Genomic DNA, 121,896 nt, shown 5'->3' with positions numbered 1-121,896 from the left:
TGAACGGCAGCCCAGCCTTCCGCTGGATCTGCCTCTCCTCCCAGCTTCGTATTGTCAGCAAACTTGCTGAGGATACACTCTGACCCCTGGGGAACACCACAAGTCACAGGCCTCCAGTTGGACTCAGCACCCCTGACCACAACCCTCTGAGCTCTGTCCTTCAGCCAGTTCTCAACCCACCTCACTGTCCACTTGTCTGTCCCACACTTCTAAGCTTACCTGTGAGGATGTGATGGGAGACAGTGTCAAAGGCCTTATGAAGGTCAAGGTTGACCACCAGCCAGCCAGTCATACTATCATAGAAAGCTATCAGATTGGTCAAGCATGACTTCCCCTTAGTGAATCCATGCTCACTACTCCTGATAATCTTCTTTTGCTCCATGTGCTTGGAGATAACAGCCAGAATGAGCTGTTCCATCACCTTCCCAGGAATGGAGGTGAGGCTGACTGGCCAGTAGTTTCCCAGGTCCTCCTTCTTGCCCTTCTTGAAGACTGGAGTTACATTGGCTGTCCTCCAGTCCTCAGGCACCCCTCCTGTCCTCCATGACCTTTCAAAGATGATGGAGAGTGGCTTTGCAATGGCATCTGCCAGCTCCCTCAACACTCGTGGGTGCATCCCATCGGGGCCCATGGATTTGTGGGTGTCCAGTTTACCTAAAAGATCCCTAACTCAATCCTCCTCGACGAAGGGGTAGTCCTTCTTTCTTCTGACTTCTTCCCCTCCTGCCAGAGGCAGGGGTTCCTGAGGGCCAGCTTTAGTAGTGAAGACTGAGGCAAAGGCAGCATTCAACAGCTCTGTCTTCTCCATATCCTCTGTCACCAGGGTACCTGCCTCATTCAGCAAAGGGCCCGCTGTTTCCCTGGTCTGTCTTTTACTACCAGTGTATTTGAAGAAGCCCTTCTTGTTGTTTTTGACATCTTTGTCTAGATTTAATTCCAAGTGGGCCTTAGCTTTCCTCATTGCATCCCTGCATTCTCTGGCAGTGTTTCTGTGTTCCTCCCAAGTGACTGAGCAGAGCAAGTTGTCCATCATCATTAGTTTTGTTGCCTGTTAATCACTAAGACTGATGAATGTATATCCTGCAGCCCTGTCCTGCAGTAAGATGAGCTGTTTCTTTACTGTGGAATTATGAAAGAACTTGTCTGTTCTGCCAGGTAAACCAGGAAATGGTGAGAGTGCATTGGAAGACTGCCCTGGTGATTCAGGCTGTGAAACTGGTAGGTTACAAACCTGTGTGAAAGCAGAACCTGGGTTTGAATCAGGTTCAACTAGACTAGTCCTTCTGGATGGTATCTGCCACCAAACTAGTACATAGCTTGTGCTTGAAGGGCTGCGGGTCTAGGACCACTGCTGAGCAAAGATGAATTTGTGCTAGTTTTTTTTATTCAAAGCGAGTTTTGACCATGATGTGTCCTCCAGGGTTCCACAGGCAGCAGATGGCTTCCTGTAGAGAAAGCTGGGCTGTCTCTCCTGAAATACTCCATCATCTAGCCTGCAGCACCCAATTTTATTGCACTTACTTAGATTCTTGAAGGAAACAAGCAACCTCTCCAGTGTCTGCCTAAACTAAAACATGTTACAAGTGTGGAAGAGAGGGAGGAAAACTGCCAAGAGCATCCTTTTGCTCATGTTTTTAGCTGCCTACAAGCTGTAGGCAGAGCTCTCCCTCCGTGTTACGCATACAAGAAACCTAAATCTGTTTTTTGTGTGTGTGTATCTCTGCCCCCCCCCCCCCCCCCCCCCCCCCCGTTTTTAATGAAGTCTTCTTTAAACGATATTTACAGCAGGAGTTCTGAAGGCTCACCAATCCCTTCTTCGAACCAAGAAATGCTGGTGGCAGTGTATAGTGCTTGGCTTCAATGTTTCTTTGGCAAGACATCAGAAGCACGTTGGGACTTCCCTTTGCTCCAGCCTTGAGGGGCAGAAGATGAGCAGAACACATGGTGGGAAATCCATATCACCTCTCCTTTTTTAACCTCTGCCAGTTCTCACTCAAAAGGAAGAGAGTGAACCCTCCGTCTCTCTGCACTGGCTATGAGGAGTGGAGTCACTGTCTGTTCTGCAGCTATCTGAGGTGTCCCCAGGTGCTGGACTCGTTGATGGTATGAGAGACCTTTCCTGTTTTGGGGAGGAAGGGGCTAAGAAATGGCAGAGGACAGTCTGAGGAAGTTCTTCCCCCTGCAGGAGCAGAGGAGAATTTGGAGGAGATGCTGTTTACCCACAGGTAAGTGGCTGAAATGTGAAAAAGCAAAGGGACACAAGTCCTGTAGTTGTCACTGGAGAGCAGGAGCTGCATGGGTGTGGCCCCACGTGAAAAGCCATGGGAGGTTCAAGTGTGGAAGCTGCTGAACTAGGTTGGCACAGTTTTGTCCCTTTGCTCTCATTCTTGACTCTCCCCAGGGCTCCTGGCTTTAGAGGCAGTGAAGATGGCTGCTGGTCACTTTGGTGAGAGGCTGGGAGGTACGTCTCCTCCCTTGTGCTGCCCTGGGTGTAGCTGGAATGCAGATTTACAGCATGGCTGTTGCTTGAGGTGGATGAGAGCTCAGGTTTGAGCTCAGGTTTTCTTCCTCAGGAGAATCTGCCCAGTGCTGGTGCAGGCTCTCTATTGTCCCAGATCATTCTCTCACTTTATCTCCATGTTACCATGGGGAACACCGCAGAAGTCTCTTTACCCTGGCCTTGGCCAAGATGGAGCAAGCACTCGTACTTGGAGTCCCCAAAGGTATTTCAGTATAAATCAAAGGTATTTTTGTATAAATCAAAAGTTATTGCATGTGGGAGCTCATCTGGGAGGGTTCCTCTTGCTTCTAGGACACCTGGCAATAAATACTGGTGACATTTCATGCCAGACTATGCTAGGCTACTCGACAGAGCTTCCTCCTCTATGGGAGATAATGATCCATCCCCCTTCTTGCCCAAACAGCTTTTTGGGCTAAGGGCCCTACTTGGGCTCTAAAATGTTTGGTTCCCCCAGGGATTGTTTCACCAAAGGCATCTGTTCCTCCAGGGACTGTTTCACCTGAGGCACTGTCTTCCAGTGAATGCAAGTGATGGGACTGCTCCAGGTGTTTGAGGAAGCCACATAAACTCCACTGGGAGATAGTGGCTTTTGGTCAGCTTTGAGCAAATGCTGGATCCACCTATCAGCAGCACTCTTTGGTGGTCTGAATGTCTCATTAAACAGCCTAAATTGCAGCCCTTACCCCACCTCCAGCCATGACTGGATGTGCGGTCAGTGCAGTGAGGTTTCTGTGCTGCCCTAAACTGATGGGCTTGCTCGCTTGGGGTCACGGAAGTGGTGCCGAATGCTGGTGACCTGCTATGTTTTGTTGCTGCACTGTGAAGTGGCATCCTCCCCACCGTGGCTCATTGCCACTGGTGCTACTTCCCTGATGCTCCAGGAAGCTGTTGTGTAAGAGGGAAATAAAGGGAATAACCACAGGGCTTGCTTCAAAGCAGCCTGGCATTGTACACGCATAATTCACTCCCCACTGCTGAGCTGGATTAGCGACCCTTGCCTGCTGCAAGGTGCCCTGTATGACACGTTTGGAGGCAGATGTTTGGTGCTAGACGCTGAGTGGGAGAGCCAGAACCCCAGGAGGAAGAAATGTTTTCCAAATCCTGCTGAGCTCATAACTGTATGATTGGTTTAATCCGTCCTGAATCTGTGCTCTGGAAGGGCTCCAGCATCTCTCATTTACCAGCTCTGGCGCAGGGTGATGAGCTTGATCAGGCCAAGATGGTGAGTGCAGCTGTGAGCACAGCCTGCTCATGGCATGACGTGCCCAGGTTTCCCTCCTGCACCCTGCCTGCTGCCAGGGGCCCCAGCACCCTCTGGAGCAGCTGGAGCTCCCACCCCATCGTCCGTGGATTTCAATGCTCATCTCTGGCCTGCAGAGCTGGCACCCGGGCTGCAGCCTGTCCCCAGAAAGTGCCCTGGCGTCCCACCTGCGCCAGCCGAGCTGCTCTGGCCCCTTGCCTTCACGATCTGCGCAGGGTGGGCAGGAGGCGAGTGGGGGCTGCCAGGCACACGCTGGCCCGAGCGCGGCTTCCTCACGTCGGGGAGCCCAGCCCTGCTAACCGGAGTGCCGTGAGCCGGCCCAGCCCAGCCGGCTTCCTTCCCCCCCTCCCTCTGTTTGCTTTGGAGGGGTTTAACCGCAGAAGCCGTGATTTTGTGCTGCTGGAGAAGCCGCGGGGCTGGGGTGCCGTGAGCAGAGCTGGGCCCCCGTCCCTGCCGCCGCGCTCGGGCCGGCATCCTCCAGTCCCGCCTTTGGCAGTCCCCCTCCCCTCCAGGGCGTCAGGCCCGAGCTGAAGCGTGGCCGTGTGACAACCCCCGCTGGGCCGTTTCCCCTTCCCCTTCCTTCCCTCCCGGGAAGGGAGAGCGCCCGCCGCTGTGCCCCCTGGCCCCCGACAGGCCCGGGTGTCGGTGCTGCCCCAGGGTGCGAGGGGACGGGGCCACCGGGGTCTAGCGCAGGGCAGACGCCTGCGAAGCGCCTCGCCCCACGGCCGAGGGCTCCCCGCTGCCCGGCTGGGCCGTGGCCCCGGGGGGCTCGGGCCGGTCGCCTCGCAGGGGCCCTCCCCTGCCCCGGGGCGTCGTGGTGCCCCAGGGCCGAGGGAGGCGGAGCGGCGGGGGCTGTCAGGCCCGTGGGGCGCCGGGGCGGGGAGCGGGCGGCCGAACCGGCCGGGCGAGTCGGGGCTGAGTCACACCGGGCGGAGCGGGGCCGAGCGGGGTAGCGCTGCCCGCCACCGCCTTCATGGCGCTCAGCGTCGGCGTCCGGCGGCTCTCCTGCCTGCCGGGCCGCGGCGAGCGGCAGGTGCAGCTCCGCTTCCGAGGTGGGCCCCGGCCGCGCTGGGCGGGATGGGGAGAGAGACGGGGTCTGCCTTCCCCGCGGCGGCCGGGCCGGGCCGCGCCGCCCCCTCGGCCCCTCACACCTCCCTTCTCCTTCCCCAGGCTTCAGCCAGAAGACGAGGAAGATCCGCTGCGGCTCGGAGGCCGTCTTCGGGGAGGTGAGGGCACACTGGAGGGGCGGGCGGAGCGGCGGGTCTCCTCCGCGGGACAGGGATGGGACATGGCAGCGTGGGGCGGGAGGGGTGATTGGGGAGAGCCGGACCGGGGCTGGGCCGGGCAGCGTCCTTCTAGCGCCCGCCTGCACCATCGCGCCCCTGAAGGCTTCCAAACCCAGCCGGGCGGGCGGGCGGGCGGGGGGTTCCCGCCTCTGGTCTCCAGCCCCGTCCGGACGCCCCTGTGCCGCCCGGGGAGAGAAGGACGCGGGGCAGGAAGGACCTTTTCCCTCTTGCCACCCGCCTGGGAGCCGGGTGGTCTTGGCGTCGGATGAATCCCAGCCTCGGGGCACAGCTTTGCGATGCGCCTGAGCCTGATGGCTCCCGGCCCTGGGTGATCCTTTCTCCCCACGTACCTCGGTGCCCTGTCTCTCCCCACGACCTCCCGGCTCAGGGACCTCAGCAGGCACAAGCACCCTCCTTTTTCCAGGGTGATGATGCTCTGACTTCTTCAGCAGCTGACCCGCGGCTCTGTGCTGCTGGAGGGGCTCTCACTCCCCTCCCTTATCCTTCTTCTGTTCTCAGCTGCAGGGTCTGCCCCGGCCGGCAGGAAAGTACCTTCCCACCGCAGCAGCTTTTTGTCATGCTCGTTGGTTTGGTCACCTTGCAGAGGAGACCAGCCGGCCACCAAACATCAGAAAGTGTGGCTGGGAATGAATTGTCATCTCTTCCTGCTCTGCTTGTTTGTAGCTTTTTCGCTGGCCTCACTACGGGAAGCTTGTCATGGGAGAAATGCTGTCCATTAAGGTTTACAACTGCAGCAAGGTTTTCAGTAACAGGTAGGTCCTTAGGTTGGGGGGGCAACCAGCAGGGATGGGAGAAGTGACATACTGGACTGTACATTTTCTACTGGGAGTAGGAAATGTTTATGGGAAAGTCAATGGAAGGAAGATGAGCAGGATACAAGTTATAGAAGAGGGTTGGAGATAGTTATTCTGTATATATTAATATATACAGTTGGTAGTGCTGTACATATTAAATTAAATAAGGGGAATGATTTACTTGTGCCAGCAGGAACAGAGACTGCCTAAGGATCCAGATCAGACCCCCAGGTGGGACAAAGGTAAATGGAGCTCTAAAAAATAGAGCTACAAGGGCAGGACTTGCAGCAGAGTGGGGACCTGCTCTCGCCCTGTAGATCCACATGGTGACTGTGACCATGCTGAACCCAAATTCAACATGCCTATCAGTGGGGAAAAGCCCAGAGCCCGTGACAGTATGGTTTAACTCTTAAAAAAAGATAGCATTTAAATTTAAAGGGTAGCCAGAATTTAAAATGCTTCTAGGTGGCACAGACAGCACTACTGTGAACTCAGCAGCTATTCTAGCAGTTGTAAAACTCTTCAGGGTTTTTTCTACTCTACCAAGAGTAGAGGTGACAGATTGAGTAGTGGTGGTGGAGCAAGCAAGGGAGCAGATGCATATCCTTCCAGGACGTATGAAACATGAGTGTGCAGGGAAAGGTGCCTGTTCTGATAAGCAAAATGTAAGAACTGAAGGAAAATCAACAGGAACAACTTTCTAGAGGCAGCTAATAATACAAACCTTTTTAAAGCCATCACAAACCTGACAGAGAAGGTGTGGAGGAAAACAGGTGAGTACAGCATATGTGAGACACTTAAAGCTGGAGCAGAAAATGTAGCTGAACTTTGTGTCACTGTTTATGGGGTGCTTTCCTTATGGGGGCTGGATCAGAGGAATTGTCTTTGACTGAAACATCAATAGAAACGGCTATAGGACAAGTAGATTTAACAAATCACCAGGACCCGATGGCACTGAGTAAAGAAGTCTGATGGGAAATGACTGGACTGGCACTGACACCATCTATCCACACAGCTGTGCTGCTGGGGAGCAGAGTAATGGCAGGTGACAGACATTACGGTTTAAAAGCAGTTGGTCAGTGCACTGGGATGATCAAAAGTAAATAGAGAGAAAGCATGGAAGGACAGAAGAGAAAAATTGCTACGCTGCTCTATCAGTCTGTGGTCTCTGGACTTCTGCATGTGCAGCCTTTCTGTGGCAGCAGCACTGAGCTGGAAAACCTGGAGAGGAGGAGTGTGAGTGGAGAGACTCCTTCCTTGGGGGTAGGACACTAGACAGGCTCTGCATCTCAGAGGAGAGGGAGGTGAGAAGGAATACGAGAGATAGCAGCTCGCAGCTGAAATAGAAGTGACTGGGGAATGATTCGTCCTGTGTGGGTCCCAGGCAGGGAGTGAAATGCTCTGATGGTGGTTTCCCACAGGCAGTAGAAAGCTCTGCTCCGCAGGAGGCTTAGCTCGGCTGCCGGCAGAACTGCCACGGGGAAATGGAGGCCAACGTACAAACAGGCTTCAGACAGCAGTAACACAAGTGGGGTTAGGAGCAGCTGGATGTGATCCTGTGCATGTTACTGCCACTTGCAGGGAGCCAGATGACCCTTCCCTGGGGAGAAGCCCCTTTGGAGTAGGTAAATTTTGGCCCGACTTGCTGTAGACATTCCTGCAGCCATGGCTTTATGTCCCATTTCTGTATTTCCTTGTGTGGTGCCTCTGCTTCCCAGTTGTGTTTGGGAAGAGTCCCCCCAGCTCTGCTGGGTGCCCAAACACAGGCTGGCTCCCGTGAAGCACAGCTCTGCGGAAGGTGAGAGCTCCCTCACACTCTGCAGCTGAATCTGCACAAGCCTTGGTTGCAAGCAGCTGCCTGGGCATGACCGGGGTGGAGGCACGACCTGCTGCAGGGTCAGTGGGTCTCGGGTATTTTTGGTGCCAGGCTCCCTGTGGAAAGCGCTGCAGCAGTTCGCTGCCTTCACTGCAGGTCAGAGGGACTGTGAGTGGGAGAGCAGAGATCCCGGCACTCTCTCCCCCCACTGTAGGCACTGATGCTATATACAGTATTGCTGCAGCCTCTGGTTTTGTTCCAGGCTTCTCGGTACCCTTGTCCTCAGCCTTCAGCACCTGATGACATCTGGGAGGCTGATCCTCCGGGAGGCCCTGGTTGACAGGAACAACAGAGTCACCGGTGTAAGTCCTACACAGGTGGCCTGGCCATCAGCAATCAGGAAGGCTTTGCGGGGAACCTTGTGTGGTGCTTCCTCAGGTGGATTTGGGGATAAGGGGGAGTCCAAGGTGCTGCTTTGAGCCTGGGAGTGCTGAGGCATTTGTGCCCTCTCTGCACAGGGGTGCAGCCACTTCATGCCCATCAAATGGTTCTAGGAGCATCCAGAAGGGTGTGGGGTGGGCTGGGGGCTCTGGAGACCTGCCAAGGGGCTGAATGAGCAGAGGGAGGCTTAGTAAAACCTCCCTAGGTCTGGGCAGTGGACGTAGGAGGTGGTATTTAATTTGCTTCCTGCCCCACGCAGTGTGTGGGTGTGGGCTGCTGCAGGGTGTGAAGCAGAGGGGAGGTGACAGGGCGAGGCTGAATGTGGCAGGGTGTCTTGGGACCCATGGTGAGCTTTTGGGTTAAACACCAGTGCTAACCAGATGGCTTGATGATGTCTGGGGTAGCATGAGTGGCTCCGACACCTGCCTGCCTGCCCCTCTGCTCTGTGCTGTGGGTCCCGCTCCTCTCCCACTGTGTCACCGGGGCTCACTGGGCCCTTTGTGCTGGTGGAGAATGAACTTGCCCCAAACCCAAGCTGTTTCCTGCCCGCTGGGTGCACAGACACAGTGCAGCAGGTGCTGGACAGACAGGGCTGGGTGCCAGGGCCATGGGCAGGGCCAGGAGGAGGAGAGGTGGAGGCGGGCAGCCCTGTGGTGTACTGCACCTCTGTTTGCCCTTCCCGTGGGCAAGCTGACTCACCCCTGCAGCGGCACGTGGGATGCAGCTCTGTGGCCACCAGACCAGCTTTAGCTCAGACTTCTGCATCCATCCAGCCTTTGCTGCTGCCTTTCCCGGCCACTGTACTACTGCTTTCTTGGACTGTATTTCTCCTCCCAGAAACATGTGTTTTCCAGGGACTGAGCTGTGAACTCAGCTTGTACAGTGACCTCCTCCATGGCTGCTATTTTGGCCTCCGCTGGGAAATTCTTGTGCGTTTGCGTTGGTTTGATATAAGGCTGGTCACCTGCAGACCGAGAGTTTTCACACCCGTGCTGGCTGTGCCGATATCCAGTGTGGCCCATACTTCCCTCTGGCTATCCTTCTTCATTACCAGTGCTAAGTCAGTGTCTCTTGTGATGCAGACTCTGGGTGTGCTTATGGGTTCTGTGGTGTTTTAAACCAAGCTGTCATGCCTGGGGATGCTCTGCCAGCTGTCTTGTACACACAGAGACCGCTCCAAACCCCTGCATGTTAGTTTGCTCTGCTGCAGGGCTTTCCCCACTTTCCTTGTCAAAAGTTGCACCAAGACAGCTCTCAGGGGCCTCTCTGTGGTATATTTTAGATTTTGAAACTTGAGCCAGCTTTTATTCAGTGAATCCTAGAGTTTGGGAACCTGTAGGAGAGGGAGTTTTGTTAACTCTAGCTTGTTGATGAGGCAGACAAGGAGAGCCTGGTATAAATGGGCTTCTTGTGGGATTATGTCCTGCTTCCTTCCCCATCTTTCCACTAGCATCTCACTTCTTTTTTCCTTCCATGCTCCACTTCTCCTTTTCTGTGACATTTCTGCAGTTGTTTTGTGGCTGCCAAGCTCTCAAGCAGTTTCATTTTCTGTTTGTAGATCTACATTGAGTTGGATTTGCGCTACCAGCCTCCAGATGGCTCAGCTGGGACCTGGGTTGAAGAAGACTTTGTCTATCAGATGAAAGACAGGTACTGCAATCCTGAGAGGAGCAAATTTTCAGGCAGCTTGTACACCTGCCCCTGCCGGCCACAGCCTTTGGGTTGCAGTCCAGCCTCATTTACTGTCGACCTCTGGACAGGCTGATGCATCTCTGCTCTGCAGCAGCAATAAGTGAGCCAGGCTCTTGGAAAGAGAAAATCTTGTCTTCACAAAGAGCTCCTGACTGCAACAACCCACTGCACCCTGGGAGTCCTTTCAGACTTGAGAGTATTTCTGCAGCCTTCCTGGCTGACGGGAGCAAGACTTTGTGGTTGCACAGTTGCAGAGAGTGTGGCTTTGGACTGTAGCAACCCCAGGCAGCCTGCATGCAGGTGGTGACCAAAGCCAGGGAAGATGTAGGTGTCTGGGTGGACAGGATGACAGACAGCAGCAAGATCTGGGGAGTATCACTTCTGGAGTGCCAGAGGCAAAGCAGCAGGCACACAGGGTGGGCAGTAAAGCTTCACTTAGGAGGACACTTGTGTCCCTGCCAAGAGCCAAGCAGGGGCACAGCTGTGGCACTATTACTTAAATGCATCAGCTACAACATGCTTGTTTTTTCAGCAAAACATCCCTTTTCCTTCCAGTTTGGAGTTAATCATCGCCAATCCTGGATTTGAGGAGCTGGAGTAAGTAGCCGTACTCGAGTGTATCAGCTCACCCTCCTGGGTGGAGGGGAGCGCACAACCTGCTCATCAGGGCTGATGAAGTGGTGCGTGTGACGTGGTGGGGATTTGCAGGGCAGCCGAGGGACCGAGGGCGAGTGAACTGGACAGGAGAGCCGCTGCACTGGGCAGGAAGCTGGCGAAAGGCCTGGAGACTGATGAGGAGGAGGAAAAGGAGGAAGAAGATTTCTACGATGTGTCTGAGATGGAGGTCTCGGGCATTGTCTTCAGCCCTGTGAAGAGGTATCCATGGTGTGCTCCTCTCCCTTGCCCCTGCTTGGGCCCTGGGTGGAAAGTGCCAGCTCATGGGGGAAATCCTGCATCTCTTGGTATTCTGCTTCTGCAAAATGTCAGAAGCCTTTAATCTCCAATGGCCCCAAACAAGGAATGTTAGGGATTTGCTCGTTCCCAGGGCAAGGGGCCGTAATTTGCCAGGATTTCTGTTGCTTCCCTTGGTGGGGGCTTGCTCAGGTCCCTGCAGATGAAGGGACCTGCTCACCTGGATTGTTTTTCTGTGCAGCCGCTCCAGACTTTGCTCCGCACGGGATCTCTTTGACACCCCGACCCCGCAGAGCTTCCAGGTACTGCAGCGTTGGATGCTCATCTCTGCAGCTGCCTCTGGCCCTGCAGCTGGACCCTCATTGCCTTGCTGCGGGCCTGGGCTTCTCCAATAGCCACATACTCTGGCGAGGCCTCTAGCATGAAGACACATTCTTGCTTTGTGTGGCTTCCCCAGGCAAGGTGTGAGATTCCCTGAATGGACTGCATCCATGAGTGCTGGCATCAGCCAGCCCAGAACAGAATTTCTTTTTGGGCTGTGCAGGTAGCTATGGATGTACAGGAGAAGATAATCAGCCTGATGGCCACGTAGGCCACTGAGAAACACTGCCTGAGCAGAGCTTCGGACACCCAGGCAGGGCTGGTGCCTGACAGCTTCCCCAGGGCCTTGCCTGGGCCCCCGGGGACATCTGTGGGATATGGCTGGGGGTAGGGTGTAGAGGGCTGCTGTGGGGGCTTTCTTGGAGATGCCTGCTGTGAAGCTGTGGCTCTGGCCAATGGTCTGACATCAGGTTTATTTGAAACCACTGTGAAGTTTGGAAATGGAGTTCAGTCCCATCTTTTGCCTGCAGATTTCAGGGCAGGTCTCCCAGCCTGGCTATAGATTTATATCCTTCCCTGGTTCTAAGTAAATGTGGACTAACATCTGGGTCTCCTGCTTTTCAGGGCTGGGTCCTATTGACCAAGCAGGAAGGTTTTGTGGGGGTAGAATTTCCTACCATCCTTTTCTTGAAGCTGTTATACTTCACCTTAACAACTGCCTAGTTGCTTGTACTGAGAGCAAATGTGAGAACATTTCTCCTATATCTTAGACTCATAACCAGTCACAGCAAATGAGACAGCCACATTTTAGTCTTTCCAATGGTGTCCATCAGCAGAATTCAAGAAGTATTATTGACAGAAGATATAAAGAGCATCTTCTCCAAGCTGTTCCATGGTCCTCACCATGTTGGAGCAGTGGGTTTGCATCCCCTTGGGATCAGGAACTGAAAGAAGGCAGTATCTCAAATACCATTTTGGTTTGTCCTGGCCATAGCAGATTTAGCAGCCATACTCCTGCCTGCCCTGAATGTCCACCCCTGCAGCAAGAGGGCCCTGCACGTTTGCATACTGGTGTTGCGGTTCAAGATAGAGCTGGAAATGAGGAGGGTGCTGATCTGAAGGTTTTCTCCCACATTTTCTCAGGTTGGGATTAATATCATTGAAGCGCAGAAGCTGGTGGGGGTGAACATTAACCCCTTTGTAGTAGTCAAGGTTGGAGAGGAGAAGAAGCACACAGTGACGCAGAAGTCAACAAACTGCCCCTTCTACAACGAAGTAGGTGATACAGCGGCTCTGTCCTTGCCCTACTGGTGTCCCGAGTGGCTGCAGCCATCCTTGCAGGGGATGCTCGGGATGCAGCTGCTCTCAGGCAGAGGCACTTGTGGGGCCATGTTGGGAGCCTGGGGCTCAGCTATCTTGCTCTTCTCTTTCAGTATTTTTTGTTTGAATTCCATGAGCCAAGGGACGTTTTATTCCACAGACTCATAGAGATCTTGGTAAGTATGTCCTCCTCTTTGTCCTTCGTTGGTAACTGGTGCAGCCCAGTGCTTCTGCATGTAGATGGTGGAAGGAATGGGCAAAGCAAGGGTACCAGTACCAGCCAGGTTTTCCATCCAGAGGCATCTGCCCTGCAGAGAGACAAAAGGGCCTTCCTGTGGCCACAGTGGGGCAGAGACCTGGCCCTGCTCTGAGCCAGCACTGGGCAGTGCTGCCTTCTCCCCATCTCTGTGCCGGGTTTTGTCTGCATCCAGTGACTGAAGTGTGGCCTCTTGGGCAGTTTCTTCCCTGTTGCCTTGTTGCCCTCGTGTTTTGGGGGCGATTCCCCACTGCCCCTTACCCTGGAGCCTCATTCTGCAGGTTGTGGAGGTGAATGACTGGTGTGAGGGGAGCTCAGCAGTGATTTGTGCTTATAGAAAAGCCCAGACAGGCAGAGAGCAGTCTTCAGAAATCCCCTGGCCCAAAGCACAGGGGCTTCCCCTGGCCCAAAGCACAGGGGCTTCCCCAGGACATGGAGCGTTTCTGAAGATAGCTAAACCCAGTCAGCACCTCCTTTGCCACATGATCTCCAGCGCTTTCACTGTGAAAGGCTGCATTTCTCTTCTGTTGTTACGGGTTCAGCAAGCACTGAGCAAGGCTTGGGTTTTGGGAGAGACACTAGCCTGGTGGGGGCATGGCTCTGCCCTGACCCAGCAGGATATGGACACAGGACTCCCTGCAGGAAAGCAGGTCTGCCCTTGCTCTGTTGTAGGGGTTTGGCTTATCTGGGGCTGGCAGAAGCAGCTGAATTGGTTGCACATGAATTTGCCTTGGCCCAGGTTTCACTGAGGGCGAGGGGCTGCTTTGTGGGAATGGTTGAGCAGGAATGGGTTTATCCCAGGGCTAACTCAGATGGGTGCATGAGGAGCTTGCAACCACTGCCTGAGCTGTGCATTGGAATGGGCATCTCTCAGCAGTCCCGTCCTCCTCAGAGATGTCTGGATATGTCACCTGGCTGCCCACATCTTTTGGCACTCAGAGGGATTTGTGCTGTCTGCAGGTTTTTCACTCAAAGAAGATACCGTTCCTGGGAACGTGCATAGGGATGTTCAAGATGGATGTTGAGACAGTGTACAGCCAGCCAGGTATGACCAGCTGCACAGCATACCTGCTCCCTGACCCTGGCTTTGTCTGAAACTGGTATTTCCTGTATGCTTTGCTGAGTCTGGTGAGGGCCCTGTCTTTCAAGGACTTGGCTCACATGAGGACCAGCACTTGCTTCTCCTCCCAGCTGTCTGAGGGCTGGTGACACCTCCTGCACCTTCAGAGGCAGGGTCAGGGTAATCTTTGTGCAGACATAGTTGGGATGTGAAATGATAACCTGGGCTCTCTGCAGGGAAACGCTTTCCTTCCCTCTCAGATCACAGGTTTTTCCAGAAGTGGGCTGTTATCAGTGACCCCACGGACACCCGGGCAGGTGTGAAAGGCTTTGTGAAGTGCAACATCTCTGTCACTGCACGTGGGGATGTTGTGGGCTCCCTTCCCACCTCCTCCAGCGGCCGGGATGAGGACATTGAAAGGTGGGTGCAGTGTGGTCTTACGTGGCCCTGGGGAAAATAGTCACATCTGTCTTCACACTACCTTTTTTGCCCCTTTTTTTGCTCTTCCGTTGGGGAAGGACCCAGGGAAAGAGACTTGTGGTGGGGCAGGATCCAAACCTCCTGCCAGTCAGGGCATTTCCCAGCATTGCATTTCCTGGGCTCTGGGAGAAGACCAGATGATGAATTTGTCTTTCAGGAACCTGCTGCTGCCTAAGAGAGTCCCTGCAGAGAGACCCTGGGCCAGGGTCTGCATCAAGCTGTATCGTGCCGAGGGCCTGCCCAGCATGAGCGCGGGCATCATGGGTGGTTTCTCCAAGATCATAGGGGAGAAAAAAGTGTTTATCGACCCATATGTGCAGGTCTTGTTCTGTGGGCAACAGGTGAGTCTGCTGTGGGGTCTGCATGGAGCTAGGCTGATCTTCCCTTGTCTGTGCAGTAGCATGTGCTGGGCTGATGCTGTCAGGGGCCTCCATGGGACACAGCAACCCCACTGGAGACAGGCTGCGAGAGCACAAGTCTTGCTGTCTTTGGCAGTGGCCTGAGCTGTGTGGCCATGATTGTGTGGCGTCTGGATGAGAAGGCTTTTATGGGACTTGTCTGTGCAGAGACCTGCATGGGGGACAGCCCCAGCCCTGACCACAGCCACTGGCTGAGCTACTTGCTGTGCAGGCAGAGATTTTGTATCCCTAAACATAGGGAGAGGATCAAATAAATCCTGGACTAGAAGTCCTCGTTGGCAAGCTGGACTCAGCCTGACACCCTTGGGAGAGTCTACTGAGCTAATGGCCCTTTTGTTGCACCCAGGGCCAGGGTTTCTGGTCCTGTGATATCCATTAAGATAAGATGAGAATCAGTCCCTGGGTAGCCTAGTGGGCCTGGAGGTGCTTCCAGGGGACTCTGCAACACCTCTGGGTCTGGTGGTGCTGCCCGCTTGCTTCCAGTCTTTCCATTGGCCGTGCAGGGCACAACCAGAGCCTTGGAACAGCTCCCCTTGATGAAGCACAGGGAGAAATTGCTGGGACAGGGGCAGGAGCAGGGACACTGTCACCTCCAGAGCCTGCCCAGCACCTTTTGCAGGCAGGACAGGAGGACATGCCATTCCCAGAGAGGCTCTGAGGCCTCCCTTGCTCTGGCTGCCAGCTGGGACTGCATGGCTTTCCCACCTTCTTCCCAGGGGGAAACATCAGTAGAGACCAACACCACTGAGCCTGAGTGGAATGAGCAGATCAGCTTCATCGAGATGTTTCCGCCTCTGGCCAGGAAGATAAAAGTCCAGGTGTTGGATGATGCCAATGTTTGTGACGTGGCCATCGCTACACACTATGTTGACCTGCAGCAGATCTCAGACCCTAGCAGGAATGGTGAGGCCTGGCATGGCTGCCTCCCGGGCAGGGCATCCTGGGCAGCCCCATGCCATGCACCTTCTGCTTGGCCATGGTGGTCTTCTGGAGGTGGGAAGGAGTGGCTGAAGCATGCTCATATCCCTGTGTCCTGGGCTCTCTTCCTGGGGGAAGGCCTCTACAGCAGCACCCTGTGGTGTAATTAGACCCTGTCCCTGTCGCTGCAGGCTTTAACCCCACCTTTGGCCCAGCGTGGGTGAACCTGTATGGCTCCCCCCAGAACTCGGCTCTGCGGGACATCCACAAGGACCTCAATGAGGGCGTGGGTGAGGGGATCTTCTACCGTGGGCGCATCCTCATGGCCATCATGGTGGAGATCTTCAGCAGCCCCAGTGTGGCAGAGAGGAAGCTTGGGGACAAGACGAAAGGTGCCCTAAGCAAACTGAAGCTGAAGAAGAAAAGTAAGAAATCCAAGGAGAAGGCTAAAGAACTGAGCCGGCTGCAGGGAGAGGAGGAGCCTGAGGGCTCTCAGGAGGCCGAGCAGCCTGAGGAGGTCACTGTAGCGGTGGAGGAGCTTCATCCGCTCCCTGAGGTGAGTCCTGCCATGCTGGAGTGGCTGACCCACGCTGGCCTGGGGCATGCACAGGCCTCATGGGGAAGAGGCAGTGGGATCACTTGCTGATGTAACAGTGCTGGGACAAACCCAGCTTGCCCATTGCTGGGCCATCCAGGGGTCTCTCAGCCTCTGCAAGGGCTGAGGCCACACCTGCAGTCCCAAAACTGCCTCCCACACTAAGGCTGGAGCATCCTCATAGGTGCTGCCTTCCTGGCACAGGGAGGACTCTCATGTGGGTGTAATTCCCAGGGCACAACTGCCTTTGAGCATGTGCTTTTTCTCCCCTGGAGTCAGGGAGCTGTTAGCTGGCTTTGGGTGTCTACTTGGCCTGGGAAAGGCAGGCAAGATACAGACATCCCTTAGCCTGCAAACCTGCTCAGTGGCTTCACACAAGCATCAGCCAAAGCCATGGCTCTGCACCAACCCACTGGGTTTTCCAAAAAAACTTGACCCGCATCTGGCAGCCCAGCGGTGGTGACCTCAGCAGCATCCAGCTGATGTCTCTTAGGAGGGCTGGCAGGCACTGGCCGTGCCCTGGGGCTTTCTGAATTTCTGCTGAGGCAGTGTTTTGGCACATGAGGCTCTTGGGCTGATTTCTGTCTCCTTGCTCAGAATGCGTTGGGGAGGAAGGAGGAATTCCTCCTCTTCGCCGCCTTCTTTGAAGCCACTATGATGGACTCCTCTCTCAGCTCCAAGCCTGTCAGCTTTGAAGTCTCTATAGGTGGGTATCCCCCAGGGCCCTGTGTCCAGAAGCTATGGGAACAGCATGAATCTCCGTCTGACAGTCCAAGTCAGCACTGCACTCCTCGGGTGCCAGCCTCTGAAACAGGAACTCAGGAAGGATGGGGGATGAGTCACAGTGCTTTAATTACCTTAAAAGTCTGGATGCTCTCCTATGGGATTTGAGATTTGCAGTATTTGTACGAACTGCCTGTTTGGGGAGAGTGGTTGAAGCGCTCCTGGGAAGTGGGGATGAGAAGAGGTAGAAGGATTTGGGAGCAAGAGAGGGAAGCAGGGGAAGGGAAGCTGGGATACTGGGGCTGGTCGTGTGGTGCTGAGGGGCTGCAACAGCAGGTGATGGGGACACAATGGTAGGCAAGCAGGTCCAAGTCACCACCTGCTAAGCTGGATGGGTGGAGATGCTTGATGCTGAGAAGTCTTCCTGAGTGACTGCTGCTGAACCCAATGTAGGGGTGTAGATGGCAGTTAGCAGGCACTTGGTGAGCTGATGGAACTTGAAGGCATACATAAGGACTTCCTTGCAACTGCCCAGCTCCTTCTCAGACCTTCTGGTTGTCCATGTAATGCCTTGATGGTTGGAGGCTACTGAACTGCTAGTTCTTCTATGTACTTCTCTTGGCAGGATGGTTGCACTCTGATTTTGCGAGCTAGCAAACTTGTTTAACAGTGATCCCACTTACCTGTTTACTGTTTAATGCTTAACTTCAAGGAAACTATGGCAAAGCTGAAGAGGTTTTGACCAAAGTAGGGAGAAAAATGGAAAAGGGAGAAGTGACAGTAGAAAAGCAGCCTTTGCTGGACACTGATTCAGATGGTGAGCTGGATGTTGAGTTCCTGGCCCCAGCTTCAGCAGCGCTGAACAAGTCGGTGACGGAGAGTCAGAGACCAGAGCCTGTGGAGTGTGACAGGTGAGTCTTCTTCATCCTTCTTTCTCACCTCCCTTGGTCCTGCCCCAGCTTCCCAAGTTGGTTATTTCAGATGCTATTAGAGGTCTGCTCAGCAATTCGAGTGCTGTGCACGTGTTTCTCCTCTTTGCAGCCCTACAGCTTGCCATGGCCTAGCTGGCTGCCATTGCCCATGAGCCCTACAGGCCCTGTGGTGTCTGCTTGATGTGTGCAGGTGGCCAAGGACAGGGACTTGGGGAAATTGACCCATCAGTAACAGCAGTCCCTTCTCTGGTTAACAAGCAGCATCCTAAGGGCTTGTTTCCATTGAGGAGGAAGGAGAGGAGTACTCCAGCACATGCTGTCCTATATTGGGCAGGCGAGACACATACACAGGCTCTTCTGGTGATGTTTGCTCTGGGACCGCTGACTGGTTTGTCCCACAGGCCTGGCAATGTCTTGCTGTTTGCCTTGTGAGTCCTGTGCCTGCTACTACTCAATCCCATAGCAGCAAGAAATCTTGGCAGCATCCCGTGCTCCCATCAGCCTCATTCATCTGGGCAGGTGCTGTGCTCTCTGCTAGAAATCCTGTGCGCTAGTTTGGGATGGCAAAGGGCAGATCCAGCAGCTTGCATCCATGTCCATGGTGCAGGGCTCAAACCAGCCAGTTCTCTGAACAGAACCCAGATGCTGCTGCCTGTGCTGGGTGTGCAAGCGCGGCGTTGTGAGATGGCATGTGCTTTCTACAGACAGCAGCCGTAACCTCCTGTGCCTGCTGCCCTTAGGTCATACAGCTGCCTGCCCATGGTGCATGAAAAACCCTGCGTGTACGTGTGGAGCTACTGGGAGGATCACACCTGGAGACTCTGCATTTCCAACTGGATTGTCAAGCTGGCAGAGCGCCTGGTAGCGTGTTCAGGGTGTCTGTCTGTGGCACAGTCCTTCCTGGTGTGCTTTCCTTGTGGCACATGCAGTTGCTCTGTGAGATGTTTGCCTTAAACATTCTCACACCCTGTGTGAGTCTGTGTCTGTCACAGGGCTCAATCCCACCTGCCCTTTAGACATGTGGGGTAGGGTAGTGAGTGCAGAGCCACTGCCTATGCTGTGCCATAGCCTGGCAGTGGCTCCTGGAGGTGTCTGTGACAAAAAGATGTCTGTGACAAAATGCTCCTCTGCTGCCAGTCCTGAGCTGCGTGGGGAGATGCTGCTGCAACCTCCTCAGGGCTGTCATCAGGTGGGGTGCAGTCTCTTCCCAGGGCCTCGTCTTTGCCTTTTGGGCTCAAAAATCCAAAAGCAGAGCTTACCAGTGTGTTTCAGTGGCTGCTCAAGGACTGAAACACAAGGTGTTGTAACAACCATTGTTAAAGTTATCCCCGCGCTCCGGAGAATCCCTGGCAGCACAGGTCTGACCTGCAGCAGTCTCATGATCCCCAGCTCCGCGGAAGGGCGCAAGTAATTTGTGATAAATGCATTGTTGCAACGTTTCCCAGGGAGGTGATGGAGTCACCATCCCTGGAGGTGTTTAAGAGACGCGTAGGTGTTGTACTTAGGGACATGGTTTATGGTGTTGATAGAGCTGGGACCAAGGTTGGACTTGATGATCTTGAAGATCTCTTCCAACGAAAACTGTTCTATGATTCTATGATTCACTCTGACCCCACAGCCAGACACGAGCTCCCTGAATGTTGTGCTTTCCTTGCAGGAGCAGGGGCTGGATGACGTGGAGAAGCTTGTGAGAAGGCCAAAGGCTAACGGAGAAGAGCGTCTCAGGGAGGTGCTGGAGGAATTTGTAGCTGGATGCAGGTTAGCATGTCCCTGATTTCCTAAGGTTTCTTGTTTTTAGGTTAGGACGTTGTATCATGCTCTGCCTAGGCTTGTTCTCTTGAGGTGTATAAGCAGCAGGAAACCAGGAGGACCTGGGGAAAGGACCCTGTAGCTCTTCAAACTTGGAGAGGGTACTCCAGTCACAGACTGCAGCTTCGATGTTCCCAGGCTGCTGGGTGTTTCCTGAATGTTAGGACATTTCCTTCACTCTCTTCAGTCACACAGACAAGAGACTAGTGTTTCAATCACTGCGACTGCCTGTTAGGGTCGGATACGTACTTCAGTCCCCAGCCTTGTGATGGCAACAGTAGAGAGGGAGCCTCAGGTGCTGAGCAATCCCCAGTGTACCTTCCAAATCAAAAAGCTTGCAGAAGAGAGGGCATTGGAGAGAGAGATATTTCTGATGCATCTGGATTAGGACCAGGGATTTGGAGCTTGTGCCCCTTCTGTGTGAGCTGTGCTCTGCCTGCTGGGTGCAGGGGGTGCAGAGCCTGTGCTGCTTTTCTTATTGCAGACAATATTCACTCAGCGCAGAGAGAAAAACCATGGCACATCCAAACAACCTTGACAGGTGTCGGACGAAATACCTGATGCGCAACATCGTAAGCTGTGGGGCTTGGTGATGGTGGTGGGAGCCCATGCGATCCCCACTCGGGGGATGGTTCTGGAGGACCAGCTGGAATTGATACTAAGGAGGAAACTTGGGGTGAAGACTCACGGTATCACTCATAGGCTTCTTCTGCAGTATCTCCCACTTCTGCTCAGAGCAATACAGCTTCCAGCACAGGGAACAGGGTCAGGGACTGGCTATGGCTGCCTCCAGTTGTATGCAGATGCTGTGCCTTGGTGCCATCCTTCCTCTCCTGTGAGGCACGTGTGGCTGAGCACATGCATGGTGCTTTCCAGTAGGTTGCTGGAGGCCTTTTGGTGCAGGCTATTCCTGCAGGCAAGGCAGTTTTGGGGGAGCTCACTGTGACCCACTGCCCCTGGAAACTCAGCCCACAGGCTGGGTACCCATCCAGCCTATCTACAACAGCCATTCCTCTGCTTGTCCCCAAAGAGGGCAACATCTAGGCACTCGTAATCCTGCAGACAAGGCCAGCTAGCTGAATGAGAGCACAGTTACATACCCTCCCTCACAGCACAGCAGAACATGGCTGTAGTCATAGACCCCATCAGACTACAAAGCTTTGAAAGGCTGACCAAAATGCAATGTCAGCAGGAGGAAATAAAATTTAGGCATGTCTGTGTCCTAGCTCCCTCCTTTTGCCTTCCTGTACATCGTCACCTGAGCTCTGGTGAAGGTACTCTGGTAAGTTGAGACTCTCTGAAAGAGAGAACCAGCCCAAAAGATGAGTTTTCTGGCCTTGTCAGTCCGTACTGGGTCTGCACCCTGAATTCTTTCTGGATTTCGTTATTAGTTTTGGTTCGTCACAAAGTCTCTCCTCAGATGTGTGCACCATCAACTAATGGACGTGAAAGCCCAGCCCTGTCTTCTAGTTTCCTACATCTTCATATTGGCATACTTCTGTGGCCCCAAGTTGCTCCTTGTGCAAAGCCTCCCCTGGGCACTATCTGGAGCCTTAGACCACCAGCTTCTGAAACATTTATTCCTTATACGTCTTTCTGCCCTGAATGATGCAAAAGCTCATGGACTTCTGTTACCGGCTGGTATCAGCAGAGCTGATGAGTTACTGGAGTCTCCAGTTCTTGGCACCCTTCACTAAACAGCTTGTGATAGGGTCATGGAGGTTTGCAGCTGGGGAGTGAGCCATGGTGGAGGTCAGGGCGTGATGGGACAGGATGGACACATTCAGCGCACTTCCCCTCAGAGCCCCCGTGCAAGGTGCCAGCATGGCATGCCTGGGTCACGGCCAGGCGTGTGACAGCTGTGCTCTCTGTTCAGGTCCTGTACGCAAAGCAGGGGCTCCGTGTGAGGCGGCGGCTGACTCGAGCCAACGTCAAGGAAAAGGTTAAGGAGACAAGGAGGATCCTGGCAAAGCTACGCTTCATGGCTAAAGAGGTACAGCTGCTCCTGGGGCACCCCGTTTCTGATGAGGAGAGGGTACAGGCAAGGAGAGGGCCCTGGGCTGGCTGCCAGGGCTCTTACCAGCCTGAGTTGGGGCTTTTCCGCTGCTGTCTTTCCTTGCTATATAAAATCCCACGTCCCAGCTGCTGGAAGCTACCATATTTAATGTAATGGTTCTTATGAGGGATGAGGCTTGGCAGATTTGCAAGGCTGCTGCTGACAGAGCAGGGGTCCAAGCAGCTCAGTGGTGGGTTGGAGGCAGAGCTAGGCCATCTCCAGGCCACCCATCCATCTCTGCCTGGCCAGCCTGAGGCCATGCCTGCAGCAGGGCTGCAGGCAGTCTGTCTGAGAAAATAGCCTTGCCTGTGCTGCCTGCAGTCCCACCAGGGACTGACCCTGGACCCTTTCTGCAAATTCAGACTTGCATTGAAATAAGGTCTCTCATCCATACCAGAGACTCTCCATTTTCAGAGTTTCACTGGCTCTGTTTGAAGTAACTCGGGAAAATCAGTGCGTTCCTGTAGCATAAACCAGAATGCAATGTTTGCTGGAGTTAGTTGGACGGATGTTGTTGCAGTTTGGAGAAGTCTTTCACTAAGTGAAGTCAAATAATTTTCACACCTTTAGCTATTTGAGGGTAGACTTTAGCGTGAACAAGATATCACCCTCCACATCACCAGGAGGAAAAGTGGTCCTCAGGCTCCAGCCTCACAGGCTGGCTGCAACTGATCCCTCAGACAGAAAGGAACCTCTCCCCATTTTGCTCCCTGCGATTGGGTGGGAATGTTGCTGTCTCTGTGGAGTCAGCCCGGCACATGCACTTGCCTCTATTAGTCCCAGCTTGGAGGCTGGTGATCTTGGTTTGGATCAGTAATAAATTGCTTCAGCTACTTATGTACTGAAAAGTTGCGAGTACAAGTACCAAGTACAAGTGCAAACACTAATGACAGGGAAACTGTGATAGGGAAGAGAGCTGAAGTTAGAGTTTAAAAGAAGTCATTGCTTCCATCTGTGCATTTGCTTTATTGCAAGTCCTGCTCTCAACCCGAGCTGCACTCATGTTGCTGGGATGCCTTTCCACGGATCAGCACTCAGGCTCATGTCAAATGTGTGGGGTAAAATGCCAGTTCTCTGCTCTTGTGGGGGTTCCCTCGCCCCAACACAGCACGGGGCTGAGTGCATTCTGCTGGTGTTCGCCATGAAAAAAAGGGCGAATCACACATCCCTCGAGGAAACATGCTGAGCTGATTTTGGCTGGAGTAGAGTTGGTTTTCTCCACAGTAGCTAGTACGGGGCTGCGTTTTGGATTTGTGCTGGAAACAACGTGGATAATTCAGGGATGTTTTCATTACTGCTGAGCAGTGCTCACCCAGCATCAAGGCCTTTTCTGCCTCTCACACCACCCCACTAGCCAGCAGGCTGGGGGTGCATGGGAAGCTGGGAGGGGACACAGCTGGGACAGCTGGCCCCAACCGACCAGAGGGATATTCCAGACCGTACGACATCCTGCTCAGCATCCAAAGCTGGGGGAAGGGAGGGACGTTCAGAGTTATGGTGTTTGTCTTCCCAAGTAGCTATTACATGTGGTGGAGCCCTGCTTTCCTGGAGATGGCTGCACACCTTCCTGCCCATGGGAAGTAGTGAATGAATTCCTTATTTTGCTTTACTTGCGTGCGTGGCTTTTGCTTTGCCTTATTAAATTGTCTTTATCTCAACCCATCAGTTTTCTCACTTCTACTCTTCTGATTCTCTCCCCCATCCCACCGAGGGGGATTCAGTAAGTGGCTGCGTGGGGCTTAGTTGCTGGCCAAGGTTAAACCACAACACCTGCAAAGCCATAGTGCAGGGCTGAGACTTCCACAAGCATGTGCCCAGTGTTAAGCCCTTCATTTGGATCTCCAAATCACTGTGCAGCCAGCAGGCCCTCCTGTTAGGAGATGAAGCTTTCACCATGTCAATGGAGGGAGGACAAGATATGTGTTATTCCTCTGCTGTGATGTTCCTCTCTTTCCTCCCTCCAGCCCCAGTGCACCCTCCCCGATGTACTCGTCTGGATGCTTAGCAACAACAGGCGTGTGGCATATGCAAGAATTCCTGCACAGAACATTCTCTACTCAGTAGTCGAAGAGGAGAAAGGCAAGGACTGTGCGAAGATCCAGACTGTCTTTATGAAGGTAGGGTTTATACCAAACAGTGTGCTCTTGCTTGCTTCATGCTGCTTCTCCCTCCTTGCTTCCAGCCCTGCTTCCTGAAATCCTGGAGTTTGCAAGGAAACACAGCTCTTACTCCACCACTACCTTTTGCCTCAGCCAGTGTGGTGCTCTGTCTCCTGTGCTGTTCGGTCAGTCACTGGCTGATGGTGATCATCTTGGTCTGAAGGGGGCATTGGCTGAGGTGGGAAACCTGCTAAACCTCCTGTGCTTTCAGGTCCCTGGCTTACACCCGGGGGAGATCTCTGCCAAACTGGAGATCTACATGTGGCTTGGGGTAACCAAATATGCAAAGAACTGTCTGGCGGAGCTACCTGAGGAATTCAAGTACCTCTCTGAGAGCGGACAGGAGATAGCCCAGCTCTCAGCGTACAGTCCTCCCAGCCGGCTCAGCAGGGATGGTGAGTGCAGATGCCACTTTTCGATGGCTTAAACTGTGAGCAGGAGACCAGAGAGGTGAGAGGTCTTGCCCCAGGGTTAGTATCCCAGGAGCAGGACCACATCATATCCCCATCATCTCCCAGACATGACTGGGACAGGCAGGTGCAGTATGCTCTCAGGAGGACGTGTTTGCACGCTCACAGATGGAGCAGCAGGCAGGATGGGTGCTTCGTAGGCACCGAATGTGCTGCCAAACTGACAATGGGCATGAGGTCTGCCCCTTTGCTGAGGCTTGGTCGTGTTCCTCCACAGCAGATGCTCACAGCAGATCACTGCGCATTTCACATGTCGTGTCCTTCCCAGAGGTGTCTGGGACACCAGTGGAGCTTGTTTTGCTTGGCCAGACTTTTTGGGATGTGCTGGCTTTCTGAGAACCAGAGTGAGTGCCACCTAGAAGTGGCCCATTCCTTGCAGGATGTGCTCACTCCTACCTGTCTGCCCCTCTTCATGCATTTTTTGGTCTCATGCAGGGCTGGATTGGGAAACTGGGACCTCTCTTCTCTTTTTCTTACCAGATTTCAGCTATTTCCAGCTCCGAGCCCACCTGTATCAGGCTCGAGGGATTCTCCCTGCAGACAACAATGGCCTTTCAGATCCGTTTGCGAGGGTGGTGTTTTCGACTCATTGCCAGACCACCAGGGTGAGACCACTTAAACTCTTGCTTCTGCCTTCTTGGGGACTCGGGGAGAGAAAAATCATCATGTCCTTACTGACATGTTGAATATCAATGCTGTGGCAGTCCTGGACATTTTGTAAATCCAGCCACTAGGTTTTTGTGTGCTCTGAGCGGTGTGACGTTTGACAAACATATGTATCATTTGGCACAGTTTCAAGGGTTGATTGGCATGTGCTAGTTGGCCCCAAGTGCTGATTTCATACTTTTACCTTCTTCCCTCCTACGAGGCACTGTCTCCATGTGGCTGTGTGGGAGAGGTGATCAGCCCACACTTCCTCACTCTCTTTACAAAGTGCATATGGTTTGTTTCCACTGACTGTGGTATGCTCAGGCCTCCTGTCTCTGTCTGCAGATGCTGGAGGACACACTGAGCCCCATGTGGAACGAGCTACTTCTGTTTGACCAGCTCATTATTGATGGGAAAAAAGAAGAGTTGAAAACAGAGACCCCCATCATTATAATCAACCTTTTCAGCCACAATAAATTTGTAAGTAAGGCTGTGCTGCCCTCCTGCTGTTGTTTCCAGGACAGGGAAGGCAAAGGAGCTCTGTGTGGTTGCTGCAAGTGGGCGCTTAGGAGCCACATCTCTGGTTTCCATGACTCAGCTTGATCCTGGTTCATCGGTGCCAGAGTCCTGGGGGCTGCAGCTGAGGGTTTCTGCATACTTGTGCTATGAGCTGGGGTGAAGCTACTGGCTGGAGCCTACAGGTGGCTCGGAGATGCCCTGAGCCAGGGCCTGACAAGTGCTCTGTGGATCCAGGATCTCTTAATCTCTTCTCTTTAGAGAAGTACTGCGCCTCTCCCAGCTGCCTGCCCCACTTCCTTGGCAGGCTCACTTTGCAGAGGGCTTGTAGCTAGGGTGAGATGATACACCTCTTAGGGCTATTGCTTCCCCTCTGTCCCCCAGGTGTCATCTTCCATCCCTTCTCAGCCCTCCCTTTTCTTATTTCATTAGTACTTTGAAGTCACACTTCTCTCCTGGGACCTCTTTCTTATCATGAGGGGAATGGCATAACTTGTACCGGATTCTCCTGTGTAGCTCAGCAGCTTTCCTGGGTCCATTTTCTGGGTCCCAGTACAGGACAGACACTGACATACTTGAGTGAGTCCAGAGGAGGCCAGCAAGATGGCTGGGGTTGGAGCACAGGACAGTGAGGAGAGGTGGACAGCTGGGTATATTCAGCCTGGAGAAGATGAGGCAAAGGCAGTGTCTTATGGCTGCCTGCAGCTGCCTGATGGGAGAGGGCAGAAAAAGTGGAGTCAGACTTCTCTTGGAGGTACCCAGGGGCAGACAATGAACACAAGTTGGAACATGAAAAAATCCAACTTGATCTAAGGAAGCAATTCTCACCCAGAAGGAGTTCAAATGGTGGGCCTGGAGCTCAGAGAGCCTGTGGAATCTCTGTCATTGGAGACGTTCAGACCCTGGCTGGAGGAGACTCTTGAGCAACCTGATCTAGCTTTGATGCCCTCTGGTGCATGGTCTCAGGCCGTTTGCCCAGTTCTGCATGGAGATGGACTAGGAGTTAGGAGCTGCTAGGCATGTTTCATCTGCTTCTAGCTCTGGATGGAGCAGAGGAAATCAAAGGAGAGGATGGCAAAGTGGAAGATTGCTCTTATGCTGTCCCAGAATGGCTGGAATTAGTGGTGGTCTTTTCTCTGAGGTGGTGAGAGAACACAGTGATACTGTGACCTGTTCCCCCCTTTCCTGCAGGGCTCCCCCGAGTTCCTTGGCCAGGCCTTTGCTGTCCCACAGGTGAAGCTGGTCAATGAGCCGTACACCAAACCTGCCCTGCAGTTCTTTGATTTCTACAAAGGCACCAAAGCAGTGGGAGAGCTCATTGCCACGTTTGAGCTGATTGAGCTGGATTACAGTGGCTATTTGGAGGTAACAGGCTTGTAGGAAGCTGCATATAGTTGCCAGCTTTCTGGGGAGAGCTGTGTGGGTGAGGAGCTGGTTGTATGGGGCCCACCAGAGGATTCCCTGTTGAAAGCCACATCTGGCTTTCAACTCGAGGGACGCTGCAGGGACAAAGCCTGCGAGCACAGATCAAGAGGGGAGGGAGAAGGGGCATGGCATGGCCTTCCTCACTTGGTGTGCCCTCGCTCCACCTGTTCAGCCGTCAGTGCCCGAGGACGTGGAGCCCAAGGAGCCCGCCTACCTGGGAGACCCCCATGCTGGACAGTTCATCATCCCTGAGGGCATCCGCCCGGTGCTGAAGGAGTTTCGCATAGAGGTGCGCTGCCTTCTACTGGGATGGCTCTCCACTGGGCTGCTCTAAGCAGACAGCACAGCTGGCCTGTGGAGAGGGCAAGGCTTGGGGAGGGAGTTGAGTTTGGAGCTCAAATGTGCCTTTGAGGCCTGAGCAGATGCCAGAAGTGGAGGTGCTTGATATGAGGGAGAAACCATCTCAGAAGTTTAACAGCCAGAGCTGTTGGGTGGCTGCGTTGGGAGAGTGGCCTCATGCCTCTCTTGGGGTCTGTGTCTTGCGAGATGAGTGGCGTGGCGGCACTGGGCAGGGCTGCAGGCTGTGTGGCTGTACCATGCCCGTGCCACGTCTTCAGCAGCCCAGCAGCTTCACGTTGTGCTTCAGATCCTGTTCTGGGGCCTGCGGGACCTGAAGCGGGTGAACATGTTCGAGGTAGATCAGCCCCAGGTGATCATTGAATGTTCTGGCAAGAAGGTGGAATCAGAGGTGATCGTGGCCTACAAAGAGAACCCCAACTTCACCGAGCTGGTCAAATACATGGATGTGGTGAGTGGGAAGGGGGGTCTTGACGTGCTGGAGTGCACTGTGACTGTCCTGCACCTGTGCAGTGCCTGTCTGCATGGGGCAAGGTAACAGGAGGGGGGCTGCCCCCAGGGTTTTGCTCTCCCATGGCCACATGGTTCAGCTGCAGAATAAAACCTTTGTGAAATTAGCCACCAAGAGCAGTGTCATCCATTGCCTGTCACTGCAAGGCTTTGGTTTTTGGGCAGGGCTGCAGGGTGCCTCCCTGCATGTGATGGGGCTGCTATGGGTATCATTCTTGCTTCTGCAAACCCTGTGCACGGTTCTTTTGCAGGAGCTCCCAGAGCAGGTCTACCTGCACCCTCCCCTCAGTATCTTTGTGGTGGAAAAGCGGGCATTTGGGCGCACCGTGCTGGTGGGTACCCACATTGTGTCTGATGTGATGAAATTCTCTCCCAGAGAGCTGGAGGAGGAACCAGAAGATGTGCCCAAAGGTGAGTTGCTTGGCAAGGCTCACGTGGAGGCAGCAGGCAGGTTCTGCCAGCAGCAGAGATCCCTGGCCCTTCTGCTCCCTCCTAGCTGGGCAGCAAAGTCCTCTCCCAAAAGCTGTAAGATGCCCAGCGAAAGCACAGCGTGGGGCAGGTTAGGGTTGGAGACAGATTGTGGTCCTGGTCTGTAGCACTTGGCTCCAGACTGGTATTTGGGAAGCAGCAGCAGCCAAGCAATGGAATGCTGTGTAAGGGCTGGCATCCCTCTTTGGGAATGGCAAAGGGCAATTTACAGACTGTTTTCTCCAAGTTTAGCTTAACATTTGTCTCCCCACCCCACCAGCAGGACTGTTCATCTCTGGATGTGGCATCTCCTTGGGGTCTGTTTCCCAGGCACTGTTTGCGTTACATTTGTAGAAAGTTGAGGAGGGAGAATGGCTCGTGAAGATGTCTTAGTCCAGCAGGACGTTTAGCTGGGGCTAGATACTAGACAGTAATATGTCCCTGTGGAAAGTTTGTGTCTAGAATCAGAGATGGATTACAGTGGCTATTTGGAGGTAATGGGCTTGTAGCAAGCTGCACATGGTTGCCAGCTCTCTGGGGAAAGAGTCTGGGAAGGACTATGGTATTCACCTATTTCAACCCTCTGCGTAGTAGGAGAGCTGTCTTCAGTAAGACCTCCATCAAGCTTTAGGGAGCTGGTCCACTAGGACCAAGGACTGGAAGGTTTACGCTTCTCTCACATCAGTGGGTCAAGATCTGTTCTTTGGGTAATGGATTCACCAAATAGCTCTGTGATAGCAACAGCCAGAGCTCCTCACCTGGAAGTGTTAAATAAATATAACACAAATGGAAGGAAGCAAAGGATTGATCGATCTTTGGTCATTTCCCAGTAGGGAAGGCGTATCACATAAATCTGAATTCCTTGGAGTCAGCACAGGCATGTTGATGATGGTGGCCAGTCTCAGCACTGTTCTTGGATTTCCAGTAATATTTTTGCAGGCTCTGCTATCAAAGGCTCTGAAAGCAATCACACTATAGTGGGGTACCAGGGAGGGTTTTCCTGTGAAATAACAACTGACCAAAAAGTAGGAAGCAGCAGGCAGAAATAAATGCATGGAAATATGAATCTCTTTCTCTTCATCTCAGCTTGGAAGGTCTCATCCCAGTATCTACCCTCTCAGACTGTGGTAAGCGTTGGCCTGGCAGCTGGTGACCCAGGTCCCAGCATGCACCCCCTGAGTCTTGTGAAGGTGAGTGATGTGTTTGGCCCAGCAAACTTTGAAGTTTGGAAAGCCAAACTGAAGTTTACAAACAAAAAAAGAAAGTTCAGAAGTTCAGAGTTAGGTTTCAAATATCAGTTTTTGCGCTGGACCCAAACACTCCTCTGTCCTGCCTGTTCACTGGCACTGATGTCTGGGCTCTGGCACAGGGAGGAGAATTCTGTTGCCTTGTGCCTTGAAAACTGATGCTTTTGTAGCACAACACAAACCTGGGGCTACAGATGGCTTTACACCTCCTGTGCTCTGCCTGAAAGGTGAGCCTTTGTCAGAGGCTCCCAGGGCACTAGAGTAGGGGGTGCATGGATGTCCTGGGTGGTCATCTCCCCACTCTGAATCCTTTTCTCTGTTCTTTTAAGACTCCTTTCAAGAAAATTCCTATCAATAAGCTTGTAAAGAAGGAGGATGAATATGAAGAGGAAAAACCAGAGCTGGAAGAACTGGATTGGTGGTCCAAGTACTATGAGTCCCTGAAGGAGCTGTATAACCAGGTAATCTTTTGGGACAGCTGCCAGCAGAGGGGAAAAGTGGTTGCACTGACTCGAGGACGATATTTTCAGCAGCACTCCTGGCATGGATCTGCAGGAAGAGGTGGGCTTTTGTGTGTCAAACACGTGACTGATTTAATCAGGCAATGGATGTTGAAACATCCTTGAGGCTAGGTGCCCAAGTGATTTTTGAGAATGTGACTGGGGTTTTTTTGAGGCGCTCCTGAAAACGTGACATTGCTGATTTTAGCTGCGATGCAGGGGCTTTCATGCTGCTTACTCTCTATCCTGGCTGTCTTCCCAGGATGTGCTATAGGAGCAGGTCTGCTGCAAATTTCCTTTCTTGCCCTGTGTCCCTTAAATACCGATGAAAAAAGCCAGCAGGAGGATCTGGGAAGAAGAAAAGGTCATTGAGGTGCTCGTTGGATACCCTCCTGCAATGGTGTTAATGCTAAATGATCTCAGGCTAGGTATTACCGACTCTGCTGTCAGGAAAGCTTTGATAGTGTCCTATGACTGGATGGAGAAGCCTTTCCTTTCTTGGATGTGGGGTGACTGTTTGTTGTGTTTCAGACACGCAGTGATGAGGAGGATGCTGAGAATGATGACCTGAATGATGCAGGTGAGTTCTCTAGCTCTTCTGTGGAGAAAGCCAGGTTTTACACCATCCCAGAGGATGTTGGGCTTGTGGGAATGGGGTCTGAGCAGGCAATAGCTTTGCAACATTCAGCAAAAACAACATGAAAGGGAGCAGAGAGACTGGAAACATTGTCAATGGCTAACAAAGGCTATTTCAAGTTGAAAACACCAAACTTGCCTCAGAAATGTTTGTAAATTGTGTTGAAGCAAGAGCCTTCCTGAGTGAGCAAAAACCTGCAGAAAAGTCAGCTCCAAGGATCATGGGATTGTCAGGGTGAGAGCAGGAAGCAAAGGTGGGATGGAGAGAGGATGGTGGATCATCAAAACTGTCCAGGAGCTGAGCATCACTCTGTGTGCATGGGATACTCACCTGGGGTGCAGGATTCACTACGAAGTAAGAGAAAGACAGTGATAACAGATGATCTGAGAACAGTGTTATAGGCTTGTGTCCAGTTTTGGGCTCCACAGTATAGGAAAGACATTGAGGTCCTGGAGTGGGTCCAGAGAAGGGCAATGAAGCTGATGAGGGGTCTGGAAAACGTGTCTTATGAGGATCGCCTGAGGGAACTGGGGTTGTTTAGCCTAGGGAAGAGGAGGCTGAGGGGAGCCCTTATCACTGTCTACAACCACTTAAAAGGAAGCTGTAGTGAGGCCGGTGTTGATCTCTTCTCCCAAGTAACTAATGACAGGACGAGAGGAAATGGCCTCAAGTTGTGCCAGGGGAGATTTAGGTTGGATATGAGGAAAAATTTCTTCACTGAAAGAGTGGTTAGGCACTGGAACAGGCTGCCCAGGGAGGTGGTGGAGTCACCGTCCCTGGAGGTGTTCAAAAGACATATAGATGTGGTGCTGAGGGACATGGTTTAGTGGTGGGCTTGGTCATGTTAGGTTAATGGTTGGACACAATGATCTTAAAGGTCTTTTCCAACCAAAATGATTCTATGATTCTATGTTTGCGGGGGTGTAAGCAGTGACTCATCTGGCAATGACCTGGGGAAGTGAGACAGTAAGTATAGAAATTATGTAAATTCTATTTAAGGGGAGGGCTGGAGGGTACCTGCATGTCATTAGTGCTCAAGGGATCTGGGGTCTTTGGGAAGTGGGGCAAGGACACACCCTCTCTGTCCTTGGGTTGCTGGTGTCCCAGAGAAAGGTCTAGCTGTGCTCTCTCCAGGCACATCTTCCTGTGACCAAGGTGGTAGTGATGCTTCAAGTTAGACATCCACTCAAAACAGCAGTCCATCAAATAAGCATCCATCCAAAGAAGAGGGTTAGCTCTCATTTGTGCCTTCCCTGGCAGCACCTGTGGGCTGGTCCAGCCACCTTTCTTCATTTGGTCTCTGCCCACTTCCTTCCTAAACAGTAGCCATGCAGGCAGGGAAGTCTGTGCCAATTTTTGTCCCCCCATCCATCCATCCAGCCATGCCTTGCTGGGAAACCTGAGATACCGTAAGGACACCTGTTACAGACAGCAGTAGCTCCAGTTGCCACAGCACAGGTCAAAGCCCTGGGTGAAAGTGAAAGCTGTTGTTGGGGTCATTTCATGGACAGACTTGAGATGATGGGAGAGATCAGAGCATTTTCTAATCTTCTATTGCTGTTTTTAGATGGAGGGAATTTAAATGCATCCTCCATTGACATTGAAGCAGAAGATGAAGCAGTGATTGAAGCTGAACCTGCTCGACCCAAGAGGAAGCTCATTGCCACTCTTCAGGTGATTATTGGAATGACAGTGTCTGACCCTTTGTCCATCCCCTCCTCACCTCCCAGCAGTGGAGGTTAGACTGGGAGGAGAACCTGCAGTGTGTGCTGGGCCCCCATCATTTCTGGGCTTTGAAACAGCTAGTGAGACCTTGGAGCCAAGCTGGGATGTGTGTGCACATCTGAGGATGGACCTGGGGGGATAAGGGAAAGCCATAACCCCCTGCATTGAGTAATACAGGGGTAAGGTGGAACCAGGTGAAATGGTTGAAGCAGGGAAAGGATGGCCTTTCTGACTCTCCTGCCCTTTAACATGGCAGGAAAAGGCCCAAAATGACCTTCTACTTATTTCAGATCTACAACTCTGAGCTGGAAAATGAGTTTGGTAATTTTGAAGACTGGCTGTGTATTTTCCCCCTTAATCGTGGCAAAGCAAATGAGGATGAAGATGGAAATGAGGATGAACATTTTGTGGGGAAGTACAAGGTACTGTATCATTTGAATGACATTTGTGTTGCCCGTGAAAGACAATTGTTAGGACAACCTGTATTTCAGAGCATGCAGACAGCAGCACAGCCTTGGAAAGTGCATGTGTATGCAAGGTGATGTGAGGCCATGGTGCAACACGGTACTCTTGGTACCTGTTGAAGCAATTGTTTACTATGGTCCTTTGTTAGTTGATAAATGCGCCTGATTTAGATTTTTTAGCTCGTGCAAGGAGAAAGCATGAAGCATAAAGGACTCTTATTCTGGCTGGGGCCTCTTCATATGCTCAGTATGCAAGTAAGAATTAGTGAGCTTCACTGGTTTTAAAATTAAAAAAACTTCTTTAAAAGAGGCATCATCCTCCCACCAAAGAGCTCTTGAAGACTGAAATATCAACTACAGCAGCTGATTTAAGAAGGTCCCTAGAAAACCTTTGGTGCTCCCTGCCTTTGGCAGTCCAAAGTGTCTGGAGATGTTCAGATCTGGCACTGGCAGTGGTATGACAGCCTGCAGCCTAACTTGCAAACAGGGACTGCCTGGGCCATGTGGACATGACAGTGCCTTTGGAACAGACAGTCCCCATGGGCACAGGGTGTCTGTGGTCTGCATGAGGCAATGGTTCTGATTTTCCAGTTGGCAGGTGAAGCTGGTCTTAGTGGCTGCAATCCTATCTGAGATATTCTCTTTTGTATGTAGTTGTTACTTGCAATGTCTTTTCTACAGGGCTCCTTCTATGTCTACCCCACTGAGGAAGCTGGCACAGATCCCAAGGTTTCCCAGGGTGTTCCAAGGAACAGACCCATCAAGGTTCTTGTAAGAATTTACATTGTTAAGGTAAGTCTCTGGTGGTGGTGGCAGTGATGCTTGAAGGCCTGTCCCTCCCTATGGACCTCCTGCCATTCTCTGCTCAGTAAATATGAGCAGGCGTTTGTGAAAAGCTCGATGCTGTCTTGAAGGCTTTGCCAGCCCTGTGGAGCTACATCTTGTCCATGGGGACCCTTCCATGCTTTATAGCTTCAGGAGGTGCTAAAAATCCAGATGGGCATTTCTTGGCTCCTCTCATCTGCCTTGACACAGTGAGCAAGTAGGTGAGCTGACAGCTGGAGACATCAGTAGCTTGTTGAGTGGGGATTTGTGTGGGAACAAGTGCCTGTTTCACTGCTGGGGCAGCTGCTGAAGGGACCTGACCAGAGGGCTTGGGTGGTCTCAGGCCTGTGCAATGTTCTTTGTGCAGGTTGCTCTCTGCAGCTGATGTACGGCAGTACCTCTTGTGTGTTCCAGGCTACGAACCTGTCTCCAGCAGACCCCAATGGCAAGGCAGACCCCTACGTGGTGGTGACTGTGGGGCAGGAGCAGAAGGACACAAAGGACCGATACATCCCTAAGCAACTCAATCCTGTGTTTGGAGAGTATGCAGGAAGTTTTCATCTAGCAGGTTTAATAGGAATAGTGCAAACTGGGCTCAGACTGTGGCCCAGCATGTATGATCTTCTGTTCCTTTCTGGTGGAGAATCTTGTGCTGTAGGACAAAGGTCCCAGGCACATCTCTTGCTTCTGGCTGATACAGAGCCATAAGTGTTTTGGGTTAGGAGAGGAGCACTCCCAAGGGCTTGTTTAACAGACAAAGTAGTAAGCCAAGCAGCAATAGAGCATTGGAGAGCTTTTTCCCTAGATCCAGGACCTCTATCCAAAGGCATACACTCCTGGAAAAGTAACTCCTTTGTTTGAACATGTGCACTGAAAACTGCACACACTGAACTTATGAAGAACCAAACTCTATCAGGGTCTTTGAGTTGTCAAATACAGTTCTTAAATGTGTAGGGTGATCAAAGCAGAGCATGTGTTTCATTTCCATCCTCTTTGCTAATTGCACCCTCCCTGTCTGCTTCTGTCCAGAGTTGTGGAGCTGACGGTCTCCTTTCCGATGGAATCAGAACTCACTGTGGCAATATTTGACCATGATTTGGTTGGATCTGATGATCTGATTGGGGAGACGAAGATTGACTTGGAGAATCGATTCTACAGCAAGCACCGGGCCAACTGTGGAGTGGCTTCTCAGTATGACACGTAGGTACCGGTGTGACGCATTAGGGCCATGAGACGCATTTTTCTTGCCTACTGTTTGGGTGGGTAACAGAGCACCTCCAGTTTTGGAGGACAAAGCTTGCATCCACAGTATTCTTTGAGCAGGTGCCCCACAGATTCACGGATAACTGCATCTCCTTTAGACTCCTACCAGCTCCCTCTGGTAGCTCTCCTACTGCAGGCTAACATATTTTGCATATAGTACCAAAAAATTCTTTAATGCTTTCATATTGGTGTTCTGTGAGAAAAGCACTCACTTGACATTGATGTGGATTTGACCTCTTTTGGAAAGCAGGGCTCGTTCTGTGAGCAGCGAGACTTAGGATATCTGTTTTCCTTTGGCCTAAATTTGGTATGGATTCTCTGGTGTCTTTGGTTGTTCTGTAAACTTCTCTTCTCCTACCCCACTATTGGAGAATTAGCTGTGGGCTTGGAGTTGAGTCCCCAGCACTGCTAAAACCTCTCTCCCACTTACAAGCTGGAACTGGAATTGCTCCGGTTGCTGCTCTGAAGCTAATGGTTCTGTGGGGCGCAAGCCTGACTTGTTCTGGGGGATGAGAGCTTGTTAAGCTTTTCGTTCATTAAGCTTTTGTGTGCCTGTGATTTTCCCAGTGAAAGTCTGAGCAGGGATCTAGTGGCACTGCCTGTCCTGTAGGGAAAGTAGGGTGCTTCACAGCCTAGGAAAAAAACCTATTGTGTCTAAGCTGAAGATGTTCTCAATATTCTCCCTTCCATGCAGAAATGGCTACAACATGTGGCGAGACGCTTTCAAGCCCACACAGATCTTGGATAGTTTATGCAAGAAAAACTCACTCCCTGCAGCAGAGTACAGACGGGAGGAAGTCAAAGTGGACAATAAAATATTCAAGGTCCCTCCAGAGGCTTTTCCTGAAGGTACAGGGGGCGTGGAGAACAATGACTGCTCCCTTAAACAGCTGCCTGTGCTAGGCAATGCCCATGCCGGAGAGAGGTCTGGGAACCCACCAGCCTCTCTTCCCTGAAGTGTCCAGGCTGGCTGTCCCTCTCTGTGCCCTGCATGTCCCAGCTTTCTGGGTCACCACAGGGAGCATCCTCAGTGCTCAGGGGCCTGGTTTCAGTGGATGACAGTGTTGCGCTGGAGGAAGATGAGACAACGGCTGGGCCATTATGTCCCAAAGTGACTTCCCAGCCAGTGGGTGGAGCAAAGTAAACCCACTTGCACGATGTGCATCGGATTTTGATGGCTTGTGCAGCCAGAGAAGGCCTAGCTTATTCTGGTGACTTGACACTGGCACAAAGCTGTACCTCTGTCTGCTTGTGACCACCATCAGCAAGATACTCATGTGTTTGTTTTTTTTTGGGGGGCGGGGGCTTTTTCAGTCTCCTTTCTTGTTCTTAGCTGGCTTTGTCCTTCAGGAATGCTCTCTACTTCTGCTGGCTTTGGGTGCCTTGGGTTGCTCCCCACTGCTTGTGAGCAGTTTTTTTTTCTCCTTTGCTGTTTTTCTTTCCTCATCACTGGCGTTACAAACCCTGAGTCAGGGCCATGGATGTCCAAGAGCATAGCAACCTTTCATGCCCTCTGCCAGCAGTGTTTGAGAACTCCCTTGAGCACAGGCCTGTCCCTGCTGTGCACATTCCCTCCAGTGGCCAACACCTGTGCAATCGAATCCAGCCTGGAGGAAAGGATGGAGCAGATGTGGCCTGCTTATGGATGGCTGGATCCTGCAAGGCAGTGCTGTATAGCCTGCAGAAAGTATGATCCCTGTGCCCAGCCTGCCCAGAGGGACCTACATGTACCTTCTGCTTGTTTTAGTGCTGCTGTTCCTCAGCTTTCAGCTGTCCTCCATGGCTTCTGTCATGAAGGGGAAAGAAATTCTGCTCAGGAGTGGGCAAGGAGCCTCTAAAAGCCTTTTCCCCCTTTTCTCAGGTCAGTGGGTAGCTGGGAAGGGAGAAATGAGGTGCTCTCCTAGTGTTCCCCTGAAAGCTGGATCTGGTTCAAACATGGCTTCAGTTGGTGCCCTGTGAACCTCTGCTGTGCTCGGGGACTGCTTGGGATGGTTTTGATCTCAGACTGATCTCCAAAGGGCAGATGCTGTCCATAAACCCGGGGGGTGGGTCACTGCGTCCTCACCTGTTGGTTCCTGCTTTTCTCCCCAACAGCAGGATTTGGTCTTGAACTGCCATTTGGCTTCACTGTGCCAAATGAATCAATTAATCACACAGACTGTTAATTAACAGAGAGTACAGCTGCATGCCACTGCCAAGTGGCAAATGGTGCTTTCCTGGAGTGCTTCTAGGGCAAAACCTCTCATCCATGGAACTGTTGGCACTATCGTAGATACGTGGGGACTTAAGCTGCCCCGGAGGGTCACATCCTCCTTGGTGTCCCCTGGATCCTTTTCCCAGGGCCATAGTAAATTCTTTTTTGCCCTTTTCCTCTTATTTCTCTTAGCTTCTTTGTCTTCCTGCCTACAGTTTTCCTCATCACTGCAACATATTGAGCTCATTCCCTGCATCCTCACACTCCTGCTTCTTCCCATTTTGTTTTTCTTGTGAAGTGTTTGTTTGCCCAGTCCATAATCTTCCCTTACTTGTACCTGTGACTAATGTCCTGGTGTGGCTCTTGCTGGCCAGAGGCCTTCATTTTCTACGTGGCTGTGTCCTGCTGCAGAGGCCTCTGTGAGGAAGAAGAGAGGAACGGCAGATGAGAACTGGTCAGTGGATGATGAACATAAGGCTTTATATGTCCTGCAGCACTGGGAAGAGATGCCAGGATATGGGTACAAGCTGGTACCAGAGCATGTGGAGATCCGGTCCCTATACAACCCGGAGAACCCTGGGCTTGTGCAGGTGATATGTGTTTCCTTGCTCGGCATAGACACTGCTCAGGGGAAAGACCTTTGGGGCAGCTGGTTCCCAGCCCCCTGGCTGGTACCCTGTTGTCCTTTTGTTTCCTCATCATGGCATGAATTCCATGCTTTGCCCCTTCCTGGGTGGGCAACTGGAGCTGTGTCTGTGGATGGCTGGCCCTGCTGTGAAGTGAGGACTGTTGGCCTTGGGTGTCTTTTTGCTTAGATCCACCCTCTGACCTCATGGTGCTTCTGAACACCCTTTCCTCAAGGGACTTCTGTCCATTGATGTTGTGGTGATGATGCTGGTGGCCCAGAGTCATTCCTGTCTCCTCAAGTCACGTAGCACTGCTCTGATGAGGGTGCTGTGTGGGCGGGCGGCAAGGGACCTGCTCTGCCTTCTGAGTCCTGCCCCCATGCACCATGGCAGGTGGTAGTGTCCTTGCCTGTGCCTGTTTCTTCCTCTCCTTTGTCCCCTATCACTGCTGCCTTGCTCCCCTGCAGGAGTCCCGGTTCTGCCCCCTAGGCTTCTCCCTGGGGGCATGATGTAACTGCTGGCTGGAGGAGAAACATTCATCCTCAGTTTTATGCAGTGCAGTGATCTGAGCTTAACCATTTCAGTGTCCTGCACTGAACATCTGTTTCCATGGGTACCGGAGGTCTGTAACAAAGCAGAGCTCTGCAGTCAGTTTGGCTTTGGTCAGCGTTGGAAGCACATGTGGGGAGGGGAGGGTCAGACCCATCACGTTTTAATTTTTTTGGTTATGCTGAAGCGTTACATCATCGTATGCTTCTTGTTAAGACAGAAGGACACATTTGCCTCTGAAACAGAGTCAGTTAAGCTGAAGTGGTTTTTCTTGGGAGCAGGGTGGGGAGGGAAATAAGCATTTTTTGGTAGCTGTAATTTTTTGCCTATCTAAAATCTAGTCACATGTCACTCTGAGGTGCTGGGGATGGAGAAAGCCAAGGAGCGGCTTTCTGGTGAGAGCTTTCCTTGCAGGACCAAGCCCTTGCTCCTTGAAGACCTGGAGGGTGGTCTGTCTTTTGAAGCATCCCTTCTGTCTTCTCTTGTCAGGGTTCCTTGCACATGTGGATTGACATGTTTCCAAATGACGTCCCCGCACCACCTCCTGTCAACATCAAGCCACGACTGCCTATCAGGTAGCACCCATGGGAGCGGGGCTGGGGCTGGGGCTGGTGAGTCTGCATAGAGGGTCACTATCCCTTGCCATCCCTGGCGGGATGTGCCATGGAGTCCTGCACAGTCTGACAGTCTGTGCTAGCCTGGCATGCAGCCCTCCTCTTTGCTTCTGTTCTGGCCATGGGATAGTCTCTTGAGTGTATCAGCATCGGGCATGAGCGCTTCAGCTGCACAAATGTTTGTGAAGGGCAGTGTTAATCTCTCTAAGGCTGGACATGAAGGTGGTAGAAACCCAGGTCAGCGCTACTGATCTGGCTCTGTTTTGGCTAGTGGACAGATGTCCTCTGGGTGCCTGGAGAAGTGAAGCTGAAAGAGGAGATCTGCTGTTTTAGATGATCTGATGGGGCTATTGAGATGGAGGGTCCAGATTCTTCTCGGAGGTACACATGAAAGGACAAGAGATAATAGACACAAACTGCAGCAAGGGAAACTCCACCTGGATATAGGGAAAACATTTTCCCAATGAGAGTGAAGCTACCGTGGGATAGGGACAGAGTGACCCAGAGAGGTTCTGCGATATCCATCCTTGGAGACACTAAAAACTCATGCTGACAAGGCCCTGAGAAATCTGATCTACTGTGAAGTTAGAGCAAGAGGTTGGAGCAGAGACTGCAGAGGTCCCTTCCTGCCTAAGCCTTTCTGTGCTCCTACAGCTAGGTGGTGCTGAGTGGGTTCCCCACACACCAGGGATTTGCTTTGCAAAAGCTGCCTGTTTTGACTGTGGATGTCTGGTGGGATTGTAGACCCCAGGAAGTGTGTGGCAGCGAGACTGCTGGGCTGTGCTTGGCCAGAGGAGCCCTTGGCAGGGGACCACAGTGCTAGGAGGGTTCAAGTCCTGCTGCTCTGCTGGTGTGGGCTTGACCTGTCCTCCCAGGCACTGGGGGTAAGAGCATGTGTCTCACTCACCCCTGTGTCTTTCACACAGCTACGAACTGCGTGTGATTATCTGGAACACGGACGACGTGATCCTTGATGATGTCAACCCCGTAACGGGAGAGCCTTCCAGCGATATCTACGTGAAAAGGTCTGATGGGATCCAGAAGGAGGCCAGAGCTTCTGGTCCCTGCCCTGCCCCACACCCTTGCTGCCTGCTCTGAACCTCTGCTCCTCCCTGTCTCAGCACAAGGTGCCCCACTCCAGTCCCCTGCATGGGCTGCTCTATCCCCAAAGGTGTTGGTCAGGCGTTGGTCCATTTGGCTCCTCAGCTCTTTGTTTCCTGCTACTTCATGGGGTTCAGCCCCTCCAACCTTCTGCTGTGCCTTTGGGTCTGGCTGACAGGGGTAGGAGATAACTGCATTTCTCCTGCAGCTGGATAAAGGGTCTTGACCATGACAAGCAGGAGACGGATGTTCACTTTAACTCCTTGACTGGGGAGGGCAATTTCAACTGGAGGTTCATCTTCCGCTTCAACTATCTCCCGACTGAGAAAGAGATCACCTACAAGAAGAAGGACTCTGTCTTCTCCATGGAGGAATCAGAGTTTCGGGAACCAGCTGTTCTGGTCCTCCAGATCTGGGATTATGACAGGATTTCAGCTAATGACTTTCTAGGTATGGTGTGACCTGCTGGAAGTGGAGTAACCTGTCCCTCACCTTGCTGGAGCATTACAGCATTTCCCCCAGGGCCTGGCTCTCTGAGAAGGGACACCAAGAGCATCAGATCAAGCTCTTCAGCTCAGCAGTCACCTGGGCTGCTTTTTCACATGTGAGCTATAGGCAGAGCCTGGAGATAGGCACCTCTCCTACACAGACACATTGAGCTTGCATGCTGTCCCAGAGCCTTGGTGTCCTATTTCAGGGCCTGTCACATCACAGTACTTCCAGGTTCTGTTTCCTCACAACCTTTCTGATAAACTTGCTTGTTTTCCCTGCTCTCATTTAGATCTGCAGATCCCAAAGACCTGGCCAAAGAGCAGTTTTCCCAGCAGCTTACATTGTGGGCACAGGGATAGGCAACCTTTGTGAGACCATTTGCACTTGAGTTGTGGCATTGCATTGTCAGGGGCTCAGAGCTCCCTGGCTGCTCTGGTGCTTCCCAGTAACCAGAGCTGGCCATGCAGCAGGACCTGGCAATGAAGCTGGGCTGATGGTGATTCCGCCCCCACTACACTAGCACAAATGCTGCTGCTTCTCACCTGCTTCTGCTGCCAGCCCCAAGTTTGCAGCACTCTGTTCCATTGTCAGTCCCTTCTTCGAACTTTGGCCTCTCTAATAAAAAGCAGCCCCTTTCCCCTTCTGTCTCCTGAGCAGGATAAAACTCTCTTTATTCATCAGCCTTCCATGATGTATTTAAAGGGCTTTACCACCATGAGGCACTTCCAGTGGTGGTTGACTCAGCCATCCTACTCGGGCACTGAAGAAAGTGTTAGACAGCAATCCCAACGATTCCTGGTATGTACAATCTCAGGAATTTACAGGCAGGAAAAGGGTTCTGCAGTCTCCTGCAAGAACTCTTCTGCAGTTCTTGCAACCTCCTGCTCCAAGAAGGGCTAGATGCAATGTAGGTCAGGATGCCCAGAGCCTTGTCTGGCTGGGTTTTTAGTATCTTCAGGAATGGAGATCCCAACACCCTCCTGGGCTCCTTTTCCTGGCTGCACCATTCTCATAATTCTCAGATTTTTTACTTGCAGTAGCTTGTGTCCATTGCCTTACGTGCTTTCATCATCCATTTCTGAGAAGAGTCCAGCTGAATCTGCTCTGTAGCTTCCTTTAGGCTGTGGGAGATGCAGTAAGATCTCTCCCTTGACCTCTCTTCTCTGGGCTGAACAGGCACACATCTCTCAATCCATCCTGCTATGGGACATGCTCTAGCCTTGACCATCTCATCCATTGAACTCGCTCTAGTTAACACCTTTCTTGTGTTGGGGGCTCAAAACTGGACACTGCATCCAGATGCAGTCTCACCAGAGCTGAGCAAAGGACAACACCCACATGCAGTTGCTGGCTATGCTTTTGCCAATACAGACCAGTACGTAATGAGACTGATTTGTTACAAGGGCTCAGTGCCAAAGTGGGACAGGGGCTCCTTCCAAGGAGGACAGGGGCACAAGGCCAAGCAGAAAAATGAACTGAGGCCGTTTCACATGTAAGACTGACTTGAAACCTTTAAAGAGTTTCCGAGATTTTATAATTTCTTATTAACATTTGCAGGAAAGAGAGGGGAAGAGGAGCTTAGATGTGTGAAAAGAGCAGGGACTTGGTAAAGCAGTGAAAATAACCCACTGTACCACATGCAAACCAAACTGACTACATCAGAGATGATTCAAGACCTGTGGCTTCTGCTTCTCAGTCTCATAACTGTTAGGCTTATCTTTTTTTTTATGCTGAGCTTCAGTTTCTCCACCTGTAAATGTGCAGGACGCTGCTAGATCATTGCAGCAGATAGCCAAATGGTGTGTGGGGCTGACCTCAGGATTTCACCATGAGCTCTCCTCTTCACTCTGCCTGCAGGCTCCATCGAGCTGAAGCTACATGACATGGTGCGGGCAGCCAAGAGCTCAGAGCATTGCACCATTAAGATGGCCAAGGAAAATGCGACGCCTCGCTTCTCCATCTTCCGAAACAAGCGCATGAGGGGCTGGTGGCCCTTCATCAAACTCAAAGATCAAGAAGACGAGGAGAGAGAAGAGAGGGAGGACAAGCAGAAGAAGAAGAAGAAGTGGAGCAGCTCAGTCAAACCAGAGGACGTGGAGTTCACAGACCCCAGTGGGAACAAGTACCTCCTGACGGTAAGGCAGGGTGCTGGCACAGGTGAGCAGAGAGCCAGTGTCTTGCCTCTGCCTTGACATGACAACCTGTCGTGCATGCACAAAACCCCCAGAGGCAGCAATGATCCAACTGCCCAGGACTTTGTGCAGAATCCTGAAGACTTGTCCCATCTGCTGCAAATCCAGCACTTCAACTACCCAGAAGTACCAGGTGCTAGGTTGTGTCCAACTTCATGTCTTCCTCTGAGCTTCCCATAGAGAAGTTCTCGGTGAGGGGAGCAAAGCAAGAGGCACGTGGCTTCCCATCATCCAGACAGGACAGCAGCAAAAGCTTGTCCTAGAGTCTCTGCCTACCCTAGACAGGCAGGTGCCAACTGTCCCAGGGCAGACTCGCTGCTGATGGCCCTGCTAGTGGACCATGTTTGTCCCCAAGGGTGAGTTTCGCTTAGTGCCAGTGTGGGAGGCTGCAGACAAATCCAGATAGCTGGCGAGTGCTTTACAATACAGTGCTTTGTCTGCAAAACAGTTTCTGGCGAGGCCACAATTTCCACTGGCTATGAAATAACAGAGTCTGTAGCTAATACCTGGAGAGAAAAGTTAATTGCTCTGAGCATCTGTAAGTGGAACTGAGAGAAAAACTCCCGGTCCTGGTAGGGCGGGTGGTCAGTAAGCTGGTCTGCAAAGCAACATGTGTGGCTGTGGCTCAGACACATTTCCCCTCCAGGGTAAGGTGGAAGCAGAGCTCCAGCTGCTGACTGTGGAGGAGGCTGAGAAAAGCCCTGTTGGTTTGGGCCGAAAAGAGCCTGAACCCCTGGAAAAGCCCAAGTGAGTATCTGTGTTATCACCGTGGATCGACAGTGCCATGTTTTCAGCAGCTGTTTGCATGGGAGCAGGGAACATCTGCTTGTCAGGAAGCTGAGAGCAATCAATAAGGCCCTGAGCAGTGGGGTCTGCTGGGCTGGGGCTGCCAGGGCTTTTCAGAACTCGAGTGAGTCCAGCAGGACTTGTGGCTGCAGCATCTGGGCCAGGGCTGATCTCAGTGAGGTACTCAAGGCAGCTATGCCATAACATTGCTTGTACAGAAAGGGCAGCTCTGGTTTAACCATGTGAACGCCTATGGATGCAGAACAGCTCTGTGGGGGCTGTCCTGAGGCTCAGGTCCTGCTGTCTCCAGTGTTTTCACAGGCACTGTAGTTATTGCAGCCCCCAGGGTGATCCTGTGTGGAAGCAGCAGGAAGAGCTGGCAACCCATGAGGGTGGCAGGGCACCAAAGCAGAGGGGTCAACATGCTCCTCTGTGGATTGAGCCTGTGCTTATCTATTCTCTCCTTTCTGTTCCAGCCGGCCAAAAACTTCTTTCAACTGGTTTGTGAATCCCATGAAGACCTTTGTGTTCTTTATCTGGAAGCGATACAAGAAATACATCGTTGTGCTGTTCATTGTTGCTGTTCTGACCATCTTCCTGGTTCTTTTGATCTACACCATGCCTGGATACATCAGTGAGAAGATCATCAATGGATAAATGCTCTCCAGCACAGGACTACTCAAGGACAGGGGTGATTATTGCAGGAATCGAGACTGGACCAGAAAGTTTAAGGAAATCCTGCAAGTGCAGAGGCAACCTTCAGAGTGAGAAATCTGCAGATGTGGTCTCTCTTTAGGGAGAGATGCTAAGTCCATCCTAAGTACCTGTGAGATGCTAAGAAACCAAGTAACCAACCTACTAAATAAGGCAAACTCTTTGAAGGACAGTTACTGCTTTGGGAAAAAAATTGTTCTTTGTGGGACTGGTGTGGGAGAGTGGGAAAACGGTGTCTGCTGGGGCTGTCCCCACAGACATGCAGTTGAAACCAGCTTTTGCAATTGAGAGTGGTTCTGGCAGAGATGGGGACATACAGAGCCATCCATGCCCTGGCTTGACAATACTTGGCACTTCCCAGGCCTTTGCTTGAAGAGTTCAAAACACATTGTATGGGGGGAAGGCAGGTCTGGTGTAGCGTCCTGGTGGAGGTAGGACCTGGAAGACCTTTGAATGAAGCTCCCCAGGGAGAAGGATGACAGCCAAGGTAGCCATGAGCTTCCTGCCAGGCCAAGAGCACAGGAACAGCTCTTGGAGTGGGAGTCAGCTCTGGATGTGGTGGCACTTTTCGGGACACAGACTTTCTGGTTGTCACTCCTTGCAAGCTGCTTAACAACTTTTCCTGCATGTGCTGGGTTGGATTAAGGCTTGCTTCGAACTTCATTTTGGCTCTTCATTTCCACAGGAATAAAAGCTCCTTGGCTGCTCTCTCTGATGCTACTTGTGTTTTGTAGCTGCTTACTGGAGCTGGGCGCCAGCCTGATGCAGGCACTCCTCACTGGTGCCCCTTCACTCTTCCTCTCAGATAGCACAGCGCTGGGACTTTGGCATGGGGCCGTCAGCTTGAATCTGTATTGTGGTGCTGCTTTGATGTAAATTAAATGAGACTTGTTCTTGGCATGATCTCTGGTGCCCCAGGGTTCCTGTCTTCTGCACCAATAAGCCCTGCCATGATCTGGTCTCAAATGGAGGTGCTTCACCCCGAGTTTTGACAGGGCAGATTCCTTCCGAGGGGTCTCATCCTGGTGCAGGACATGATGCTCAGAGGGACTGTTGCATTTCCGAAGAAATTAACTGACAACAGTGTTTTATAGTGAAGGTGACTGCTCGATTGTCTTTTGAATAGGGCAGGAACAGAGTAGGTTTTGGGGAGAAAAGTAGCTGGGCAAAGCCAGGCAGGCAAGTAAGGAGCAGGTGAGGTCTCTGGCTGGACCTGAAGCCAGATGCGAGTGTGCGGCAGGCATGGTGCTCCCCCAGGGCGGGCCGGAGTTCATCTTCTGGGTGGGGGCCCCAGAATAGCAAAGGGGAAGCCCTCTCACCCCCCAGGGGACCTGTGGGCTGCAGAGGGAGCGAAACAGGCTGGAAGGGGCTCAAGCTGTTGTAGCACCTGTCTGGGGCTAGAGAGGGGCCTTAGTGTGTGACAGTGCTGCTCCCAGTGCTGCGTCACTGCTGGCTTTTCTGCAGGGCCTGTGGAGTGGGATGGCCTTTGGAAATAGTGCCTGCTGCACCCCAGCAGTGACAAGTGCATCCCAGCACACCTGCTGCACCTCAGCGGTAACCGGTCCGTGCCAGCGAGCTGAGTGTACCCCGGCACGCCCAGTGCATGTCCCCAGGCAGCTCTTTGGCTCTTGCAGCCATGCTCAGCCACATTTTCCTCTGCACCACCAGGCTGGGCCTCCCTGTGACTCAAAGTGTGTCTGTCTCAGGGTTCCTCAAAATATTTCAGCTTACGATTGCAGGATTCGTAGCTGCTGGGTGCATGGGTGTGTGTCAGTGTGTGCACACTGGGGAGAGTGTGTGTGCGTCTGTTTGGGGTGTGGGTGTGCAAGGTGAGGGGCTCCCTCCTGCCCTCGTTGCTGGCAGCAGCGTGACCCCAGCCCTCCTCCCCAGCCCTGGTGTGACCACAGCTCCTGCCGGCAGTTCCTGCTGGCAGTTCCCCTTCCTGGCACCACCTCGCTGAGGCACCATGGCGGCCCTCATCTCAGTGAGCGACTTCGTGCGGCAGGTGCAGGAAGACCTCAGCTCACCCACCACCTCTGCCTTCGCCAGCCACATGGGCAGCTGCAAGGCCACTGCCAACAGCCTGGAGGAGGTGAGTGGGGGTGGGTGGCTGCAGGGGTGCACCCCGAGGGGTTGGAGGGGCCATCCTATAGTGGTCCCACAGGATCTGCAGCCTGGTTCAGGCATCACCATATCATTTGTCACCGTGAGTGGGGAGAGCGTCTTCGGGTGTTTGCAAAACACTCAAAACAAAGATTTGGTGAAGGCTTGTGACAGGTCATGGTGGTTGGGTGACAGGCATCAGTTGGTGGGGACAAGAGGAAATTGGGAGAGGTTTGTGTGGGAAAGCTGTACCTCGTACTGGGCTCACACCCATGGTAAAGAGAGGACGAGACAAGCATCGAACTAAAAGCAAAACAAAAAAATCAAAGGAAGTTTTAGGGAGTGGCAGGGTGGTTTACTCACTTGTCCAGAGTGAAACTGCGCGATATGTTATGTGGGATGTTCAGAGGCCAAATGCATGAGTGGTTCCAAAAATGTACAGAGCCAGGGTGAGGGCTGGCTGCTGAGCGCAGCATCTGACACAAAACTTATTTGGGCCAAATGCCTGTTTCCTGACTGATGGCAAAAGCCAGAAAACCCCCACAGGCATCATTGGGCGCAGTGCGGGAGGGGAGGGGTTGCTGTATGCTGCTGGGACATGAGGGAGCAAGCAGCAAAGCTCGGTGCCCTGGGAAGACTGAGCGAGGGCAAGATTGGCTTTCCACTGAAAGCATCCCACCACCTACCTAGACCTGCCCTGGGACTTAACTGAAAACTATGACCAGTGTAGTGTAACCACCGTGCCTGTTCCTGGGCAAATCAAGGTCCTGACTCCCCCGTGGAAAATATCCATGAGATGTTGCCAGTGTGGTGGACCTTTCTGCATGGTGGTCCAGCGGGCTCCAAGCCTTTTGATGCCTCCTCCTGGTAGGTCTGGTAAATGGTCTGGGAGCAACCAAACTGCACCACTACCATGTCACCCCTCTCATTATTTTGTAGTTTCAGCAGATGAGTGGATGGTGCTCAGGACTTTATCAGGGCCTGTCTGTGGGCTGTGACTGCTGCACTGCCCTGAAGTCCCCCAGCACCTGCAGGCTTGGAGCAGATGGGAAGCTGTGCTCCTGTAGATTGTTTTGACAGTGGTGGATACTGAGTTTTTTTTTTTCTTCTCAGGCCTCTGGAGGCCAGCACTCTCTCAGGAGCCTCTGGGCATGGGGCAATTTCCTTGTGTTGCTTAATTTTCAGCTGTTACTCTAACACTTGCACCCCAAGCAAAGATAAAACTTTAGTCCTTTGAAACAGAGCTGCTACATCAGGAAGTTGTGGTTAGAGAGAAACACCCCCTTGACTGAACTTGTTTGTGTCTGCAGAGCTCCTGGCTTGGGACTTGTGTGTCAGAGTGGGCACAAAACTCAGGACATGCTCCTGCTGCTCAGCAGCAACCCTCAGTGCAGTCTGCAGGGGGTTTGTTGCAGTGAAAGCAGGGAACAGTGGTGTGACTGCACTGGGTGGGCAGCAGCATTTGTGTAAGCCAGGAGACATGGGGAGATGGTTTCATTTTTGGGTGCAGATCAGGGCTGGACTGAGCAGATGGCATGGAGAAATCCCAACACGGTGGGGTATCCCCAGTTACTCTTTTGCTTGGGTGTTGGCAGTAGCTGCCTGTCCTAGGGGAAGGTCCTCTCTGCCTGCATCAGCGCTGGCCTCTGTCTTGCTTCCTCCCTGAGCCCGACCCGGTTTCACTGCAGCCAGGTAAGGCTGAACTGGGCCTAATTCCTTCTGACCTGGGCAGTAGCTCAGCTGACACCTCTATGTGCTTGCACTGGGAGGAAGACTCTGGTGTTGAAGAAGGGCAAGCAAGAGCCAGCAGCTGGAAGCTGCACTGAAACTGAACTGAAAAAAAATAAATTAGATGCAGTATTTTAGCTGTGACATAATGAACTACTGGTGCGCATGGCCAAAAGGTGAAGAGAATGTTTGGTCTCCGTCCTCTAAACGCATCTTGGATGTCTTTCTGGAGACTGCCGAGTCCCACACAGGTATAGGCTTATGCAAGGTTGTCTTATGTTAATGCCATATCCATGCAGATGATGTGAACTGGTCGTCCCTCTCAGAGACTTTCTGCACTCTTGAAAACGAGTGAGAAGGGAGAAGTGTGCTGTGATCCCAGCACCCTGGAAATCACAGACAGGAGTGAAAACATCTGGAAGAGCTGGAGCCACAGTGTCCTTCTGTTCCTTGATCTCACCTCTGAAAGGCAGAAATACTGGGGCGAGTGACTTCTGTGGTGGTTCAGTCAGTAGTGTTATCGATGGTGTCGGGAGCGTTGTACAGCAGCCATCAGCAGGTGCACACTTGTGAGAGAACAGCGCCAGGATGGGATAAAGTGGTGAGCACAGCAAGTGTGCACTGAGCCTGGCAGCAGTGTGGGCAGCAGAGGGAAAGAGCACTGAGCTGCACGGGGAGGATATCAGCCAGTTTTCCACCACTGGAGGCAGGTCCCCAAAGGGAAAATCATGCAGCTTGACTGAGTGTCAAATCAGATCTGTGCCTCCAAGGCAAATGACTGTACGTAAAAGTACAGGCAGGGAAGGGATCTTGGGGTTTCCTGTGCCAAACACCATGTATGTAATTTCTTGCTGTGTGGCCAGCGACTGTACTCATACACGCTTTGCAATCCTTGGAGGGAGTGCTGCCACACTGGACTCCCTGGATGGGGGGAGCCTGGGGAGGTGGAGATGCCTCTTGGTGATGGCCTCTTGGATGCCATGAAGCAGTCTTACCTTGGTACTGCTCCTCCAAAGCAAGGAAGCCTCCTGGCCTGAGAGCATTGGCCCAGCAGGCAGGGAATTGTCCCACAGGTGGGCATGAGTCACTTGTGGATTGAGGTGACTCCTTCAGGGAGGGGATTGTCAGCAGAAAGGAAGAGGAAGGCCATGGATGTAGGAAGTTTGAGCATCTGTGCATGGAGGGCTGAATTTCTGGTAAAAGATGGAGTATAAACATGACTAGCATCACAAGGAATCTGGGCAGGCACCAAGGACATTTCAGGAAGGAGGCAGCCATCCTGGTCAAGGTGGGTCCCAGCAGCAGAGGGGAGTGAAGGGGAGAGAGGCTTTGGAGGCCACTGGGAGGGTGGAAATCAGGGTCTCAGTGGCAGCGGACTCCGAATTGCTCCCTCCAGTGCCACGTACAAGGGCAAATGGGGAAGGAAGAGGTCAAGTCCAACTGTGTGGCTAAGAATCTACTGTAGGGTTGAGGAGATGAGACACATCTAGAACTGGGAAAGCTGCCCCAGTGGAGCCTCTGCAAGGGAGATGGGCTTCACCTAAGCCAAAAGGGCTTCACCTGAAGAAGGGTGAAGGGATGCCTAAGGTTAGTGAGATGAATCCCACATGCAATGGCTTAGACAACTGCAGGGAGCTGTGGCCCAGCAGGGGACTGTGTCTGCCTTGCAGCGGCACTCTGTGTCTGCCTTGCAGCATGTGGTTGTGAGGGGGATGTGTCAGTCCTTGAAGTCCTGGATTAACCTAAAGTCATTTTCTGGACATGGTAGGTATGCGTGTCTTCAACAGCTTTGCCAAAGGACAATGGTCAGATGCTTCAGGTGCTCTATCCCATCACTGCCTTTCTCATCTTGGTTCATCGGGATCTCTTTGAACTGTAATACTGGATTCTCTGGATTTGCAATGCTTGGCAGGAGCACAGTCCTACTGGTCTTAGAGATTTTATGTCAATTGCCCCAGGAATGTCCATTAGAGGGCTTGGCTGGACAAGAAGTTGCAGGTGCTAAGAGTCATGGGTGGCAGCTCTTCCCTGGGGAGCAGAAAGTCTGGCAACTCCTATTTTGGGCTGTAAGTCCATAATTCAAGTTCTCGACATCCCTGCTGCACTGAACTCTGGAAACTTGCAGGCAGAGCAGTTTCCAGCAGTATTGCTCTTTGGGTACCTAAAGGTTTATGGTGACATCCCTGCATGCCACAGTCTTGACTGTGCTCACCCATGAAGACCCACCTACACTGACTCACATCCTTCTCTGCTACATGGGTTCATCTGCGTGGCTTGACTGATACTGTGTGCAACAGAGGACAAAGCCAGTTAAATAGCCTTAGCTGTAGCATGCAAGTCCACCATGAGCTGTCCTGTGCACTTCCAAATTCCCGCAAATCAGTATTAATGGATCTTAAAAGCCTGTGCCCTGTCTTCAAGCTCTGGCACCACCAGCACAACTCTCAGAGTGAAACTCTGTCACTCCTTGCAGGGCCAGCCCAGTGTGGGAGCTGTTGGGGCTCACATCAGTCCAGTGAACGGGCCAAACCTGAAACGTTGTCCCCAAACAGGAGCAATGTGGAGAAGCCAGAGGTCAGTGGATGGTAACAGAGAGGCAGAGTTGGGCTGATTTAGCTGGATGAAGAAGGGGTGTCTGACAGCAGCCCACAGCTCATCTAAGGGCAGTTATAGGCAACAGTGTCAAGATCTTTTGGGCAGCATCACATGATATAACGTGCAGCAATATTCACTTTGTGGCTCAGGAAGTTCAGGCTGGGTATTAGGAAAAGTTTCTTCTGTAGAGGGAGGTGCAGCCCTGCAAGAAGTCACTAGAGAAGTGACCGCCATCTTTGAAGGGTTTCAAAACCCAGCTAAGCAAAGCACAGCCAACCTGATTTGGTATTGACAATAAACTTGCTCCCAACAAGAGATAGCATGAGAGCCCTTCCAAGCAATACTTTTATGAAATAACATCTGTAATCTAGTCTCTCATAGGCAAAGAGTTTAGATGCCTCCAAACTTTTCCCCTCAGCCACCTACGCCTCTTCCTCTCAGCCCAGGAATGACACTGGAAATACAATTTGTAACTAACAGTCTCTTGCCACTGAAATCCACATTTTCTGTCAATGCTGTATGTTCCTTTTTCTAATATATTTTCCAATTCTCTCTTAATGCTTGACCAGTTCTTCCAGGTGAACATCAGGAAGGCTTGCAGATATTTACGATATACGTGGACTACTGCCACTAGATCATCACCTATCAGCTGGCAGGATGGTCCAGCTTGGGGCTGCTGAGGCTTGTGCTAAGCCCTGTGGTTTACAGAAATGCATGTATGGATGTAGGCAGTGACCATCTTTTCTATATTTCTAGGCTTTGGATGCTGACCAAACTGTGCTGCAGAAGATGAGGAAAGCAGCCAAGGCAGCGCACAGCTGTGGACAAGGTCAGGGCAGAACGGAGCCTCAGGAAAGGGAAGATGGTGATGGATGGGTGAGGGGAGTCCTCACTTCAGGTCGGGTTGACCACAGCAGGGAATATGGGTCTCAGGGCTCCCTATAGCTGGGTGGTGGTGGTGAGGGCAGCAGGAGGTAACAGGACCTGGTGCAGGTGCGTGAGGTGACTCCCAGGAGGGAAGCATGGGTTGAGCGTTCATCTTGACCTTCCCCCTGCACTCACCAGAGGCCATCCATCTTTCCCCAGACCTCAACAGCCACCTCGAAGCCCACGTCGCTGCCCAGGAGAAGTTCTCAGCCAACTACCAGCTGGAAGGCGAAGAGCAGCTGGCCAGCGCCTTTAGCACCTTTGCTGCCTTCTCCTGGGAGCTGCTAACCGCTGTTAAGAGCCTGGTATGCAGCTCTGTCTCCTGCATGTACATCAGAGTGGGGCCCCTGGGTTGCAGGGGTATGCTGGTCCCCAGGAAGAGCAGCAGCTCTGGGCCACAGCCTAGAGGTCCAAGCTCATCCCCTTCCCCACAAGGAGGCAGGAGGCCATGGCGTGTGGTTGCAGAGACAGTGGTGCAGCCTGCATGGCTGGGGCTGTCTGCGCAGACCTCTGAGGCTGCTCAGAAGAGGCCTCTGGAGATCTCGTGTCCACCATCCTGCTTGAAGCCAAGCTCTCACCAACACTGGGTCAGGCTGGCTGTGGCTTTTTTCTGCTTGGTAATTTCCAAGGACGGAGGCTTTCAGCTGACTGTTTTCCCAAGTGGTTCCTTGACAGGTTCACAAACAGCTCCGCTTTCTCTGCATGAGGAGCCGTGCAGAGGTGCAGTGCTAGCAGCCTGATCTCTCTCTTTCCTTTCCAGTGGCAGAGTTTGTACCACAACATTGACTTTTCCTTGGAGTCGTTAATAAAGGGTGACATGAAAGAGCTCAAAGGGGTAAGCAAGGGCCACGCCGAGGTGGGGCTGGTAAGCAAGTGGCTGGAGATAGAGCTGGTACCAGCTGTGAGGTCTCAGCGCTGGCTCACGTGTTGCCCTCCAGCAGGCATGTGTGTTGGAAGGGCAGGTCTGCCTGCACCTTCTGTGTGCCGGATCCTGCTGCCACCTGTGGCTGGCGCTTTGTGTCACAGGTCAAGCTATCAGTGCCCCTCAGCTGGCACCTCTGCCAGTTTGCAGGCATCTGGCTGAATCTGGATGAGTCTGGTGGCATTCGCTATGTGGGGAAAAATCAGGGTGTTGTGCACCAAATATTGATATCTTCTCTGGCCATTAGTGCACAAACTCCCCCACAACATCCCAGTGAGGTCCCCCCCCACCCCACAGACCCACTTGTGACTCTTGCATTTACACGTGTGAGCACACATGTGTTGGTTGGTGTGAATCTGAGCCTTCGTGTGTCTATCTACCAGCTGCAGGTACCTCTCAGGGACTGCAGAGTAGGAAGTACTAACATGACCATATCATTTGATCTTCAGCACTGTAGAGACATCAGAGAACTTCAGTGTTCACCAGTGTTTATTTTAGGAAAAGCATCAAACTCTTATTTAATTTTTGCCTTTTTTAACCAATGGGAAGGTCATCATGGTTCCTTGTTAAGTCTGCATGCACGTCCTTACCACTAAATCCTTGTGGCTGTACTCGGGCCATCAGCTCTGCGCGATTGCCCCTGGGTGCCCCTGCCTGCATAGGGGTGCCCGTGCCTGTGGGTGTTTGGGGTGAGGAGGCCGGACCGATCCTGACCCCGATGCTGGAGCAAGGTCACTGTCGAGGGATTGCTGATCATAGCCTGCATCTAACGTGGTGGAGCAGCTGCCAGTTGTGGCCTGGCACCATTCCTCTCTCGGTGATTTTGTGTACAGAGACCCTGCGAGCAGGGTATGTACGACTTGAAGCAGTAAAGCAGTTATTTATTGGCTGATGCACACACAAGACTGTTAGGATTTAATGAGCTTGACATTAATACTCAGCACCATGATGAGATGCCCAAGGACTCGTGCTGGCCAGGCAGACCAGCTTGGGAGGAGCAGGGACAACACTGCTGCTCTCTGCAACAGATTCTTGCTATTGGTCATTGCTGTCTTCCACCAGACCTGCTGATACTCTGCAAACCCCCTGTGTTTTCTTTTAGGATTTTATATTTTTCCATGATGTATTTTCCGCTTGAATCCTTGAGCTGGTAATGAACCTGTTTCAACAACCTGAACTCTGTAATTTTACCTTTTTAATCTTGTATGGTTCCACTTTATAGATTTTCTCCCAGCTTTTTCTCCCAGCTCTGCAAATTCCTCAGATGCTTTGCAGCTGGGCTGTATCAGAGCTGGGCTGAGGATCCTTGAGCAAACAGCTGAACCTCTGGGAAAGCGGAGGGAAAGTTTTGGACAGGATTGCAGGAAGAGGGATGGGAACTGTGTCAGGGTTTGGGGACTTCCAAAGGACTAATTGCCAAATACTGAAACAAATTACAAGCATTTAGACATCCATTTGGGAGCTTGTGCTATACAGGAGCATGAAAGTGAAAGGACAGAGCAAATTCTGGAACTTATAGTGTGAAGTAAATTCATAAAAGAATATAAAATAAAAAGGAAAAAATCAACTATTTGCATTGTAAAGGGTGATGTCAAGAGGACTGGGAACAAGAAAACAGGCAGAGAGAGAAAAAAAAAAAACAGCTGCCCACAAGGAGTCATGATTAAGCTGAAGGGTTTCTAATGGGATCCAACAGGAATCAGAGGCTGACCTGAATCAGTCTGACATTTTCATTAGAATGGAGATAAATGCAACATCTGTCCTGGCAAGGTTGTGCCTTGACATAAGTAAAGAAATTTCACCTCGAGGGACAGATTGTCCCTGGGACAGGGACATAGAGAGGCTGTGGGATCTCCATCCTTGGGGTTTTTCAACATCCGTCTGCACAAAGCCTCCTCTGAATTCAGTGCTGACCCTGCCTTGAGTGGGACATTAGACTAGAGGCCTCCTGAAGTCCCCTCTGATGTGATTTACTCTGTCTTTCTTTGACACAGAGGTTTGCAGAGCAGCAAGTAGTGAGACCAGAGCAGAACACGGGTGATCTGAGTAAATGCATCTAATGGACAAATGCAGATGAACATGCTAAGTTGATAACCACTGGAGAGAAGCTAAAGTCACACAAAGTCAAATGAGAAATGAATAATGTTTTTTTAGCAGTGAGACTAATCCAACATTAAATTAATACCTAGGGAAGAATCAGATTGTGCTGATGTTGCTGGGTTTGGGTGGGTTTCTGATGTCTCTCTAAGTGGTGTTTTGGTTAAACACGACCTTCTGGCTTCAGCAGGTGAGAACCTATTTGGTACTTTCTGGCTTGTGCATGTCTAAGCAAGTCCTTCTGCTCTTAAAATTGTGAGTCTGTGAAAGGTGTCATAGCTGGGTACTGCTACATGGGCACTTACGTGATGGATGTATTCATGATGTATGTTTTGGAGCCCATGTGTATTTTTGTGTGTGTGCAAGCATGTGCCCATGAATGAACCTGCACTGGTGAGCACACTTGTCCTCTGTGCACTGAGGAGATTGTGCCTTCCTGGAGAGGGACACTCCTGTGGACAGCCATGTCCAGGGTCTGCAAGGGCCTTTATGCTAGGGTGACCCAGCAGGAACACAGTATGCTGAGGATGAGGAAGGCTCTGTCCCGGTTGTGGTCACTAAATGGTGCCTTTGGCTCTTCCTAGGAGTACAAGAAGCCCTTTGAGAAGGCCTGCAAAGACTATGAGAGCAAACTGTAAGTCTTCATGCTCACTCACCCTGAGGCCTGGACTTAGAGGCTGGTCTTTGACTGCCTTTGCTGGCAAGCAGTTGGATGGAGCCTTTCATGGGTCTCTCCTCTTTCCTTGAGCGCCAAGATCGAGAAGGAGAAGCGTGAGCTGGCAAAGCAGCATGGCATGGTGCGGAGTGAGGTGAGCGGGGGGGAGATCGCTGAGGAGATGGAGAAGGAGCGCAGGACCTTCCAGTTGAACATGTGCGAGGTAAGGACAGAGATCAGCCCGTGTTGTGAGGAGTGGTGTTAGAGTCACTGAATTAGCATCCAAGGGATGAAGTTCCCTTCCATTGGTGCATAGCAACTGTGCCACAGTCCTGGCAGAGCCTGGTCTGGAGCGGGCAGGCGTCAGCAGTGACTCTCACTGGTGTTTCTCACTTGCCCTCTGACCTGGGATTGTTTCAAAGCAGCTTTTTTTGGTCTGAATCCACACTGATTTTTCATTCAAGGACATCTTCTGTCCCTGGACAGAGAATGATCCTTGTGTACAGGGTATTGCATGTCCCTTTCTGCCTTCCTGGGATGCTGAAGTCCCCCAGGCTCTGTCCCGGGCACTGGCAGCATGCAGCAGCTCCCTGTGCTCGGCCCCTGGGGAGCAGCACCCAGGTGGGCTGCAGGTCACTAGGGACCATTGCTCAGCAGGTCGTGTCCGTTGTGCCAGCGAGACCCTGGGCATATTCCCTCATCTGGAGAGCTGTCTGGGTTGTGGTAGGCTCAGGCCAACCTGGGGCAGGGGCTGATCAAGGAGTTTGGCTAAAGCTTGAGCCTATATTAACCTGGCAGTAGAGATAACAACTTGAGAAAAATCCCACGAAGGCTTTGATCCAAGCTTCTTCCTGACTGTCCACAGTGGGTGCTCCTGGCACCGAGGTCCCTGCTCCCTCTCAGACAGCCCCACCATAGACCTCCCTCTGCTTTTGGGATAAACTCAGCCTGACTCCCCTCAAATGGAATTTCCTGCTCCCACTGCCACATGTCGCAAACAACAGCATGAGTAAAAGATTGGAAGATACTGATTTCATTCAAAATATCCAGCTCTTTGTAACCATGTTTTGGAAACACTTGCTGTTTCTGTACTGTAACTGTAGTCCTGCTTCAAATACGAGAAGCCCTTGTGCTACAGAGCTGCATCCTCCTTAAACAGAGCCAGTAGGTCAGGTGGAGGTTTTGTTCTGGGCTGATGCGAGTCCACATGTGGCATTCAGGTTCCTGAGAGGATGTCTTCTAGGAAATACTTCTGGATCGGGGTGTTTTGAATGATCTGCTTGGAATAAATACAGGGAAGTCTGAGGTTGGCCATGTTGAACATGTATTTTGCAAGGTGATTTGCTTTGTTGGCCTGTGGGTTTTCTGGAAACATGTGTTTGCAGGTTGCTGTTTTTACAGTAGTTGCAATGTCAAGAGAGCTGATGCTAGTGTAGGAGTAGTCCAGAGATGGATGGATAAATTCTCAACACATTTCACAGCACAACACACTGTTTCATATTGTCAGTCCACTGACTGAAAGGGACAGGGTTGGTTTTCACAGGTGAGGTTGTTATGCTGGAGGATGGGCTGGGTGAGGTGGCAGGGAAATCTGGGCTGTAAAGCTGAACCTTCAGTTTGCTTCTGAAGGTCCTCAAGGCAGGCTGAGATGCCACCTGCGTGTAGGATATAGGCAGGCAGGCTCATGGCATTGACATTGTCAGTAGGGTGAGGTGGAAGTGCTGCAGTTTGTGGATCAGGTCTAGTGGGTCTTTGAGGAACTTGGCTCTTGAGCGATGAGGTTTGAATGTCTATAGGAAAGCTGGCTGTTCTTCAGTGAAGGCACCATGAATGGTGAATCTTTGAGGGTGTATTAACTGAGGTTTGCCCTGCATAAGTAAAGCCCAGCAAGCCCAGGGTCCATGCCACCACTGTGGATCCACCGCTCTATTGGCCAGATCAAAGCACTGGACCCTGCTCACCACCATCTTCTCACCCAGTAAAAGCCACATGAGCCGCTTCCATCAGAGCATGACTGCCAGGACGGGCCGCAACACTGGGAGGAGGGGCCCATCAAAAAGTGCTTAAAAGGCATTTTTCTCTAAGCTACAAATTCAGTTCCTGTGTCCTTTTCCCTTCAGTATCTAATCAAAGTGAATGAGATCAAAACCAAGAAAGGGATTGGCCTGCTGGAAAACCACATAAAGCACTGCAGCTCACAGTTCAAGTAAGAGCAACCGGTAACCTGCCTGCACACCCTTTCCCTCCAGAAGCGCTGGTTGTAGAGGAGACCTGGGGGTGGCTTAACTTGCAGGACCTGGGTTCCTGCAGTTGGTTTGGTCTGTCCTGTAACTTGCTGAAAGACTTCTGGAGGCAAGGATTTCCATGGGGTGCATTTCCTCTCTTTAGTCTGACATTTTCATAGGCCAGTACAAAGAAGAAAACTGGGATGCAAAGAAGACAGAGTGCTGAGCACTCTCCCTGAATTTAACTGCCTCCAAATCTTTATAAAATACATGTCCTAAGAAAGGTTTTTTCACTTCTGAAGTGGAAGTGCTGCCTACTGAAGGCATGATGGGCTCCCAGGCAGGTGCTCAGAGGAGCCTGGTGTCTGTAGGTGTCACAGCCAGTGCTAAGAGCAGGATTTCAGGACATGCCCTTACATTAGCCTCTCCTCTTAGTTTTTTCCAGGAATGTTTAAACACAACAGCAAAACTTAAGAAGTTTACAGAGGAGCTCATCCCAGAGCTGCAGACTGTGAGTATTCCTCTGAAGTTGGGTGCAGCAAGCAGGAGCAGGCTGGAGAGCAGGGATGTGTTCCCCAGGGCCTCCTCTTCCTCTGCAGAAGCAGAACTGAGGACTTTTGCAGCTCTTCACATCTATTAATCATTGTTTCCTGATCCTCTGATGGGAAGAGGCCCATGGAGGGGTGAAATGCAGCCATCACTGGGAGTGGGAAAATTATGGAGCCATACCCCAGGACACAGAGTAGGAAGAACAAGCATAAACATGGGTACCAAGGAGGCACACATGTATTCATCTGCCAAAGCCCTAGCTGCTCTGCAGACTTTCAGTTTTTTCGTTTGTGCTCTTAGCTTTCTATGCCTGTTGCTGTCAACTCAGGCTCTTAATGCATTTCCTCAGGGGCTTTGTTTTGCTGCAGAGGCAGGTCATGTAAGCCTGGTGAGCTTTAGCTTTTGACCTTGAGCTCTGTCAGTCATACATGGCCTGGAGACAGAAAGAAGTTTTTCCAAGTGGCAAGGCTTTCAGAGACAATCTGAACACTCGTGTCCCAGGTGATACGGTATCCTCCCAGTGCAGCAGCCTGTTTATGTTGGTTTCCCAGCATTTCTAGACTTCCGTTCCAGTTTGCTTGGTCATTTTTCTCCAGACCTCCTTGCAAGTCAAGATTTGTAGAGGCTTGGGATATAGTCCTCACCCAGATACTCTGTCAGCATCACTTGTAGTCGTCTCCTTTGAGCATCTCCTGCTTTGTTTGAATTAATCTGCATTAGGGGTGTTACCCTGCTTGTTCCATAACTTGTAATCATTCATTAATAAATGAATACATAATAAAATTAATTATGTAAATAACAAAAAGACGGGAGGCACTAACCCAGAGCAGGGTAGCCAAACGCAGCAAGCAACATCTTACGGACCCCTCATGCAGACAAACCCCAAACTAACTGTTTCAGGGCCAGATTCCTGTGCCAAGGTCCATCAACTGATGGCTTGGAGACCTTTTAAGTATTTTAATTACTGTCACTGGCAAGGGAAAAAAAAACAACCACCACCACAGTGACCTTCGAGCTTGACCTGCGGAGAGCTGCAAACAGCTGTTTTCTCAGTAAAATGCAGACAGCTCTCCTGTGGTCTTGCGTTGCAGGAGTCTTGGCGCTGGCAACGTGCCTGCTCCCTCCCTTAATCATGTTTCCACTGAAGTGCTTCTTGCACATACCCATACCATGGCACTGCAGTGGACGAGCAGCAACCTCCCACCGTAGGAATGGGGCTCAGTGTGTCCCACGGACAAGGGGAGGCAGTGAGGGCAAAGGGTGGTGTGGGGGCACTTCCACTGCACCTGGGAGAAGGAGTGGGATGCAGCAGCTGAGGCAGGAGCCTCCTGCTGCCGTGTGAGCAGCTCACTGTGCTCTGGTGCCTTTCAGATAAAGATCAGGCAGGAGGAGGAGAAGAAGCAGCTCTGCTCCCTTCGGGATCAGCTGAAAGCAGTGTTGCAGCTGGAGCACAAAGAGGTAAAATCTGACCCTTCTTGCAAGGGAACACAGGGTGACGCCTGCAGAGGACGTGGCATGGCAGCTGCTTAGATAGTGCCTGCCTGCGAATGCAGAGAGACATGGTGTTTCTGGTGAGCTCCGGGGGAGCACAGGGCCCCTGACAGTCCCATGAGGACGTGTTCTTGGTTGCCCGCAGTACAGATGGGGTCGGGCCTTGCTGCTATTTCTCTCTTTCTGTCAGGACCTGGGAAACAAGCAGGCGGGGTACAACATGCACCAGCTGCAGGGGAACAAGCAGTATGGTACGGAGAAGATGGGGACCCTCTTTAAGAAAAGCGATGGGTAAGTTGGGGTCCAGCATGCTCCTTTCAATTGTCCTTTGGTGTCCTGGCACCAGAGCAGGGCTCACCCAGACCAGCCTCCTCTCCCTGGTGTGTCCACAAGGCAGAGGAACAGGACAAGCATGTGTGAAGGTATGCTTGACACTGTTGTAGCCTCCAACAGCTTTCAACACAGAGCTCCAGGCAGCTTGTGTCCGCCTTTTAGCTCTAAGGCCATTCCTCTCCTGTGAAGCTGCCCAATGTCCTCTCAAGCCTTGCGAGCACTGGGGATGAGGGCCCCTGCACCCACAGAACCATCTCCCTGTCTTTCCTTCCAGAGGGGATAACACTGCCTTCATCCAACACCCCAAGGTCTCGTGTTGGGAGGGATGGGGAAGGGTCAGTGCTTCTCCCCCTCTTCCAGGAACTCTTTGCTTTCCAGAACCCTCTCCAGCACCTCTGCTCTGGGGTGAGGAGCCCTGACCCCTCCACCCATCCCGGCTGGGAGATGCTCAGGGGTGCACTGGAGATTTATATACAGTCCTGGTGACATTTTCTGCTCTCTTCTCACTTCCTTTCCTCCCCAGACCTGACCTGTCCTTTGCCTTTCAGACGCCTTGGCCCTCACAGTTCAGTACTGGGCTCAGCTCCCTGACAGTGAGAATTAGGGGAACAAGCAGAAATGTGGGGTGAATTAGACATAGCATCGTTCAGTGCTGCCTCGGAGATGGCATCATGGGCCAGAGGAGAGAGAGAGCCAGCAGCCATCCTGTGCCCCTCTCCCAGGAGCCAGACCCTGAGCTCCTGGAAAGCACTCCCCTGTCTTTGGAAAGAGGATCACCTCCCACCAATGCACGGGAGTATGCTTGTTGGGAATCTCCAGGGTGCTGTGCTAGGAGAGTTGCACACTTGGAAAGGACCATGAAGTGTCCTAGAAAAACCTGAAACTGGACAGAAAGTAATGAACTGGGGCTCAGGAGTCTTCTTCACTGCAGACTGAAGTTCAGTCTTTCTCCCCTTTTGGGTGTAACTCTTCCACCTTTCCCCTGTGTTCTGGTCTGCCCTGAACGGCAGGCACAGGGAAGCCAGCCTGGAAGCAGTTTGGAGGTGATGGTCTTGGATATTTGCTGAGGGGTGCTGCAAAGGGCTTTGTGCTCTGCTAGCAGATCCTGCTGCCCTGATCGATGCTCTGCACCTGTGTCACCTCCACAGCGTCTGTGGTCCTGTCTGTACAAGCCTGTCATGCCATATGACCAGTCCTTCTCAGCCCAGAACAAAGAGCGATAGACCCTACCTGTGGCAGCCCAGCCCGCATGTCTGATGAGAGCTGTGGGCCTGTGCTGTGCCTTGCGTTTGCCAACTGCGTTGCACATCTGCTTCTCCATGTGTGCATCCACTCATCTTGCTCTGCTCGTTTCCAGGTTGAGAAAAGTCTGGCAGAAGAGGAAATGCACCATCAGCAATGGCTACCTCACCATCTCTCATAGCATGGTAGGAACCACTTCTTTCACTCTGCTCTGCTTCTGCCTGGCAGCTGCTGCCTGCCCCTGCCAGGCATGCCAGTGGCTTCCTGGCACTCGTTAGAGCCCTTGTGCCTGCTGCTTGCCCTTCTGGGCTGCCGTGGCTTAGGAGGCTTTCTGTTGAGACTTAAGTCCCTGGAACCCAAGAGAGCTTTAGCCAAACACAGGAGGTCCTTGTGTGCCTGTGAGCATGGAGGGGCGCGTGAGCCTGAGGACCTGGCTCCAAGCATGGGATGGCTGTTGGGAAAGAAAATGTCCATGTTGCTGTTTGTAGCATTGCTGCTGAGAGTGGGGCCAAAGTGCTGGGCACAAGGCAGGTCTGTGGCTCTGCCGCCAGAGCCAGGCGGTACTTGTCACCACTGGACCATATTCCTTTGATTCTTCCTCATTCTGCTTGTAGCTCAACCGCCCGCCAGCCAAGCTGAATTTACTGACCTGCCAGGTGAAGCCGAACATGGATGACAAGAAATGCTTCGATCTGATTTCCCGTGAGTGCTGGCGCCTGCCTGCAGTTGCTCCAGGAAGAGTACAGAGAGGTGGCAGTGCTTTGGACTCGGAAAGCCAGCACAGGCAGGGCCAAGGGGAATTTCTGCAGCTTTGGGCCAGCTTGGGGGGATTATCCTGGGGAAACTGTGGCAGGAGGCAGCTCTGCTCAGGAGCAGTAGTGCACACGCAGGGTGTGAGACAGGCAGCAATGCCATGGGGCAGTGCAGGGTATATGGGGACCACACAAGTGTAGTTCCCAGGCTGCAGCTTAGCATCCCTCATTCCTGGTACAGCAGGTCCCTTTGACGGGTGCACTGGGGGGGGGGCTGAGACAGAGGTGACTGTCACCCCAGCTGCCCAGGCTGGAGATTGCTCCCGGCTCTGCTGAGCCCAGCTTAGGCCTGTTGTGCCCTGACTTAAGCCTGGCAGGCAAGATGGATGAGTGGGGCGCCTAGAGGAGGTGGGCTCTGTGTGTTTCAGACAACCGCACGTACCGCTTCCTGGCAGAGGACGAGCAGGACTGTGTTGCGTAAGTACTGCCAGCGCCTTGCTGCAGACCCAAAAATGCTCCTCTGGCTGCCAGTGAGGAGCCAGCTCTTTGGCTAATTGAGCAGCATGCTGCAGCCCGTTGTTCGATGACCTTCCCATCCTGACTATGTCCCAGTCGCTCTCAGGGGTCTGGCCAGCCACAAACAGGACATGGAGCTTGGTGGAGGCTCCTGGCACCCAGTTTGCTGCCGGAGTCCCATGTGGTGCCTGCGGAGCAGGCTGGGGCAGAGCAGGATCTCTCCTGCAGCAGTGGGATGAGCCCTGCTGCCCTTCTCACTGTGCTGCATGGGACCCTGCTCCTAAGCTTCTTTCTGCCTGTGCAGTTGGGTGTCCGTCCTCAGCAACAGCAAGGAGGAGGCACTGAACATGGCCTTCAGCAAGGCGCAGGGTGGAGGGGAGGGCGGCTGTGAGGAGCTGACCCGGGCCATCATCGAGGAGGTCAGAGGCATGCCCGGGAACAGGGAGTGCTGCGACTGCTCAGCCCCAGGTGAGAGCCAGCCACGGCCATGGGTCTGCCATGCTTCCTCCCCTCTGGACAGGCAGAGCTCTTCCCTCCCCTGCGCAGCATCCAGCTCCTGGAGACCTGCAGGCATCCGCAGTCTTGCCCTTCCCCTCTATCCTGCTGGGGAGCTTGTGCCCTGGGGTTGTTGGGGGCCCGCACGGAGGAGAGGCGAGAGATGTGCATGAGCCTGCTAGTCTTGTCTCTACAGATCCCACCTGGCTCTCCATTAACTTGGGCATCCTGATCTGCATTGAGTGCTCTGGGATTCACAGAGAAATGGGTGTGCATCTCTCCCGCATCCAGTCGCTGTCTCTGGACAAGCTGGCAACCTCTGAATTGCTGGTAGGATGCTGCCAGTGAGCTCTGTCCTCAAGCCCCTGCCTGCTTCTGCTGTGGCCTTCCTGAAACTAAGTTAATTCAGTGGGTTTTTCACCTATTAAACTGACCCATACTCACATGTAATTCCCAGTGGAATATTGTGGTTATTGTGACAGGAATTGTCACCTTCAAGAAGAGTAATTTTGCTGTTGCTGGGTCACCCATCTCCCTTAATCCCTTTTCCCCATCTGCATCCCCCGCCTGGTGCAGGGAAGCTGTGGGGCATGGACAAGCTTGAATTGGGGTGGAACAGAACGTGGGGCAGGCAGCAGGTTGGAGACTTTGTGTGGGGCTGTTTTAGGGCCATGATGCTCCAGGTGCTCATGGATTTGGTAGGGCTGTGATGGGAACTGCTGGCAGCTGCTGGGCATTGGGACAGGGGATGAGAGTATTTGGCAGGGATCATTGATTGCCTGGATCTGAGCCCAGGAGTTTGCTCTGGGGTTGGTTACAGTGCTGAAGTTGGGAGATCTCAGCAGTAGGAGTCAGGGCAGAGTCTCCAGCCATTGGGCACACACATCCTGGCACCCCTTGACATCCCCTTGATACCTGTTCAGGATCTCAGCCTGGAGCTCCCTGTCCTGCTGCCATGCATGTAGAGCTCCTCCATCTCCTGTGTCACCTCTAGCTTGGCTGTTTTGCAGCTGGCAAGGAATATCGGCAATTCTGGCTTCAATGACATCATGGAAGCGAATCTCCCCAGCATTTCCTTGAAGCCCACAGTGCACAGTGACATGTGAGTTGCTCTGCAAGAGCTCTTTTTTGTGGGATGTTAGATACTGGGCCCTCACGCTCTGCAGTCCTGTGTGCTCCCTGCAGTGACTGGGCACATGGCACTGCCTGATCTCCTCCCCAGACTGTAACTACTCTATAGAAGCAATTTCATCAAGCCCAGCAGGAAAAGTTTGATAAAGGAGAGAATAGTGAGGAACAGCCATCAGGACACCTCAAGGATTGGCTTGAGATCAGACAAGGATTGAGGAATTGGTGCTGGAAAGAGAAAGGCAAGAAGAGAAACATAAAAACACCAAGCGGAACTGCCAAGTAGGAAAATCTTGGCTGCACATCAGCAGGGCAGGGAAGGGCGAGATGGTGGAGTGGGTTGGGGGACAGGGACTTGTGTGGTGCAGAGCAGTTCACTGTGTCCAGTGGCTGGGGCCCAGGCTCAGTGGGATCAGTATAGGCATTGAGCAAGGATCTGCTGAGAATGTGAGAACCCCTGACCTTCATCCTGGAGTGCCCCAACATCTAGGCTCTGCAGAGGACAGCAGAGAGCTGGGGTGGCATGGCTGGTACCAGCAACAGCTGGAGGCTTCTCCAGGGCTTAGTGTCATAAACCTGGAGTGCAGAAGAGCTCTTGGGGGAAACATATAGCCGGGAAGCTTATTGTTAGGGACCGAGAGGACTTCAAGGAGGCTGGAGAGCAGGCAGAACAGGCATGATTAGGTTCCATTACAGTGTAAGTCCTGACTAGGGCACCGTTTAGACAGTGTGGACCTGTCCTGCAGTGAATAGGTGGATAAGGAACTGCACTTGGCGGGGACAGAGCAGCAGAGAGCTGGGAGAGCAGGGAAATGCAACTGGAACAGTGTGGTCAAGATCCAGGTTGACAGATCCACCCTTCCACTTGGATGCTAGGAAACTGAAACTGCATGCCATTAGTAATTCAGCTCTTCCTCGATGGCCTTTTCTGTTTGGAGCACTCTTTTGCTGCTGAGGCATCTGTGGCCACCCCAGATCTTCTGGACGGCTGATGCTTCTGCTGTTCTTGACCTCTCCAGGGGGAGATTCCCAGCTTACTCAGCCAATCCTTGTCTGGAAGCTGTTCCTGACCCGTGGATACTCTCAGCCAGTTCATGCCATGTGGTGTTTCCCAGTCCTTGAGATTTCTGCTTGTTCCCCTAATTCTCACTGTCAGGGAGCTGAGCCCAGTACTGAACTGTGGGGGCCGAGGCGTCTGAAAGACAAAGGACGGGTCAGGTCTGGGGAGGAAAGGAAGTGAGAAGAGAGCAGAAAACATCACCAGGACTGTATATAAATCTCCAGTGCACCCCTGAGCGTCTCCCAGCCGGGATGGGTGGAGGGGTCAGGGCTCCTTACCCCAGAGCAGAGGTGCTGGAGAGGGTTCTGGAAAGTAAAGAGTGCCTGGAAGAGGGGGAGAAGCACTGACCCTTCCCCATCCCTCCCAACACGAGACCTTGGGGTGTTGGATGAAGGCAGTGTTATCCCCTCTGGAAGGAAAGACAGGGAGATGGTTCTGTGGGTGCGGGGGGCCCTTACCCCTGGCCATGGCAGTGCTCACACTTTAAATGCAGGAAAGTCAAGTTCTTGTTTAATTATGCAGGAGAGGAAGCTTTAAGAAACCCACAATATCTTGTAAGAGTTATTGTGAATGCTGCTGCAGAGGAGTTTGGGGAATGCGACAGAGAGGAAAGGTGCTGAACTGCCCGGCAGGTCTGAAGGAGAGAGGGGGAAGGTGGCTGGGACAATGGGAGAGGGGGAAGGTGGCTGGGACAATGGGAGAGGAGGGAGGCAGCCCTGGGATGCTTACTGGATAGATTTGCAGCCCCTAACTCTCATTCGGCTGGTCTCTGCCAGGGCCTTTCGGAAAAATTTCATCATTTCCAAGTATGTTGAGAAGAAATATGCCAAGAGAAGCTCTGCTGCTCAGTTCTGCAGCCTCCCAGAAGCTGTGAAGGGCAAGGACATATTTTCTTTGCTCCAAGCATATGCAGAGAATGTGGATTTGAGCAAGCCTGTGCTGGCACCTCTGCAGGTATGGCCACCTGTCCTGTATGGCAAACAGCTTTGCCGTTGCCTCTCTAGCCTGTCCATAAGGGTCCCTGTGCCCAGGAGGGGACAGTTTTCTGATGAAAATGGTGTTTTCTGTGAGCCAGGAGAAACAGGCAGACTCGAGTAGGGTGAAGAACATCAAGGCAGGGGGAAGTTTTCTGGCTGCAACCCCACATCCCTCCTCATGATGTGTGCACAGGGGCCAGAAGTCATGGCCCTAAGCCCGAGGCTGTCCAAAGGCCAATTTGTAACTGAGATTTACTTGTAAACTTCTGAGCAGATTTCCTCAGGACTTCGAAGTCTCACTGTAGGCTGAAAAACAAGGGCAGCATTTTTTCCTGCAAAATGACAGTGTGGGTCCTTGCTGTAAGTGCAAGAGAGTGCAGCCCTAACCCTCGGAGCTGCAGGCATGCTGCCGTGCCACCCCCTTTGCTGGCCAGGATGCCAGTGGGCGTCCTCCAGAGTAAAAGCAAAGGAGCAAAATGCTGCAGTGAGAAAGAAGCGCCATCAGTATGGGATGTCTTGGGACAAAACAGCAAGCAAGAAACAGCTCCACGGGGAGAAGCTGTTGCACACCACAGGGCTCTGGTGAGATCATGGACTCAGCAAAGTTCAGCTGCCGGCCTGGGGAGAAAGGTCACCTTTGGTTGCCTCAGTTTCTAAATGTGAAAAGGGGTTGATTGATTCTTCTTCATGAAGCCATAAGCCATGGCTCTACACATTAGCTAGGTTCTTACCAGCCTTCATGGGCTCTGAAGAGAAGTCAAACCTGTTCATCTCTCAGGGGTTTTAAATGTGTAAGGCCAGTCCCTAAAGGACAGCGTTCCTATCTGCAATGGTGACGCAGGCAGGCACAGTCTCATTCTCGCTGTATTTTTCTTGGATGCAGGAGCCTGGGGAGACCATTCTCCACCTGGCAGTGCTGTTGTCTGATCAAACCTCTTTGCATATCGTCGATTTTCTTGTTCAGAACAGGTAAGCTCATGACACCCAGTCAGCTTGTCATGGCTAAGCTGTGCTAGTGAAAGGCCGATGATTTTCTCTAAAATGCTCCAAAGAGAAAAATCACCAGAGAAGGCCTCCCAGCAAACATGGCTGGGGTAACTACCCCTAGATCAGAAGGGCAATAGTTCCCTCGTCTCCCCTGCATTAAGGTGTGATGGTGGTGGTGACCACCTCTTTTCCTGGTGGGGTGGGAAGAAGGACATGTGTGCCAGCACCAGTCGGTGTTTGCTGTGGCTGGATCGGGCGGCTCTTGCCAGGGGTGCTGACATTATCTTCCCTCTGCTGCAGCGGAAGCCTGGCAAAGCAGACAGCGGAGGGGAACACGCCGCTTCACTACTGCTGCTCCCGCAACAAACCCGAGTGTGTCAAACTGCTGCTGAAGGCCAAAGCCAACATCACTGTCAGTGAGTGGCTGTGGGATCCCTCACCCTGTGCACACACAGAGTGTCTTCCCAGCTCTTCTCTGGAAACACCTCCTTAGCTGAAGTGCTCAGCAGTGCTTGTCTTTGGCTGGGGAGGGGCAGGTTGATGACAGCATTGGGTGGGGTCCCTGCCCGCAGGGTGACAGGGTCAGCCCCAGGCTCTTCTCCTCGTGTCCAGCAAGGTGCCCTGCCCTGACACTGCTCTTGGCTCTCTAGGCTCACTGGTGTTCACAAGCTGGTTTGGTGTGTACATGGCCCTCTGCAAGTCGGGTGACACTGTGTCAAAACCTTCTGCTCTTGACAGCCTGGGACAGAAGTGGCAGCTTTTCTCTCTTGCTCGAAGCAGGGGATGTTCCTCTCTGCTCCCCAGGGAGAAACTAGCTTGCTCTGGGGTACTCCTGACCCCAGGAAGCTCGTGCCTCTGCCCCACTTCACTTGTCCCCCTCCCAGGTGGGCAGCCACAGGCCTGCCTGTGACTGGCAGCTCCATGGTGGGGCTGTGATGCAGTGGGTTTGCTGAGCTGGCAGAGCCCAGCAAGGCAAACACTGCCTGAGCTTCTCTTCCACATGCAGCACATGCACAGCAGGAGCCAAAACAGGCCCTTAACTTGTTTTCAAAGCCAACGCTGCAATGCTGGAGAGCAGGTGGGAGGGCTGTCAAAGTGCTGGTGCAGAGACAGTGTGTGCTGGTGCTCTGGAGCCCAGATCACAGGTCCAACCTGCCCATGAATCTCTTCACAACACAGAAGTGAGCTTTAAAACTAGGATCCTGGGTGAAATGGGAGGGCACAAATGTTTCCACCATCAGGTATCAGCTGAGCTGGTAGGTGCGTTGAGCCTTGCCTCCTGGGATGCTCCTGTTTCCTGCTCCAGGCTGGTGGCGGCTCCTTGGAGAGCCGAAGGATAGCATCAGGGCAGCAGGAGCTGCATGCTTGTTCCCCAGTAGCACAGTGATTTGACAGCCAAATTTCTCACTGGCTCAGCCATGCTGGCCACAGCTGTGCCTGTCCTGTCTTTACTGGCTACTGCTGGCACCTTGAATATCTTGAGTCCACAGCGCAGAACCTGCCACTGGTCTGGGGATGCTCTGCGGTCCCGCAGGGTGCAGACCTCTTGCTCTTTACTTTTCCCACCCTCCTCCTTCCTCAGATTGTCCCCAGCCCACCTCTCCTCAACCAGACTTGTGCTGCAGCTCTGCAAGCAGGGGTTTTGAGGAAATAATAACGTTGCAGAGTTACAGCAACACCATCATAGGTCCCACTCAGACCTCCCAGGGGTGGAAGGGATTTTAGTTTAAAGTGAAACTGAAGTAAAATAGTTGTCACTTTTTCACACTTGCACTCAATACCCCTGCTTGCAAGCACTGGGACCTGAGTGTCTGGGTGGTCTGTGTGTCCACCAGGCATCAGGATACACATACTGGGTCTGCCCAAAGCTCCCTGTGGTGACACAGAAGACAAGGAGTGCCAGCTATGGGGTCCTCCTCTGGTTTTGTAGCCTTTAGGCTCTGACAGTGACTGAGCTTTTCTGTCCCTCTATCTTGTCCCATCTCTGTGAGTCATCAGGATATACTTGTGCTTCTTTCTCTCCTTACCTGGGTGTCTCAGCTCCTGCCCTCTTCTTCGTTTTCCTACCACCACCCCTTAATGGCCTTAGCCTTTGTTTTGGTCTGGGTTTAGGCTGTCCATTCTTTCAGGCTTATTTGCCCCCAGATGCCCCAAATGCAGCACTGCTCTTCAATTTGCTGAGCACAGCCCGGGCTTGCGGTGTTCAAGGCTGCTGTTTCCCCCCCACAGCTAACGAAGTGGGAGAGACGGCCCTGGATGTTGCCAGGAGGATGAGACATCCTCTGTGTGAGGAGCTGGTGAGACACTATGCCTCAGTTTTGGGACATGTCCCAGCAGCAGAGAGTGGGGGGGGGACCTGCACCTATGTGGATGTGTCTGCCAAGGCCACCCAGGGCCCTCAGCATCTCCAGTGCCAGTGTGGGATGCAGAGGAGGGTGTGGAGGGGTGCAGCACGTGCTGGCCCTGCTGGCGTGGGGTCCCTCAGGGCAGAGCACTTTGGGACAGGTCAGGCAGGGGTCACACTGTGCCTGGGCAGGGGGACCTGAAGCTGTACTGAGTCTGCGTGGGTGAGTGCATCTTCTCAATGAGTCCAAGTCTTACTTCTGCCATGTCCCAATTTGTGTGTTTGGAGACTTTTGCAAACCCCCCTCGCTGCTGGGAAGCACTGCTTGCAGCTTGCAGACCTTTCTGTGATGGATGGGTGGTCGGAGATAGGGCCAGCAGCTGCCTGTGGGGCTGGTACGGCAGGACAGGTTTGGTGGGTCCTCAGGGAGATCCTCTGTGTCCCAGCTGCTGCAGGCCCACAGCAATCAGTTCAACCCCCATGTCCACGTGGAGTGTGAGTGGTGGCTGGGCCAAGATGACATGTATGAGAGTGATGAAGACCTGGATGAGAAGGTGAGATCCTGACAGGCTCTGGTTGGGGCCACGTGTGCTGCTGCTGCCCCAGCTCTCGCTGCGCTGGAGTGGGTGCTCCTGTACCAGCCGTACCCACTCTGTCTAACCCACAAATATCCCTTTCCCAGCTGGGTCCTGTGAAGAGGGGGTCTGCCCGTACCCCAAGCTGCTATCAACCCCCTGCTGCTGCCCCCAGGCGGGAGACAGCAGGGGCAGTGCCCCAGAGGGGGCAGCCAGACACCTGTCCCCCGCTAGCCTCCCACTTCTGTAGCCTGAACATGCCACTGGCCCCCTCCTATGTGCCTCCACTTCCACCCCGGTGGCCAAAGCCAGGTGAGTGCCTGCAGCAAGGTCCTGCAGGGGCTGGGAGGGTGATCTGCTGCTGCTGCCGCCTGGCTCCATCAGCACAGGGTGATCCAGAAGGGAGCTGGGCTCCTGATGGGGTGTGAAGGGGTTGTCTGGTGCCCTAGGGCATCCTTTTGACCTCTGCTTCTTGAGGGACAAAGGCTGGCTTGTCCTAGCACTGATCCCTGTTTTGAAGAGCAGCACAGCACATGCTTGCCCTTGCGGCTCCTGCACTGGGGCCATTAGGCTATGCTGTCCTCTCCCAAATGCTGCTGCTGTTGGGAGAGACAGAGGAGCATGAGACAGGGCTGGGAAGACAAAGCTGCCAGCATAAACAGCGGCAGCCTTGCAGTTCTGCTCCTTAGCAAGACTGGCTCCCAACATCCTTGCCCAGCTTTCCCATGGCTTGTCCCACCTCCAAGAGTCCACCCTGCTTTCTGGGAGCCTCACCAAGTCATGCCTGACTTCCCCTGTGCCAGTCTCAGCTCTGCTTCCAACCTGATGCATTTCTCAAGTCAGACCTGCAAGCAGAGAAAAGAAAGTCTCTGTCCACACAGTTGTGCCTGTTCTCCCCTGGAGTTTTGCCCCAGGAGCCCTGCTCAGCACCAGCTTGCTGCTGAACCCTGGTCTGTTCTTGCTCTGTATTTAGCTCCCCAGGGGGCACATCCACCCTTCCTTACCAGCTCGTCCGTCTTTGCCAAGGACACAAGAGGCAGGAGGAGCCCACCCCTGCCTCTGAGCATCAAGCACAAGCGCACATCCTCGGAGCCAGCGCCTTGGGTACCATTGAGCTCTGAGCAGCCCAGCCCAACCAGCCTGGCTTCAGGTAACGAAAGGACAGCCTCAGGAATGGCAAGGAGCCAGACCACGCTGGTGGGAAGGACCTGCTGGAGGCCTGCAGTCCAGCTCCCACACGACGTGAAGTTGTCTGCAGCTTTGTCTGGATGAGCCTCGTTCATGGATCAGGCCTGCGAGGCCTCTTGCTTGGATGTGGCACTGGGAGAGCTGTGGGAGCCGTGTCACTGGATGGCATGGTCAAATCCGAGCATGAGAGGGGCTTTCCACACCCTGGCTGTTAAATACCAGTGCCAGCAGGGCAGCGTTATTCTGGGATTTTCTGGTCTGTTGGAGGTGCTGAATTCAGAGAAGGGAATGACCCCATCCCCATTTTTCAGGCCATCTTTTTTCCATGGGTGCCCCATGGCAGAAAGTTGTCTTTCTCTCTCTCTGCACCTAGGCAGGGTGGCAGGCTGGGGGCTGAGGCAGTGGCTTTCATAACATAACCCTTTGACAAAGGGGTGAGCACTGCCAAGAGCAGCCCTGGGTGCTCCAGGGTGGAAATTTGGCCAGCTGGAACCTCCAGGTGCCTCTAGGAACCAACCTCATCCAAGCAGAGATCAGCAGCATGGGGAGCATGGGGGAATGGAGGGTGCCAAGCACACGACCCAAGACAGCTGCATCCTTCCCCTGGTGCTGGCAAGTTCTTGAGGCATCTTGGAGCTGCACAGCCCATCTCCCACCTCCTGGTAACACAATTCTCACCCCAGTCTCCACTGTCTTTCTGCTACCTGGCCAAGTCCCCTTCCCCTGCTGCCCTTCACCACCCTGTCCCCAGTCACTCCACTTTGCAGCTCCCAGACTGATGGGGTGCTTGTTGCCTGCGCTGTACTGTGGAGAAGGACCATGCTGCACCATTTTGCCTGACAGTGGTGGTTGCTGTTGTCCACCCAGGATGAAAGGTGGGAGGAGATGACCAGCCTAATTGTGTCATAGGTGCCCTGAAAGCCTCGGACCCGCTCTGCACACCTGGCCCCAGCAAAGCGGGACAGCCTGGCCCACACCGATCCCTCCAGGAGCCAAATCCATGTTCTGGCAGTGCCTGGGATGTCCCACCTCTTCTTCCTCGGAGGAGTAGTTTGGTAGGTGGCCAGTGGCCAGGATCAGCTCAGCTCCCACATCTGCCCATATTTATCAACTTTTGTTTTCAACTGAGCTGGAGTCAGCCCCAGCAACTTCTGCTCCCAGCACTCCTGCTGGGACTCCCTGGCATTGACATTTCCCTGCTACATGCTGGGAATGCTACCAAAATCCCCATAAGGCTCCGAGGGAAGCCTTGATTACGATTTCAGGTTGCTGGCAGGTCAGAGTGCAGTTTTGGACATGGACGAGGGTGCAGTGTCCACACTGGCTCTGCCTCTCTGTGCTCCAGGGGACTCCTGAGGACAGTATGTAGAGACAGAGCCCTTTCATTAGGGGGACCCTGCTTGGATTGCTTGGTCTTGGGATTGTGCTGAGCAGCACCACTGACTTGTTGCACAGACCTGCCCCGAGACAGTTGAGATCCCAGACAGTGCAACTACACATGCTGCAGTCCTGAGGCAGAAGAGCAGGTGCCTCTGGGAGGATGCTCCAGCAGAAGGAGGGATCTTCTGGATCCCTGTCCCACCCAAACTCCCAGCACGTGACCTGCTACTTCTGACCTCCCTCTGCACAGGAAACCCCAGTCTCTCATCCTTGCTTCTCACACGTTTGCCAGGGCTGTGGTATCAAGACACTAGGACTATTTTGGTTTGTCTGATGAAGCTGAGGAGGCCTGATGATGCTCTCTCCTGCTTGCAGAACAGACTGCTGCTCCGCAGGGTCCGCGCGCTCTATGACTGCGATGCTGACCGGGAAGATGAGCTGACTTTCCGCACAGGCGAGATCATTGTGGTGTCTGAAAAGGAGGACAGCAACTGGTGGGTGAGTGAACCTGTGCGTGCTGACTGGTGCTGGGATGCACGTGATCTCCTCTCTGTCCATCTCTTGCCTCTGTCCCATGACTGTCACACCCACTGCCATCTCCTGCTCTGCATCTGTGTCTCTATCTTCCATCTTTTCCTTGGCAACCAAACGCAACTGTTATGGGGCCAGTTCTTCATCCCCCTGAACACCCCTGTGCCATGCTCAGCACTCCTTTTCCTTCCTTTCTCCCCACAGAAAGGGTGGATTGAAGGACAGCCTCACAGGCAAGGTGTCTTCCCCGCTTCATTTGTTCATGTGCTCAATGAGTAGGAGCTGCTTGATTTCAAGAAGGAAGATCTCATCAGCTGCTTAGAATGCAACTCCCCAAGCTCCTGTCTGCACTGAAGGCTGAGAGCACCAGCTCACCCAGTGCTGCCTCCCTCACCTCTGTTGCACCAACATCCCTATCCCTCCTGCCCCCCTCCTGTGGGCTGCCAGCAGTGCCAGGCTGTCCCAGAGAATCCCGTAGCCCAGCAAAGGGAGAGAATACGACAACCTACATACGTGTGCCCCAGCCACATCCCCATGCAGGAAAAAGCCCTGGCCACCCTCTTGCCAAATGCCTGGCTCCTGCCTTGCCCTGACCACGCTGCCTGTCCAGTGGTACTCCCTGCTCTGCTAGCACCACTGGAAACGATGGCAGAGCGGAGCAGCGCTGTGCCCTGTGAGGCTCTGGAGCTGCAAGTGGAGATGTGCTCGCATGCAAACCCCAGGGAAAGGGGCTTCTGCTGAGGGCTGAGCATGCTGGGAGCTTGGAAATGCGAACGAGTGCTGTGGGGCCAGCACCACCTCGAGCCTGTGCAGTTCCTAATTCCTCCCACCCAGGTTTCACTGTGCTCCAGAAAATGTGCTTTGTGGCAGGTCAGGACATTGCTCTTTTGGTGCCTGCCCCCCCCCAGCAACGGTAGAGAGGCCCTTTGACACCCCCCCCCCCCAAATAAATACTGGCACTATGGTGCTCTCGAGCTGTTCTAGTTTGAGTTTCTAGATCCTTCTTTGCTGCTTTCCCTCAGGTATCAAACCTCCTTGCAGGCATCAGAGCAAAGAGGACTGATCTCCCCTTGGATAAAATTGCTCACAATTCAGCTGGCATGGCTTTTCTCCACTGGCTTTGTTTTTCCAGATGCCAAGGCACATTTCATAGCCTTACTTTGTCCTCTCTGAGCCAAAATCCCATTCAGGTGAGCAAAAGAAACCGACTGGTGAGTGTTGGATGCATGAGGCTATGGAGACCTTCATGGTTTTGGTGTGTCAGTGTTGGCAGAAGCTGAGCTGTCCCAGCAGGGCCCGTAGGGACAGGAGGGCAGTTCCACTCCAGGCAGCTTCTCCCACCCTCAGAGGAACATCTCAATGATGAATTTCCTGATTTGGCCCTGGGAACACAGCCAGGGCACCCAGCTCCAGCAGGACCAGTGGCTGCCGCAGTGCTGAGCCATGTGGGAAGGCTGTGCTGGGATGCTGGGGTGGCGGCACCACCGCAGGAGGGATGGCAGCCCTGACCTCACTGTGCCACTCGCTGCAAGGCTCTGTGGAGAACATGATGCAACACTTCCACTTCCCGTGACGGTTGTTGCAGCTTGCAGCAAGCGCTGGCGAGGCCACTGAGCCAGAGAGCGTCACCTTCACCCGGCCCTGCTCAGCGGCGCTTCCTCCGAGGAGGTGAGGGACCTGGGGAGAGCTGGCTGGGGACCAGGGGCTCGTGACACCCTGAGGGCCTCTTTCCTGGCTGCAGGGTTGGGGAGCTCCTGGTGGCGTTCCTTGGGGCTGAGTGGGGACAGGTCTGTGGCTATTGAGTGCAGCCGGACGTAGCGGCCACGTGGCTGGGGTACAGTGGCTTGTGGCCAATGGCACCAGGCTGAGGAACTCCAAAGGGAGGGCACCTCTGGGTGCGGGGCCGGGGAGGTCGGTTCAGCTGCTGTGGGAGCGCGGGTGCAGGTGGAGAGGTCCCGTCCATGGAGCAGATACAGGCAGGTTGATGGGGCGGGCCGCTCAGCCCTGCCTGCCCAGAGCCCTGCCCTCCCTGGCGACAGGCGACTGCAAAAAACTTCATGAAATATTCATTGCACTGCCTGAGCCCCCTGGCTCTGGGCTTAACGGAGCTGCTGGCTTGACCCCCTCCATGGGCTGTGGCTTGATAACCCCCGAGGCTCGACAAGCACCAAACCAGCCTGGGGGGACTGCCAGCTCCTGGTCTGACCCGCACATCAGATGAATGCTCTCTGCCTCCGTCATGGCAAATGCTCGTGGCTGCTGCAGGAGGCCAAAAGACTAAGTCATGGGTGTCTGTGGACACCAGCAGGGAGACCGTTGGGGGCCTCCAGGGTCTCCTCGAGCCTGTGGGGCAAAAAAGCCAGCATTTTGTAGCCACTTCCTGCTTAAGAGAACCCACAGCCATGTTTCCGGAGTGCTGCTGGTGGCTTGTTTATGCTTCCCTTCAAGAAAAGATGACCGTTTAGGCACTTCTTGACAGGGCAGGCTCGCAGGGGAGCGCAACCTGCTGCAGCCACCTGGGATCATCTCAACATACCCACACTGCCACACCCCCCTCTCCTGTCTCTGCTCATTGCTTGGGCCCCCAGGACCAGCAGTTCTGCTGTCAGGGGCATGTCCTGAGGGTCAGATTTGCGAGCAGCTGGTTGGATACCACGGCAAGCAGGTACGTCAGTGCTGCAGGAGCCGCAAAAAATGCTTAATGTGGAAAAATGAAGCTGGTGCTGACATGTGGCCCCACGTCACCAGGGACTAGGGGAAGCACAAGGTGCTCCTGTGAGGACAGGAGGGGTTTTTCTCTTCTTCAGATTTCCTGATACAGAGGGGCAGAGGGGACGTCCTTCCCCCTACCTGCTGCAGTTGCTTCTGACCCTGAGATAGAGGTTGTCTCTGCATCCCTGCTCCTCACTCTCGCCTTGGCCCATGGGAGCCAGGACTTGAGAGGCTGAGCACTTTGTGAAATCCCTGACGACGAGAAAATGCTTTTTCTTCTCCGTTTAGGTTTACTTGAGTGCTTTTAGATGGGGAACAGAAATGCCACTTAAACATGGGTATTTAAGAAAGATTCATGCACACAGATGGCAGTCAGCACCTCCTGCTCCTTCCTCCTGGCAGTGATTCAGTGCTGTTGCAGCTGCAAAACCCCAGGGCTGCTTGGGAGGGAGCGCCTCACCAGCTGCATGGCGCCTGCGTGGGCTCAGTAGCAGCGGTGAGGCCGAGGGGCTCCTGTGCCCAGTGGCTGCTCGTGGGGGTTCATTGCCCGCAGAGGAGATGTGTCGTGGGTAGGTGGCTGCCACTCCGGAGGGGAGATGGAGTTTGGTGACGATGCTTTGCCGCTTGTTTGCGGATCAGTTTGTGCACCCTCAGTGTTGCAGGCAGCACGCAGCTCCTCATACAGCTCGTGCTGCCAGCTAGCCCTGCCTGGACCTAAGAAACTGCGGCAGTGCTGGGGGCAGAGCACAGCAATAAAGCCACTGAAAGGTTTGAAAAGGAAAGGCGTACCAGGATATTTCAGGTCACTGGAGGGCTGGGGAGCAGCCAAGGGGTGTCCCAGGAGGCTGGGCAGGGAGGGTGGGGGGGTCCTCTGGTGCTACTGCTACTGGTCCCTGTGACATCTTGCTGCAGTGGCATGAGGGATGCTGTGCCAGAGGCGCATGCAGGTGGTGCTGGCCATGTGCCTGCTGCTGGTCCTGTGGCAATGTTTCCGAGCCCCCACGGATGGCCTCAGCACCTTCCCTTGGGCTCCCTCCTTCCTCGATGCCCCTGCTGCCCGCTGCACCGCCGGCACCAACAGCTCTGCATGGTTCAATGCCCGCTACAACAGGACCATGGGGCCTCTGCTGACGGGCGCAGCGCACGAGATCTCCTCTGACGTGGTTCAGTGGTGGCTGGTGAGTGGGGTCGTGGGCAGCATCTTGGGGCTCTTCCCAGGCTCCATAAATTTGTTTGCAGTGGGGCAGGGCCAAGGTCAAATTGGGCAGATGTGATGGGGGATGAAGGGGGTGCAGGGACCCCCAGTTCACCACCTCCCTCACCCCTCTGGGCTGTCCTGCACCCTTTTCCTAGTATCCCATTGGGTTTTTCCATGTCTTTCCCAGGGTTCTGCTGGGAGGAATGGGTATCTGTCACCCTTTGGGGGTATGGGGGGGGGGGGGGGCGCTGATGCTACCTGTCACTGCCCTTGCTCCCTCAGACACTTCAGGGTCCCCCGAGTGGTGTCCAGCTCCAGGACACAATTCGGAAGCTCTTCACTGTCCTCCGGGCCCCAACCGGCAGCATATGGGACCCATCTCACTGCAGAACTTGTGCGGTGGTAGGGAACTCGGGGTGGCTGAAGGGGTCTGGCCACGGGCCGCAGATCGACGCCCATGACTGGGTGCTGAGGTGAGTGACTTGAAGGGGCTTGGCCCTGTCCTGTCTCCCTGCGACCCTGGTGTGCCCCAGCCCCCTCTGAAATCTGCCAATACAAGCCCTGCGATGGTGCGGGGGGTGGGGGTGGGGGTGGCATTGCTTGCCCTGCTCCCTGGAGCCCCCCTCCCTGGGGCACACACCGGCTCTGTGTTGCAGTGCTGTCCAGGGTGACCTGGTGGCCCTGCCCCATGCAACTGGCAGCCTGGGACTGGCACGGTGTGCACCTTCGTTTTGGGACATGCTGGCTTGCTGTCCCCTAGGATGAACAGAGCGAAGATTGCTGGCTTTGAGCTGGATGTTGGCATGAGAACAACCCATCACTTCATGTACCCAGAGAGTGCGGTGGACCTTGGGCCTGGCATCCACCTCGTCCTCATCCCCTTCAAGCCACTGGACCTGCAGTGGGTGGCCAGTGCCTTCTCCACGGGCGAGCTCACGCAGTGCGTTGGCTTCAGAGAATGGCATCTCTCGTGCTGGAGACTCGGGGGGGTGGCGCAGGGTGGTCCTGGGGACCCTGGTGTCTTATTGGCACCACAGTCCTAGTGGGATGAAGGGTCCCGGGGCAAGGGTCCTAGCACCCCTCTGCACTGCAATCTGGGGAAGTAGGCACTGACCCATCTCCACAGGGCTTGGGCATCTTGCAAGTCCCATAATGCCCATGGGTGGAACGGTGTCTGTCCCCACTGTGGGGCCATCAGCTTGATGCGTCCCTTCCCAGAACCAGGCCAGACAATGCTGCTGGGCGAGCCCAAGGGGCTGGGGGCACCATGAGGCTGTCACTGGTGGACACAGCAACCCTCTGGAAACCATCTGCCTCCAAAGGAGAGGTCCTGTTAGCAGGGGTGCCCCATGCTCACTGCCATCCTCTGCCTTTTGCAGCACATATATGAGAGTGAAACAGTTCATCAAAGCTGACCAAAACAAGGTAAGGGCTTGGCAGGCTCCAGCTCCTCCCAGGGCAGGGCTTCTCTGAGCAGAGACTGGGCTTGTTTCTCAGCAGGCCATGAGCAGAGCCAGCAAGCAGAAGGGCCAATGGCTGCACTGGTGGCGGGGGCTGGCTGTCCTGTTGGCAGCATGGTGATATCTCCTTCACTCCCCATGCAGGTGCTGATCCTGAGCCCAGCATTCCTCAAGTACATCCATGACAACTGGACACAGTGCCGTGGTCGGTACCCCTCCACCGGCTTCACGGCCCTGCTCTTCGCCTTGCACGCTTGCCAGCAGGTGAGTGCAAGCTGCCACCGTACCACCACCGCACCGCTTGTCTGTGCACACTCAGACAAACCGAGTGCCCGTGCAGCAACAGCTCTTGCTGCTGTGTGCACAGGTCTCCGTGTTTGGCTTCGGGGCAGATGGTGAAGGGAACTGGCACCACTACTGGGAGAAAAACCGCTGGTCCGGAGCTTTTCGCAGGACAAGGGTCCACGACGCTGACATTGAATTCAGCATCATCGAGAGACTGGCAGCCGAAGGCAGGATTTTATTCTACAAATGATGCCTTTTCAAGAAACTGAAGCCAGGCCATTAGCACAGGAACTGGCAGCCCCCTGCACTGCTGGCAGCTGCCTCGGCTCTTTAGCTTGCTCTTCCCTGCCAGTGTTGCCATGTCCAGGCTCACGGACCCTGCGATCCCCGGGGTCTCGGTGCTGCATGCGCTGGTCCCACCAGCTGGGCACCACGGGTGCCAGGAGGTGACACGCTGCCATGGCACTAGGGACGTTGCATTTGGCTGGACACAGGGTGGGCGTGGCTCTGCCCATGCTGGCTGGGACAGAAGAAGGGGAGATGGTGGGGCTGGAGGTGGGCGTGGAACCTGTGAGCTGCTGTGCGTGTCCCTGCAGCAGTGGCAAAGCCTTTGGGTGACAGCAAGGGTGGTGACAACAGCTGCTCAAACGTGGCTGGCTGCATGATGGAAATGACATTTCCAACCACTAGTGGCTTTTGGGGGAGGTTCTTCGGGCAGGGGGAAGAGGGACATCTTTCCTTCCTTTTAATAACTAAGGAAATACTTTTAAATTTGTATCAAATTACCAGTAAGAAAGGAAAAAAATCAAGCATGCTAAGCGAGAAGACGACAGCATCAAGTACAGTTGAAATGATCTTACGCTGAGTAAACACATGTGAATCAATTATTAACATCTGCTTTACTTTTTTGAGCCCTTACTGCTTTGAAGACAGCACAACTTAACTCAGCCTCACCCTGCGGAAGACAATTGCAGACCCTGGAGACTGAGCTCCCCAAAGGAGGCTTTCTCCACCACAGCAGGGTCAGCAGGATGTCCTTTCCCACTTTCCATCACAAATACCAACATCCTTGAATCAGGCTCAGCTTTTCAACGGCGATTAGTCACTTGGTCTTCTAGTCTATTAAAATCACCAGATCTCTCCTACACATAAGCTCCCATGTTATAGCAGAAGCCTGTATAACTTAACGATTACCTTCATTCATTTTCTACCTCTCCAGGTGGAATCTCCACTTCTGGATGTCTTCCTTTCTCTCCTCCATTACATCCAGTTTCCCATACTGAGTACATGTCTTGCACTTACCTGCCTCTTCACCTTCCCTCTATTTTCTGTAAGCAGAGCTCTGTGCGATGCCCTCCAATGCTCTTCTGAGGTTTGCAAGTAATTTGCTTTCTTAACAAAGACAAGCGATTAGCTGGTAATTGTGTGGGTTAAACTCTTGCTGCATTATTTCCATTCATCTCCCCCCCCCCCAATTATTCTTTCAAATTTAGTTATAAAGCTGTGTGCTCTGCTGACAGATTGAAGCTGTTCAGGACAATTTTTGTTCCTGAATAAAACATATAGATACTGTGTCCCCTTCCTCACATTGTAGAAGTACTATGTGATCCTGGCCTGATGGATTTATTAAATATCCTTGTTTCAAACCCATTTTTTTTCAGTGTTTTAGCTTGAAGTGTCCTTACCCACACCTCCAATTGCTTCTCTTCCTGATTGAAAAAACACAGGGTTTTTTATGCTCCCTGGTTTGTAGCCAAGTCTAACTAATTAAAAAACCCCAACAACCCAACAATCAGTACCAGGATTAGTTCAAATAATTTAATTATTCTTCCAAATGCTTTATCAAAACACACAGAGGATGGACTTTATTTCAAAGTTTCACAGAGGGGAAGTGAAAACCACAGTCCAATTTAAAAATCAGTTTAAACTCCCAATGCCTTTTTGCTGAAACATCACTTGCATCTTCTGTAAGAAGAGCGATCTGGAGCAACAGCAATGCTCCACGGTAGTGCTAGGGCTCACTGTGTTGCTCAGCACAGCTAGAATGAGAGCACAGGGGATTCAGCACATTTTCACAGAGGTCTGGCATGCAGCATCAGGACACTCATAAACATTTTTAAGAAAAATTTAAAAAGCTGATTTAATGGCAACTGCAATCCATTCTCATGACAATACAGTACATCATTCTTGGGGGCAAACAGAATGCAGTATCTCCAGCATCTCTTTTGGGGATGGGGACAGAACTGGATGAACATGGACTGACATAAAAGGGTTTTTACAGTAGGGTCTGCACAGCCAGACAAGATGACTAATCTTTATAGCAGCAAAGTTCAAGCAGTTGCATCCACAAATTAATGCCAAAGCATGAGGGGAGGGTAACATAAGAGTGGTTAGGGACATCTGGCAATTCCAAACCTCTGCTCTTATGCACCTAGAAGATCACTTGTGTTTCGAAAAACCTGTTTAGTTCTCCTTAAGAGTTTTCTTTGTGGGGTGAGGTCGTTGCTTATTTATGATGTCTTCCCAAGTTCAATTTTCTTCTGGATGGCACGTGCTGAGTGATAGATCAAGGAGTCAATGAATCCTGCAACTAAAAGGAAAAAACAGATGGATCGAGCCAGACATGCCTCAAAGACAGAAAGAAAACACAAACCCTTTCTGTTAATGGAAAGGAATTCCAGCTCCTCCAGACAGAAAACAGCTGCTGCTGCTCAGAAGAATAAGGTCCTCCTCTCATCAGGACAGACAAGATCCAGCTTGGCGGGCAAAGCATGCTTCTCCAGAAAAAGATCTCTCTTACAGAAGTAAAAACGAGACAGGCTAAGTCATGTGTGTTTACTGATGATTGAGAAGAGTTTGGGGAGGAAACGGATGCTGAGAGCTTTATGCCACGCCATTGTCCTGACTCAGCTTGCCAAGCGCACGTTTCCCATTTCTTGTTCATTTCACAGTAACCTCAAAAGTAAGCTACTCTATCCGATGCTGCTCTTGATGGATGCCCTTTATCTCAGACCACAACGTTTACCCACCAAGGACAAACAAACTGATGCCTTTAGTTCTTTCTGCAGTATTTTCTCCAAATGTCTCCAGCACTGAAGGAGCCTATTAATTCAGTGCTCATCTGTGATCACAGAAAAGCTGAGAATGGGTCTACTGCACCACAAAACCCAGGCAACCCTGCCTCCATGGAGGCAGCTTTCACAGGACAGGAACCCTGAGCTCCTGCTAGGGAGGAAACACAGGGTGCCAGTGAGCAAAGGTATTTTCAATGCCTTTATGAAGCTTCATGCTATTTTTTATTTTATTCAACACCTCAATTTAAGCAATAAGTAAGCAATTACTTGGCCCTACACAAAGACAGACATTTCAACACTATATTGCAGCCAAAATGGGAACTGAGTCTTCTGTTTATTACTGTAGAATGTGGAATTATTTGCCTTAGTATCTGTTCTTTGAGTAATGCTTCAGATGACTGTCTTTTGTGGCTGTTTTGCTCTGAAATTATCTCTATTTGTGGAATCAATTTGATGCTGTAACACAAAAACAGTTACACAGCTGATTTGATCTGTCCTCTAGAACGCAGAGAGTCTGAACATGGCGTACAGCAGCAAAAACTATGAACTGGCTGTCAGACCTCATCAGTGCTAGAGGTACTTGAACTTCGTAAAGCCTTTCCCCAAGTCAACCATAGAAACGAATACGATCAAATTTATTACAGACAGAAATCCTGTTTGACAGCATCAGGTCAATTGAGCATCGTGACACCTCAGGTGACAGGAAAACCTTGCAGATAAAGGTATCATGTGATATAGGTATGTGATACAGGTGTCACATGATACAGTAGCTGGCTTCTCAGGTCCAGTAAGATCTGCTGACCAGATCTCCAGGCTGGCCCTTCACAGCCATGTGAACATCTCTGACTAGAACACCCTGGAGTGCAAGGCTGGACCAAGGCTGGGCTCTATCACACACTGAGTAGATATTGATTAGCTATTCCACAAGCCAGCACTGAGAATGAAGTTCAGACATTCAAATGGCTCTGCAGGTACAGCCTCTCCTTACAGGACGCCATCTAGCTGTGAGGGCTACTTTTAGTCTCTACAGAGCACTCACTGAAGCGCCTGTGTCCGGGAACACAGTTTGAGACCTCTGAGACAGCTACACTATCACAGATTTTACTGGCTTTGGTTCCACATGAAAGCAACTATCTGCTTACAGACCCAAGCTGGCCAAGAAAACAGTACAGATGCATTCATATGCTATGTGAAAGGCCACATTATTTGAAAACCAAGTGTCCTGTAGAGCATCAAAATGAAATATGATAGGTCTACATCATAATGAAATGAAATATTTCATCAAATGACCTACAGCATCTTGAAAGTCTGCAGTGCTAATTACAATCTGATGCCACTCCCATGGCTTCACAGAACATCCTGAAGGCTGAAATCATCTCTTCCCATCAAACAGGGACTTACTACCAGCCATGAAGACTTTAGAAAGAGTAAGATGGCAACTTCTTATACTTTAGAAGGAAAAAAGATTGAAAGGTACAATACCTGTAAATATGCCTCCAATGATGGCACAAACTCCTGTGAGAAAGTGTGTAAAAGACCTAGAACGAGGAAAAAAATTTGAACCACCAGCATGAGCTCAGATACCAATATGTCAACCCCTTTCAGACGTTCACACGGAGAGGAAAGGCATCTGGGAGCACCTCTTCCTCTCCACTGATCAGGAAGGGGATTGGATGGCTTTCAAACATTTGCGCTGTCCTGTCTAAGCAAGGAGGGCGTTTGAAGCTATGCAAAATGACAAAATCAATGAAGGGTGAACGAAATAGATTGTAACGTCTCTTACCTGTGTTTCTCTGTCAGCTTCACCATCATGGGCGAAAGTTCATATAGCACAAATACACCAGGCAGACCCTGGTCTCCTAGTAGCCCGTTGGCTATCTTCTCATGTCGTGTAACTGAAAACTGGTTGGTCCTTACCACCTAGCAGGAAACAAACACAGCAAATCTTGTTTTGCTAACAAGGAAAAGGAAAGGCTACTAAACCATGAGTTCAGTGGACCATATCAATGTCGTCCTGCCCACTCACTTGGGGGGCGACTGACACCGGTTACAGAGGGTCACAAAGAGCACCATCAGGATCAAGTCTATTTTTACTACAGGCTATCAGTTAAAGCCCCAGCTACCCAAATGACGAATGATGCACCAGTCCACAGGCTGGGCTGTTTTGGTCTCTGCTGGCAAATAATGGCATAAGCTGTCTCTCTCAACCTCAACCCCAAGTCCACGTCATCCTCTACCAAAATGCATTCACCTGAGCATGCTTCAAGAGACAGCACTGATGTGAGAGAGCCATATACATTCAAGAGTGAGAAGAAAGGAAATAATACATAAAGGCAGGAGAGTGCCAGGGCTGCAGAAGGACACAGATTCCCTATCTTTATAGAAATGAAGCTCAGCCTGCAGCATCCTTGTGTGCCCTGCCATTCTTCTACATGTTGTTCTAACCAGTCCTATTCTTAGAGCAAACAAACTGGGTTTCTGTAAAATGAAATTATGTTCTATGACCCCTAGTAAGCTATCTGACACAAATTATGCTCCAAGCTGAGAAAGATACTATCCAGTTTCTTTACCAAATTCCACATTTGGGGGTTCCAAGTACTAACAGTATAACATAGCCCCTGGTAGACATCTGGCAGCGCACTTGGATCCACAGTTACCCTAAGTATGAGCATCGTGGCCTGCATGGATTCCTCTCCTAGTGACTAATAAAAAGCAATTCTTTTGACAGGAGAAGTCCTTTGAAAACTGAACAACAGCTCTACAGTAGAATGCAAGCTTTCATCAGGAGAAATAGAAGCCATGGTATACTGGGAGGTGGCCATAAGAACAGGGCTCCAATGAACTATCCTTTGTACTTTAGGCATTTCAGTTAGCCACAGAAACTGCAGAGGCATCCTGAATCCAAGCAGAATGAGCTTCAAAAATGGTTGGAAGGTTCTCCCAATACCACCTCATAGCAAGCAACTTCCACCCAACTTCTGAGAAAGAACAGATGTGTCCTTTCTAGGCAGGGGACTGAAGAAAGAGTGGTCCACATAAGGATTTATCACACGAGAACTGAGTCTTGCAAACAGTTTCAATCTTCAGTCAATGAAGAAATATAAACTATATCTACCTTTTCAATGGATTCTGATAGATTGCTCTGCCCACAATGCTCTAGCATAGCTTTGCTTGAACATCTGCATTGTATCTGCTTGTGGCCGTGTGACTCCTCAAAGTTGTGGTTCTTGCGTAGCCTCTGACATTAACTAATAATCTGCTGATTATTTATATTTCAGAGTGCTGAAAGCAACATGAAGGTTGTGTGGATGTGAAGCAGTATGTTGTCCGGAGTGAGAGGATATGTGGCACATGCCTGAGAGTGACATGAGTTTGGGTGAAGAGCCTGAGGTGTTAAGGGTTCCCAGCGTTGTGGGGTTTGCACAGCGTTATAAACCTGCGTAGGGCAAGGGAGTCAAAATCTGGCAAAGTTTCCTCCACATGTAGATCAGCCCTTGCACTGAACAAGCCCCAGAACCACACTTGGGTTTCACCTCAGAGGAGACTGCTTTGGTGTTAATGCAAATCTGGGCACGGACAAGCGTAGAAGATACAGAACCAAGACCTGAGAGACAGCTAGGAAGCTATACCATCTTGTATGTGAATGTTCACAGAGGTACTGGGGCGTGTGGCACCTGTCTCTTCCTCACAGGGCTGGGTCAGTACAATGGCTAGCACTGGTGCTGAAGTCTGCAGAACAGCAGAGCTGCTGCTTCATCTGCTGCTGTTTCCTTTGCAAAAGAAACAGAACAGCTCACATCACTCTGCTGCCCTAAGACTATGGGGGCCTAAATAATGATAACTGACAGGTTTGGTTTGGTTTTTAAAAAGAGGTTCTCCATAGCTCTTGAGATCCCCTGCGCAATGATGGCAACCCAGATAAACACTTCCAAATGAATGAAAGAAATCATAGTTCTTTCTGCTCCCTCAGGCTGGCTTCAGAAGAAAGTATAAATTTGTCTCTGTTCTCAGGATCTTTGTCTCACCCTGGTAGCTCCTTGGTAATCTGTTTATCCTACCTGTCACAATAGGATATATTCTGCAAGCAGGGTTGGAAATCTAGCCACACTCTTTTGGAGGCTAAAGGAGTTTTGAAACTGGAGACAAGCTGATCTTGGGTTATTCTCCAAAGGACATTTTTAGGATCTCCTTACTGCTTTGACTTCTCCTGAACATGCGCTATGAGGGATTCATGAGGGAACGTGATCAAAATGGCACGATCCCTTTGATCTAGGTGGGATGAAGGAGTCTGAAATCTGCTTCATCACTGCTGCAACATTACAGATAACATTACACCATAGAAATTGTTATTCTTCCTGGGGTGGTGACCCGAAGACAATGGAACAGATTGTGTTGCTTCCACTAGAGGTCAGATACGGTCAGTGACAGAATATGAGGAGAAAGTCTGAAGGTTTTCACTTGCCAAAGCAAGAGGGAAAAAAATTTACTTACTTCACCATCTACTTTCATATACACAGTTGGGACCACTTTGACAAAATACTGAAACATCATGGAAGCTGTAAGCAAAGACAGAAAGACACAATTAATAACTGGCAAAGAGCTGGCAAGTTTAACTGACAGGTTTTGTAGCCACAAACTGCTTTTGTTCAACTTGTCAGAGAACATCTTTCTGCACAACAGCTACTGAAGGTTTTCAAGGACAGTAAAGTTAAGGTCTGACATGAGTTTTCTTTTTGATGAAGTGCATCTCCTTCCTGTTCAAACCGAAACCAAAACTACTGGCAGTTCGGCCTTGACTAAATGAAAAACTTTCTACAAACCAGTTATCTTGCTATAGTCTTACCAGTACAACTTCTTGAAAATTCTTATTCTAGCACATGAAAACCTCTCTACTTAACAGCATAGCCCTAAGATACTCAACTCTAAATAAGTATCCTATATCAATTTCAATTAACACTATAGTTTATTCCTGCAGAAGCATGGGGTTTATTGTATCAGGAGATGAAAAGGAAGATCTGGATCACTGAAGAAAAAAAACTGGAGAACTCCTCCTGCTGCCTCAGACCAGCCTGTTCCTTCAGTTCTTTTAAGGATTACGGAAGGCAGAGTTGCTTTGGAAAACTATTTTCTATGAAATTGCCTAGACAAGATTATTCATCCATTTCTACAGAAAGTAATTCTCATATGTAACATCTTTAGCTGGTCTGCAACAAACGTAAATATGACATGGAATTTGTGAACAGATTCTCCGCAGCCCAGGATGGAAAGCTTCAGCCTACAGAGAGAACTTCACCATCCAGCTACAGGGCCCTTCTCAGAGAGTTTTTACTCCACAGAAAAATGAGGGCATCATGATCGTATCGAGCATTATGACACCTTTTCATTTTTCTGTCTTTATAAAGCACCATCATTTGATTTTAGTACAAGAGTTAAAGTCGATGGTGGAAAATTTAAAAGAATGGATTCAGCTAGGATGAACAACCCTACCACCACCTCAAAGCGAACGACTTCTTTCTCCAAGCTTTATTGTGTAACAGCACCCCAAGTACCTGCCAAGACAAACTTTGCAGACTTCAGTGGATCTAAAAAAAGTAACTAATCTCTGCAGTGGCACACGAAGTGGTACGGTCAGGATCTTTCACGGAAAATGCACACAAGCAGGCTTGTGTGAATAAACCATGATTATAGTTTGGGCAGCAGTAGCAGGAGGAGAGAACTGCCTTTCCTTCTGAAGCCAGGAAACTGGAGCTATCTTACAAAGATCACAATAAATAATCCAACTTCACTGCAGCTGTTCAGCTGTTACTGTTGGGCAGACAGGTCAGGAAGACACCACGGCTCTCCAGCAACTATCAATTAGGCCTTTCTTCTCTATTCTGCCTCTTCTGGTTATCTCCTACTGCTCACAGTAGCTAGACAGGGCTCTCCCTGAACTACATCCCATGTAGGCATTTAATAATGATGTGCTCTACCTGCTGTTGCGCATCCATGAACACTGAAAAGAGAGATCTTTCAGAAAGGTCACAGAATCAAAACCTGTCAGCAGATTTGTTCCAGATGAATGGAGTCAGCTGTGCCAGAAAGGGCACAAGGTGGAGGCCACCACGTTTTACGCAATGCTGTCAGGGTTCCTGTTAAAGACTGGGAACTTGGCTCCTGTTCTCTTCTAATGCTTCTTAATACAGACACTTAAAAAAAAAAGAGATTTCTCTCAGCTGGCTTTTACCTTGCTGCGCAGTGACGTCCGTCCCATCCAGAGGGTTCACAATGCCTGGATAATCCCTTCCAAACGAGAGATGTTTGATATAGTGTGTCATATTGATCTGAAATGGAAATGCTAACAACTCAAACAATGGCACAGCATCCAAGGGGCAAGGCAAGGGCCTAAAGTTAATTGTATATTTTTCTGAGTGTGGCTCTGAAACAGAGAAAGGCCCTCCCTTACTCTGTGTGTCCTAACAGTAAACTCCAATGTCCTTGCTCTTCTATTTTATTCATGGGAGATTCTAAGCTACAGAACTTCTCCTATTCCTGCTGCAAATCCCCAGATCCTGGTGCCCTTACCTCCCATCTGCAGAGCGGGCTCTCCCACCCACTCCTCTCCCTGCCATAGGAGCACCATGCTCTCAGCTCCCTTGGTGCCCTAGGTATGGGTATCACCTGCTTTCCGCCCAGCACAAGGTAAACGCCAACAGATCCAGAAGCAGCTGTGAAAATGTCAACCTCAGAAAATGGGGAAGCATAGATTAAGGAGCAAGGCAGTCTCAGGAGGTGGGGAACAGGCTTGCCAAGCAACATGCACATGTCCCAGAACAGACTTCAGAGCGCTGTGTGAAAGCAGGTCCCAGGTTCTGCTCAGACTCCTAAAGCCAAATCTGGCCGGGATCAGCACACTAGGATCTCAATGTGGCAAAGGGAGGGAAATCCAGAAGGAAAATAGACAAGAGAACTAGAACACTATCTTGGCAACACTTACATTATCAAGTCCAAAGCTCTGCAGATCGTGAACTGTAATAGAAAAATTGTTTAAACAATATAGTTCAGACTGTGGTAACAAGCATATCTATTTACCTTATTCTAGCTTATAAGGGAGCTCCTCTCATTTCCATCACCATCTAAAATGGCCAAAAAATCACCGGTGTTTCTCTCTTGCTTGCAGCAGGGCACTGCATGCAAATGATAGATAAAACTGCTGCAATTCCCCTCCTGACATAGACTAGCTGCTGCTAGAGTGAAGGAAAGCAACTTTAATTTGGGGTTACTTCAGATTAGGTAGGTGAGTCCTCACCTGAATGTATTCTTAATCTGGGGCAAAAACAAGATCCCAGGGGTAAGCAAGGAAAACTTCCCTGTTATCTCAGTCACCATCTGATACACATAACTCCTCCAACTCCTGTAAAACACAGAGGCACAACAGATCTAAACTAACACCGGCACAGAGCTGTGCCTTAACATCACATGCAAGTGCCCTAAAGAAATCACCACCATCTCGGCAACTCTCAGCGCTCTGCCTATCAGTCTTGTTACTGCTGCCCGGAGGACACGCAAAGAAAGGAAAAGTCTTTGCAGGGAGGGCCTGAGCAGGCTATTTGCAAATCACTGGTGGGGCCAAGGTGACTGTCACCACTGCTAGGATTTGGGGAATTTAGCCTGCCCTCTCTCTGCCCTTCCTGCACACAGCAATATGGCGATGCTGGCAGCACCATGCACCCCCAGATGGGATTGGGCAAAGACACGGGCAGTGGGAGGCAACAGGTACCTTTTGGTTGGCAACTTCAACGACTTTATGCAATGCCAGAAGCGTCAGTCTTAGGATGAAAATACAACCGATAACTCCATTCCAGTATTGCTCCTACCAGGTTTACCCAACATCACACAACCATCTTAAAGCAGCTAGGGGCTGTGGCACATTTAAACGGTAAATGCATGTGCTCAGGAAGTCAGACCTAACTTTTCACCTTAGCAAAGAAAACCTCAGCTCAAAAATCATGCGCTATTCTTTTAGGAGCTGATGGAGTGAGATCACCAAGTGTTGCTACATTATTAACAAAGATTAGGAATGCTGCTCCCTTGAAGGGTTTCTGATATACAGCCTAGAAAAGACAGGCTGCAAAGTCAAAGAACTAATGGGAACTAGCCTCTCCTTTAAAACGTTTACTTAACGTGAGTGTGCTTTTTCCATTAATATCTTTCCATAAAACACCAGAAGATTTACCTGTATTTATATAAACCCCTTCCTAAACCTAAAGAGATATACGTGCAAAACAGAGAAGGTACGGTTAGAAAGGGAAATGCTAAGACTAAACTAAACCCCTCCTAAAGCTCTGATCTAGGGAGAGGCCCTTGCCTTTCACAGTTAAAACGTTCAACACTCACCAACCAAGGCTGCAGTCACTGGCATTGAGGCCACGGTTCTGCATGACAAAGAGCTCAGAGCTGCACTGCCTTCAGATGTTCCCCTTGCTGTCTCTGACAAGGATGCAGTGCTATCCCTGCCACTAGCACAGTGGTTTGTGTGCCTGAGCTGGCCACTGGATCAATGAACTCATTTGGCTTTACAAAATAAATTCCTATTAAAAATTTGGAAATAGGTGGGAAATGGTGGGCAGCAAAAGGAAAGGAGGAAAAGGTGGCCCTGGGGTTATGCTACACTTTTTCTTAACGGTTACCAGCAACACCTTGCTGTATTACTTGCACTCAAGAGCTAAGTGGCTTAGCTGTCAGGGAAGCGTCAAGTCCCGCTGCCTTTTGTACAGACACCAGCAGGCTAACCTTCCACACAGAGATCCTGGCTCTGGAGGATCCTCATTTAAACTGGGCCTACTGCTAAAGTAATAAAACAGCCTTTGCCCCCCCTATCTTTCTGTTCACGCTTTATTCCTGTCCCACCCTCCTTTCAGTCAGGAGCCACATCAGAGAACACCACAGGCTGAAATGGAAGTACTGCTTTATGCGAGGCTGTTCTTCTAGCCAGCGCAGCTCCAGCGCAAGGTGAACCCACTGCTGCACGAGTACTTGTGCTGGCAGAGTGCAGGGAGGCACAGGGAGGCTCCCCCGGGCAGCTGTGCTCCTAGAACCCTGCACAGGATTATGGCGTTAATCGGCCTCAAGGCTTGGGCAGCCACACTCGTTGAACCGGGAAGTGGGAGCTGAGTACGAGTAAGGCTGACCAGTCTGGCAGGAATAGTGCAGTACTAGAGACACTCAAGGGCAGCACTTGAGAAAGACCAGCCACTAACTGTCTTACTAGGTTTATATCATGCCTGACCCATTTTAACAGTTATGACTAACCACAGCAAAACACCCCCACAGTGCTCTACTATGCCTTCCACAGATAAAAAAGCCGATTAATTAGCCTTTATAAAAATCCTCTCCAAGAAATGATTTACCACTCCACAAAAAAGCACGATTTATTCGTTCAGTTTCTAAAACCAGTCTTTGACCAGATCACAGGTTTACCTATCTCTGATCACTGCCGATTATGCTAAGCACACGTTTATATACACTAGGTTGCAGATAATTATTTAGCTAGCCACAGTTTGCTTAGTATAAAACAACAGGCTATTTAGTCTGCTTAGAGAAGAAACAGAATGAGGAAACGAAAGATATTAAGAGACTGTCAGCTCGGACCAGAGACTGTTACTTCTGAAGAAACATAAACACATTCCTTCCTTTCCGTCACTGCAGACAAGCACCTAGCTAGGTAAAAGAGAGAGCTGTAAAACATCTTAAGTTCGTCGAGAACTCTGCCTGGTTTTATATAACCTAGTTTTCTTCCCTGCTTTAGTAACACAGTTTTAAGAACTGCTGTCTAACTGAAGAATTCTCCCCCTCTTGCATTCCTGACCCGCACAACCACAAAGCCTCCTTAGGCTCCAAAATTCAGTCCTTTACCTGTAAAACAGGGTTAAGAGCAATTCCAGCCACTCAGGACTCTGTCAGTAAACACATTCAGACTGCAAGAAACCCAAGACACAGCTACCCAAACACACTGCTCTGAGGTGAGCTAGGACACCAATTTGCAAGCTGGGGATGAATTTTTTGGAGGAAAATATCTTACAGGAGCACAGTAGCAGGAAGGTGATGAGTGGCATAAGAATACATCCTGAAGATGGGATTGAGGCAGGGAGCAACACAGAAAACGTTGCAGCGGGGGCGGAGTGAGCAAAGCTGAGAGCCTGAGCTCTCTACCAGATGTTACCGAGTCGAAACATCACATCTCAACCTGTAATCACCGTGATTACCCCTAAAAAAAAAAAATCCAACAGCTTACAAACCCTCGGAAAACCTCCTACTGAGTATTCTGAGATTAGCAGGCTAGGTGCATGAATTCCCAGGAGAAATTCTCTAGCCTGTTGTAAAAATGAGATTAAATGAGATAAAATGAGATAATTATCTCATCTAACTTCAAAAGGCAGAACTCTCTCCAACGGGTCACCATGTCCTCACAATTACATTATTTGCACAGAGCAACTAATAATCCGCCACCATATTCTCTCCAACACTGATACATTAAAATCACTTAAGACAATCTGAAGATTCTCAACCTTTTTCCATCTGGTGACCTCATTTACCACAGAAGAATGATCTGGGATGACTCTCCTTTTAGCTTTCAGAAAATCTTCTCAAATCCCAGCCTAGATCAACAGCTCCTCCCAAAGGAGATTTATGGGCACAGCAAATAATAGAAATCGCGTTAATTCTGTAGTAAAACAGTTGGGGGTGGGGGATACAGCAACACTTACTCTCAACAGCGTGCACTGCAAAAACGAGCAGAGTAGGAGAGAAAAGAGAAATATTCAGGTCCTTACAATGAAAAGATACAGAGATTCAGATAGAGCAGCATTTAAAACTCATACCAAAAAGGGGGAGAGCAACAGCTTTGCCAGTATGCTTTCTAGGCCACAATGACTCCCTAGCTGGCCAAAGGACTGATATATGGACAAGCAATCACTTAAAGCATAACAGAGAAACAAAAGTGCAGGAATTAATCACTGAAAGGAAAAATACAGTGGGATGTCCATAGACATTAAGTGAGTTCTAAAGCAGCATGCTAGATAACAATGCTGGTTATATTTAGATTCTTCTTCAGTCTTAAGGTAACAGAAAGCTCATTTTAGGAGCAATGAAAGCTATCCAGAATTGCACTCAAGGCTTACATTCACAACATATAAACATTCAAAGCTGGGTAACAAATTTTTGTTCTTAATCAGTCCTGTGCTTCTTTCATTACACCTGATGCACAGAGGAGGTAGCAAACCATGAGGTTTTGTTCATTGTGTTGCAAGATCCCAACAACAGTGAACACCTGGAAGGATGTGGGGCAGGGGACATGTATGTTTGGATGGCCTGCCTCAAAGGAGGTTAAGTAACCTCCTTTCTCTTTTGTTTCAAAAGACTGTTCATGTATATTCAACACTGTGCATGACTAACCAGTAACTGTCATAGACTTGTACCTCCTCAGAAACAGGCCTCTGAATCCTGCAATTTCAATCCACTTTGCCACATGCTACATCCCTGTTGGTGCTTCTACAACAGCACGTTTTTTGGAGAAGGTGTGGAAGGTATGGAGAGCCTCCAGATGGCTGCTTGACAAACATGCTTTCCCAACAACTGGTACAACTTGAGCTCTGATGGACTATAGCCCAGTGACAAATGGAAATGTCTTGTGGTCTCCAAAACAGACTTGCTATAATTCGACAACAGTTTGTCTATCTGCACAGAAATGGGTGAGATCTTGCAGCTTTCAGCACCAACACGACCAAACTCTGAAATGACTTTACCAGCATAAAAAGAAAAGTCCTTAGCAATGCTGAGGATGAAATAAGAACCTCAGCCACTGGTATTCAGTTTGGGGATGAAACCAGTTAATTCCTTGGCAGAGATTACTTTGGGACAGAAGTGAGAATGAGCTCATGCAAATGCCCTCTATGGAAGGAACACTGCATAAAGATCTGGATCTCTTTCACACTGAAACGGTGTCCTCAACTGATGGAGACTGAGTCCCATGTTATTTTTTTTCAAGAATGTTGATGGGAAGGAGAAGAGCTCAGATGAGGAACTGGTATCTGTAGAAGGCCTGTGCAATAGTAACAGCCCCACAATTAGTAGAGGTCCAGGAAAGGAACAGAGAAAGAGGCTGCAGTCTCTGCAGAAAAAAGAATTAGCGTCACTTGCTTTTGCTTGCCTATGAGATGTTAAGGGACCTAAAAAATGACAACCATCCTTCAGTCAAAGACTACATCTTTCTGCAATTCAGCATTCAAAACATTAAAAAGTATGTAAAATAAGAGAGGCTATTAGGGGTCATCCATAGTGTCCAAGGATGCCTCCAAATAGGTTCTGGCTGTCAAACAAATCTCTAGTAGAGAAGGGAATCAACCCTCCCTTAAGTACAGAACATTAATGAAGATTAACAACTGACCAGTGAATTTGAGCTCTTAGAGAGCTAACAAAGCTTTGCACATTTCTAGGCTAAGCTCGGTGGCTCCAAGGAGGCGGCTCCTTTTCCAAAACCATAATCGTCTAAAGAGCAGCTTACTTGTTTTTTTTCCTTCCACAATCATCACCACAAGTGAGGAGGAAAACAAATCGTAATCACAAAAATAGTGCCTTCAGAGATAACTCTGTTCCTCCAGTTGACCATATAGGGTGTAAGAAAACCACAAAATCAGAACCATGTACAGAACTGCTTCACCCACAGAAATCATCACGGTCATAGAATGTCCTGAATGTTGTCATCGGAGTCAGCATCTTTTCGAGGGAACTGAAGTAATCTAGTAATACATTTTAAAGGAATCCTGAAAAGCTCTCTGGCTGTCAATAAAGTGTGATGGGCAATGTCTTCCCTAAAAAGTGGTCCAAAGATAAGCTAAAGGATGAATTCATCAATGACCTGGATGAAGGGACAGAGTGCACCCTCAGCAAGTTTCCTGATGACACAAAACTGGGAGGAGTGGCTGACATGCCAGAAGGCTGGGCTGCCATTCAGCAAGAGCTGGACAGGCTGGAGAGCTGGGCGAGAGGAACCAGATGAGGTTCAATAAGGGAAAGTGTAGGGTCCTGCACCTGGGGAGGAATAACCCCAGGCACCAGTACAGGCTGGAGGTCGACCTGCTGGAGAGCAGCTCTGCAGAGAAGGAACTGGGAGCTGTTGTAGACAACAAGTTGACTTGTTGGGGTTGGACTAGATGATCTCCAGGCATCCCTTCCAACTCCCACCATTCTGTGACTCTGTGTAATAACAAGCCTCAGCTTCCCCTTGACTAGAAGAAATATGGCAAGGAAGAAGGAAGTGATATGACAATCACCTCTCTCCTGAGGAACCTATCACTAAGGACTCTCCTGCATGCTGGAAACTTGCTGCCAACCACCACAGCTGAAGCAGATGGCTGTTACTGTACAGGCAAGGGCAGAAACAGCAGCAGTGCCTGAACCACCAACCTCAGGAGGTTAAAAAGCTAGCTCATTCAATCATTCCTCTCTTCTCTGAGACAGGAAGGAAAGAGGGAAGGTATGAACTGCTACAAAGAAAACAGCTATAATACCCAGAATCATAAAGAGGCACGGCTGGTGCTGGAGGCTGTCCTCACAGAGGCACCAGTGAAAGAGATAATTTCACCAAAACCTGCAGCACCCTGCATAAACAGAACATAAAAATCTCAGTTTAGGATTCAAAGCCTGTGGAGCAGACAATAGCGAAGTAAGCCCAATCTCAGCTAATACCAAATGAATAAGCAGGGCTTGAGGCTGTGCTACTTGGAACAGAACACTGTAAATATCAACAATGTTTGACTCTGGTTTTCCCTAGACACAGGAAAGCCAGGACTACTGGTTTCAGTGCCAAAAGTCTGCTTGGAAGTGCTTCAGTCCTCCTCCTAACCACCTGGGATTTCTCAGTGCAACTGAGACCACAGGTGAGCTAAGGAACAAGAAAAGAACGTTTGCAGCCGGTATGAATTCAGGAGTTGGAGGTCTTCCCTGACACTGAAGATGGAGCATCACAGTGCAGCCTTAAAGCGACCAGTTTTCAGCGCTTCCAATAACTTGGGACGAAAATCAGCATCACTGCTTACTACAAAAGCACAAGTAGCATATTTATGGACTAGCTAAAAGGTAACTAACCATTATAGATGGCAAAATAGCGTAGTATCAGCTGTGTGAATTCTCCTAGAGAGAATAATTTTGATGACCTGAGATGAGGAAAGAATAGCAACAACACTAAACATCTAGTAACAATGAAAACTAAGACACAGTATGAACAGTCTACACTGCAGAAATACCTCTAGTAATAAAGTGCGCAGCCTCCAACAGTCAGCTGAGAAGAACATAGCACCTCCTTACTCATGAACCAGCCAAGAGGGAAAGAACAGTAGAAGTCTGTCTTTTATAGATATAATAGGGGTCAAACTTTATCAATTGTTGAGTCTTTCAGTTAGCTATACTGGAAATGTGAATATGGATGGATAAAAATTGCATTAACCCAGCAGAGCCAGACCTTTCCCTTCAGTGATCTAAAGACAGAAAAACACCCTCCCTCAATTTCCAAATCATGTTTCCTTCAGGGCCTGGGGATTATGAGAAACCAAAAGGAATGCAAAGTGTTTAAAGCAGTTTAATGACTGTGCAGAACAATGTACAAATATGGAACCAACATCAAAAGAACACGAGAACAAAGGTTACATACAAGCAAAGAAAAACATCCATGCAAACAACTAGAAGGGAAACAAAATCATCTTACCTGGATTTAACATTCATGCAGGCAGCAACAAAACAAAACAAAAAGGACAAAATAACTTTTTTCTTACAAGTGGACAAACTTTTTTTTTTTTAAGACTGTTGGTTTTCAGCATTTCCAGTGTTTCTAGTTCCTTCAGACGCATGAATATTGCATAAAGACAGGAAGGAGAACTTGTGTTAAAACAAGTGAAATTCCAAAAACTTACTCTGCAAATAAAAGATTCTCAGAGGACCTTACGGCATAAAGATTACTATGGTATAAGGATATTTCAGAAATAAGTTGGGGGTCACCTAAGATTTGGGTAATGCATTTTTCTGAGAAAGTCTGAGAAGTTAGGCCTTGATTTTTTATGAAAAACCCTCAGGATATTTAGAATGCCAAACACAAGTGAAAGACAGTTTGAATCTATTTCAGTAGATGCTACCCCATGATGAGATAATGCACTTGCATCTCTTAAGAGCATGAGATTCACAGGCTACCTACTCGAAAACTTTGATTCCTGTTAATCAATATCCATGTCTGCATTAAAACACATACTTACTGACTATATGACTTGTGTAACTCAGAACTATCAAATGTGATTGTAACTAATAAAACCTGATATTCAATAAACTCTTAAGAAGAGTGGCTTTCATGAGGCTTACCCACTCATATAGTATTTAAAAATGAAAAAAAAAATTGATGAGCAATTGCTGATAATTTGATTTTGGTGGCTACTCATTAGCATTCTCCTGATTAACTGAATTTAGGCTGCTGTATTTAGCTAACATTAGCAAACTCTAGGACCTCTGATCTTCTTTGTCTTAATGGAAGAACTTCTGCCAAGCCAAAGACAAAGAAACAAGGTTCACAGATGTAAGAAATCGGATTTTTGCTCGTCTGGGCAAGGTGGCTCCCTGCCTTTTACCTATCTTCCTCTCACACTCAGCTGGTGCTGTCAAACATCCCCTTGAGTTTCAGAATCTATAAAGTATTATTTCAGGCAAATGATTTCTAGGGATAAAATATGAGTATGCGAGGACAAAAACACAGGCAAGGAGAGAGAACTGTGTACAGAAAAGAAAGCCCAAACAAGAAATGAATAATCCCTGAAAAATAAAGACTTCTGGGTCACGTCTATCCTAGGGCAGCTATTCAAACAAAATAAAAGGACATAAAGAACTGCACCTTATTCAGTGCTGATTCTGGTTTGCATGTGCGTTAGCCCTGCGTCTCCCCTTCTTATTCTACTTTCCAAGAAAAGCAATTTCAACTTGCTTCTAGCCAGGAGAGAAGTTACAATTTTGAAGATGTTGACACTAAGCACACGACAAATGTTCAGATCAGAATTCCATTTACGGTCGGATTTACAAAGTGCTTCTGAATAGGACCCTCTGCACGGTCATGAAGACAGCTGGGCAGACTCCCTGTCTGGAGAGCTATTAAACAGCAGTAGCCCTCAGGAGAAGGAGAGAGTAACAGCACACAGAACAAAAGCTGGTGTGCTAGCTTCACTGTGTGAATAGTACCAAAAAATAGAAGTACGGACTCCGGTCTAACCAGGAGTTGTATGAATGTGGTACAGCTCCTCCAACGCGAGGTGAGGACAGTGGTGCAATGGAACGAGCTTTCTGTAGTGTTGACACTCTGGTTCACCCCCTTATTCTCTAGGGAATAGAAAGCAGTAGCAAAAATACTGTCAGTCATCACAGTTTTGTGTCAAATAGGTCCAGTAAAATTGTTATTTTGATGGGATTGTTCACGTGGTTTTTGACAATAACAGTTTGGGATATTCAGACTTCTCTTAGGACATTCAACTTCATCCTGTGTGACATTCTGTTACGTACATTAATAGGACTGAGCACTAAGGCGGACCTTAAATGGACTGAAAAATCACATGCACGTAAATTCTTGTGCGGAATTATGATCCAAATGAGGTATTTCCAGGGGACCTCTGGAAATATCTCACACAGCTCTGTCCTCTAATACCAGTCAAGTTCTTTATCTGTAATTAAAGCAGAAAAAAACCTTCCTTCTGTCTGTAAACTTCAAAAAAGAAAAAAAGGATTATGAAGAAAGGTTAAACTGAGGCAGAAAACAGTCTCAGCTTCCTGTACAAGAAAAACACCAGGCTCTGAGCTGTCCATTTCCCTCAGGGGTCAGGGAAAACTCCTTGGTTGTTGGTTGGTGCCACAAAAACATTGCCCAGGAAAAAGTTGGGAAAAAAGGGAAATCGCGTGTTACAAGTAACTAGGAAAGCAAGAGAGAACAAAAGGAAGAAAATCATTACGCCAAGGTCTACATGATGCCTAGCCTGGACCCTAGTCCTGGGTGCGGTCTGGTACCTCCAGACAGCTGAACTGAGAGGTTCAGAGCAATCCAGCATGGAAGTTCAGCGGGCGAATGGCTTCCACAAAGGACCATCTGAGTAGAGCTGGGACTTTTCAGCAGGGGAAAGACACGGCCTGTAGGCTGGCACAGGAAAGGCCTGTGGCATCCTGAGAGTCAGGGAAAGAGCTGGCAGTGACCGTTCACTCTTTCCCAACAGAGGAACAACGGCCATCAGCTACAGCCAGCAGGAACAAGCAAGCCAGGGGAGGTGGTTTTTCTTACAGCAGAGCAGACCTGCTGAGCGCCTCGCAACAGGGTGTTGTACATGCAAAATGTTTACGTGGGCTCATGGTGAGATGGGAAAAGTACCTGAAAGAGAGCCACTGAGGGATCTCAATAGATCATTACAGACTTAGGAGACCCCAAGAGCTGAAAACAGTTGCACATGGAGAAAAGTATTAGAGGCCTTTATTCCTCATTATTTAATGTGACAGAATTCCCAGAAAGAGGAAAGTTTGTCTGCTGATCACCTCCTACTCCTTTTCATTGTCCTCAAAACACCAATATTCTTAACTCTGCCTCTGAAAGGTCTGCAGTAACTACGTAGTCCCTTCTGGTTTTCACCTGTATTTTTCCACTGAATTTTCAGTTCTGGGGCATACACAGTTAAACAGCTGTCCTGACCTCACCCCCTCCTCTGCACACACACAGTACTTGCTCTCAGGACAGTCAGCTTGCATTCGTGCCTATGACAGAGAACAGATGCAATGGGGAGATGCTTCTCATTAACTTAGATACATGCTGTGAAGTTGTGAATACTGGCTGTAGTAAGGCTGCTGTTGTTATGCCAGTTTGATCACACAAAGCAAGTTCTGCGGGAAGAGGTGAAATATTTTATTATTAACAACAATTAATATTGTGTGGGAAAACAGGTGGGGTTTTTTTTTTGGGATCTCCCCCCGCCAATTGATTCTTCATCTGTAGAAACTGTGCTCAAAAGCTTGCTTGTCTTTCTCCAAATACACCAGTTACTCTCACAAAACATATTGACATCCTCCCCTGACCTTTACCTCAGTGGTACAGGTTAAACTGGAGTGAGAGAGAGGAAGGGGAAAAATCAGGCTGAAATTAAAGCTCTTTGTGAAACTTCACACTTCAAAAACTTGATCAAGGGAACCGCAAACATTCCATTAAACCACAAATATTTCTAATCAACTTCCTGTTAAAGATATAAGGCAGGGACTGGGAGAGCAAAGTCCCTCCCACCGTAAGTGAAGACCAGGTTTGTGACCATCTGAGGAACCTGAACATACACAAGTCCATGGGACCTGATGAGATGCATCCTAGAGTCCTGAGGGAATTGGCTGATGAAGTTGTCAAGCTGCTTTCCATGATATTAGAAAAATCATGGCAGTCAGGTGAAGTCCCTGGTGACTAAAGAAAGGGAACCATTGAACCCATCTTTAAGCAGGGTAGAAAGGAGGACACTGGGAACTACCGACCCATCAGCATCACCTCTGGACCTGGGAAGATCACGGAACAGATCCTCCTAGAAGCTCTGCTGAGGTCCATGGAGGACACGGGTGAATCGAGACAGCAAGCATGACTTTACCAGGGGCAAGTCCTGCCTGACCATCCTAGTGGCCTTCTCCGATGGAGTGACTGCATCAGTGGACGTTGTCACCTATCTGGACTTCTGTAAGGCCTTTGACATGGTCCCCGACAACATCCTTCACTCTAAATTGGAGAGGTATGGATTGACTATTCAGTGGATAAGGAATTGGTTGGATGGTTGCATCCAGAGTGCAGTGGTCAACGGCTCGATGTCTCGATGGAGATTGGTGTCACGTGGTGTCCCTCAGGGGTCCATACTGGGACCAGTGCTGTTTAATATCTTCATTAATGACATCGACAGTGGAATCAAGTGCACCCTCAGCAAGTCTGCAGATGACACCAAGCTGGGTGGTGCAGTTGAAACCTGAGGGACGGGAGGCCATTCAGAGGGACCTGGACAGGCTGGAGAGGTGGGCCTAGGTGAACCTCATGAGGTTCAACAACGCCAAGTGCAGGATCCTGCACCTGGGTTGGGGCAGCCACCGGTATCAATACAGGCTGGGAGATTCAGGGATTGAGAGCAGCCCTGCAGAGAGGGACTTCGGGATGCTGCTGGATGAAAAGCTGGACATGAGCCAGCAATGTGTGCTCACAACCCAGAAAGCCAACCGTATCCTGGGCTGCATCAAAAGAATCGTGGCCAGCAGGTCAAGGGAGGTGATTCTGCCCCTCTACTCCATTCTCATGAGGCCCCACATGGAGCACTGCCTTCAGCTCTGGGGCCCTCAGCAAAGGAAAGACATGAACTTGTTGGAGTAAGTCCAGAGGAGGGCCACAGAAATGATCAGAGGGATGGATCACCTCTCCTATGAAGAGAGTCTGAGAGCTGGGGTTGTTCAGCCTGGAGAAGAGAAGGCTCTGGGGAGACTTTATTGTGGCCTTCCAGTACTCAAAGGGGGCTTATAAGAAAGATGGGAACAAACTTTTTAGCAGGGCCTGTAGCAACAGGACAAGGGGTAACGTTTTTAAACTAAAAGAAGGTAGATTCAGATTAGATCTAAGGAAGAAATTTTTTACGATGAGGGTGGTGACACACTAGAACAAGTTGCCCAGAGAGGTGGTAGATGCCTCATCCCTGAAAACATTCATGGTCAAGTTGGTCAGGGCCCTGAGTAACCTGATCTAGTTGAAGATTTCCCAGCTCATTGCAGGGGGTGGTTGGACTAGATGACCTTTAAAGGTCCCTTCCAACCCAAACCATTCCATGATTCTATAAACTACCACTATTATTCTGGCCACTGTATATTTATATATACTTGAGAAAGTCCTTTACAACTTAAATTTTACTCTACAAGTTCTGAATTGCTTTAGAATTCTGATGTATTCTCCAAAATATCCCTTCCAGAGATACTGATATTCAGGTCCTGGACTGAACACCTTCCTTGAGGTTGTTTTACAGCAGAGCAGTGAAGTTTTGTAGAACAAGTGAGACTGAGAGACTGCCCAGAAACATTGTCCTCCAAGTTCTTCCATACCCATGTGGCAGCACCTCCAGAAAACATTTTTCTGTTTGTTCATGATTGCTCTAAACCTCTGTAGCAAAACTTCAATAACGTCCTCCCCACTGAAGCAGTGCTGTTGTTACTACACATGGCAACGCAAAGATATTCAAAGAAAATGGTCAGATACACTTGGAAGCTAAAGGTCACAATAAGCAGGAAAAGAAAATACTTTACCATGTACATGAGACTGTTGGAAACTTTTTCCTGGTGCAAAATGGAAATTTCCAGCTACCTGCAGGAGACAGTAATCTTTCATTAAAAGGCCTGAATCTATATAAATAAAGCAGTCGTGCTGGTGCTTGTATTTTTAATTTTTCTGTTTAAACAAGATATACACCAAGCAACGATTTTCATACGTGACAACATCAGCAGATACTGTCCTAAAAGGGGTATGAATTTCACTTTCTCACAGGCAGTCATGTGGAAAGCCATAATTACATACTGATGTTGATAACTGTTCTATGCAGATTATTGCAGTGGACAAAAAAAGGGAAGAAAAAGGAATTAAGTCTATTGGGAGGGACCTGACTGCTGCTGCAGAAAATACAAAGAAAGTACCACAGAAAAGGAGTGGAGAAAGTAACTGAGAGGGAGGGAGATCAGGGTAAGAAAACCCTTAATACAATAAACAACAGTGATCCTATGTATTCATCCATGAAAATAAGCTGCATCCAAAAGTAATGCACTAAACCTACAAACATCCCGCCCTGCCCCCTCCTCCCCCCCCCCCAAATCAAAACAAACCCCAAAAGACAAATGCTGTTAAAATTTCATCTTGGAATCTGAAAGGATATGGATATTAGGTGCCAATCCTCCCTGACACTTACTCGCTGTCATACACACTCTCCCCTTGAAGATGTGAATGTCCCAATCTTATGTGCTACATTACACCCTCAACGTCTGTGCAAACCTATTGCTTATATTAAGTGCAGACCTGACAGGAATGGAGATGTGCAAAATCCCAAGCGCATAATAACGCCACCCAGAAATTTCCCCAGTGACACCCACCCTTGGACCCTTGCTACCTCCAGCATTCACCTTTGAATCCTTCCTGCTCACCACACTTTGTGACAGAGGGTCCTGTAACAGTTTGGTATCCATAATGATGCTCAAATCACAATGTCTGGCTTTGTGAGTAAAAGGTTTACTTTCCAGAGATAAAGAATGTGGTCTCCAGGAAGAGTATGCAAAAAAAAAAATTGCTTGCATTAAAAAAAAAAAAATTAGTCTGGGCCTGACTTCTAGAAGGTTCTTGGGCATGTAATTTGCATGCTCAAGTGTTTTGGGTTTGGTAACCCTTCAAAATGCCAGGGTGGTTACAGAGTTACTTCGTTTGACTCATACTACACTTTTATACACCAGTTGCAAAAAACACCTCTCTGAGCATTTTCAGCTTCAATCACCAGCTCCAATAGCCTTGCTTCCACTGCTTTTCTAAACAACATTTCACTCTCTCCAGCACCTCTGCTGGCTAGTTGTTGGTTACTGTTAACTCCAGCATTCACTGGTGGTCTCCGTTTCAAGACTAGCAGGGCATGTGGGACAATCTAACTGCAAAGAAGCTGCCTCTCCTCCAGAAACCTTGGCAGAAAGATTCCCCACTAGCTAGAAAAGCTAAGCTTCTCCAGCTGGCACACTCCCTACCAGCCCACACAAAGAAACAGAGAATTAGCCCCTTCCCACTGCTTTTCCTGACTCTGCAGCTGAACCACTTTGCAGGCACAAGTACCTTGCCGCCTAGGGGTTGTTCTAGTACAGTCCTGTGAACACCTGAAGCTGGAAGAGGAGAGGCATGCCCCGACCCTGCCTTTTCACAGTCCCCACCATCATGCAGCAGGTTCACAGCAAAATCCATCTCTCACCTTGTTGACCTCTAGGAAACCATACACTTGACAGCCCTCGTTCTTCTGCTCTTGCATTTTCTGGCTAAACCCTTCCCTCTTGCACTGCTCTATGCTATCCGGGTTCTTGAAGGCCCAGCCTCGCCGCCTGTATGCTTCTCTGACATCGTCACAAGTATTACAACACCTGCAAAAGCACAAGTACCATCTTATTGTTATCATTCTAAAGAGATGCTCCAGCTCAGGACCTGAATGCTTGGTGGATTTTTTTTTTTTTCTTCAACAAAGCAATAAAGCAAACATCAGAGAATGAATGTTGAAAAGTAGCCTGACCGAGATTTTGGTATGAGGATGCAAGCTGTTTTAATACAGTGCTTGACTGTGAAGAGGGCTTTGCCTGTCCATTTACACAGCCAAGTCAGTCCTTGGCAAAGAAATCTGCTACAAAAACCAGTGTCCCACAGCTCTGAGCAGTTTGGAACTTCCCCATGTGAACAAAGCATCTGCCTGTTTCTGTTCCTCCTTTCCTCTGTTTTTACAGCAAGACTGTCAACACTGGAGGGAGGGTTAATTGCAAACTTTCTTCGTTACTTTTCTACCCCTGGATAACATCGTGGTCACCAGAAAGGAGTTTTCTTTCTTGGTTCCATGTTTTGCTGGACCAAAGGAAAAGTGGAAGGCTGAAGTCATGAACCCCTCAAGATGGAAACACCTCTGGGGAAGGACGCAACTTGACAGGCAGGACAAACCAAGTTACTACAAAGACAATAACAGGAAAGGATAGTCCAGAATCTATGGACTATCACAGATCTATTCTTACATGAATTCGCAGGTAGGAGGAATGAGAAACACCAAATGACACCTGTTGTTTGTGTGAGCAATAAATGTCTGGTCTTTGCTCCCATAAGGATGCAAAGCCTGCAGTAGAAATGAGAAGGCAAAGCCATAACCAGGTTTTATTCCAAGACAGTAACAGTGAAATAATTTACACAGCTCCCCTCTAGACACAAAATAACCCCAGAAAAGATTCCATTTGCTGAGATACAATCTTTGTGCTACTGCAAAAGTAGTGCAATTTGCACTGACCTTAAACTGGCACGCAGAAACTAGACAACTCAGCTCTGCATGTTCTCAACAATTGTGAGTGCAGCTTCCAAAGGCACACCAAAACCACAATAGTTTTCACCATTCTCTGAACATGTGCCCAGGAGGATTTCATTGCACGGACCTCCACAGACATTTTGGAAAAAAAAAAAAATTAAAAAATGCATGCCACATAACAGTAAGAATTCAAGTGCTAAGAAGATACAAAAAGGTTACCGTATGTCCTCTGACTCTGCCCCGTAACAGCTCTCACAGCGATTTGCATCCAAAGAATTTGGATCAAACACTTTTTCTTCTTCTTTCCCCAGCTCTAAGACAAAAGAGGAGTCAAAGTGATGAGGCATGTCTAGAAACACTATCTTGTATTCTTGTTCTGTCCTACATGCAATAAGTGTTATACATATGAATGTAAAAATTTTGTGTCAGAAGATGTGCTTCCTGCACCCAAAGCCCACCTGAAATGGTATGCATAGAGCCTGCTGGGGTGTGAAGTAAGATCAAGCAGTAGAGTAGCACTTGTGAACTCAAGAACATCCTCCATAGAAAGAATCGCCTATCTGTAAGCCTTGCTGGAGTGCTGATCAGATGTTACTTGCATAAAGGCTTTATTTTAGTTTAAAACACTGTCTAAAGTAGACCCGATCACTAAATTGCAACTGATACAGCACCTGTTACACAAACAAAATCTTAAATAGCAATCAACAGTGCATAATGCATAATCCTGTCCCAAGATATGTAGGGAACACGGTTATATATTGCTGTGAAACAAGATGAGAGTGGGAGTCTCCCGAGCGGGAGACAATGCTGACAAGGCATATGCATTAGCCACTGCTCTTTGTGACTCAACAATTCTGGTGATGTCTGTGCCACATGCGTGTTAAATATGCAGCTGCAGTACGGCTGGGGCATGAACTCATGGAGTTTTATGTCCTGTGCAGAAGGCTGTAGAGGGACTTGTAACAGAGGAGACGAGAGCTAGTGACAGCTGAAACCTGCCAAAGCGCAGGAGATGCCTATAGACAACTCAAACAGGACTTCTGTTTTTTCAAGAATCAAAACAAATATCAAAGGTCTGCAAGTTTTGGAGGAATAAGCGAGCCAAGGAATTTTGTATCTAAAATTTTCAAAAACATTGGCTCTTACAGAAGAAGCCCTCTTAAAATCAGGCTGATTTAACTCACAAACCCTGAAGGACAGGACTCAGTCTCTTGGGTTACAAAAGCACTCTTAAGGCTTACTATCTAGGCGCTGCTGCACTACCCTCTATAAGCCTTGAAAAGGTGGCTCCTTGGATAACTAGTGCTGGGGAGGGTGACAAGGTACATAGACACTGCTGAGGGCATAAAATGCTGGCAGGACCCTGCTTGTTGAGATTGGGAAGTAGAACAGGTGGATGGAAGTGAGTATTAAAGATGTCTGTATCTCATATTAGCCACAGAAAAAAGAGATTTTAATTACAAAGTATGAAATGCATGAAAATAAATCATTAACCTTATTTCTTTAATCACATACTTTACGGTAAAACTTTTAAGAAAATATACCCATCATTAAACAACTGTGCAAAACTTTCTTTCTGAAACCTACAATATTCAAAGTAGTTGAAAGTGCACTTAAGAACTCACTGTTTAAAAAGCAGTATGGCTTTTAATCTTGTAATTACACTTAAAGAGAGCATCAGGAAGGATCAGCTTAAAAATTGCTATGCTTTGTCAAAGCCATGATTCCTACCACTTGACTGAGAATGCCTGTACAATACATGGAGTCTTTCAAAATACAGCAACCAAAATGTAATCAGTAGCTGCCTGAGTTGTTTCAGAGACAGCTTCCAGAGGTAATGCACAGTACATAAAACTGTGCATCCAGGGTTTCTGGCTTTAACATGGTCCTCAACCTGCATGCAGATACAATAGGTGAAATTGGAAAACCCTGCCCACGTTAAAAGGAAGGAAACTATACAAACCACCAGTAAAGAATTCAATCACTTATCATCATGCAAAGGAAACAAGTAAGACGACAGCCAACCACAGATTGCAACCTACCACAGAAATCATTAAGCTAACTAGTTTAATGTAAGTATGATTAGGAAAAACCTCCAGACACTACTCCATAAAATTTAGGTATGCTCTACTAAATTTAAGGCCAATACTGCTACAGTGGCCATTTAAGTAACTGACTGAATGTCAGTCTTACTAACAGAAATGGATAATCACGGAGTTTAGTGAAGATGGATAGTTACTGCTGTGCTCATCTGCAACATGGGTGATGGAAACCAAACTAGCCGTGTACTTTTTCTGGACAGCAGAAGAAACTACTTGTTGCATGCAATGCATCTGATTTTAAAGTGCCTCCTCTAGGCAAGGTGTTTTTCTCCCTAGGAGTTTCTCTTCCTCTCCATTGATTATATAAGGAGTCAGAGCAACCAGTTCAGAGTAATCGTGATGGAGACTGGCAATACAAGGCAGGACACCTGCAGGTGTTAACTGAGAATTAGATACAGAAAAGGTGCTTTTGTCCCTAGACATTACATGTGTAATGCCACAACCTCTGAATACAGAAAGGCTGCTAAGTGACACAACAGTAAGAACATTATCACCACATTCCAGTGACCAACAGGAGAAGCTCTCCTACCTACCATTTTTCAGATCTTGGCTTAGCTTAGCCTTTCAATTTCAAGAACAAAAGAGTCAAATCCCAGTGATACAAATGAACAAATTCAGTTCACGCTGATATGTAGAACTACACTATCTCCCAGAAAAGGTAATAAGAAGCTCATGTTTTGGAAAGGAAAAGTCAGGACAGTGTTACTGTCAGATTGCAACACTTCACCAGGATTGCTTCTGGTGCGTGTCAAAGTACAATGATGAGCCATAACATGTAAAATAAGCAGAAGAGATGTTTATGTAGCCAAGAACCACTTACTACAACTTGTAACCGATAAATCAACTAAAATACGTTTATCAGGTATGCATTAACACAAAGTAAATGTAATAAGGTGCAAGTTTAGGCTTAACTGTCGAGTCACTGGAGCCTTCTCTGGAGAGAGGTTCTTTCCTCTAACCAGGTCGTCCCATTTGTCAGTCCCCTGTGATTTAAAGATACAACCAAAGTCAAGTTTTGCCAGAACAGCTGCTTGATTCCTAGTTGTATGAGACCATTACCTCAGCAGCTTTATTCCTGAAATGCATCCATGAACCCTTGTAATTTCAGAGCGACTAGGCAAAGATTTGTGTCGAAAAGTAGCAAGAATAACAATAGTCTGTCTGACCTGTCAGTTTAAAAGGTTTGTGTGCTATAAACTCTTCAAGAGTTTGTGGTGTTTAAGTGCTCTTCAGCTGCCACTTGTTCCCATGAATCTCAAAACCAGCATACGGTGATGGAAACATTACAAGAGCACCCATCTAAGAAAGTCAGAAGAGCACCTTACCATGCCTCTCAGCCTCTGGAGTCACACGATTGCCAGCTTTATCCAAACGTTGTTTAAATAGATTGTGCTCGACATCCAGCTGCTGCTCTCCTGCTACATCCATGGCATCAATGCTCAAATCTGAAACCAACAAGCAAAGGAAGTTGTCTATAAACACATGTTTGTTATGGCCTATGGCAGGCTAAGGAAGCATGCAACCAGTGAAAGTACAGAATCTTTCAGCCAGGGAATAAGAATGTGCCAAACTGGAAAACTGTGTGTGGCTGGGGCCAAGTGATGTACAGGGAATAAAACGTATGTTGCAGGACCCTAAATGACCCTTCCAAATCACAGGGCTTGGTTCCAAATATGGGGCTTGGTGTACAAGAACGACTGCTTCCAGCTGCCACAGTAATTGTTACCCTGAAAGGCAAAAACACAAAACCAAACCCCTCAAAGCTCATAACCATTTTCACAAACGCTGCTTCAGGAGTCAAGCTTAAAATCCCATTTTCACAAACGCTGCTTCAGGAGTCAAGCTTAAAATCAGTTGGAACTGCCTCCTACCTCTACCCCTTCACTCTTCCCCCTTCAACATCAGCACATTTCCTTGTGATCCCTTTTCACAAGGAGGACTGAGAAGGTCTGTGGTCTTGGCCTGGTATGAAAACACCACGATGCACTGGCTGGCTACACGCTCTCTTGTAAGACCAACAGCTTCTCTGCACAAAACAGTAGAGGCACCCAGTCTCTCTGGCCTTCCCTTGCCCTATTAAATGTGAGGAAGGCAAAGGCCAATAATACCTTGGGTGGTCAGAAGGAAGTCAGACTTAGAGCCCAATGCATTACCTAAAGGAACTACCAACAGAGCAAGAAGCAGGAAAGATTAGCAGACAGTCAGATAACGTGCACAGCAGTAATACCCCGTAAGACATGAAAAATTTTCCATCACTTCATCCTGCAACTTTGAGTTTAGTAAGGTAGTCAGATTATTAACACTTATTCTGCTTTTAAAATTCTGGAGAAAGGTTATCACGTGGCATTGGCATTACAGTCAGAATTTAAGTACGAAAGTCATGAAAAAGTTGTGCCTCATCAGGTAACTTCCAAAGGAGACAAAGTTTTTCAACAATGATACAGTCAAACCTTGAGTCCGGAGCGAACACTGCATCAGCTTTTTCAGCATTACTGAGCTCTCTGACAAAGTACAACACCATACAGGAATGTAAGTGGGTTTACACCTTCGCTTCATTTATAATCTAGAAAAACAATACTGCCTGACTGGAAGCACTGGTTTAAGCGCCCAGCGGGCCTGGCTGGAATCACTGTGTGACCATGAGGGATCACCAATTCCTCCCTGTCTGCGGCTCAAGCAGCAGTGCTGCACTCAGAAGCACCAGGGCACACTGAGCCTCTCAGGCCCTCGGCAAGTATGAAAATTATCCAGAACTCTGACTCACAAGCACAAGGCATATGTGGGAAAATAACATCTAGATTGATCTTCAGTTTTTCTCCCCTTGATTTGTCAACGTACAATTCCGGATGAACCTAGGAACAAACAAAAAACAGTCCCGTTTCACTTGGAAGCAAATCAAAAGGTCTCTCTCCCTTGACTGCTCTGGCCCAGGAGACGCTTTATAAGACAGGGGATTTGCGAGACACCTGAGCTGCTGCCTCCCACGGTAGCTCAGTGCTTGCCGTTTGTAACGCTCGCAAAAAAGACAGCAATCTGGAAATCTTAGGGGGGGGGGGGTGGGGTGTGTGTGCGTTCCCGCGCGTGCTCTTTTCTTTACCTCGCCTGCCTGCAGACGGCAGCGACAACAAAAGGAGACTCCGAGACCTTTCCCAGGCCAGCCCGGGCACCCAGCGGCTCTCGGGGCAGGGCAGTCCCTGCCAGGCAACAGGCCGCGGGAAAGAAAAACCACACGCACACCCGCGGGGGAGCTGCTGCTGCGTCGGCAGCCCGGAGGAAGCGGCGGCCGCTCGGCCGAGGTGCGTGGGCACGGCAGGCCGCCGCGGGCCGCAGGGCCGCCTCTCCCCGGACAAGAGGCAGCGCCGCGGGGCCGCCGCCACTACTCACCTCCTTGGCGAGGTAGTACTGCAGCTCCGAGAAGAAAAGCAGCACCATGAGGAGCCCGCTGACCACCGTCACTACCGAGGAGACGAGAACCGCCGTCAGCCCCGCCGGTCGCGCCCGCCCGCCGCCGCCCCAAGCGCTGCCTCCCGCCGCCCCACGGCAAGATCCGGACCCGCCCGCCCGCCGGCCCACCCCCCTGCCCGCCGGCCCCCCCCCCCTCGCCGCCCCCCCCCCCCCCCCGCCGCCCCCCCCCCCCCCCCCGCTCACCCTCTCCCCTCCCGCTCACCCAGCGCGCCTCCGCACGTCTTGACCCGAAAGTCTTCTAGGGTCTTGGGGAAGGCATCGAACCGCTTCAGCCGCCACAGCGAGTCCATGGCGCCGCGCGGCCCGGAACCGAACCCGCCTTCCGGGGCCGGGCCGGCACCGCCCTTGCCCAGCCCCCGCCCCGGCCCCGCCGGGCAGCGCGGACCGGAGCCGGCCGAGGGGGCTGGCGGCAGGGCAGGGGCTTTTGCTGCCCTCTGGGGCGGGAAGGTCCGTGCTGCTGCCTCGCCCTCTTCCGGCCCGCCGTGCTAGCGGCCCCCGGGAGACTCTGACTGTGCCGAGGGCTCTGGAAAGGGTCGATGTCTGGGCGAAGCTGCCCGTGGAGAGCAGCTGTTGCTCGGTGGGACATTATCCCCCTCCCATTCATGGCCTCCGTCGTTGGAAGGCCTGGGCTTTGTTCCTAACGCCCTTCTGAGCACAGCTGAGCTGCCCCTCGGGCTGGCTCTCAGAGCAACAGAGCGGAAAGCAAATCTGGGCAGAGGACCAGCTCCTTGTGCTGAAGCAGGGAAGGGAGGGAAAACCCCACTCTCTTGCCCCAGAGACCTCCACCTCTTCATTTTGATAATACCTCCATTTCATAGTGTAATAGGTAACATATTGTGCTTTGTTCATTAAACCTGTATGAGAGGGTATGGATGATTTATGTATGGAAAATTTACGTATGGAAGATTTATGTGCTCGCGAGGCTTGATAGGTTAACCAAAGGACATTCGGCAAAATAAACCATAGCTGAGGGGAGTTGAGTAATCACATTTTCGCAAAAGTTCACCCACAGGGCAACGAGGAAGACCTTCAGCCTTCATCCTTACGACTACCAGGAGGCAGAGAAAGACCCCCTAGCAACACAATGCACAGGCGCAGAAAGCAGCAGAAGTATATGTGGTACAAGGAAGTAGAAGAGTATAAAAACCAAGGACTCCAGGGGGGGAAGGCACGAGCCGTTGGTGGAGTGAAGACTCCCCGGCCGCCCAGCGCTGTTTGCTTGCTATCGCTTGCTTGAATTTAATAAAACTTGAATAGGATTTTAGCTAACTCTGTCCAGTCAATTATTCAGACAAGCTAACACATAACAATAGGATCATGGAATGGTTTGGGTGAAGCTTAAAATAGATGAGGTAGGATTTAACAATAATGTAACTCCTGGAAGTTTTGCATGGTGTGGCTTCAAAAGAGACACTGCGTGTTACCCCCTCCTGATCCATTCTTGTTGCTTTAGTTACGCAGGCGACGTTAAAGATGTGGTCCTAAATCTGCTGGCTGGGGGTAGTGATAGGCATCTGCTCTGTGGGATCAGCTTGATAGGAAATCACCTACAAGGATGTGTGCTCACAAATCCCTTCCCCAGCAAAGAAAAATATACTTGAGAAAAACAACAGCATGTTGGATTCATACCTACCTATGTAAAGCAAGTCACCGATGAAGTACCACTTGCCAGTTCAGCAAGTGTGGGGTTCTGTTTCAGAGCAGATGTTATAGCAGGATTTGATCCCTTTGGAGGCTGTATGTTCAACTTCATTACAAATTAGGACCGCATTTTTGCATTACGTACTTCTAGCATCAGAAACTATTCATTTCTGCAAGTCTTCTTATTTCCAACTCCTTCATATACTTAAACTTACCAAAAGAAATAGACATAACCTAGAACTGGAGAGTAACAGCATTTCTGGAAGGTTTCTCAAGTCTTTGTTCTCGGTAGTCTAAAACACTCCAGGACAACCAGACTTTTCTTTTTGTGATGGCCACTGATGAATACTGAGGTAGATACACTTTAAATTGCAGCATTTTTCCTCAGGGTCTCATTAGGGCAAAAGTATAAGCAATCTCACCAGCAATCTCTTCCACTACAGAAGACAGGGAAAAAGGTACCAAGGAGGATTAAAATTCAAGCTTGCTTTCCTTACTACATTTGTTTTGCAAATATTTCTTCTCTCTTTGGGTACAGAGCTGCTTTTAACCTTCTACCTGCTAGATTAAAACCAGTGAACTTGCTGTGTTGCATTTTTTGCCTGTAAATCAGGAAAGATCTTTGATTACCTTAATACCAGCCATCCAGAATCTGCTATGTGAGAGAGAGTGAAATAACTAAATGCTTGCACTTAACCTTACCTGAATTTACAACTCACTGCTACTGTTTCCTGTAGTTCCATGATTTCTGGAACTCTTCTTACTGAAGGAATCTGTGTAAGAAACCCAAAAGGATTTTATTTACCTCCAGACTATGATGTCTTACTCTGTGGTATGTATAGTTAGGGCTTGGACTGATTTATTCTTCAGCTGTAGCCACCTAGGATCGCCTTCGTAAATACTGTATGATAAACAACATCCTACCCAGAGCCTTCTTAATATCTACTTGTCTTTGTATCACTGCTGTAATGCAACTTTGAAGTTGTCAATATTCTTAAATCATCTTTATCCCCAATATGGAGATTTAACATTCTCATTAACTACTATCCCTTGTCCTTTAGCAGACAGATAGTCTTTTTCCCCCCAAGTCTACAACTTGGGTCCCATCTCTCAAAATGAGTGTTCAGGACAGGAGAAGCAGTACGTTCAATTGTTGGGCACCAGCGCCGGCTTGGTTTTGGTCATTGCTGCACTCTTCTGGTTCCTTGCAAAATTTGCTTTTTGTCAGTCCAGGTCACTCCTGCTACATTACTTCCTACAACATACAAATTACTTTTTGGCAGAGGTTAAGTCTCCTTGGGGCACACATCAGGTCTCCCCATTCTTCCGCATTACCCACCAAGTACACCCAGGGCCTTGAGCAAAGACAATCCCACAAATGGGTTTGCCTTTTCCCATGGGAGCAGCAACCCACACCGCCTTTCCCAGCCACCTTCCTGTGTGCACTACAGGGACCTTATCTCCTCCCACAGTTTGCAGAGGTTTTGTTTGGGCAGAACGAGGACGGTTAGCAGATCCTCTGGTGTTAACTAGCCAAGTGGCTTCTGCTAAATTCGTGTCCCAGTGCTTCCATGCCCTATGGCCCAATGCTTTCAACATAGTCTTTAATAGTCCATTATATCGTTCAATCTTTCCAGAAGCTTGCGGGTGACAGGGGATGTGATACACCCACTCAATGCCATGTTTCTTTGCCCTGGAGTTTATTAGGTTATTTCGGAAATGTGGGCCATTGTCTGATTCAGTTCTTTCTGGGGTGCCATGTTGCCACAAAATTTGCCTTTCAAGGCCTAAGATGGTGTTTTGGCAGTGGCATGGTTTACAGGGTATGTTTCTAGCCAACCAGTAGTTGCCTCCACCATGGTGAGTATGTAGCGCTTGCCTTGATGTGTTTGTGGGAGTGATCCAATATAGTCAATTTGCCAGGCCTCACCATATCGAAAACCCAGCCACCGCCTTCTATTCCAGGGAGATTTTACTCGTGTGGCTCACTTGCTTGCAGCACGTTTCGCATTCATGAGTGACCTGCGTAATGGCCTCCATGGTCAGATCTACCCCTCGATCACAAGCCCGTCTGTACATTGCATCTCTTCCTAGATGTCCAGGTGTTTCATGGGCCCATCGAGCTACAAATAGCTCACCCTTACGCTCCCAGTCCAGGTCCACCTGAGCTACTTCAATTTTGGAAGCCTTGTCTGCCTGTTCATTGTTTTGATGTTCTTCTGTTGCACGGCTTTTGGGCATGTGAGCATGTTGTCTACCCGGGCAGCAATATCCTGCCATAGTGCAGTGGCCCAGATGGGTTTACCCCTGTGCAGCCAATTCTTCTTCCACTGCTGTAGCCAACCCCATAGGGCATTAGCCACCATCCAGAAATCAGTATAGAGATAGAGTACTGGCCACTTTTCTCTCTCCGCAATCTCCAGGGCTAGTTGGTTAGCTTTTACTTCTGCAAACTGACTTTACTCGCCTTCTCCTTCAGCAGCCTCAATGACTTGTCATGTGGGATTCCACACAGCAGCTTTCCACTTCCGATGGTTTCCTACCACACGACAGGACCCATCTGTAAACAAAGCATAAAGCCTTTCATCTTCTGATAACTCATTATATGGTGGTGCCTCTTGGGCACGAGCCGTCTCCTCAGGCAATGCTCCAAAATCTCTGCCTTCTGGCCAGTCCATGATTTCTTCCAAGATTCCTGGACGGTTGGGTTTTCCCAGTCGAGCTCATTGGGTGATCAATGCTACCCACTTACTCCATGTAGCGCTGGTTGCGTGATGTGTAGAAGGCATATCTCCTTTGAACATTCAGTGTAACACAGGCAATCGTGGTGCCAAGAGGAGAGATGCTTCTGTACCAACAACTTCTGAAGTGGCTCGAACCCCCTCATATGCTGCTAGTATCTCCTTTTCAGTCGGGGTGCAGTGGGCTTCTGATCCTTTATATCCTCGGCTCCAAAACCCTAATGGTCAACCTCGAGTTTCTCCTGATGTTTTCTGCCAGAGGCTCCAGGTGAGACCATGCTCCCCAGCTGCAGTGTAGAGTACATTCTGCACAGTTGGTCCTGTCCGGACAGGCCCAAGAGCTACCGCATGAGCTAGTTCCTGTTTGATCTGCTCAAAGGCTTGTTGTTGCTCAGAGCCCCACTCAAAGCAGTTCTTCTTTTATGTTACTCGATAGAGAGGACTCACAAGCTGACTATAACCTGGAATATGCATTCTCCAGAACCCCACAAGGCCTAGGAAAGCTTGTGTTTCCATTTTGTTAGCTGGTGGAGACATAGTTGCTATCTCGTTGACCACGTCCATAGGTACATGACGGCATCTGCCCTGCCATTTTATTCCTAAGAACTCTGAATCTCCTGTGCAGGCCTCTTAACTTTGTTTTTTTTTTATGGCGAAGTCAGCTTTCAAAAGAATTTTAATTACTTTTTTTCCCCTTCTCAAACACTTCTGCTCTATTGCCCCACACAATGATGTCATCAATGTATTGTAAATGTTCAGGGGCATCACCCTTTTCCAGTGCAGTTTGTATTAGTCCATGACAAATGGTAGGGCTGTGCTTCCACCCCAGGGCAGTCGATTCCAGGTATATTGGATACCCCTCCATGTGAAAGCAAACTGTGGCCTACACTCTGCTGCCAAAGGAATTGAGAAAAACGTATTGGCAATATAACTCGTAGCATACCACTCTGCTGCCTTCGACTCCAGTTCATATTGGAGCTCCAGCATATCTGATACAGCAGCACTCAATGGTGGCGTCACCTCGTTCAGGCCACGATAGTGTACTGTTAACCTCCACCCTCCTCAGACTTTTGCACTGGCCATATGGGGCTATTAAAAGGTGAATGAGTCTTGCTGATGACTCCTTGGCTCTCCAGTTGATGAATCAACTCACGGATGGGAGTCAAGGAGTCTCGGTTGGTGTGATATTGCCGTTGGTGCACCGTCCTGATAGCAATCGGCACCTGCTGTTCTTCAACTTGCAGCAATCCTACAACGAATGGATCCTCCAAGAGGCCAGGCAGGGTAGATAGCTGTTTGATCTTCTCGGTGTTCACAGCAGCCACACCAAAAGCTCATCAATATCCCTTTGGGTCCTTGAAATACCCTCTCTTGAGGTAGTCTATGCCAAGGCTACAAGGGGCCTCTGGGCCAGTCACAATGGGGCGCTTTTCCCATTTGTCCCCTGTCAGGCTCACCTCAGCCTCCAATACAGGTAATTCTTGGCATCCCCCTGTCACTCCTGAGATCCAGATGGGTTCTGTGCCCCTGTACCCTGATGGCACCAGCGTACACTGTGCACCAGTATCTACCAATGCTTTATACTTCTGTGGGTCTGATGTGCCAGGCCATCGGATCCACACAGTCCAGTATACTCGGTCATCCCTCTCCTTCTCCTGGCCGAAGGCAGGGACCCTCTATTCCTGTTCCCCATCAGAATATTTGCCATCTGACCTTTGCAGTGCCAGACCAGAAGTTCCTTCATCAGGATCAAGGGAGGTGATCTCAGTTCTTTTATGTCTGGGCAATTGTTGATTGCTTCTTGTGTCTTTGCAGAAACTACACTGACAACCTTCTTGGGTGACCCCTTCTTAACAGCTGTCTTCCCTCTCAGTTCATGTACACGGGCTTCCAGCTTAGAGGTGGGTCCACCATCCCACTTCCTCATGTCCTCCCCTTGGTCATGCAGGTAAAACCAGAGTGCACCACGTGGCATATGTCTGGGGCTTCCTTTCCCTCTGACCAGCACAGGAGAGGACTGTCTTCTTGGGGCACCCCTGACAGCTAAGGTGCTGTCTCGTAAGAATGAGGTATACAGATTTTCTTCAAAGTTTCAGAGCCAAGCAGATACTCTTTCCACAGTCAGTGTATCCATATCTGGGTAATACACTGAAGCCAAGCTGCTAGAATATGACACAGGGGCACTTTGAACCACCTTCCCAAATTAGCTTTGGAAGTCTCAAAGTGGGGAGTTGTTGTAAGGAGCCTCAGGCAGGAACACCTGCAAGGATGTTTTGCCACCTGGACTGGCACATCCTGGGGGAATGCAGGTAAACCACCAGGATAAGAGAACTGAGGAACCTGCAAACAGGGCGGTGAGATGAGAGAAGCCCATATATGGAAGAAACTCAGAGCTCATGGAAAGGACACCAAAAGACACCTCTTCAACAGCCACCAGAGATCACCGGAGACCACCAGAGACCCCATGGAAGCCCCTCAGAGACCCAGTCCGTATGCCTAATAACTATGCAACTATGATAATTAGTTCCAGGAAACAGGATGAACATGTATAAACTCTCTGGGAAATCTAATGCCTGTGTCTGTAACAGGGGGATAAAAGGTTTGGTATCCAGCAGACCCTAGCGCAGGCGCAAACTAGTTGCTTCAGACTAAACTGGAGTTTAGTGTTGGTGACATCCTGACCCAGTCAAGAGCTGCAGAATTCTTTTGCAGATCTGCCCAAACATGTGTCTGCACGCTCAGCACCTGCGGTGCAGACGCAGCCCCAGTGCACCACAGTAACTCCCTGATGTTCCCCCAGTGCATCTGGGCTCTGCCCAAGGAGGAGGCGTTCTCTTCACTGGGGCTGCGATGTGTGCGTTCCTTTGCTGCTAGTTTCCATCTAGAGCAGCTCCCCTTCCACTTGCTCACCTGCTAAGGCAGATACTGGCATCTTACGAGAGTTGTACCTGAGGAGCCAAAAGGCTTTTTCCCCTGTGGCTGTGCTGCAGACTGAGTGAGCGGCATTGCCTCACACTGACAGGAACGGTGTGACAAACAGCAATTGCCTTTGTGCACCTCAAGCTCAGAGGTCAAAAATCTCAGCAGACACAGATGCAAGAGACTAGTGTGCTTCATGTTTACTGTGTCGACCCACTTCTGACCCAGAAAGCTTTGCATGATGGAGAATAAGGACAGCGGGCAGCTCCCTTCCCCCTGCTCAGCTGAGGGACACCCCCAGCCTCCTTACCCAGGTCATTATCAGCACCTGCTTCTTAAGGAACCAGTTATGCTGCCATGGAGGGCAACAACCAAATTCTCCCTGACCTCCGTGGGAACAGCCTGTAGCTGATCCCTGAGCCTACGGCTGGGCTGGACAATTGACACACACAACGGGCAGCACCAAAAGGGCCTGACTTTCAAAACACAACCTGCCACTATTGCCTCATGTTTGCAATGGTGTCACACCAGCCCCAAGTATCTGGGAGCCCTCAGCGCAAGCAGGGACTTCAGGTGACAGGCCCTGGGCTCTTGGAGGTTGTGCACCAAAGGGAGGCGGTAACTCCCTCCCCAGGCCAAGCTCACTGATTCAGGGCCGGTCTGCTGCTGCTTGCCTGCATGAGCGCCTTCTTCCCGCCTGGCTCTGTGGATGCTGAGGCTGCTCTGGGCTCTGCGAGGGCTCTGCTGGGGCTCAGTACCAGGCAAGGCTGGGCCTGCTCTCACCTCACGTTTCTCTGGCAGCTTTGCATCAGACAAGCCCATTCTGAGCACACGGACTGATCTTTCTGCTGTTTCAGTTCAGGGAGACTCTCACCCAGGCAAACAGATTGAATTAGTGACACAAATCACACTGTCAAGAACCCAAACACTGTATGTTCACAGCTGAAAGCCTGTCTCTCCACAGGAGGTCTGGTCTGCTCCACCCCTCATTCATTGTTTGTTGGATATGCAATTTCACTTTCTTCTTCCTCTAGAAGAACCATGACTGGGCACACACTAGCGAGTAGGCTGTACTGAAAAGGCAGTGCAGTCAGCAGCTTAGGAATGAAGGAGACCCTTCTCCAATTCCAAGCCATACCAAAAAATAAACAACCATAAAAGGGACTTTCCATCTCTAAGGAACAACTGACAATTTAAAAGTGAATGTACAGCTTATTCACAGGGTGAGAAGGAAGAGAACCTCCCAACTCAGTTTGCTTTACCTTGGAAATGGATGAGGCAGCAAAGCATTTTCGGTCATTACCTCTCTGTCTTAAGCCCTGTTTCATCTTAAAAATGAATTAAGGAGCCAGAAAGCAGGAAGAAGACAAACAATAAATTTTTACTCAAGGGACTGGGCTGGGTTAGGGTTAGGGGTTGGGGTTGGGGTTGGGGTTAGGGTTAGGGGTTAGGTTAGTTTTTGTTCTCACTCGGGTGCTGAGCTGGCATGGGAGAAAGCCCCCCTGAAGCGCTAGCAGCTGCTGTTCTTAATCGCTTCCTTTGCTGAAAAGATCACAGGTGTCAGGCTGGAGAGAGGACTGGCTAACTTTAAAAATGGATGCTGCCCAAAGGAAAAAAAAAAAAAAAGAATCATTACTTTCCAAACTCAGTTACTGATGGGCTCAAGCAGTATTCTGCAGGTTACCAGGAATATGCAGAAATGGGACTGAGGGGACCACCTGCACCTGCGTCTTCAAGTCCAGTCCCTTGCTATCTCAGGCAAACATGGCCCATCATTCAATTAATCCATTTATCAAGGTGTCTTCAGCTTGCTGGCATTGTTGCCCTGCCAGTGCTCTGAGAATGCTGCTTGCTGTCCCAGGGCCTTGTTCCTTTCAGGAAACTCAAAAAAGTTACTAAGGCTCCCATTTTCTAAAGACATGGGCTATTTTAGTGGTCAGAAAAGATGAGGGGCACAAGCCGTGCCTCAGGGAACTCCAGTACCTCTAGGAAAAATTTATCCCAGCGGTATTTAGGCCTGTGTGTTCTTCTGAAGGCCAATGAGGTAGAGAAAAGAGCAGGGAGACAAGTGACAGAGTGCTGATGGACTCAGCTCTGGGTTGCAGGGGCAGCATTGTCTACCACCCCATCCCCTGCCCCTCCTGCGCTGGCTGGCACCTTCACAGCAGGGACAGCCAAGTGGCACATGGTGCCACTCCCTACCTGCCAGAAAACCTGGCACTAAACCTGCAGCAGTTTTCATCTACTCAACTATGCCAGGCAACAGAATTAGCTGTGACAAGTCTTGCTCAGCCGTCCCCGTTCTGCTGGCAAAAACCTCTAAAAGTGGGGCTCAGCAGCAGAAACCTCTAAGAGTGAGGCAGGAGGGACAAGCCGGGGCCCCTCTGATGCTCACAGGGAGCACCCACAGCCCCTTCCTTCCCACCGCCAAACCTCTGACCGAGTGGCTGGGAATGACTTCACTGCATTCCTCCCTGGTCTTCTCTCGGCATACACCAGTCCCCAACACCATTTCAGGCCTCTGCACCTGCTATCATTCCACTGCAGTTATTTTGCCACCCTGTAAAACTGAACATACTACCAAAATACAAAATAGGGCCACAAAAATGGTCAGAGGGGTGGAACACCTCTCCTGTGAGCGCAGGCTGAGAGAATTGGGGTTATTCAGCCCAGAGAAGAGAAGGCTCCAGGGACACCTTCTAGTGCTCTTCCCGTGCTGAAAGGAGGCCTATAAGAAAGATGGGGACAGACTTTTTAGCAGGGCTAGTCGCAATAGGACAAGGGGTAATGGTTTTAAACTAAAAGAGGACAGATTCAGACTAGATATGAGGAAGAAATTTTTTACCCTGAGGGTGGTGAAACACTGGCACAGGCTGCCCAGAGAGGTGGCAGAAGCCCCATCCCTGGAGACATCCAAGGTCAGGCTGGACGGAGCTCTGAGCAACCTGATACAGCCAAAGGTGTCCCTGCTCACTGCAGGGGGTTGCACTAGATGGCCTTTAAAGGTCCCTTCCGACTCAAAGCATTCTATGATTCCACTTACTATTCATCTGAAAAGCACCGAGGCTGGAGACTAGCATGAGGGGGCTCCATCTGATGCCTTCGAGTTCAGCTGATGAGAAAACCATGACACAGCGCAGCTCTTTCACCTGCAGCCGCTTCGCGTTTTACCTGCAGAAGGTCCTGGGCAGACCCTCGCCTGCCCACGTCCACCTCCAGGCAGCAGCTCAAAATGGCCCGAAACTCAGCGGACAGTTGCTTGGCGTTCTGCAGCTCCGGTGTCCCGTTGGCCGCTATCAGATCCATTGCCTAGAGAGACAAGAAACACGAGACTCCACCCGTTTTCTTTCTTACCCAGAACTGCTCATAGAGAGCCTGTTTTTTAAAGTCCAGTTTCTTTCCTGGCAGAGGGTTAGAGACGATTTTTCTATACCTACAAAAAAACCCTGATGCAGCCACAACTACTCCAACATCAACGTAATCTTGCCTTGACAGCTGATTGCATTGGCTGACCTGGTTAGTATGAACTACATCAGCAAAAGCACTTTTTGCTTCTCCATGCATCGACACCAGCTTTAGTGGCTATTTTAAGAGTGAATTTGGCCCAGCTGTATTATTTCAAAGGATTATTACATAAAATGCATCCCTGCAGTGCTCACTGCTCCCCAAAGTACAGCTTCCATAACACAAAGGTAGTCTGTTTTTTTGCCCTGTTCTAGATAAAATTGGTAAATGGATGAAAAAAGTAGATCCATCATCTTATTCCTTGGATAAAGAAACAGAAACATTTGGAATCTCGTTTTCAATACAGATGTTTAAGCTGCGTGCACAAATAGATTATGAATAAAACGCATAACTGAGCAGACAGGAGCCACCTGCAGCTATGTCTGTCAGCAGTCTCCAAATTCCAGATCAGCAAGTCTTCCTGACAGACCTCAGGCCAAGGAATTAGAACGTAATTTTGCAAAACATTGGGTGAGCATTATCCAGGGCGGTTCACTCAGAACCAAGGTCTCACATGCTGAGAAGCTGGACAGATGAGTTCATTCTCCTTCTGCATGATATTCTTTAGAAGTGCAGGACAAACGTTTTGAACTGTTCAAGCCTAAACTTGCAGAATATATCTCCGATACACAGCAATAATAATAGAAATAGGCCTAGGAGTCTTCCATAAAAATATCTGCCATGACAAGAACAGCTCTGCGCTACTGGCATTTAAAGAGATGGTGGTCAAAGGGACTTTGCTCTTATCCTCTTAAACACAGAGGAAAATTTC

At 50.4% G+C, this 121,896-nt stretch overlaps 5 protein-coding genes across 6 annotated transcripts in view; 3 read left to right on the top strand and 2 right to left on the bottom strand.

Moving 5' to 3' along the window:
• The first annotated feature begins 4,755 nt into the window (after nucleotides 1-4,755).
• On the top strand, nucleotides 4,756-44,058 carry LOC104344474 (fer-1-like protein 4). Its single transcript, XM_086474563.1, has 45 exons — nucleotides 4,756-4,834; nucleotides 4,953-5,008; nucleotides 5,753-5,841; nucleotides 7,962-8,061; nucleotides 9,699-9,790; nucleotides 10,388-10,429; nucleotides 10,541-10,708; nucleotides 10,986-11,046; nucleotides 12,209-12,340; nucleotides 12,499-12,561; nucleotides 13,602-13,686; nucleotides 13,962-14,121; nucleotides 14,339-14,522; nucleotides 15,317-15,503; nucleotides 15,710-16,074; nucleotides 16,711-16,819; nucleotides 17,549-17,747; nucleotides 18,509-18,629; nucleotides 19,426-19,526; nucleotides 20,062-20,149; nucleotides 21,454-21,570; nucleotides 23,598-23,750; nucleotides 24,004-24,187; nucleotides 24,743-24,867; nucleotides 25,256-25,390; nucleotides 26,618-26,791; nucleotides 27,024-27,140; nucleotides 27,498-27,659; nucleotides 27,970-28,129; nucleotides 29,273-29,376; nucleotides 29,763-29,894; nucleotides 30,465-30,513; nucleotides 32,138-32,244; nucleotides 32,586-32,717; nucleotides 33,441-33,551; nucleotides 33,999-34,126; nucleotides 34,614-34,784; nucleotides 35,542-35,696; nucleotides 37,453-37,631; nucleotides 38,706-38,791; nucleotides 39,757-39,855; nucleotides 40,140-40,381; nucleotides 42,281-42,558; nucleotides 43,262-43,362; nucleotides 43,878-44,058. Exons 1-45 carry the CDS (start codon nucleotides 4,756-4,758, stop codon nucleotides 44,056-44,058), a joined length of 6,063 nt encoding a protein of 2,020 aa, XP_086330689.1.
• Nucleotides 44,059-51,692: 7,634 nt separating this feature from the next.
• LOC104344470 (arf-GAP with SH3 domain, ANK repeat and PH domain-containing protein 1-like) lies at nucleotides 51,693-73,422 on the top strand (the record flags this gene model as incomplete). The annotated part of the gene is made up of 23 exons (XM_086474933.1): nucleotides 51,693-51,773; nucleotides 52,229-52,303; nucleotides 55,072-55,121; nucleotides 55,236-55,365; nucleotides 57,263-57,348; nucleotides 57,803-57,878; nucleotides 59,288-59,374; nucleotides 59,598-59,698; nucleotides 61,098-61,167; nucleotides 61,597-61,684; nucleotides 62,163-62,211; nucleotides 62,555-62,718; nucleotides 62,942-63,075; nucleotides 63,756-63,847; nucleotides 65,710-65,887; nucleotides 66,794-66,879; nucleotides 67,198-67,313; nucleotides 69,127-69,194; nucleotides 69,688-69,795; nucleotides 69,924-70,128; nucleotides 71,914-72,059; nucleotides 72,760-72,882; nucleotides 73,120-73,422. Coding segments are annotated over 23 exons (2,388 nt in total), but the record flags the coding sequence as incomplete, so codon positions are not given.
• A 3,097-nt stretch (nucleotides 73,423-76,519) lies between these two features.
• Nucleotides 76,520-78,964, top strand: LOC104344473 (CMP-N-acetylneuraminate-beta-galactosamide-alpha-2,3-sialyltransferase 2-like). Its single transcript, XM_009948614.2, has 6 exons — nucleotides 76,520-76,805; nucleotides 77,108-77,298; nucleotides 77,586-77,765; nucleotides 78,205-78,250; nucleotides 78,430-78,549; nucleotides 78,653-78,964. The coding sequence occupies exons 1-6, from the start codon at nucleotides 76,551-76,553 to the stop codon at nucleotides 78,818-78,820; spliced, it is 960 nt and encodes a 319-aa protein (XP_009946916.1). The 5' UTR covers nucleotides 76,520-76,550; the 3' UTR covers nucleotides 78,821-78,964.
• A 1,449-nt stretch (nucleotides 78,965-80,413) lies between these two features.
• ERGIC3 (ERGIC and golgi 3) lies at nucleotides 80,414-110,609 on the bottom strand. 2 transcript variants are annotated; one of them, XM_086474700.1, is made up of 14 exons: nucleotides 110,522-110,609; nucleotides 110,239-110,309; nucleotides 109,619-109,706; nucleotides 108,180-108,299; nucleotides 104,972-105,065; nucleotides 103,673-103,838; nucleotides 101,985-102,042; nucleotides 92,390-92,404; nucleotides 88,621-88,652; nucleotides 87,871-87,967; nucleotides 86,136-86,200; nucleotides 83,428-83,564; nucleotides 83,127-83,182; nucleotides 80,414-81,160 (listed from the first exon to the last, which is right to left on the bottom strand). In XM_086474700.1, the coding sequence occupies exons 1-14, from the start codon at nucleotides 110,607-110,609 to the stop codon at nucleotides 81,081-81,083; spliced, it is 1,167 nt and encodes a 388-aa protein (XP_086330826.1). In that variant the 3' UTR covers nucleotides 80,414-81,080. The 2 variants fall into 2 exon arrangements, with proteins under 2 accessions (XP_086330826.1, XP_086330825.1); XM_086474699.1 differs by lacking the exon at nucleotides 92,390-92,404.
• Nucleotides 110,610-119,130: 8,521 nt separating this feature from the next.
• LOC104350403 (serine/threonine-protein kinase PAK 3) overlaps nucleotides 119,131-121,896 on the bottom strand; it is an 8,388-nt gene continuing 5,622 nt past the window's right edge. The window contains 2 exon segments of the mRNA XM_086474932.1: nucleotides 119,131-119,220; nucleotides 120,792-120,929. Of these exon segments, the coding sequence (XP_086331058.1) occupies nucleotides 119,131-119,220; nucleotides 120,792-120,929 (228 nt within the window).

This window comes from Leptosomus discolor, chromosome 17 (genome assembly GCF_034619465.1).
Source record: "Leptosomus discolor isolate bLepDis1 chromosome 17, bLepDis1.hap2, whole genome shotgun sequence".
Taxonomy (NCBI): Eukaryota; Metazoa; Chordata; class Aves; order Leptosomiformes; family Leptosomidae; genus Leptosomus; species Leptosomus discolor.
The sequence above is the reverse complement of the archived record's forward strand: the minus strand, read 5'-3'. Positions and strand labels throughout refer to the sequence as shown.

What these genes read in the sequence shown, in the direction of transcription:
- ERGIC3 (XM_086474700.1), bottom strand. Translation starts at nt 110,609, where the DNA reads ATGGACTCGCTGTGGCGGCTGAAGCGGTTCGATGCCTTCCCCAAGACC. An exon ending in AGAGCTTTGGACTTGATAAT is followed by an intron (nt 87,968 to 88,620) that starts GTAAGTGTTGCC and finishes TTTCCATTTCAG; the next exon opens with ATCAATATGACACACTATAT. An exon ending in GGACGTCACTGCGCAGCAAG is followed by an intron (nt 86,201 to 87,870) that starts GTAAAAGCCAGC and finishes CTTTGCTTACAG; the next exon opens with CTTCCATGATGTTTCAGTAT.
- LOC104344474 (XM_086474563.1), top strand. Translation starts at nt 4,756, where the DNA reads ATGGCGCTCAGCGTCGGCGTCCGGCGGCTCTCCTGCCTGCCGGGCCGC. An exon ending in TGGTCAAATACATGGATGTG is followed by an intron (nt 27,660 to 27,969) that starts GTGAGTGGGAAG and finishes GTTCTTTTGCAG; the next exon opens with GAGCTCCCAGAGCAGGTCTA. An exon ending in AGCTCATTGCCACTCTTCAG is followed by an intron (nt 32,245 to 32,585) that starts GTGATTATTGGA and finishes TACTTATTTCAG; the next exon opens with ATCTACAACTCTGAGCTGGA.
- LOC104344473 (XM_009948614.2), top strand. Translation starts at nt 76,551, where the DNA reads ATGCTGTGCCAGAGGCGCATGCAGGTGGTGCTGGCCATGTGCCTGCTG. An exon ending in TCCACGGGCGAGCTCACGCA is followed by an intron (nt 77,766 to 78,204) that starts GTGCGTTGGCTT and finishes TGCCTTTTGCAG; the next exon opens with CACATATATGAGAGTGAAAC. An exon ending in CCTTGCACGCTTGCCAGCAG is followed by an intron (nt 78,550 to 78,652) that starts GTGAGTGCAAGC and finishes CTGTGTGCACAG; the next exon opens with GTCTCCGTGTTTGGCTTCGG.